General features: G+C 44.3%; 9 protein-coding genes across 17 annotated transcripts; 3 read left to right on the forward strand and 6 right to left on the reverse strand.

Moving 5' to 3' along the window:
• The first annotated feature begins 6,400 nt into the window (after positions 1–6,400).
• LOC123186085 (zinc finger MYM-type protein 1) lies at positions 6,401–9,355 on the forward strand. Of its 2 annotated transcripts, XM_044597880.1 has the most exons (3): positions 6,401–6,755; positions 6,885–8,862; positions 8,938–9,355. In XM_044597880.1, the coding sequence occupies exons 2-3, from the start codon at positions 8,231–8,233 to the stop codon at positions 9,158–9,160; spliced, it is 855 nt and encodes a 284-aa protein (XP_044453815.1). In that variant the 5' UTR covers positions 6,401–6,755; positions 6,885–8,230; the 3' UTR covers positions 9,161–9,355. The 2 variants fall into 2 exon arrangements, with proteins under 2 accessions (XP_044453815.1, XP_044453814.1); XM_044597879.1 differs by having other exon boundaries at positions 6,885–9,355.
• Positions 9,356–11,817: 2,462 nt separating this feature from the next.
• LOC123190418 (uncharacterized) lies at positions 11,818–15,249 on the reverse strand. Its single transcript, XM_044603050.1, has 10 exons — positions 14,924–15,249; positions 14,666–14,826; positions 14,392–14,535; positions 13,369–13,449; positions 13,234–13,265; positions 13,103–13,144; positions 12,864–12,929; positions 12,705–12,776; positions 12,328–12,488; positions 11,818–12,135 (listed from the first exon to the last, which is right to left on the reverse strand). The coding sequence occupies exons 2-10, from the start codon at positions 14,686–14,688 to the stop codon at positions 12,064–12,066; spliced, it is 693 nt and encodes a 230-aa protein (XP_044458985.1). The 5' UTR covers positions 14,689–14,826; positions 14,924–15,249; the 3' UTR covers positions 11,818–12,063.
• Positions 15,250–27,008: 11,759 nt separating this feature from the next.
• LOC123190419 (probable prefoldin subunit 2) lies at positions 27,009–29,045 on the reverse strand. Its single transcript, XM_044603051.1, has 2 exons — positions 28,879–29,045; positions 27,009–27,820 (listed from the first exon to the last, which is right to left on the reverse strand). The coding sequence occupies exon 2, from the start codon at positions 27,783–27,785 to the stop codon at positions 27,345–27,347; it is 441 nt and encodes a 146-aa protein (XP_044458986.1). The 5' UTR covers positions 27,786–27,820; positions 28,879–29,045; the 3' UTR covers positions 27,009–27,344.
• Positions 29,046–29,952: 907 nt separating this feature from the next.
• On the forward strand, positions 29,953–34,768 carry LOC123190420 (uncharacterized). Of its 3 annotated transcripts, none has more exons than XM_044603053.1 (11): positions 29,953–30,649; positions 30,733–31,550; positions 31,690–31,842; positions 31,939–32,196; positions 32,346–32,553; positions 33,061–33,403; positions 33,513–33,708; positions 33,799–33,897; positions 34,032–34,284; positions 34,427–34,502; positions 34,586–34,768. In XM_044603053.1, exons 4-11 carry the CDS (start codon positions 32,179–32,181, stop codon positions 34,626–34,628), a joined length of 1,236 nt encoding a protein of 411 aa, XP_044458988.1. In that variant the 5' UTR covers positions 29,953–30,649; positions 30,733–31,550; positions 31,690–31,842; positions 31,939–32,178; the 3' UTR covers positions 34,629–34,768. The 3 variants fall into 3 exon arrangements, with proteins under 3 accessions (XP_044458988.1, XP_044458989.1, XP_044458987.1); XM_044603054.1 differs by having other exon boundaries at positions 31,939–32,155; XM_044603052.1 differs by lacking the exons at positions 29,953–30,649; positions 30,733–31,550; positions 31,690–31,842; positions 31,939–32,196 and having other exon boundaries at positions 32,346–32,834.
• A 13,158-nt stretch (positions 34,769–47,926) lies between these two features.
• LOC123190422 (protein FAR1-RELATED SEQUENCE 5) lies at positions 47,927–52,024 on the reverse strand. Of its 4 annotated transcripts, none has more exons than XM_044603059.1 (6): positions 51,846–52,024; positions 51,636–51,732; positions 50,742–51,006; positions 49,357–50,628; positions 48,981–49,268; positions 47,927–48,864 (listed from the first exon to the last, which is right to left on the reverse strand). In XM_044603059.1, exons 4-6 carry the CDS (start codon positions 49,828–49,830, stop codon positions 48,145–48,147), a joined length of 1,482 nt encoding a protein of 493 aa, XP_044458994.1. In that variant the 5' UTR covers positions 49,831–50,628; positions 50,742–51,006; positions 51,636–51,732; positions 51,846–52,024; the 3' UTR covers positions 47,927–48,144. The 4 variants fall into 4 exon arrangements, with proteins under 4 accessions (XP_044458994.1, XP_044458993.1, XP_044458991.1 ...); XM_044603058.1 differs by having other exon boundaries at positions 51,624–51,732; XM_044603056.1 differs by having other exon boundaries at positions 51,636–51,964.
• A 3,493-nt stretch (positions 52,025–55,517) lies between these two features.
• Positions 55,518–65,500, reverse strand: LOC123186087 (structural maintenance of chromosomes protein 3). 3 transcript variants are annotated; one of them, XM_044597883.1, is made up of 29 exons: positions 65,186–65,500; positions 64,873–64,931; positions 64,728–64,803; positions 64,212–64,250; positions 64,039–64,106; positions 63,888–63,959; positions 63,686–63,765; positions 63,417–63,495; positions 63,227–63,344; positions 62,975–63,150; positions 62,122–62,367; positions 61,923–62,044; positions 61,707–61,851; positions 61,436–61,608; positions 61,243–61,342; positions 60,367–60,503; positions 60,044–60,278; positions 59,222–59,309; positions 58,990–59,139; positions 58,286–58,437; positions 57,919–58,110; positions 57,648–57,831; positions 57,486–57,556; positions 57,250–57,401; positions 56,915–57,083; positions 56,683–56,829; positions 56,384–56,479; positions 56,063–56,237; positions 55,518–55,907 (listed from the first exon to the last, which is right to left on the reverse strand). In XM_044597883.1, exons 2-29 carry the CDS (start codon positions 64,885–64,887, stop codon positions 55,717–55,719), a joined length of 3,648 nt encoding a protein of 1,215 aa, XP_044453818.1. In that variant the 5' UTR covers positions 64,888–64,931; positions 65,186–65,500; the 3' UTR covers positions 55,518–55,716. The 3 variants fall into 3 exon arrangements, with proteins under 3 accessions (XP_044453818.1, XP_044453817.1, XP_044453816.1); XM_044597882.1 differs by having other exon boundaries at positions 64,039–64,250; positions 65,246–65,500; XM_044597881.1 differs by having other exon boundaries at positions 64,039–64,250.
• A 799-nt stretch (positions 65,501–66,299) lies between these two features.
• On the reverse strand, positions 66,300–71,451 carry LOC123190423 (peroxisome biogenesis protein 6). The gene is made up of 16 exons (XM_044603060.1): positions 71,119–71,451; positions 70,020–70,667; positions 69,676–69,919; positions 69,440–69,581; positions 69,111–69,294; positions 68,812–69,003; positions 68,462–68,728; positions 68,249–68,320; positions 68,032–68,118; positions 67,793–67,915; positions 67,598–67,708; positions 67,448–67,486; positions 67,234–67,355; positions 67,008–67,152; positions 66,843–66,926; positions 66,300–66,756 (listed from the first exon to the last, which is right to left on the reverse strand). Exons 1-16 carry the CDS (start codon positions 71,368–71,370, stop codon positions 66,667–66,669), a joined length of 2,802 nt encoding a protein of 933 aa, XP_044458995.1. The 5' UTR covers positions 71,371–71,451; the 3' UTR covers positions 66,300–66,666.
• A 44,378-nt stretch (positions 71,452–115,829) lies between these two features.
• Positions 115,830–122,620, forward strand: LOC123190424 (probable D-2-hydroxyglutarate dehydrogenase, mitochondrial). Its single transcript, XM_044603062.1, has 16 exons — positions 115,830–116,149; positions 116,683–117,050; positions 117,801–117,902; positions 118,375–118,422; positions 118,565–118,635; positions 118,966–119,084; positions 119,414–119,509; positions 119,607–119,716; positions 119,814–119,894; positions 120,181–120,281; positions 120,491–120,599; positions 121,207–121,312; positions 121,383–121,468; positions 121,579–121,704; positions 122,183–122,278; positions 122,375–122,620. Exons 1-16 carry the CDS (start codon positions 115,906–115,908, stop codon positions 122,381–122,383), a joined length of 1,872 nt encoding a protein of 623 aa, XP_044458997.1. The 5' UTR covers positions 115,830–115,905; the 3' UTR covers positions 122,384–122,620.
• A 1,194-nt stretch (positions 122,621–123,814) lies between these two features.
• On the reverse strand, positions 123,815–125,779 carry LOC123190428 (ubiquitin). The gene is made up of 4 exons (XM_044603066.1): positions 125,519–125,779; positions 124,945–125,155; positions 124,343–124,409; positions 123,815–124,075 (listed from the first exon to the last, which is right to left on the reverse strand). The coding sequence occupies exons 1-4, from the start codon at positions 125,619–125,621 to the stop codon at positions 124,028–124,030; spliced, it is 429 nt and encodes a 142-aa protein (XP_044459001.1). The 5' UTR covers positions 125,622–125,779; the 3' UTR covers positions 123,815–124,027.
• Between the last annotated feature and the right edge of the window lie 16,736 nt (positions 125,780–142,515).

A 142,515-nucleotide genomic window follows, 5' to 3' on the forward strand; every position in this document is an offset into this window, starting at 1 on the left:
ACCCAAAGCACTCCTACGGGATCCGGGAGTTACACGATCTCATGGTCTAAGGAAAAGATACTTGACATTGGAAAACTCTAGCAAACGAACTATACGATCTTGTGCTGTGTTTAGGATTGGGTCTTGTCCATCACATCATTCTCCTAATGATGTGATCTCGTTATCAATGACATCCAATGTCCATAGTCAGGAAACCATGACTATCTGTTGATCAACGAGCTAGTCAACTAGAGGCTTATTAGGGACATGTTGGTGTCTATTATTCACACATGTATTACGATTTCCGGATAACACAATTATAGCATGAATAAAGACAATTATCATGAAGAAGGAAATATAATAATAAAGCTTTTATTATTGCCTCTAGGGCATATTTCCAACAGAAACGATATACGAAATTGTACGTTTGAAAATTAGATGAGACATTGCCAAATCTCATCTCGACGAGTAACAACTTTTGTGAAATAGAGGACCATATACTAACACCGGCGCAAGCATAGGAGACAACGAGAAATAAACGGCCACAAGAGCGACACCAAAAACCGGCCCGACAGTGCAAACACCATCACGAGACCAGGCACATGCATGTGAAAAAAATAATTTTGCACAAAACATACATGTTTAATCACGTGGTGAACAACTTAGGTGTGACATAGCTAAAAACATCTAGATGAGAATTAGCTAATCCAAAAAAAATAAAAATAGAGATATCTAAAATAGATGTGAAAACAAAAAACAAAAATCATGAATTTAAAAAATGGAAAAACAAAAACAAAAGACAATATGGTCCTCAAATTGCGTGCTAAGAATGGACTCGCACCGAGGACAAAAACTAATCAAGCCCAGTTACGTATCAAGCGCAAGCCAAAGCCTATCTCTCCACGGAGCTTGTCTCTTCGACATTGAACTTGAAAGTAAATAGAAATACACAGCGACAAGCAATAGAGCATGTCAAATCCACTTTTACAACACATGTCAGAAGAAATGGAGCGCAAGCAAACAAAGACCTGACAAGTGAACAAACAAAACAAGGTGACATAGGAATACATCGGCCGCCAACATGAGATCCAGAGTGTGCGGAAAAAATAAAACAATAAAGTCCAACAAACAACATCTAGTATGCGCGAAATTAGAAATTTGATCACGTGGTCTCGCTTAGGATATTATTTGGGCGATAGAAAAAAGACAAATAAAATATAATAAATGAAATGTTTTTAACTTGAATACAAAATGAAATGTTGGTACAAGGAGATAGTGCAACTGCATGGTGGTTAAAAATGTAACAGAAATGGGAGACTAGAGAGTCAATCCATTCATGTGTTTTGAGTTAACCACAAAAAGGATCAAGACACATGGATTCGTGGCACTCTCGTGACAAACCCTCATGCTGAAGACGTGCTGAAGACGTGCTACATTCCATCAGGAACACGATCGAGCTATGAAGAATGGCGGGAGCAATATGCCTAGAGCCCCCCTTCAGGGAATATGTAGCGAGAGATTAGGCCGAGGGCTAAGCCGGTCACCCTGTAGTTTTCATTTTCATTTCTCAAACTGCATCCATGATCGCTTGATCACCCCCTGTTCTCCCGCTGCTTTCTTCTAAATCAATGAAGCCGGAAACCCCGGATCTTTCAAAAAAAAAAACCCTCGTACAACTGTGTGAGTCTTTTTTTTTCTAAGGATCAACAGTCGCATGAGTCAAACAAGAAAAGACAAACAAAACACAACCGGCCCATCTAACAATTCCTACTGGGCCTCGCTACTAATAACACCGCGAACCTACCAGAATGCACCGCGACAAACGACAAGCCAGGCGATCGACCAGAAACACAAATCTTAGAACGTGAAAATCCAACGGCAGACAAGTTAGATGTGATATAGCTATTTCACATCTAGATGTGAAATAGCAAATCTGATATAGTATATTATCGACCGCGGCTGGATGCGGGCTCCAATCGGCCGTTTTTACATGTTTCCGCCTCTCGCTCGGCCGTTTTTCCGCCTTTTCTCGATCTCGCTCGCGGATTTTCACCCCCTGGGTGGATTTTGCACATGTTGGACTAGCGTAGACCCATTTTACTCCGTGTTCGGTTCGGATATTCGGAATTCCAGAGACGGGGAGGAGCTCGAGGCGGAAAACTCGCACAGGGAGGGATATTAGAGCTAGCGAGGAATGACGGAGTGGGCTGGCCCATTAGCTAGTGTCGTATTTTTTTGAACCGGTTTTGTCCTGTTTGTTTCTTCTACTGATCTTTTTACGGTTTTCTCGGATTTTTCCTTTTTCCTTTTTCTTATTCTTTATTTTTTCAATTTTCTCTATTTTTTCATAAATTCGAATATTTCAAAAAATGTTCCCAATTTCAATTTTTTCCCAAAGTTCTAAAAATTGTTCTCTGTATTTCACAATGTTGGTGATTCGAAAATTGTGTTCACATTTTCTAAAATGTTCGGAATCTCAATATTTTGTTCATGTTTTAAATTTTTTTCACAATTTTCAATAGGTGTTTTAAAAGTGAAACACACTTTTAAAAAAATGGTTCGTGTTTTTCAAAATTTGTTCACTTTTTCAGAAATTGTTCACTAATTAAATTGTTTAAATTTTGAAAAATTGTTTGCAATTTCAATATTTTGTTCACTTTTTTATCAAAAATTGTTTGGAATTTTAGATAATGTTAGCTTTGTAAGAAAATGCTCCAAGGTGGTGACAGAGAGGTCGAAGTTCCATTTGTCCTAATATAAATTGTGATTTGGGGCGACGGAGAGGTCAAAGTTCCACGGTGGTGCCTCCAAGGAGGAGAACGACGTCTGAAGACGCCAACACGGATCTGTGGTGTGGTGGCGAGCCACGGACCGAGGATGGCGGCATGGTGGCGGCGCTCTAGGTGGCCTCGGTGTGCGCAGATCTGACGCCAAGTTGCGGGCAGCGGCTCGGCGATGTGAGGTGTCGTCGTGTGGCTAGCTGTTGTGGTTGGCATGTTGGACAGCGGCGGTAAGCTTCAGCTTGGCGGGATTCGCTCGCCTTGGACATGGGGATTGCTCGGCTGCGGTTGGCTTGCTTGGATCCAGGCGCGTCGGTGTTCGTTGGCTCGTTCCGGATGAGAACTGCTGACCTCGATCGCGCCGGCACCGACCCTTTTGATTTATTGGTAGGCTCTCTTTGGTTCTAATCTCTCCGTAAATAAATATAAGAGCGTTTAGATCACTAACGTCCTTATATTTCTTTGTGAGGAAGTAACTATTAAAAAAACAGAGTATCTTCTACACGTTGCTTCTTTGGTGTTAATCCGTCGGCTTTTTGTTGGCTTCATGATTTTCTGCATCATTTTCATTGTTAGAGCAACTCCAACTATTTCCCTTAAAAAAGTTCCCCTAAAACAATTTTTTGGGCTTCCCGTAACTTTTAGGTTAGTTGTCTGAGAGCAACTTTTGTTAGTTCTTCTACCACTAAATCTTTTTTTATTTTCCATTAAACAAAACTAGCTAAAAAAGACTCCCCATAGGGCCTGCCAGTCAGTGGTGAACGCCGCGGCGGGTAGCGACGCGGACGCGTGGTGGCGGCATCCCAGCGAGGTTCTGGTGGGGCGGCGACGTTCTGACGGGCTACGCGTGGAAACTTGATGTCGGTTACAATCCCGCCAATAAGATAAGGGGAGGTCATCTTCCGATAAATCTGAGGTGAGAAAAAAAATCTCTTACGGGATCCTCTAAACTTAAGGTCAGTTTGCCGGTTATTTTAGAGACAGGGGAACTGTTGAAGTTGCTCTTAGCCTCATCCACTGATCAATCATCCTCGTCATCAGAAGAGTCAGAGTCGTCAAACTTCTTTTTCTTTGTTCAACAATTTGTCAAGGATTCTTTTAGACTTGTCATCAAACCATTGTACGGTTGTAGAACTGCAGATCCCACAATGTAGTTTTGCACGCAAAGAAAAAATGTGTTGCTAGGCGACTCCTCTCCCCCTCGCATCGCTCCTGCGAGCGACCGAGGGGATAACCCTAGCCGTTGGTGTGCGACCCCTTCCCCCCTCGTTGCCACCGGGCAAAGCCCGGTGGGTGCTGGCGGCAGCGAGGCCCTTTCTCTCCTCGCTCGTGGGGTACTGGTGCGGGCGGACGCTCCCGACTGGCATGCCCGACGTGGTGGGCTGGACGTGGGTGGTACAGGGTGGATGCGTGGTCGGGGTGGCGGTGTCGGTTTCGACTAGATCTATCCCGCGGGCGGCGCGGGCTACGGCGGCTCTGTTCGAGGCGGGCGACGGTACCTGGTGGCTGGGTGCCATGGCGTCACGACGTGGTGCGGGTCAGGGTGTTGGTTCCTCTGGAGGCCTTCTTCAGCGGCAGGGTGCGGTTGATCCGGCGGCCCAGCCCTCGTCGGCGGACGGGTGGCCCAGGGCCGGCCCTGAGGGGGGGCAGGGGGGCGGCCGCCCCGGGCCCCCAAGATCGAGGGGCCCCTCCCCAGGTCATGTAGACTATGGCCCAACATATTTTCGGTCAAAAAAATCTGTGGAATAGATGGCTGGGCCTCACGCAGCACAATGGAATGTACGCATCTACTCCTAGCGAGCAAGGGAGCCAGCGATGGATTCGTTCGTTCGTACGTGCACGTCGGAAAAGGAGAAACTGATTGATCCTTTCCGATTCGTTTCTTTAGGTTAGTACGTGCATGTCTAGAAAAAGAAACTGATTGACACTGATTGATCCCTTCCTATTCCATCATGCAGGTATTTCACGCAGCGATTACCAATTTCTCAGGCGACGTCGACCCTTCATCTCTTCGCGACTGCGAGTTCGGCGCTCCTTTCCCCTTTTCTTCTAAATCGATTTTCCTCCCTGATTCAGATCGACCGCCGATTTCAGTTTCGTGCCTCCATGGGGCCATCGGAACCCTGCTTTGCTCTCCGTCCATCAATGATTCGACCATCCGAGGTATATCTTCTATTCATATTGAGGTTCCTAGTCTCCTAGATGAATAGCCGGCACATCGGCATTGTTCAACAATTATCAGTTGATGCAATTTATTCTTTATTTTCAACATTGTGTCTTATTCTGTCATCCGTAAGAAAGTATCAATCTGGTAGCATGAAAGAAAAAGGAAGAAAGCTGTGGATGAATTAGTACAACCACAGTGCAAAAATATTCATATTTTTTTTTCTAAGAGAGTTGGCATAGTTGCCATAGAGGAAGGGCAACCAACTAATGGCAATTCAAAATTTGATCAGCGAGAAGAAAATGTCAACACCAACAACAATGATAATAACGCAAATGGCTCTGAGCATGTACGTAGGTAATTCATTGGATGTACATGCACGGTCAGGTAGTCATGAAGAACCAGTTTATACTACTAGTATTTATGAAAAACATTGGGATAATCTTGATAAAAAACAACAGACATCTTAGTTGAGAAAGGGTCTAAGAGAGGAGACAAAAAAATGGCATATACCATCTAGACGATGCAAAAAGACATTTTTCATATGCTCATTATCATAGGAAATTAAGCAGTGGGGAGGAACATGATAAAAATGAGTAGTTTATTTAAAAGATGTCGACAAAGCTTTTTGCTTCTGCTGTAAGATCTTCAAGTCTAGCATTAGTAGGAGTTTATTCCAAAAATGTTGACAAAGTTTTTTCGCTTCTACTATAAGATCCTCAAGTCTACCATTAGCAGGAATCAGAGATCCTGAGCACATGATGGATTAGGATATTTGTAGATAATATGCATAAAGTATTTGATATATATACTGATTTTGGATGCATTTAAATGTTATTGGTAATATTTCATACGTATGCATATTAATTTTTATTGTTATAATGTCAACATTAAGGGCCCCGGATTTTGGTCTCGCCCCGGGTCCCGAAAATCTCAGGACCGGCCCTGGGGTGGCCTCTTCCTCACCTGGATCTGGACGGAGGTCTTGGTAGGGCGTCATGGATGACGCAGGGGAGGCCGATGGAGGGACGGGTAAACCGACTACCTGTCACTAGCGTAGGGGTGCGCCGGTCCTGACGAGCTCTGCTCCCCCTCTCCTGTCTCCTCTTACAGGCCTAATGCCTCATGGCTGCAAATCGGTGTTCAGGGTGGGACAGCCACCGGCGGCTCCGATGGTGCTTGGGTTTTGCCGGTCGGCTCAAAGCCCGTAGTACCTTTGATGGTCCCCGAAGTGTCTGGATACAGGGCGACGGCCTTGGTGGCGGGAGCTGCGGGCTCATGGGGGGAGCTTGTGGCCCGGGCATTGACGGGCTCGCTGTCATGGCCGCAAGGGCGGCACGGGGGTGGGCCTTCAACGCTCTAGGGTGGTGGTATGGTCGGCAACGGCGGAGACAGCAGGGGACCAGCAAGGGCCAAGGCCCGGGCCAACATGCCAAAAAAAAATTTTAGAGCAGCGATCTTTTGTTTCAAAAGTTGTGTGTTATGCTGTTCTGGGCCGTGTGGCCCTCCCTAACCGATGAGCAACAGCAAAAGTGGCACAATGAATCCTGTACAAGGCTTGACTTTTCTCTAGTGTTATTCTATCCCAATTCTCAAAAGCTAATCCCAAACACAAAGAGGCAAAGCCACCCTCGTCTCCCAGCCACACGTGATTCCTCTTCCCACCTTTCCCTTTCCTTGGACCCTCTTTGCTCTGCTCATCCATGGAGACAAACCACTAGCCCCCAAATCTCCTAAATCTTTCTAGTTGCTCTCTCCTGTAGCTGCTGCAGCGCCGCCAGCCGGCTGGACGACTCATCTTTCTTCAAGCCGCTGCAAGCACACAAGAAGAGGTACATATTCTTGATTTGAGATCCCTCTTTCTCTGTCTCTCAGATCTGAAATTTGTTCTATAATTTTTGTTTGGCTTTCAATTCTCTAAATTGGATAGTCTTATAGTGGTCTGTTTTTAATTTTTCTAGGGTAATCGGTTGTCTCCATGGCCAAAAATAAAAGATGAGTATCCTCCCGATGAGTCGGTGACCCATCCACGCAAGTTTCAGTATCATTGGTTTAAGAGCTTCCCTTGGTTAGAATATTCGCCGGATAAAGATGCAGTCTACTGTTTTCCATGCTTTTTATTTTGTAAGAAGCCACTTGGAAAGAAAGGATCTGATGTGTTTACAGTGAAAGGATTCAAAAAATGGAAGAGAGTTAATGACGGAGAGAGATGTGCATTCTTAACTCACATGGGAAAGGACAGTAAATCTGCTCATAATTATGCTGCAAAATGTTATGATAATCTGAAGAATAAGCCATGTCATATGGAACCATTAGTGGTGAAGCAAACAGATGGGGATATCAAAAGGAATAGGCTGCGGCTTAGAGTAACCGTTGATTCACTACGGTGGTTAGCATTCCAAGCTTGCCCCTTCCGAGGACATGATGAAAGTCTTGATTCGAAGAACCAAGGTAATTTCCTTGAAATGGTGAAATTGATAGCTTCTTATGATGAGGAAATTGGTGCTGTAGTGTTGGGTAATGCTCCAGGCAATGCTAAGTACACATCACCTACAATTCAAAAAGAACTTCTAGGTATCATTGCTTCTAAGGTGCAAAGTGAAATCCGTAAAAAAATAGGAGATGCTAAGTTCTGCTTGCTTGTTGATGAGTCAAGAGATGAATCCAAAAGAGAGCAAATGGCAGTAGTTATTCGTTTTGTTGATAAACCTGGTTTCACTCGTGAGCGTTTTCTTGATATTGTTCATGTTGCTGATACATCTTCGGCTACTCTAAAAGAAGAGATATCTTCTGTTTTGGTTCAACATCAGTTAGATGTGAACAATATTCGCGGCCAAGGATACGATGATGCTAGTAACATGCGTGGAGAGTGGAATGGACTACAAGCAAAGTTCATGGAGGAGTGTCCTTATGCATATTATATCCATTGTTTTGCTCATCAGTTGCAGCTAGCTCTTGTTGCTGCATCAAAAGAAGTAGCCGATGTTCACAACTTTTTTGATCATCTTGCTCTTGTTATCAATACGGTTGTGTCTTCTAGTAAGAGACATGATGAGTTGCAAGCAAATCAAGTTGCTGAAATGGAGCATTTGATTGAGCTTGGTGAGCTTGAAACTGGAAGTGGGGCTAATCAAGTCGGAACTTTACAACGGCCTTGTGATACTAGGTGGAGTTCACACTATGCTTCTATTGCAGCCTTGTGAAATTGTACAAACCAACATTTTTGGTACTTAAAAGCATTGCAACTTCTAAAGGATCTGGTACTTCACCTTCCACACGAGCAAAGGCTTCTGGTGCTGTTAAGTTGATGATGTCTTTTGACTTCATATTTATTTTGCATGTCATGAAAGAACTTATGGGAATCACGGACATGCTATGCAAAAAGTTGCAACAAAAGTCTCAAGATATTGTGAATGCCATGGATGATGTTAAGACTACCAAAATGTTGATCCAGGAGCTAAGAGATAATGGTTGGAACAAGCTTAAAGCTGACGTGCTTTCATTCTGTGCCAAACACGGAGTTCAAACACCACATTTCAGTGAGTTATATGTGGATTTCATTAATTCTCGTGCGGAGGATGAGACTACAGTTGAGCACCATTATCGCTGTGACATTTTCATGGTTGCTGTTGATCAGCAAGCACAAGAGCTGAATTGTAGATTCAACAAACAAGCAACAGAGCTTCTCATCCTCTGTACTTCCTTGGACCCAAAAGATTCATTCCGTTCATTTAACATAGATAATATATGTTCTCTGGCTTCAAAGTTCTATCCTGCTGATTTTAAAGAACAAGAAATGAATAATCTAAGATGTCAGTTACGACATTATACGAATGTTGTACCCACAAGCCCAAAGTTTCAGAATTTGACAACTATATCAGAACTTTGTCAACGACTTGCATCTAGTGGAAAATCAGATGAATATTACTTGATTGACAGGTATCTAATGTTCTCTGTTCCTGTGTTGGTTGATTTATTCATTGCTAAAAATTCCAACTACTTCTTAATGTACAGACTCATTCGGCTTGTTCTTACTTTACCGGTTTCAACGGCAACGACAGAACGTGCATTTTCTGCCATGAAACTTGTGAAGACAAGGCTTCGGAATAAAATGGAAGATGGATTTCTAAGGGATTGCTTGCTAATTTATATTGAAAAGGAGATTGTTGTTGGAATATCAACAGATGCAATTATAGATGAGTTCGATGAACCACCACGTCGAGTGCCATTTAGTTGAAGGCCTGGAGCAAGTTAGTTTCTCTATCTTCTATTATCTAGATTTTTCTTTTGTGTGATGTACAATTGAAAATTTGCATATCCTCGTGTATCAACGGTGAATGGTGGTGATCAATGAAAAATATTATGCTATTACATCTGCTTCACTGTGTTTTTGACCAAAAATTTGTACGGAAGTGTTGCTGCCTTCAGTCGGCCCGTGTTATACATTTTTCCTGGCTCCGCCACTGATGGTCGGCGCTCTGTTGTCGTGCCGTGCCCTGGGCGGCGGTGGCCGCGGCCAAACCGATGGCGGGAGTAACGAGATTTGGGGATACATTACCCGGGAGGAGCGACGGGAAGTAGCTGGTGCGACGCGGCGGTCGGCAGTGAGATGCGGCCTTGCAGCTCCGGGGTAGCGGTGGTCAACCTCCAGACAACAAACGATGCTTTGCTCCCAGGTCATGTCCGCCCTGCGTGCTCGCGCGCGTGCAGTTATAGATGTTACGAATGAATGCTATTTGAGGATGCCTACGTCGACATGCACCGGTGGGTTGATCGTGTACCTGATATATGGGGAAAGCCGAGCAGGAGGAAGGTGATGGAGCAGACCCTCAGCTCGCCGTGGCCGACGTCTCTGTTATGGCACAACTCGAAGTAGGAACCGGGCAGGGCGTTCAGGTCGACGTGGCATCGACAAAGCGGGGGTGCGTCACGAGGAAACCAGGAAGTCTTCGTGCACTTGACCTAAGGACTAACATCCTTCAAGGCGCAATTGTTATCGTTAAACCCTTATATGAAACACTTAACATCAAATCTTGTCACATGATGCGAAATTCTAAACTCATCGTACTAACAAGAAGACAAGAATCTACGTCGGAGCTCCGTCGACTATATCCAGAGAGACGAATTTGAGCAGGATCAAAGCCCAAAAGACAAACAAGAAGAAGAAGTATCGCCATCCACCCGAGTGTCGCACCTACTAGGACTATAAACCATAATCTAAACTACTAACCGAAGCAGAGGCACCGGGATTTCCTCCCGCCATCGGCCGCCGGAGCAGCAGGCAGAGGGGAAGCGAATCCATAGGCTCGTTAGTGAAGTTTTGAGGGAAGAATTTACCCTAACTACAACGGAGCGTCTTCTTCGAGAGTATTTGGACTTGATTGTGCGGCACACTTATCATTTACGACGACTTTCCGACTGTCTAGTACAACATGTTTTATTCGGCTCCGGCAAGAGATGGGCGATGACGGTGGCGCGCCTTTGGTTCGCTTCAATGTTTGTAGTCGTCGCTAGGTAATCTACATATGTGGATGTAAATTTTATTATTTCGGGTATTCTTTGTACTGACATGATTGAAGATGAATAGATAAAAAAAATCACAAGAAAAAAACTTCTAACAGTTGTGAGTTTCTGCTATCTGCTCTGCTCGTCAATGGACTCCCATGCTTGAAGGTGTCCACGCATTTAAAAAACACATAATTACAAGTATTACTTATTTTTAAGAAGTGGTCACGCATTTGAAAAAAATGTCCATGCGTAATGTAAAAAATGTGTTTAATCATTTTTTTTAGAAAATATGTACATGTAATTTGAAATGTTTTCGCCTATTTTTAAAATGTTCATGCAATGTTAAAAACTGGTCACATATTTTTAAAAGTGTACGCAGAGTTTTAAAAACTGCTTGCACATTTTAAGAAATGTTCATGTATTTGTTAAAAGGGTGTGTCTAGGGCACATCTTGCACATCTAAGTGAGTGAATCAAGCACAAAGAGGAAAAGAAAAAAAGAAAAAAGGAATTATTCACACAAATCTCAACGTAAGATCAATGACATAGCACTTAGATGTGCAATACTTATGGCACATCTAGATGTGCTTTAGCAAAACTGTTGTTAAAAATGTGTGTGCTGTCTACAAAACACATAAGACAAAAAATATGGAAAATAAAAATAAACAAATAAAGAGTAATTAAAAGAAATAATTATTATTTTTCTTCTTATAAGGCAAAATAATTAGATGAGAAATCATTTTGTGGGAGCCGACGTTGCATCTTGCCATCGTGGCCATGACTTCGAGTAGAGATGGAGGAGCAGGGGAGGCCGCCTCGGTGGGATGCGTACGAGCAGTCGACCACCAATATATTATCCAACAAAATTTTCTCTCTTTTATACATTGCCTGAACAATTGCACTATGAGAAAAGAGCAATTGCATGCTACGTGGGAATGGTGCATGCACAAGTTTAGACGAGACCATTCCAACCATCATTACAAGTCGGTGCAGGAAAGGGCACACAAACTGGGCGTGCTTCAATCTGTCTTGACTCTTGAGTGAAACTCTGAACAAGCCAACGTTGTTAGCTCTTTGTATTGTGCATTTGATTTTTGGAGATTGTTTCACATTTGTTTGAGTACATTTTTTTTCTGTTCTTGAGTGGTGGAGGGAATCTGAAGTCATTTTTCTGCAAACTGACGCGCTCTCGATCAAGCGAGCCTCCAGGAGAAGAGAACAAGTAGTATGTCTCTCTCTACCCAGGCGAGCTGAATTTAAACAACTCCGACTGCTGCGTATGAGAGTTCGGATATGCACATGCAAGTACTACAAGCTTCTTCCATGGTGGGGCGGTGGAACGGCGGCTGAATCAACGACATGAATGCATGCAGAGGAGCCTGGGACGCAACACAGAACCTCCCATTCCAGCAGCAATAAATCCCGAGTTCATCATTACAGTACATAGCATCACCCATTACTCAGCAGCTTACATACTTTAGTGGCATATAAGTGATCGACACTAGTCCCAACACAAGCACTAGTAGTTGGTAACAGAGTTGCATCATAAACATTGTCACAAGTTCCAGGAGACTCGCAGGCCTCAAGCAGGAGGTAAAACGGGTCAGCCAAACGCTCCAGCAGAATGGGTATTTCATGGAGCGGCCGTCTCTCCACCACTCGGCTTGGCGCTCAAATTCTCCACAGCACAATACCCTGGCATGACCTGCACGCGCAAAGACAAGCACCGCGCGTGTTAATGAACATCATCCGAGACAGTAACTTCAGGCTTCAGGGCGATTCGTACAGCACCAGACGCCTTCAGGCTTCGGGATAGATTTTGCCAGTTAAATCTATATATTCGTAAAAGGAAACCTACTAAGCCCACTGTACTCTGAACTCTTTGTCTTGTTCTTACCAGAGTTGCTTCACGAGGTGCCCCATTTGACCGTTGTCGTTTCGAATCACGGTCTTGCTCAGCCGTTGCAAGTTCATCCCTTGAATTCTTTCTCCCATCTGAATCCTCCTGACGAGCAGTGATGGTGTGACAACCTGCTTCGCCCTCATGCTTACTCGTGCCTGCAACAGAATGAAGATTGTTTAAGTATTATGACAGCATAATATACCAATGTTCTCTTAACAGCGAATGTTTCAGGACCAAAGGTGAACGTTTATTTTGACTAGTCCATGATACGATCAATGTTTTTTTATTAGTGTAAGAATGGTCGCTCGCGGTAGTGTTAGTAAGAACTAACACTACAAGAGATCAACCAAGCAGAGGTTCAACTAATTTACCTGCATTTGTCGATGGCCCAGAAGTTTTAGCTTCTGTGAAGGTACCTGGGATGGGCTGGAGGAATTGAGCGCCTGTGACGAGTTTAAAAGGTAAAATATAAACCACAACTTTGACCATGAAGTTTGTAACGGGTGAACAAAACACAAGCAAGGTTTTACCTTCATTTTCAAGTGGATGGCTCGGAACAGATGATACCGTTCGAAAGCCAGATCGTACAGTTGCATCTGAAGGTCATCCCAAAATTTCATCAGTTCCCATATATATACAACAAAATCACATCTGATTTCTTCAAACAGCGGGACAATATAAGTAGATCAGGCCTCTTCTATTCTGGGAGCTTTTGAGCTACAAGGTCCTAATAGTGAACAAAAGACCATGAAGAGACGCTGGTGTTTACCAAGGAGATCCGCCAGCAATTCCTTTGCTTCGTCAACCGACTCTGCCCATTGATTGGAACACATGGTTAATAACTATCACAGATGTGCTTAATCATATGTACGATCTTTGCAAGTACAGGGGTTATCATACCAATATTTGAACTCATATGACGTCGACACTGCCTGTAAAAAGCAAGCAATGTGGATATGTTCAGAAGTGAGCAAGAACCAGTAAGAGTGGGATTGAGGAAAGGTCTAGTTCAGGCTGGTGAAGATGTACAATTACCTCTTCAAGGCCCTGATGACAGCTTTTTGTTTTTCTGATCCTGTATTTTTCTGCTTCACATAACGCCTATGACTCCTCAAACTAGCAGAGAGATCAAATACAGTAAGGAAACTGAGAATTATGACTACTGAAACCGGGAATCATGTGATACACTGGACTGGATCGAGTAGCTTAGACAAGCAACTTCACAAGTAAATGGACATCTAAGTCTTAACATACCCCTTCATTTTCTGGTTCTATTGCATTAAAAAAAACTCAACTACTTCCACTTCATCATATTTTGCAAAACACACAACCTTCTACCTTATCTCATTCTTTCTCAATCGCCCACTCAGAACCACACAAGAACAAAATAAAAACAACGATAACTGAACAAGTGATTAACAAATTGGTTTGTACTTGTCACAGTTGGTGTGGATTTAATTGATGAATCAAGAAGCGAACAATGTCCAACCCACGAATGGCACAAGCACAAGGGTTCAATTTGTTGCCAGCTATTGTATTTTACGCCGTTCTGCTTTTATATCAATGCACAGGTAGAAGCAAGAAGAGTTTCATGAGCAAACAGAACAGAGAAAAAGGAAATCACCATCACTACAAGACCATTGCTTGATTTCTTCCGAGGAAAAAGATACATATCAATAACCAAGATTATTCAGATCACTGAAATGTTAACATATTAGACTACTAGTAGCTAGTTCCATGAATGGATCAAGTTTCTGTGGATGCCAAAAGACTATGGGTATGTTTGGATGGTGGCCAAAATCCACCATACCATATCTCAGTCATGACGAATCATCGAACGAAGACGGAAGCGTAGGACGCTTGTCCCTTTGCGCCCAGCGACAGTGGCGATGTTACAATTCAAGGCTCCGCTGGGCATAATAGATCCCAAATCCACTTGAACCTTTGGAGATAAGCCCGACCGAGACTTTCCTATTATTTCTAGTAAGTACTAGTACAAAGTAGTGGTAGGTCATGGAGGAGCAGGATAAAGTTTGGATGATGCATGGGGTTACGTACCCGGAAGCAATGGGAAGTACATGGGGCGGGTTGAAGCCGGTGGTCGGCAGCGAGAGGCAGCCTCGCAGCTCTGGAACGCGATGAGCCAGCGAGCAGACAAGAGACGATGCCTTTATCTGCATTCTCTGCCAGTTCATGTTGGCCCTGCATGCGTTGGTACATATATACGCACACGTGTGTGAGATTATGACTCTGCACGAATCTATCCTAATTCTGAAATACTAGAATGCACGCTCCGCGGATTCTGAAATTGGTGGATCATCGGGAGAGATACCTGAAACGGTCGATTACGGACATGCAGATGGAGCGGAGCCTCAGTTCGGCGTGGCTGACGGCTCTTTCGTGGCTCAGTTGGAGGTAGTCCTTGGGCAGCAACTTCTCCCCTTTGCCGGCGGCGGCGTTGGCGAACCCGGCGTTGGCGTCTTGTTCATGAGCCTGCAGGGCATCGCATAGATCCAGCGGTGCGTTAGGAGAGACATTATTGGTTTACCCTTTTGATGAAGAGAAGCGTATATGGAGATGATGCGTGTACTCTTTGTAGGAGTCGTCGAAGCCTTGGCACCAGAGGTAGCTCATGAGGCGCCGGTGACGAAGGCGCGCCACGCGCGGATACTCCGGCAGGCTGAAGATCTTGCCGGCGGTCACGCCCTTCCCCTCGTCGGAGGCCATGACGGAGACATTTAATAGGTCCGCCGTGCCGGAGCTCTTGTCGACGGCCTCGCCCTCAACCTCGCCGGAGAACACGTAGGAGGCATTCATCATCGCTGGTGATTGGGATGGATAGGGCACAATTTGGGGGAGAGAGCGGGGAGAGGAATACACAGCGGCGGCGGCGGGATGGGGCCACTCTCTCTCTCTCGCCAAACCCTCGTCGCTCTCTCCCGCTGAGTTGGGCCACCGTTGGTTTGTTGGATCGATTGGGCTACCAGTAGAAGTCAAATTAGGCCTGGGAAGCCCGAAGGTGTGTGTGTCAGGTCGGCTTGGGTTCCAGATTTCGGCCTGATGGCCCAGTCTATAAAACCCCAAAAAAGCCTAAAATACCTAGGACTTATTTCTCAAAAAAAAAAAAGGACGCCGACCAGCTAGGACTTGGAAATATTTCTCAAAAAAAAAACACTAGGACATGGAAATAAATATCTCTACTCCTAGAGGAGGAGTCTGTGGCGATGATGGCAAGTATCGTTTGTTTGTTCGTCCGTCCGTCCTATTTCTCGCTCCGCTCGAACTCGACGCATGCACACGAAGCCAGCCCGTGAGAAAAAGCCCAGCCCGAGCAACCACCGCTCTCCTCATACCCGTGCACATGCTCCTGAAGTAAATTTCCTCTATGTTTCGTCACAATCGCACTATCGCCCACAACGTGACCTACCCAACACGACACATCATCCCCCCCCCCCCCGACGTCGCGGCTCCATGGCACCACGCGCATGAGCTGCCACCTCTATTGCGGACCTCCAGGTCACCGTTGATATGCCGCCCACCCTCCCACGGTGGCTCAGTTCTGACTCGATTCCCTTCCAGATCCCAAGTCCGTCTCCCTCTCGTCGCACCTCCCTCCCGGACCCCATCTGTAGAGTTCCACACACCAACCCCGGCCACCTCCTGTCACCGCCGCTCCATACGCCTCGCACCCGCCCTTGCCTCCGTTCATCGCCATCTTCCGCCAGAGAGACCGTAGAGAGGGCGAAGTCCAAGGGCGCGATGTTGAGGTAGGAGCAACGCCCTGCATCGGCCGGCCCACGTCCGGATGTCGTGTCTGGCCAACAACTACATGAATGCCTCCGTGACGCGCTACATAGCCTCGCCATACTAAATAAGAAGCATCAGCAAATAAATTTAAGGATCCTCTTCTGATGAATAGGGAGCTACATCAGACATTATATGGTCCTATCATTATTTGGGTAGACAGGACTGATCTCAAGGCTTAAGTATCTCGGAACCATGCTTTTCCAGCATAATTTTCAATATCTAAGTTAATCTACAATGATAGCAACGAAGACATCGTTCGGCTTACCTTCAGTATTGTCTTTTGGTACGATTAATGTAATCTCCCAAATGAACTGTTTTATTTTCTCTTTATGTTCTTTTGCTCTGATCCCTCACCATTGCTTTATTGACTGCAACCATTTCTATTTTGTATCGTATGATTTTATTTGTTGGAGAGATACTTGTTGCGCATTTTCGACTTCTTGTTGCTCTAGCATGTTTTGTACCGGACTTGTTTAGGTAGATATGGTACTGATAGGAGAGATGAATGTGCAGAAATTGATAGAATACATTTTCAATTAAACTGATTTATTGTATTTTATCAACACATATAGGAGTTTGTTACATAGTTTTTTTATCAAAGAATGAGGTGTTGGTATTATATGCATTGTTGACTTTCCTGAACATTTTTGGACAAAAGTAATATGGAACATGTACATGCATCATTGGTCCAAGTCCTCGAAGTAGAATTAATGACCCTTTGATTATTGATTCATGTATATATCTTTGTTCTCCTGTGAAAAAAGGACGCCGATATCCGCCACACGTGTGGCATGTAGGGGGATGTGCCGCACGCACCGTGTGGCATCGACACAGTCCCGTCCACACGAGGACGTTCGAGCGCATCCAATGACAGCCCGCACGTCCGGTGTGTGGCGCGATCGCCCACACGTCCGGGCGAGCGACCCCGCAGCCCGCACAAAACCTCTCTCGGTCGTCTCTCTCCGCCTGTGAACCACAGTAGCCACCGTGCGTCGTCTCCAACCTCTGCATCGGCAAATCTTCCCCTACCCTCGTCGTCTTCCTTCACTGGTTGCCATGGCAACCAGATCAGATCACTAGCGCCCACACTCCCCATCGACAGAAAACACGGCAACGAGTTCACAGGTCAGAAACACATTATACATCTAGTCGTTCACCTATCTCCTCCTCCCCCCCACCCCCCTCCCATCCCTAGAAATTTCACTTCTAGATTGCCCACATAGATGGTGACTGGATCCACAGTTCTAGCCGTTCATCTTTATTCTCCTCTGCCCTCCAACGAACACAAATTTGCCATGTTCTATCATTTATCTGATCTAAGATTTTAGGTTCCGGATGCTATCAGTAGATGCTCGAGAAGGATGTTTCGAATTCACTAAGAGTTAGGATTCACTAAGACCAGGGCAGAACAAAGCAATTTGGGCGGTACCACTAGTAGAAAACGAGCCTATTGTCCCGGTTCGTAAGGGCCTTTTGTCCCGGTTCCTGAACCGGGACTAAAGGGTCGTTACTAATGCCCTGACCCTTTAGTCCCGGTTCTAACCAGAACTGGGACAGATGGGCCTCCACGTGGCCTGTGCGCTGAGCCTAGGCAGGAGGGCCTTTGGTCCCGGTTGGTGGCACCAACCGGAACCAATAGGCATCCAGGCGTCAGCATTTCTGTGGCTGGGGTTTTTATTTTTTTAATGGGGCGGGGTTGGGGTTTTGGAGGATTAATTTAGGTATTTCATATATTGTGTTAGCTAGCTAATTAATAGAGAGAAGTGTCCTCTCTTATGTCCGTGCTTAGTCGACGCTACGTACTATACATACGTGTAGAGAGGACTAGATACGCTAGCTAGCTAGTAAGCAAACGAAGGAAACAGAAGATCGTCATGAACATATATGCATACAGAGAGAAGTGATATCGACCGCCTCTCCTTCTTCGAGAGATTGGTCGAACAACAAGTTCTCGTATATCTATCCGACACTACCGGCTACATATATACAATAATTATCTCTTACAAATATAATCTCCTAAATTACGGACGCATGGTCTACATAGTATTCTCCGTCTTCAGCGATCACGTGGTCAAGAAAGAATGCCGCCAATTCCTCTTGAATTGCTCGCATGCGATCTGGTGCTAGGAGTTCATCCCGCATCCGGAACATCTAATTTGAAGAAGGTGGTCAATACATATATATATGAATGAATGAAACTCAACACAAATGATGGTAATAAAATAAAATTGTGAATATTGTTATTTACGCACTTCATATTGTTCGGCAGGGTAGCCCCGCTCACAGGTCGTGTGGCGGATGGACTCGCAAACGTAGTATCCACAGAAATCATTCCCTTGGTCCTGCCACAACCACTTTACAAGAAATGGAGGTCAATCAAACAGATAAGCAAGAATGCCAAATGATATTGATGAAACTAGCGCTTGAATCAATAGCTAGGAGATGCGCGGAAATGCTACTATAGTACTTATTTTCGGGTGTCTAAATTGCAGCTCCTTCGGCAGTTCCAGAGCTTTTTTGGTAAATTTTCTCCAAACCCTGCCAGGCAAAGAAAACAATTACTTGATATCAGAAATGAACAAAGTTGCTGATATGGTGGATAATGATCGATTTAACTTACTTCTGGAGTATTTGAGCCATGTCCGCATACTCCTGGGGATCTTTTCGTTTAGAGTCCAAGACAGTTACTACTCCCTGCTCAAGCCTAATCTCTAGGAGAATATAGTGGTATTTGCGCACGCATGCATAACTCATCAATTACATTACTATAACCTGGACTAATATATAAAGGAAACCGAATATGCACAAGACAGTAACACTCACTTGAAGTTGTAAGGAAAGAGTATTATATCTTTGTTTTCATTTATTTTGAATGATCGTAGCAAGTTGGCCTCGGTATCTGCGGCATGAAATTCAACCTCAGTTGTATTTATGAGATATGTGTTAATGAACCTAATATCACCGACTTGTCTTTTCTTCAATTCGATCTTCAATCTGCATAATTAATATAGTGAGGATAATTATAAATACATGCAATGAAAGAGCTGAGCTGTATGGAGAGACTTAATGACAGAAGTAATAGTACTTACAGACAGTAGCAGGTGACCGTTGCTTTATCGAGGGCCAATTGATTGAAAAACTGATAGAACTCCTCAAATGGAATAGGCAACAGATCAATTCCAACGAGGTCATGCTCCTTTTTAACTCTCACATACAAAGTACTCCTCCCCCCAGACTCTCTGCAGATTTTCAAGTACCGACCATGCAATCTTCGCATCATCGTTGATAAAGATTTTTCATCTTTGACGAGAGGCTTCCCGTACTCGTATCTGTGTATCTACACGTTCATGAAATCATAATGTACATCGTCGGGCAGGTAATTTCCAAGATTGCTATAACCGGGCACCATCCTCGGATCGACGATGTCGCTAGGCACCTTGAGCGGGGGGCACGATTGATTCCCTTGTTCGCCGAGCTGGGCAATTTGTTTCCCAGCTGCTCGTCGTTCTTTCATCCTTTGATCACTGACTGTATTTCCCGACCACTCCGCTTCGGCTCATGTCTTTCCAATAATACGCTCATAGTTACCTACTTATACAATGACCTCTCCTCCGGTCACCCAGTGACGGGATTGTCGATTCCTCGCGTCGCGCCTACAGCAGCCGCCTGGCCTCTCTTGCTCCGGTCAATCAATTGCACAGATCCATTCGTCGCCACCGCAGCCTCGCCCCACTTCCTCCGCCGCCGCCCTTCTGCTCTGGCCAACCACCACTACTCCACCCACCAACCTCCTCTGACCACGAATTAGTAGTATGGTTCGTTCGCTCGCCGCCGGAACCAACCACCATCCCGATGCTCTGTTTTCGGTAGCCACTCTGTCGCTGGCATGATGAGTATATCAAATCAAACAAACGTCAATTAATTGCATCTTGTTCATGAGCCTGCAGGGCATCGCATAGATCCAGCGGTGCGTTAGGAAAGATATTGGTTTACCCTTTTGAAGAGAAGCGTATATGAAGATGCGTGTGCTCGTTGTAGGAGTCGTCCAAGCCTTGGCACCAGAGGTAGCCCATGAGGCGCCGCTGACGAAGGTGCGCCACGCGCGGATACTCCGGCAGGATGGAGAACTTGTAGGCGGCCACGCCATTCCCCTCGCCGGAGGCATTTTTTTGGTCCGCCGTGACGGAGCTCTTGTCGCCGGTCTCGCCCTCAGCCTCGCCGGAGAAGACGCAGGAGGCATTCATCATCGCTGGTGATTGGGATGGATAGGGCACAGTTTGGGGGAGTGAGCGGGGAGGGGGATACACAGCGGCGGCGGCGGGATTTTCTGCCTTTCACTCTTTTATGATGCGTTTGGTAGCCCACGTACGCCCCAATCAGCCGTGCGCGAAAAAAATATATAACCTGTTTAGTTTTTTTTGTTTAGTTATTTTTTTGAAGGGAAATAGCCTATATTCATTCAAAAACCACATTGAGTGGGATACAAGATTGGTCATGAGGCTGGCTAAGCCAAACATGACGACCAAAAGCTAAACTTAAAGCAAATCTAGCTAACTTATGAGCTTCTAAATTAACATGACGATCTTTAAAAGAAAAATTACATTGGAACGGTGATGATCTGGACTTTATTTCAGAGATGATCGAACCATAGGAGCCCTTGTGTTCTCTCGTTATGTCACCAATGACCTGCTTGCAATCTGAAGCCACAACCATTCGCTGAATATGAAGATCTTCCGCTAGGGCAATAGCCTCCCGGCATGCAATAGCCTCAAGTGTGGCTGGGTCCCAAATCCCCGCGATGACCAAAGTTGAGCTCCCCAAGAAAACACCATTGTTGTCCTACAAATAGCTACCGCCGTTCCCCTTCTATGTGTCCGTACAGCTGCATCAACATGGATCTTGGCATAATTTGCTGGAGGAGCCTTCGGTCTCTGCCTGACCGTGTTAGTGTTTACTGTACTTTGGCGGACATGCTTTTGAACTCTAACCTGTTTAGTTATCTAGCTACATCAGATTCTTGCATTGCACGAAACTTAGGCCCAGTTCTTTTGAGCAGTTTATGGAGAATTTTGGTCTGATAAATTTGAAGCCAAAAGAACTAGACTTGACTTCTAAAATCTGAAAAGCATTCTCTAGAATCCTAGTGCAACCAAAAGCTCTCAAAAGGCTTGATTTTCCCAGAATCTAAAGATTTTGGCAAGTCCCACCAAAGAAAACCTTTCAAAACAGAAGAGTACCCCTATCCCATCAAGAAATTACACCGGGAATGCCACTGCCCATCCACGTGCTGGACCAGAGAAAACGAGCGAGCGGACCGCTCGACCCATGTTCGTATCGGGGGAAAGGAGTCCAGACGAAGCGAGGGCTAGGGAGAGAACGGGGATGGGAATACACAGCGGCCGCGGGACGGGGGGGGCACTCTTGGGAAATTCACTTTTTTTTGCTCCATCGAGAGTGGCGTTTTGGCTCTTAGGTGTAGATACATCTATTATGAAATAAGTATAAAAAACATATTTTAAAATATTAAATTTTTTTGTGAAAAAATCCCACGTGTATATCCGGATATCCTATGTTCGCACACAAAATTTCGGTGAAAAGGGACATTTTTTGGCATTATAAAAAAGATTAAAAAAATGCCTCGTGAATAGTTGTAATCAATCATCGAAAATTTTCTTTTTTACACAAGCCATTGGAAATACATTTTAGGGACATTCCTTGAAATTGCGAACCGTTTTGAAATGCCGTAATTTTTTTATATTCCAAACTTCTTTCGAAAAGTATACCATTCTTTTCATTCCTATTTTTTTTCAAAAAACAGGAATAATTTTAGCAAATCCAAAACAGTTTCCTAAATGCGAACGTTTCTTTAAAAAATTGAACATTTTCTGGAAAAATGAATGTATTACTAAAAATGCAATATTTTTTTTGAAATTCCTGAATATTTTCTGAGGTCACGAAAAATTTTGGACCAAAACATGGAAACAATAACCTTTTTCAAATCCAGAACATAAATTTATGACACTTTTTTAAATGCGAACAAAATTCATATTTCTATTTTTTTTGGAAATGCAAACAAAATTTGAAACATGTGAACATTCTTTGATATTGTGAATAAAATGTTGAAACCGCAAACATTTTTTTAAGAATGAACATTTTTCAGAAAAATTGTGAACAAATTTTGGAAAGGAGAACATAATTTGAAATTCCTGAATATATTTTGAAACAGAAATATAATTATTTGTAAACGTATTTTGAAAATAGGAACATTTTTTGAAATTTCTGAACTTTTTGAAACACGAACATTTTTTGAACTAGAACATTTTTGGAAATTCTGAAGAAATATTTGAAACATGAACGTTTTCTGAAAATTGTGAACAAATTTTGAAAACAAGAACATTTTTTGAAATTCTGAAGAAATATTTAAAGAAAAAAAGGGAAAATACTTAAAGAAAAAAAGAGAAACATGTTCAGGAACCTTCTAGAAGGTTCCCAAAAACAGAAAAAAAACCTGACCGAAAACCTCTAGAAGGTTTGCAAAACCAGGATCGCTAAAAGGATTTAAATGGGCTGGCCCAAGCGGATCGGTCGGTCGATTTTCCTATGCGAACCCCCGACAGTTCGACGCAATGAGCGTCCGCTAGGGAATTCCCTTTCTCGCTGAGTTGGGCCACAGCTGGTTTGTTGGATCAATTGGGCTACCAGTAGACGTCAAATTAGGCCTGGGCATTGCCTAACGGCTCGATCCCGAGAACCCGAAGGTCTAGTCTAAAACCCGAGAAAGCCTAAAATACTTTTTTCATTTTTATTTACTTTGCATATTAGTTTTAGTCAAAGTCAAACTTTATAAACTTTGCCAAAGTCTATAGAGAAAAATATTAACATATACAATAACAAACTTTGGTCGGCGTTGGAGCTCTGCTGATGGGGCGGCGGCGGCAGGTGGAGCTCCAGGTAGGCAATGGCGTCCGCCCAGCGGCCTCGCTCCGCGAGCCTGCACAATTGGCGCAGGCTCATGTGCACGGTGGTCTTCCGCGTCACCCTGCACGCACAAGTTAGGTTGACGTTAGGAACCAAGGAAGGAAGGATTTAGCTGCCTATTGAGAGGTCGGTCGTTTGATTACTCAGCGTAGGGTCGTGGAAGCTGATAAGTCTCAATCATATCTATATTTTTTTATTGTTTTATGCCAATATTCTATAACTTTTATATACTTTTGGCAACTTTTATACTATTTTTGGGACTAACATATTGATCTAGTGCCCAGTGTCAGTTCCTGTTTGTTGCATGTTTTTTTGTTTCGCAGAAAATCCATATCAAATGGAGTTCAAACGGGATAAAAAGTTATGGGGATTTTTTTGGAATATATGTGATTTTTGGGGAAAAAGAATCAACGCGAGATGATGCCCGAGGAGTCCACAAGGCAGGGGGCGCGCCCCGGGGGTAGGGCGCACCCAGGGCACTTGTGGTCACCCTGTAAGGCGGCTGGTGCCCTTCTTTCGTGTCAAGAAAGCTAATATCCGGATAAAAATCGTGTTAAAATTTCAGCCCAATCGGAGTTACGGATCTCCGGAAACTTAAGAAACGGTGAAAGGGCAGAATCTGGAGTGTAGAACAGAAGGAAATAGAGAGATCCAATCTCGGAGTGGCTCCCGCCCCTCCGCCGCTATGGAGGCCATGGACTAGAGGGGAAACCCTCCTCCCATCTAGGGGGGAGGCCAAGGAAGAATAAGGAGGGGGGCTCTCTCCCCCTCTCTCCCGGTGGCACCGGAACACCGCCGGGGCCATCATCGTGATGGCGATCTACACCAACAACTTCGCCGCCGTCATCACCAACTCTCTCCCCCTCTATGCAGCGGTGTAACACATCTTCTCCCCGCTGTAATCTCTACTTAAACATGATGATCAACGCTATATATTTTTTTCCAATGATGTATGACTATCGTATGATGTTTGAGTAGATCCGTTTTGTCCTATGGGTTGATTGATGATCGTGATTGGTTTGAGTTGCATATTTTATTATTGGTGTTGTCCTATGGTGCTCTTCGTGTCGCGCAAGCGTGAGGGATCCCCGCTGTAAGGTTTGCAATATGTTCATAATTTGCTTACGGTGGGTGGCGTGAGTGACAGAGCACAGACCCGAGTAAGTATGTTGTTTGCGTATGGGAATAAAGAGGACTTGATACTTTAATGCTATGATTGGGTTTTACCTTAATGATTTTTAGTAGTTACGGATGTTTGCTACAGTTCCAATCATAAGTGCATATGATCCCAGAAGAGAAAATATATTAGCTTATGCCTCTCCATCATATAAAATTGAATAACGATTACCGGTCTAGTTATCGATTGCCTAGGGACAAATAACTTTCTTGTGACAAAAAGCTCTCTACTAAAACTATCTTGATTGTTTCTTTATCTAAACAGCCCCTAGATTTTATTTACGTGCTCTTTATTATCTTGCAAACATATCCTACAACACCTACAAAGTACTTCTAGTTTCATACTTGTTCTAGGTAAAGCAAACGTTAAGCGTGCGTACAGTTGTGTCGATGGTCGATAGAACTTGAGGGATTATTTGTTTTACCTTTAGATCCTCGTTGGGTTCGACACTCTTATCTATCGAGAAAGGCTACAATTGATCCCCTACACTTGTGGGTTATCAGAAGTCTTGATCCAAGAGGAAGGCGAGGAGTCGCCGGTGCCGGAACCGCGCCACGCAGGGATGCTCTGCCGAGCAGGAGGGCTTCTCGGCAGCGGAGGAATCCATGAGGACGACGCTGGCAGCGCTGGCGATCTGGGGGTTGGGCTTGGGATGGGGACGATAGGGAAGAAATGATATGTATATATGGACAGCGACCGGATGGGGAAGTTGGACTAGTATAGACCCATTTTACTTCGTGCCAGGGATGTGAATTATCGAATTGGGTCAGTTCGGTTTGGATATTCGGGATTTCACAGCCCGCACACAGGCAGGAGGAGTGAGACGGAAAACACTATAGGACACTCAATGCGTCATAAATGTCGAGGCTTCGCACACGGATATGCAAGCGAGCGACAGAGTGGGCTGGCCCATTAGCTAGCATTTGTATTTTCTGTACAGTTTTTTTCTACCGGTTTTGGGAACCTCTAGAAGGTTCCTGAACTGGTGTTTTGTCTAGTTTGTTTTTCTATTGGGTTTTTCTGGTTTTCTCAGGTTTTCATGTATCGTTTCTTCTTCTTCTTTATTTTTCACTTTTCCAATTTCCTTTCAAATATTTCAGTTTTTTGATTTTTTTGCTGTTTAGAAAAACTTCCAAATTCGAAAATTTTGTTCATATTTAAAAAAATTCCGAATAATATTTTGTTCATGTTTTTAAGATTTGTTCAGACTTTTGAAATTTGTTCACAATTTTCAATTAGTGTTTGAAAAGTGAAACACGTTTTAAAAAATGGGTCATGTTTTTCAAATTTTATTCACTTTTTAATAGATTATTCGCCAATTTATTTTTTTTAATTTTTTTAAAATTGTCTGGAATTTCAAAAAAAAATTCATTTTTTTCAAAAATTGAAAAATGTTCGCTTTGTAAGAAAATGTTCCATGGTGGCGATAAAGAGGTCCGTGTTACACTTCTAATATAAATTATGATTTGGGGCGACGGAGAGGTCGGAGTTCCATGGTGGCACCTCCAAGGAGGAGAATGATATCCGAAGACGCCGCCGCGGATTCGTGGTGTGCTGGTGAGCCACGGATCGAGGACGGCGTCGTGGAGGCGTCGCTCTGGGTTGCCCCGACGTGGGCAGACCTGACGCCGGGTTGCGGGCAGCGGCTCGACAACGTGAGGTGTCGTCCTGGCTGTTATGGTTGCACGGTGAGCTTTCGTTTTTTTAGTTTGTGAGCTTCAGCTGATGGGATTGGCTCGGCTTGTACGCAGGGATTTGGATGCGGACGCGTCGGGTGTTCGTTGGCTTGTTCCGGATGAAAACCTAGTGCTGACCTCGGTGGCGGCGACTCTTTTTGTTTATCGGCGGTCTCTTTGGTTTATGTTTGTTAAAAAACCAGAGTATCTTCTACACGTTGCTTCTTTGGTGCTGATCCGTTGGTTTGTTGCTGGCTTCATGTTTCTCTACATTGTTTCCATTGTTAGGGCATGTATAATGCATAGCCCCAGGGTGATGCCTCGCATGCCATGTAGGATCGGATATAGGTAAAGCAGGTTCGGATAGGGAAGCGGGATCCTTTGCAGGAGGCGGGTGCTTGGAGAGAAAAGTCTTGCCCGGTGTCAAAAGTTGAAAAGATTGAAGTGAAAAGTAGAGATACATGTATACTAGAGTCTTTATTTTCTATTTCTTAACAAGGTCCACTAGTGATAGCTTACATTAGGGAGAAAAAATAAATATACATGCCTCAAACTACTTTTTATTATGGAACATCTGTATCCATATGCCACCATTGTACATGCCCTTAGCCCCCTCCACTGATCGATCATCCTCACCATGAGAGGAATCAGAGTCAGTCAAACTTCTTGTGTTTTGTTCAACGATTTGTCAAGGATTTTCTTGGACATGTCATCAAACCCTTTCCCGTCGTAGAACTGCAGATCCCACAAAGTAGTTTTGCATAATAGCAAACTATTCCTAGCCAAAAGCATATTGGCAACTAGCAAGGTACAACCATTTTTCCTTACACAAAGGAAAGCCACATTGCATAATCTATGAATAAATCTTTTGCAAAAAAGATAAAGAAAAAGTACACTAGGAACCGCACATAACCTAGTACAACAAGGTTTCACACACAAGGTATTGCAAGCCATAATTCAGCGAGCCAATATGGCTTAGATGGAAAGCCTGATCGGGTCCTATCCAGAGTCAAGAAGAAACATGTATCCATCTGGTATTTTTGCCAACACGCCTTAACATTTCAATGCGGTAAAATTTCTTTGAAACTCATCTTGAATCAAAACATGTCATCAACAGACAGAAATATTCTGAAGCGCAACAACAAGAAGGGAGACAAAAGGCACGCGAGTCATGACACAACCAGTGCAAAATCTGCAGTTTACGAACAGAGTCCCGGTCTACCATAATCTCTAGTTTTACACGCGAGGATTCAACAGTACTGCATGATAAACTGCATCCAGAAACACACAATCACTGTCAGGCGGGCATCCGGTAACAAGCAATCTGGCGTCGATAAGGAACCATGCAAGTCTCCTTGCCCTGTCATTCTGCTCTACTGGCCCGCAGGGCCAACAAGAACACCCTGGGCAGAGGCTTCCTTCATGCTGCCTTCTTCATTGGCGCTGTTGTCGCCCTTCCTGATCCTGATCTTGTACTTGAGCTCAAACTCGGTGATCTCTTGCTTCTTCCTCTCCAGAGCCTCCTTCATGCGGGCGACGACCTCTTCAAGGCCCTCCTTGTTGCGGTGCACGGCGGGCAAGACTTCCCTGATGGTCCTCTCAACCAAGACCCCGCCAATCATCCTGTAGCAACGCCTTGTGGGGTCCAGGGGCTCTATTGCGCCAATCACAAGGGCGTGCTCACTGACTTCCATTTCCAGCTCCGTGATCTTGGTGTAGAGTTGGTTCATTTCAGTGCGCATGTTGGCATAAGTATTTGCGACTACTTGCTCATTTATGGGTTCTCTGCCATCGCCACCTGCTCTGCTTGCCATTTTCCTTGTGATGCGCTAACAGCAAAGAAAGAAACCTGCAGAGAGAAAATGAACATTCTTTTTAGAATCAAAACTAGGTGAAAGTGCATTGCAGCGTCAAACTAACCGAGTGAGAGTGCCTCAAGAGATAATTTTTCAGGAGCCAAAGAAAATAAATAATAGTCCCAAGTCCTAACACACAGTTGGCAATAATCACCATGACTTAACACTCAGAAGACAAATATACTGCTGTAGTAAGAAAATTACCAAGGGCATCACAGGCAAACATATTGCTGAAGCATACCAACTCCGAGCAATCTTGAAAAGTGTACTGAAGCAAACAACCAATGCAGTGTTTCCAGAAATACCACGAGAGAAAGCTGATGTTTGCACAGGAAATATATAAAGAATCCATCCAGTCATAAACTTTCTACACATTCCATACACAATGCTGCCCTGAATAAGTTTGATAGTTTGCTATCAATCTGATTCAACTAAAAGGCAAAACCTAGCTATTTTGGGCTATTTCATCCATTGGAACTATAATTACTTCTGCTGTTCTGCGGTTCTGTTTGGCACAATAAATTATGAGAAAACCTGTTACTGCAGCATAGCAACCCTACCCAGCAACCAGACACCTTGAGCTTCGAAACCCGATCCAGATTTGCGCCCCAATTCGTCTATTTGGGAACATCGGAACGAAATCCTTCTCCCCAAGCGCTAGGATCATATGCCTGACAACAGGGGAGAAGACCTAGCGGCCCGCCCGTCGCGCAACAGCAGCTCTTCCTGCTCGCTGCGGATGCACGCGCGCATCTGAGAGGACTAAGGGGAGAGAGGCCTAAGAGAGGGGAGACGCCGATCCAGGCCCGGCCGCCACCTCTCGCCGTTCCGGGCCAGGGCACGGACCCCTCCTCGTCTCCCCGGAACCGAGCTGCTTGCCGTCAGAGGGGAAGGAAGCAGCGGGCGCGGTACCTTCCGGCCGCGGTCAGAGAGAGGGGGGATATGGACGAGAGAGTACGGGCAACAGCAAGGCGCTCGCCGTCCACGAGCAGCCGTCCGGCCCCGATTCGAGAGAAAGAAAGGAAAGAGGACGAAGAGAGAGAGGAATCACCTTCGCGCGCGCCGCCGCCGATGGGAGATCTCTCAGCCGCCGCCGCCGCCTCCTTTCTGTTCGTGAGTGAGAGAACCCTATTGTTTTCCTCGGCTCAGTGTGTTCTTGTTTTCCTATGTGTTTGGTAACCTTTTTTCTTAGGGGTTCCTATTTTTTTGGTACCTGATCACCGGCCTTTTTCTATTTCGACAATCTATCCAGTGCAGGAATAGAGCTAGGTGTCAGATCTATCAGTTCTTCACGGATTATAATTTAGTTGGTGTGTCAGTAAAGAAAAGCAGATGGCTGATTTTTGATGTGGTGACTTGAACATCTTCTTTTGTTTTGTTCCATAATATTGATTTAGTTTCATCAATCCTTTGGATTGAGGCAATTCTCAACCGATTTTCCTTCAACAGTTATCAAATCTTGTTTTTATTGGTGAGTATCAGTTGTGGTCTTCAGGAGAAGTGCAGCCTTCCACGCAGCGGCAGCTGCATGCAGGGCATCGACGGACCGCGTGGCGTCGCGATTCGAAGCCCCGCCCGCGCTAGTTAGAGTATAGCTAACCTGCTCGAGAGCGAGTTCTCCGTATACTCCCTCCTTTCCGGTTTATAGGGCCCAATTCAAAAATCTCACCAACCAAGGTAGATGGTAAGTGGTGGAATATTTTTTGTAGTTTGCAAAAGCACGCAATTAATGTTCTTGTTTTCCTTAAAATATTATGTTTACCAATGCATTAATTGCAATGCATGCATGCATAAAGTACATGCATTGGTCAATTTTCTCTTAATAATTGCATGCAATGATTTAATGCACTTTGGAATCTGAACATGTGATGGGGAACAACCAAATTAAGCCTTATAAAATGGAAAAACTAAAATTTTGAGATAAACCCTATAAACCGGAAATGAGGGAGTATTTGCATATTCGATGGCAAGGCTAACACACGACTGACACGAGCCGTACTAGCCCAGGCGAGAGGACCAAAAACGACCGTTGCAAGAACACTGTATAACGTTAATACTTTTGCGCCATGCCTGTATTTAACAGCATGCAGCTAGACCGATTGTTGGCAACCTCATTTCCCCAGGATGCAGAAACGCCTCGTCGCACCCATCCATTGCCGTTGTGCCGAGATGTCCCATAGCTCCTCGTCGGTGCGTCGTCTCCGGGCAACCCCCGCTGCCATTGATCTTGTGTCCAAGGTGCCCCGGAACCAGGACGATGTGGTTTGTGTCCAGAACAGACCTTCTTCATCACTGGTGTTGGCATCAACCTTCTCATCGAGGCAGCTGGAGGTGGGAGCAACGTCATGCTCGGGATGGGCCGCGCCATGGATGACGCATAGCAGCTAGGAACACGATGATGATATGCCTGTTCATGCTCTTTGTGATGCTTGCCAAGGCAGCCGGCCGGCAGTGATGAAGCAGAGCAGATGCCAGATGCCCTGGATGAAGAAGGCGCTCAAGAGTCAGCTGCAGAGTAAAAACTAGTCTTGGAAAAAATTGTAGGTTGTGCACCCAGCCGGCAGAGGGCAGACTTGCTTGTACCGTGTTGTGGAAGAGAACTAATGTAATCATGCTCCGTAATGTAACCTTCAATTAGCGCGTGGATCCCACACGCTGTCATTCACCACCTGCCGATGAGGCTACCCAAAATTAATTGCTGCACCCACACCTCGCCTTCCCCTCCCCTGCGGTCGCTACTGTAGAGGGGTCGCCTCCATTGCAGCGATGATTTCTTCGATCTCCCCAGGCGACGGAGCACGCCGGGATCGCCGAGCAGCGAGGTATTATTCCACCCACTTCTATGCTTGGTTGCTCGTGCGCCAGTCTCTAACAAGCCTAACCCCCAGTACATGCTCCCCATTAGGTCTTGCGGTTTGGCTGATGGAAGAAGGGGAACATCAACCCGGACGGCTGATGCAAACTCCGGCCTCCATGGATAGAGAGGTAGAGCAGATGGGAGACGAAGGAGAAGCAGCAGTTCATACTGGATCAGTTCAGACGGCGTCATCAACCAGGTCCACATCACACACTTCCAGAATTGCTATTCAGAAAGTTATAGATGTGGTTGGTGCATTATCGGATTACAAACGATTCTTGGTCGAGGAGATTGGTTTTGATGGTGTGCTGCGCATCCCCATGATTCAAAAAATCAACCTGAAGTTCAGCAAGTTCCTCATGAGCAAGGTCGTCGTGAAAGATCACTGTATTATCTTGAGGGACGGTGGAACGCCGATTACATTCTACCCGGAGGATTTCCACAAAGTTTTCAGCATCCCATGTGGAGAGCAAGACATACACGGAAAGGATGCTGAGATCACACCTGAAGCAATCGAGTTCATCAGGAACTCTATAGGTTGGGCTGACAAATCTGACCGCAGTTTAAGCTCGGTCGAAGCGTTCATCGGGAAGGAAATAACTGAACTATCAAGCCGATGAGAGAAGGACTGCTTCAAGATGGCGTTCGTGGTCTTTGTGATGGGTAATCTGTTTGCCCCGTGCACCAAGCACGACCACTCGATCATCGACTACTGGGGTGCCATCAGTGATACCGACAACATCGCACTATTCAATTGGTGCAAGTATTCATTTGAAGGTTTATTGGAAGCAATTGCTAAACTGAAGTTGGAAACAGATGCAAACATATCTGTCAACAACTTGTCCGGGTGCCACCTTTTTCTGCAGGTAATTGCCTCAAAACAGCCAATAGTCAATACCAAGGAAAACAGAATCACCATGTTCATTTTATGTTTATATACACTGCTAGTACACTGGAAGGGCATTGTTCTCTAACTTTTTTTCAAATTTGTCCCCTGAGCAACAGGTTTTTGTACTAGACAATGTAGATCTGGGCATTCTCAACTTGAAGCAGACCAAGATACCACGGATAGAGTTGTTCGACGGGGCGACCCTGAAACTGATGATCCTAATGTGCTCAGTAAGAAAGGACGGGAAAAACATTTACATATTACCTGAGGTAAAAAGAACACCATTCTATGCTTAAACACAACAAAAATATATGCCAAAGGTGCTTGAACACATCATGATCTAATCTTGAAGTGAGCTCTTGCAGGCAAGACACGGGACTGCCGTGTGCTACACCAGACACAACTATGTAAATGTGAAACACGCCAAGAGAGCAATAGAGGACAAGGCAGAAGGTTCAGCAAATATGTATGCAGTGGTGACACACAACCCAGATGTCGGAAAATAGGGGAACTACGTCAATCCTAAATCAGCCATAGGACAACTTGCGCACACCCCAAGCAGCCTCGACACATTCAGTGCAGGTGATTATGCTCGCTGGATCCAGATGCAAAACCCAGAGCTGGTGAGAAGCTTTTTTCCGAAATTCAAATGGTTCAGCAAATATGTATGCACTGGTCACCAGTGTCATGTTTTTAACGACGGACCCCTGGTGTGGAACATTCGCCCGCCGGAATGTTTTCTATATGACATATCGACTTTCTAATTTTGCAGGCCGCGTCTCCCTTAGGATGGGCAATAAAAGAGCACAACGCGAAGTGCGTGCACATCGCAAACGGAATGAAAAGGGACATTGCAAATGAGAACATCCGATTGGTGAAAAAACTGTTGCATCTTTATTCCAGCAAGCCAGATATTGAAACCCCCGCATCAAGTGTAGCAGATCATGCCCCTCCGCCCATCCCTAACGTCGCTGGCGAAGGTACATGGCCCACAACCCCGCCCGCGTTCATCACAAATTCATATATCATTGGGCCGCTCGACTCTGTGCTTCAAGCCTATATATGTGTTATGCAACACGACACGATGTGAGGGAAGCACCGTCTAGGCTCGGCAAGCAGATAGTGGGGAGAAGGCTCGAGTTGTCGACTCCACCCTCAACTATTATTCAGAATGCCAATGTAATGTGCACGTCCAACGTCGGCCAGTCGTCCACAACACCCGTAATGGGCCATAAACGCTCATGGGCAGACCTCGCGCCTGGTAATAGTACTTCTTTTTTGCCGGGTGTAGGTGGTGGTTGTGGGTTTGGGGCGGGTTGGTGTGGTGGTGTTCATTGGGGCACGTGGGGCGCCGGGCAGGCGTGAACATCTTGACATATGTGTAGAAGTGGGGGGGGGGGGGGGAGGCCGCCTAGGTCATATGCTTCTTTCTGATACTATTTTACAATCATAAGCACAAGATAACGATAAATAACCCATGTCGACAGATGCCCCATCATTCGAGCTGGACACAGACGGCAACGATGAGGCAAGCACACCTATCAAGAAGGATGGAAAGGCCGAGCCGATTTCACCTACTTCGGCAACAAAGATATACTCCGACAATCTCGTTGGACAACTAATGATGCTCAATGACGAGATAGGAGACACTGAGGGATACACCGTATTTGGTCAAGTGAATGACACGGATATAACAAAGAAGAATGTGACTCATACTGGGTTCCCCAAAGACCCATGGTCCACGAACCAATTGGTGCGTACACACGGCCCAACTATACGGAAAGCTATCAGAGATTGGATGCGGTCAAGGACGCCCTCCGACCTATCAAGGTAACCACAAACACAATGCAGATCATTTTCAAGAGTCACTAGGTAAGTGCATTGCGACGACCCGGTATGTTGTGCCGATAGACTAAAGTTTTTTGCATCACTCTCACAGGGAATGGGTCTCGCATCCTGACCCGCGGATAATCTCAATCAGTGGCAAAGCAATTAAGTCACAAATATGCGATGGTTATGAAATTGACCACGAGGTCGGGTCATTGGTCATACGTCGGATGGGACAAATGGAGGCGCACGCTCACCGTGCAACGCTGAATGAACAATACCGGTTGCTCCGTGAGCCCGACTTCTCGGTACGAAAAGTTTCTCTCCAATTGTAGTCATATTTCGAGCTCGGCCATGAACTAATCCTTTTCGCCTTTTCTCCAATTGTCATGGACCAGTGTCACGCAATTGCAGGGGAAGACACTACAAGAATCATGTCAATACAAATACAATTCACTGGAATCGGAGTCAAGTGCAACATTGCAAACTGCCGGATGGTAATACTATACAACACTGGTCCATTGTACACCCACAACATGGTTGATCAACATGGCACGATCACTCCCCCATGAGAACTGAATCAATCGATTCTTTGACACACACCCCTCTTGTATTTGAACATGTCGAACAGGTCACGGTCCCTGCAGATATGCAACATGGTTGGTGCTGCTTCAACTGGGACATGGTCGACAAGGTGATAACCATCATGGACCCAATGGCATACCAGACCGAGGATGCATACCGGAAAACATCCCTTATATACGCTGCCGACAAACTTCATGACGCGCTGTTCGATTGCATCGAAGATTTCTTCACCGAGTGGCACTGCAGCTGGATGTTCTGGAGGAAGAAGACCCCCTGCTGTCAACCACAACATTCACCAGGTCCACCACTGCCCCAATAGCATGCCATACTGTATTGACCACTTCTTCTGTCAGTTATGTTGTTAGTTAGCCTTTGACCACGCGGAGGAAGAAGACCTTTTGGCTGACTGCATTTTAATTGGACCACTGAACACACATGCAGGGCTGAGAGTGCCATCTGTGTCATCCACCTACTCAGACATTTTAAAGGGACCTCACTGGCAAAACCACTTACTAAGGTTAATAATTCAGACGCAATCTTTGAACTACACACACTTGACCCTTGGAAACTAATCTAATTCATGATTGCCCATATATACAGGCAACTATTACCGCTGAAAGGGACTCACTCCTCGTCGAGATGATACACATGGAAGGGAACACTGCCACGCTCCAGCTTGAAGGTCTAGACACGGTTGCCAATGCGCTAAACGACACGATGAAGGAATCAGAGGCTCAGTAGTAATGTAGCCAGGAAGGTCTTAGAAATAAAACGCTGAGAGCGATAAAATATTTGAACCGCGGTACTAAATGAATATTGGTGGTGGCAAACTGAAATGTGCTCCCTCCAGATTATTTGCTTTGAGCTACAATGTTTAATGAACAATTATGGTGGCAATTGTTGGGGAACGTAGTAATTTCAAAAAATTTCCTACGCACACGCAAGATCATGGTGATGCATAGCAACGAGAGGGGAGAGTGTAATCTATGTACCCTTGTAGATCGACAACGGAAGCGTTTGGTTGATGTAGTCGTATGTCTCCACGGCCCGACCGATCAAGCACCGAAACTACGGCACCTCCGAGTTCTAGCACACGTTCAGCTCGATGACGATCCCCGGGCTTCGATCCAGCAAAGCGTCGGGGAGGAGTTCCGTCAGCACGACGGCGTGGTGACGATCTTGATGTTCTCTTGTCGCAGGGCTTCGCCTAAGCACCGCTACAATATGACCGAGGTGGAATATAGTGGAGGGAGGCACCGCACACGGCTAAGGAACGATCACGAAGATCAACTTGTGTGTCTATGGGGTGCCCCCTGCCCCTGTATATAAAGGATGGAGTAGGAGGAGGCCGGCCAAGGCTTGGTGCGGCCAGGATGTGGAGTCCTACTAGGACTCCAAGTCCTAGTAGCTACTAGGACTCCAAGTCCTAGTAGGAGTCCACCAAGAGGGGAGGAAGGGAGAAGGAAGTGGAGGAGAAGGAAAGGTGGCCGGCCCCCTTTTCCCTAGTCCAATTCGGATCAGAGGGGAGGGAGGGAGCAGCAGCCCCTTGGCCCTTTCTCCTCTTCCCACTAAAGCCCATCAAGGCCCATTGCTTCTCCCGTAACTACCCGGTACTCCGAAAAATACCCGAATCACTCGGAACCTTTCCGATGTCCGAATATAGTCGTCCAATATATTGATCTTTACGTCTCGACCATTTCGAGACTCCTCGTCATGTCTCCGATCTCATCCGGGACTCCGAACTCCTTCGGTACATCAAAACTCATAAACTCATAATATAACTGTCATCGAAACCTTGAGCGTGCGGACCCTACGGGTTCGAGAACAATGTAGACATGACCGAGACACGTCTCCGGTCAATAACCAATAGCGGGACCTGGATGCCCATATTGGCTCCTACATATTCTATGAAGATCTTTATCGGTCAGACCGCATAACAACATACGTTGTTCCCTTTGTCATCGGTATGTTACTTGCCCGAGATTCGATCGTCGGTATCCAATACCTAGTTCAATCTCGTTACCGGCAAGTCTCTTTACTCGTTTCATAATACATCATCTCGCAACTAACTCATTAGTTGCAATGCTTGCAAGGCTTATGTGATGTGCATTACCGAGAGGGCCCAGAGATACCTCTCCGACAATCGGAGTGACAAATCCTAATCTCGAAATACGCCAACCCAACATTTACCTTTGGAGAATCCTGTAGAGCTCCTTTATAATCACCCAGTAACGTTGTGACGTTTGGTAGCACATAAAGTGTTCCTCCGGCAAACGAGAGTTGCATAATCTCATAGTCATAGGAACATGTATAAGTCATGAAGAAAGCAATAGCAACATACTAAATGATCGGGTGCTAAGCTAATGAAATGGGTCATGTCAATCAGATCATTTAACTAATGATGTGATCCCGTTAATCAAATGACAACTCTTTGTCTATGGTTAGGAAACATAACCATCTTTGATTAACGAGCTAGTCAAGTAGAGGCATACTAGTGACACTCTGTTTGTCTATGTATTCACACATGTATTATGTTTCCGGTTAATACAATTCTAGCATGAATAATAAATATTTATCATGATATAAGAAAATAAATAATAACTTTATTATTGCCTCTAGGGCATATTTCCTTCAGTCTCCCACTTGCACTAGAGTCAATAATCTAGTTCACATCATCATGTGATTTAATAGCAATAGTTCACATCACCATGTGATTAACACCCATAGTTCACATCGATATGTGATCAACACCCAAAGGGTTTACTAGAGTCAGTAATCTAGTTCACATCACTATGTGATTAACACCCAAAGAGTACTAAGGTGTGATCATGTTTTGCTTGTGAGATAATTTTAGTCAACGGGTCTGTCATATTCAGATCCGTAAGTATTTTGCAAATTTCTATGTCAACAATGCTCTGCACGGAGCTACTCTAACTAATTGCTCCCACTTTCAACATCTATCTAGATTGAGACTTAGAGTCATCCAGATCAGTGTCAAAACTTGCATCGACGTAACCCTTTACGGCGAACCTTTTTGTCACCTTCATAATCGAGAAACATATCCTTATTCCACTAAGGATAACTTTGACCGCTGTCCAGTGATCTACTTGTAGATCACTATTGTACTTCCCTTGCCAAAATCAGTGTAGGGTATACAATAGATCTGGTACACAGCATGGCATACTTTATAGAACCTATGGCGAGGCATAGGGAATGACTTTCATTCTCTCTCTATCTTCTGCCGTGGTCGGGTTTTGAGTCCTACTCAACTTCACACCTTGCAACACAGGCAAGAACTCCTTCTTTGATTGTTCCATTTTGAACTACTTCAAAATCTTGTCAAGGTATGTACTTATTGGAAAAACTTATCAAGCGTCTTGATCTATCTTTATATATCTTAATGCCTAATATGTAAGTAGCTTCACCGAGGTCTTTCATTGAAAAGCTCTTATTCAAGTATCCCTTTATGCTATCCAGAAATTCTATATCGTTTCCAATTAGTAATATGTCATCTACATATAATATCAGAAATGTTATAGAGGTCCCACTCACTTTCTTGTAAATACATGCTTCTCCAAAAGTCTGTATAAAACCAAATGCTTTGATCATACTATCAAAGCGTTTATTCCAACTCCGAGAGGCTTGCACCAGTCCATAAATGGATCGCTGGAGCTTGCACACTTTGTTAGCTCCCTTTGGATCGACAAAACCTTCTGGTTGCATCATATACAACTCTTCTTCCAGAAATCCATTCAGGAATGCAGTTTTGATATCCATCTGCCAAATTTCATAATCATAAAATGCGGCAATTGCTAACATGATTCGGACAGACTTAAGCATCGCTACGGGTGAGAAGGTCTCATCGTAGTCAACCCCTTGAACTTGCCGAAAACCTTTTGCGACAAGTCGAGCTTTGTAGATAGTAATATTACCGTCAGTGTCAGTCTTCTTCTTGAAGATCCATTTATTCTCAATTGCTTGCCGATCATCGGGCAAGTCAACCAAAGTCCATACTTTGTTCTCATACATGGATCCTATCTCAGATTTCATGGCTTCAAGCCATTTTGCAGAATCTAGGCTCACCATCGCTTCTTCATAGTTCGTAGGTTCATCATGATCTAGTAGCATGACTTCCAGAACAGGATTACTGTACCACTCTGGCGCGGATCTCACTCTGGTTGATCTACGAGGTTCAGTAGTATCTTGTTCTAGTTTCATGATCATCATCATTAGCTTCCTCACTAACTGGTGTAGGTGTCACTGAAACAATTTTTTGTGATGCACTACTTTCCAATAAGGGAGCAGGTACAGTTACCTCGTCAAGTTCTACTTTCCTCCCACTCACTTCTTTCGAGAGAAACTCCTTCTCCAGAAAGTTTCCGAATTTAGCAACAAAAGTCTTGTCTTCGGATCTGTGATAGAAAGTGTACCCAACAGTAACTTTTGGGTATCCTATGAAGACACACTTTTCCGATTTGGGTTTGAGCTTATCAGGACGAAACTTTTTCACATAAGCATCACGACCCCAAACTTTTAAGAAACGACAACTTTGGTTTCTTGCTAAACCATAGTTCATATAGTGTCGTCTCAACGGATTTAGATGGTGCCCTATTTAACGTGAATACAGCTGTCTCTAATGCATAACCCCAAAACGATAGTGGTAAATCGGCAAGAGACATCATAGATTGCACCATATCTAATAAAGTACGGTTACGATGTTCGGACACACCATTACACTGTGGTGTTCCAGGCGGCGTGAGTAGTGAAACTATTTCACATTGTTTTAACTGAAGGCCAAACTCGTAACTCAAATATTTTACCTCTGCGATCATATCGTAGAAACTTTTATTTTCTTGTTACGATGATTCTCCACTTCACTCTGAAATTCTTTGAACTTTTCAAATGTTTCAGACTTGTGTTTCATCAAGTATATATACCCATATCTGCTCAAATCATCTGTGAAGGTCAGAAAATAATGATACTTGCCGCGAGCCTCAACACTCATCGGATCGCATACACCAGTATGTATTATTTCCAATAAGTTAGTTGCTCGCTCTATTGTTCCGGAGAACGGAGTCTTAGTCATCTTGCCCATGAGGCATGGTTCGCAAGCATCAAGTGATTCATAATCAAGTGATTCCAAAAGCCCATCAGCATGGAGTTTCATCATGCGCTTTACACCAATATGACCTAAACGGCAGTGCCACAAATAAGTTGCACTATCATTATTAACTTTGCATCTTTTGGTTTCAATATTATGAATATGTGTATCACTACGATCGAGATCCAATGAACCATTTTCATTGGGTGTGTAACCATATAAGGTTTTATTCATGTAAACAGAACAACAATTTATTCTTTTACTTAAATGAATAACCGTATTACAATAAACATGATCAAATCATATTCATGCTCAACGCAAACACCAAATAACATTTATTTAGGTTCAACACTAATCCCGAAAGTATAGGGAGTGTGCGATGATGATCATATCAATTTTGGAGCCACTTCCAACACACATCGTTACTTCACCCTTAAGTAGTCTCTGTTTATTCTGTAACTCCCGTTTCGAGTTACTAATCTTAGCAACTGAACTAGTATCAAATACTAAGGGGTTGCTATAAACACTAGTAAAGTACACATCAATAATATGTATATCAAATATACTTATGTTCACTTTGCCATCCTTTTTATCCGCCAATCACTTGGGGTAGTTCTGCTTCCAGTGACCAGTCCCTTTGCAGTAGAAGCACTTAGTCTCAGGCTTAGGATCAGACTTGGGCTTCTTCACTTGAGCAGCAACTTGCTTGTCGTTCTTCTTGAAGTTCCCCTTCTTCCCTTTGCCCTTTTCTTGAAACTAGTGGTCTTGTCAACCATCAACACTTGATGTTTTTCTTGATTTCCACCTTCGTTGATTTCAGCATCACGAAGAGCTTGGGAGTTGTTTCTGTTATCCCTTGCATATTATAGTTCATCATGAAGTTCTACTAACTTGGTGATGGTGACTAGAGAATTATGTCAATCACTATCTTATCTGGAAGATTAACTCCCACTTGATTCAAGCGATTGTAGTACCCAGACAATCTGAGCACATGCTCACTAGTTGAGCGATTCTCCTCCATCTTTTAGCTATATAACTTGTTGGAGACTTCATATCTCTCAACTCGGGTATTTGCTTGAAATATTAACTTCAACTCCTGGAACATCTCATATGGTCCATGACGTTTAAAACGTCTTTGAAGTCCCGATTCTAAGCCATTAAGCATGGTGCACTAAACTATCAAGTAGTCATCATATTGAGCTAGCCAAACGTTCATAACGTCTGCATCTGCTCCTGCAATAGGTCTGTCACCTAGCGGTGCATCAAGGACATAATTTTTCTGTGCAGCAATGAGGATAAACCTCAGATCACAGATCCAATCCGCATCATTGCTACTAACATCTTTCAACACAATTTTCTCTAGGAACATATCAAAATAAACACAGGGAAGCAACAACGCGAGCTATTGATCTACAACATAATTTGCAAAATACTACCAGGACTAAGTTCATGATAAATTTAAGTTCAATTTAATCATATTACTTAAGAACTCCCACTTAGATAGACATCCCTCTAATCCTCTAAGTGATCACGTGATCCAAATCAACTAAACCATGTCCGATCATCACGTGAGATGGAGTAGTTTCATTGGTGAACATCACTATGTTGATCATATCTACTATATGATTCATGCTCGACCTTTCGGTCTCCGTGTTCCGAGGCCATATCTGTATATGCTTGGCTCGTCAAGTATAACCTGAGTATTCCGCGTGTGCAACTATTTTGCACCCGTTGTATTTGAACGTAGAGCCTATCACACCCGATCATCACGTGGTGTCTTAGCACGAAGAACTTTCGCAATGGTGCATACTCAGGGAGAACACTTCTTGATAATTAGTGAGAGATCATCTTATAATGCTACCGTCAATCAAAGCAAGATAAGATGCATAAAAGATAAACATCACATGCAATCAATATAAGTGATATGATATGGCCATCATCATCTTGTGCTTGTGATCTCCATCTTCGAAGCACCGTCGTGATCACCATCTTCACCGGCGCGACACCTTGATCTCCATCGTAGCATCGTTGTTGTCTTTCCAATCTTATGCTTCTACGACTATCGCTACCGCTTAGTGATAAAGTAAAGCATTACAGCGCGATTGCATTGCATACAATAAAGCGACAACCATATGGCTCCTGCCAGTTGCCGATAACTCGGTTACAAAACATGATCATCTCATACAATAAAATTTAGCATCATGTCTTGACCATATCACATCACAACATGCCCTGCAAAAACAAGTTAGACGTCCTCTACTTTGTAGTTGCAAGTTTTACGTGGCTGCTACGGGCTTAAGCAAGAACCAATCTTACCCACGCATCAAAACCACAACGATAGTTTGTCAAGTTGGTGCTGTTTTAACCTTCGCAAGGACCGGGCGTAGCCACACTCGGTTCAACTAAAGTTGGAGAAACTGTCACCCGCAAGCCACCTCTGTGCAAAGCACGTCGGGAGAACCGGTCTCGCGTAAGCGTACGTGTAATGTTGGTTCGGGCCGCTTCGTCCAACAATACCGCCGAACCAAAGTATGACATGCTGGTAAGCAGTATGACTTATATCGCCCACAACTCACTTGTGTTCTACTCGTGCATATAACATCAACATATAAAACCTAGGCTCGGATGCCACTGTTGGGGAACATAGTAATTTCAAAAAATTTCCTACGCACACGCAAGATCATGGTGATGCATAGCAACAAGAGGGGAGAGTGTAATCTATGTACCCTTATAGATCGACAACGGAAGCGTTTGGTTGATGTAGTCGTGCGTCTCCACGGCCCGACCGATCAAGCACCGAAACTACGTCACCTCCGAGTTCTAGCACACGTTCAGCTCGATGACGATCCCCGGGCTCCGATCCAGCAAAGCGTCGGGGAGGAGTTCCGTCAGCACGACGGCGTGGTGACGATCTTGATGTTCTCTTGTCGCAGGGCTTCGCCTAAGCACCGCTACAATATGACCGAGGTGGAATATAGTGGAGGGGGGCACCACACACGGCTAAGGAACGATCACGAAGATCAACTTGTGTGTCTATGGGGTGCCCCCTGCCCCTGTATATAAAGGATGGAGGAGGAGGAGGCCGGCCAAGGCTTGGTGCGGCCAGGATGTGGAGTCCTACTAGGACTCCAAGTCCTAGTAGCTACTAGGACTCCAAGTCCTAGTAGGAGTCCACCAAGAGGGGAGGAAGGGAGAAGGAAGTGGAGGAGAAGGAAAGGTGGCCGGCCCCCTTTTCCCTAGTCCAATTCGGACCAGAGGGGAGGGGGGGGGGCGCAGCAGCCCCTTGGCCCTTTCTCCTCTTCCCACTAAAGCCCATCAAGGCCCATTGCTTCTCCCGTAACTACCCGGTACTCCGAAAAATACCCGAATCACTCGGAACCTTTCCGATGTCCGAATATAGTCGTACAATATATCGATCTTTACGTCTCGACCATTTTGAGACTCCTCGTCATGTCCCCGATCTCATCCAGGACTCCGAACTCCTTCGGTACATCAAAACTCATAAACTCATAATATAACTGTCATCGAAACCTTAAGCGTGCGGACCCTACGGGTTCGAGAACAATGTAGACATGACCGAGACACGTCTCCGGTCAATAACCAATAGCGGGACCTGGATGCCCATATTGGCTCCTACATATTCTATGAAGATCTTTATCGGTCAGACCGCATAACAACATACGTTGTTCCCTTTGTCATCGGTATGTTACTTGCCCGAGATTCGATCGTCGGTATCCAATACCTAGTTCAATCTCGTTACCGGCAAGTCTCTTTACTCGTTTCGTAATACATCATCTCGCAACTAACTCATTAGTTGCAATGCTTGCAAGGCTTATGTGATGTGCATTACCGAGAGGGCCCAGAGATACCTCTCCGACAATCGGAGTGACAAATCCTAATCTCGAAATACGCCAACCCAACATTTACCTTTGGAGACACCTGTAGAGCTCCTTTATAATCACCCAGTTACGTTGTGACGTTTGGTAGCACACAAAGTGTTCCTCCGGCAAACGGGAGTTGCATAATCTCATAGTCATAGGAACATGTATAAGTCATGAAGAAAGCAATAGCAACATAGTAAACGATCGGGTGCTAAGCTAATGAAATGGGTCATGTCAATCAGATCATTTAACTAATGATGTGATCCCGTTAATCAAATGACAACTCTTTGTCTATGGTTAGGAAACATAACCATCTTTGATTAACGAGCTAGTCAAGTAGAGGCATACTAGTGACACTTTGTTTGTCTATGTATTCACACATGTATTATGTTTCCGGTTAATACAATTCTAGCATGAATAATAAACATTTATCATGATATAAAGAAATAAATAATAACTTTATTATTGCCTCTAGGGCATATTTCCTTCAGCAATTACATTTGGCGTAGCTATGTGCAAAATAAAAAACCATGTAACTTATGATTTTTATCCGTTTTTCACAATGCAATCAGTCGAGGACATAGAAATAAATCCCCCCCTGGGAGAATGTTTTTCAGATGAGTGGTGGGGCAGTGACTGAATGAACCAGCATTTTCAGCAAAACACTTGGGTTTTGAATATCAGCCACACCTGGGGCCTGACCGAGTTAACCAATATATACTAAATGATCATGTGAATGGAAACGCCCGTGGAACGGGTGTGGCAGTTCTGAATTACGGAAGGAGATGGCCGGTGTGCACATTTCCTTGTTTGTACTGTAGCCCATCCGGCACGATTTTTACTGTGACACATCCAATCCAAAAAGCCCCAGAAGTCCCAAACCTCCCCATCATTTATGCAGAACACTACTAAAAACACCCAACCAGAGCACAATCACACAGCTAAGTTGTGGTAGGATTTTACCCAAAGCTTTTTCTTGTAGGTTTCCTCCCACACAATCTAAAATATTTTATACTTTTTTAGTTATGATCAGGGGCACAACAAAGAATTGGCACCAGAATGATATACACACGTAGAGATCTCCACACACATCGTCATTCATCTGTTATGCAACCAGAGCACTATCACACAATGAATGCAGTTTCCAAAACCACATGTTTGCAATCCTACCTCCCACATTTGTCAATAGCAAAACAAACGCAGTACCAGTAAAACACAATAATAGCTTCACACAAAATAATGTAGCAGGATTCCCATATACTGACCCATATCATTACAATAATTTAGGTTCAGAAACACTTGCAAGGCAATCACAGGGTGGTCGACAATATGCAGAATATTACAATAATTTATGTCCCTCACACTAGAAGCATGGAGTAGCAGATATGTTCATAGATCGAAGACACGACGACCCCCCTAAGATTAATCATGTGGATTACTGAACCACAACGAAACCATCATGCGCCTACTTGCAAAATACATAGCGCCGGGAGTCTTTTGATTATTTCCAGGATGTCACTTATGGTTCGACACGACAGGGCACACTGCCATCGTTACCCACCATCGTGAGGACAGCCCGAAGGAGCTTCTTCTTCAATGCAACTGAAGCAGTCTGCGGCACATTGAACGAGTTAGTGAGACGACATACTATACACGCACAAGCATGGCTTAGGACAAAACCCCGACACACACCGCCCAATAGCACTAACGACATACTATACGAAAGCATCAAAGACGCCAACAATAGCACTAACCAGGACACAGGCCACCCCTAGTGGTAGCTGAGTAAACATAGCATGGACGTCCTCACTCCTCCAGCACGAGTTTGTGTATGCAAATTTGAACTACCCACATGAGAGAATCACATTGAATCAAGAACTGGTATACTCAACGAACCAAAGGAAAAAATGTAAATTTGAGTACAGCAACACTCACCGCCCAATCCAGTCCAATGATTAGTCTTCCTGATGCCAGGGGACAGATCCCCAAACGCAGGATTGATTCCAACCCCTTCTTTGCAAGTGTATTATCTATACAGAACTCTTCTATCACTTCCTCCCCAGTCATTTTCAGTAGAGATGGATGCGGATGCTTGAACCACACCCTGCACAAGGAGTTCCATTTTTTGAAAGGGTCATGATATGATATATGGAGGTCCAAAGGGTCACACAAGGTTCAGTCCAGTTAGCATCGAAATCAATGGCGAAACAAATGGAACCCGGTTCACATACCTAGAAAGATCATTGAACGTCGAATCCGTGGCCCTTGCATAGAAACGCTCATCCCTTCTCTTCCCCTCCATCTCAGAAACAGCTACTCCAATTGGGTTTGCAATCGAGTAGTCTGTGGTCATCCTGTAGCATTTAGCTGACGGGCTGCACCAAACCATCCAAGCAAGGTGCTTTGCGCGAGCTCTTGACACATACAAAAAAGGCAATCTTGACACAGTCACCAACAAATCAAATCGATTCAACCAATCACTCATGTATGTCGAAATGTAGCAACAATAGGAACTACAGAATTGTGGTAGGGGGCACATACGGCGGGGGTGCAAATTTGCAGTAGGGGAACGACCAATTGTTAGGCTCATGTCAACATCCACCGGGGCGACTTGCCCAACAATTGGTGTCCCGTTTATGAAGTCCCGAACATCATTCCCCAAATTTAAATCAAGACGCCTAGCAACATTCCCTACAAAAGAAACAGTGCCACATCCGCAAACAGTGAGATTTTGAGTTGCCATTGTATAAACATTTTTCACACGACCGCGCGGAGAGACTGGTTGATAGGAATCTTACCAAGTCCACTGCTGGCTGAACCACCTTCTCTTAGCGAGTTCCGTCGATTCAAGTCAAGGCTATCTGGGCTTGGGAATGGTCCAAAGAGGTGTCGTGCACTAGGCATCATATCAATGTGCCCACCAGGAGCAAAAGCATTCCCAACATTGTGCTCCACAGCTACAACATAAAAAAAAATTCACTCTCCAGACCAAAAACTTGTTCTAATCATGTCTATTCATGGTATGTTAAAAAACAGAGCAATAACTAAGGGACTCACCAGAGGGAGCACCAAAGCTGCCCACTAAGTCCGTGCCAAGTCGCTTCCGAAGAGTTGGGTTCACGAGCCTACTAGTGGATGGCCCTGTGAATATGACCAGATTAGGATATCTGTGTGACCACCCGGCATCAGGTTAACAAACATAACAATGTAGAGGGCATGATGCACAAACCTGCTGCGTAAGGCACATTCGCTTTCCCTTTAACATCATGAGGAACATCCTGACCGCCTGCTGGAATGAATTCGTTAGGCAAGATACGGCGCACAAAATAGATTCAAATGCACATTGGTTAACGAGCCCGCCAACTAACCATGATCAACATTGGTGCCCCTCGCGTCAACATTGCTATCAACGAAGCAAATCTCACCACCAACGACACGCAACTTGACATCTCCAACTTGTGAAATTGCACAACCGAGCATCTCATTGACTGAATTGACATTGTTTTCATTACGATTGTTGATCATCGCAAGCACACTAGTCATACAAGACTCAACGTGGTTCCTCAAATTCATATTTCTCCTCACCAACAGAGCACACATGTGCATGCATGATTGCACTCAGATACTCTACCACCTGCACAAGGAAACAGGTCCCATCAGAGGATCAACACGCTGTGAAACGGAAAGACATACAAACAGCAAATTTACAATAGGAACATTTTTAAACCCTGCGGATTTCCTGAGCTCGGAAAGACATACCGCAGGATTTCCCGATCCGCACAGCTCGGCTCGTGCGGGAATGGGATCTCTCTGTCACCTGTCCCCAACCTAACGACATCCCTAACAAAACTAGAAGTCAGCGGACGCGAGCTGCCATCGCCCATTCGCACGGATTTCCTACCAGGTTCTACCCGAGTTATATGCTAGGACACCTGATCATTTCCTCTCTGGGTCCGCCCCTGCGGGCGCCGGAGGGGCGCGCACCGTATCGTTCGCGCTCGGCAGCGTGGACGAGTTGCTGCCGGTCGTCGCAGCGCTCGAGCAGGATTTGCAAGCATCCAGCACAAAAGTGCTCGAATCGGTCAACAAGAGATGCAAAACGACGGCACAACGTTCAAAGGGAAGCATGAACAAAAGAAAAAACCCACACAATGGACGAGGGGATGAGATGGAGTCTGTACCTGGCCTTCGTGATTTGGTCTCGACCAACCAGCGCTAGATCGGCAATGGTATGATATGAACTAGGGGCCGGGGCAGAGCACGAGTGCTACTTGTTGGCGCGGGCTTGGCGATCAGTTTTCATGTAGCCCCCCATCGATATAGTTTTCATGTAGGAAAAATGATGATCAGTTAGGAAACAATGTCTATATGTGGAACAAAAACAAGTTTTTTGTCAAACAATCGGGGGAAAACTCACCTTGTTGGTGGCCACAGCAGTACGTGCTAGAACAGTCCTACGTGGGCGTTTCATCAACCCACGGGCTCTCACAGCCGCTGCCCTCCGCTGGAACCTGAAGTGCGGACGAAGCAGGGAGCCAAAACCAACTAGGGAGGAGAACGCTGCAGGAGGCGCCATGGAAGCCAGGAGTACAAACCACAAGCACGATCTACGAGGGATAGAGAATGGTGGGGAGAGGAAAACAAACCAGGAGCATCAGCAATCCAGGCTTTTAAATAGCCAAAACCACACACGAATTCAAATGTTCAAACCCCAAGCCAATCAGACCTCCAGCGCATGGAGATACGACCCGTCATTCGTTCGCCTGTACCTCCCATGTCACAGGCGACCTGATAGACGGCCATAGATGTGGAAACTCGATATGCATCATAATTTCCACCGACAGTGGATCCCTCTCGGTAAAAAGAGGACAAAATAATCATAGGTTGGAAAAACTCCCAGAGTTTGAAAACACAGGACACGTAAGCATTTCGGACGACAGAGAAATTTAACAGCAGAACAATGCACAATGATTTCTGAAAATACAGATCATAGGTTCAAACAAAGACAATGCAGACAACACACAAAGGCCTAAAAAAACCACATGTCTCACTACACCGCTCAGGAATCACTAGTCCAACTATACTTTTATTGAGTTCTGCCACATTTCATTTTACATAAGCATATCATCCAAATAACATCAGCACCACCAGTGGATCATTTGAAATCACACCAGGAATCACTCGACTGGTCCGTCTCGAGGACTCTTCACAAACGGCAACACCGGGTTGAAACAACTTGTTTTCTTGTGCCCAGCAACACCACAATTGCCACATGTAGGAATTTTGCGAGGCTTCTTTGGAAGATCACCCCTGCGGGGGCACGTCGTGCTCTTGTGCCCCTTCTCCCTACAAACCGTACAGAACCTTGAACGTTTGTCTTGGACCTCGTATCCAGGCTTGTCCCTCGCCGTAGTCGGTCTGCCCTTTTGCTTCTTCCTATCCGGCGCTAGCAGCATCGACAATGAACTACTAGACCCAGCACCCCCAGAAACAGAGCTAAGACCACACTCGGTGGAGACGAACATCTCAGAGGACATATCATCTACGCGAGAACCGCCACCATCCAGAGCATGCGTCGGACTGGCTGAGTCACCAACCTGAGTTTGGTCCACCAAACTTTTGCCATCCTTGGTCGCTGCCAGAACTGACAGCTCCGCCTTGCCTGCATTCAAAATGTCAATTGCTCTATCGAACGCATCAACGTTGCTATCACCAAGCTGCACAAACTCGAGGGCAGTGAGGTGTAGCGCCGTATGTCTGTATGATGACAACCGCGGAGGCCCTTGATCTTTTTGATAATGGAGGAGGTGCAGCGGCAAGTTGTCTCGGGCATCTATAGTCCACCTCTTCATGACATGAGCACGCGGTATCTTCCTGACCCCCAAATGAATCAAAACCTGGGTATTGAGACAGGGGAGAAGGAACATCTAAACACAAACATTCAACCACAAACAATGGAAAGAATGCAGTTCATCCAATGCCCCCGACAACAGCCGAAGCTATAGGAACTAACCTTGATAGCATGACAACAGAGCATCCCCATGTGTTCAAACAGCCCACATTCGCATGTGTAACGAGCCCCTCCATCGTGAACATAGACCACATGCATCTCGCGGCACCACTTTTCCCGTTTCTCGGCTTCAACGTGTCTCACGTGGTACCTCACGCCCCGCTCTACTTCCTCAACATCATACCTACCTGCCCGATACAAAGCCTGACCAAACATCTCGTACATCGTCCGGGTATATACTTGGCTCGCATGCTCCTCCAATGGGAAATTGTATCCGAGAACTACACCACCCTGCCATAAGACAACAAAAATGATTAGCAGCAATGGAACCCTCCCAGGACGGATGCATATGGCTGCAAAAATTCGTTGTTGCACGTACCAGCCTGGTTCTCTTCTCTTGGAACCCTTCTTCAGCCTCCCGATCAAACTGCAGCTTGCTGTACTGCTTCACAAAAAGGTTCATCGGGCATGCAGGCGGGATGTAGCCCTTCAACAGATGGTTCGCGCTTTCGCTCCTTTGCGTACTGGTTTGCTTTGCGCAAAATTTGCCACTAAAATAAGGCTTCGCCCACTTGTGCCTAACCTCAAATATTTGGATCAAAAACGTGTTGTTATGAAGCTTGTATCTGTCAAGTAGTCCGGCCCAGGCCTCTTCGAACTCGTCAATAGTGAGCATCTCATTAACCACCTTGTGTAACGTAGCCCTAAAATCACTGCGTTTAGTGTAGTGCGGCCCGAGGTGCTCCTTCGCCTTCCGAAGCACATGCCACTTGCACCACCGATGTGTGGTATCTGGCATCGTCTGTTGAATAGCATTGCTCGTGCTTGATCTAAAAAATGTGTAATCGGCCATTGCACATGTACGTAGCAAAGACACGCACCTCACACTAGCTACAATTGGAAAACCCTATCAAGCGGAAAAGAGGGGGCAGAGCATGGCATCGCGTGAGAGCAACCAACCTGTCAGAATTGTTTTTGGAGGCTTGCCACCCATCAGCCTAACGAATTCGGTGAATACCCAATTAAAACTCTCAATTGTTTCCTCCCTCATCATGACACCACCCATGATTATACTCTGGAAGTGATTGTTCACCCCAACGAAGACGCCAAAGGGCATGTCGTAGAGGTTTGTCTTGTAAGTAGTGTCAAATGTTATGACATCCCCAAAATTGTGGTACTGCATCTTGCTCCTGCCGTTAGTCCACAGCAGTGTTTTTATCTTGCTTTCTTTGTCAACCTCAACAACATACGAAAACTCCGGATCATTTGCCCCAAGCTCAGAGAATGCAACCATAGTCTTGCGCACATCATTGTCCGTCTGCTCCGTACTAAGCTTCCCACAAAAACTTCTAAGGCATCTCTTTGTAAACGGTACGTTCTCCATTCTGCCAAACAGACTGCCAATGATACTGTAAACCTTCCCCAGATTAACATTGTTCTGCCGCAGCTGTTTCACCAGATCCTTTGTGTATGTGTCAATGTGCCGGTGCGATGGACAGTGCAGCTTCTCAGCACAGGTCCTAAGCAACACATGGTTGTGGGAAGCACGGTTTTCCGACACATACCACCCCCCGTCGTCTGTCCGGTGCAGACGAATCATGGCAACGCAGTTGCTCCTAATCGATGAGCTGTTCTCCCTCTCTGGTTTCCTCTGGATTTGTATTCAAAGCAAGCAATTGACATTCAAAGGTCAGCTGTTTTTGAATAATGCAAGTAATTGAACATATGAAGCATAAACAGAAGAAACCAATTACAGAAACTTACAGCACACCCACAGACGATCTCCTGCATGCATTTGGTCCCATTGACATTCTGCCCGCTCTTGCCGTAACGAATCCCAAAGCCAACCTCCCATGAATACAGATTGTAGAACTCATACGCCTCTGCAAGCGAATCAAATACTGTACCAAGCGTCGGGTTGACAACAACCTCGGTCACCCTACCAGTGAATCCTCGGATTGCAGCTTCCAGCGCCGGCACACGATCAACTACTACTGCCCTCTCATCTGGGCCGCGTGGGCCTCTTGGCCTGCATTTTAGTATACACGATCACTTGAATTAAAAAATGTAACTAAAACAAACAAACAGGATAAATTGTTTGAAAAATTACCCACACCAAAATCACGACTATACTATGTCTAAATCCCCGGTTATCTACACTCCTGGTGCTTAAAAACTTTACACCCACATGGCAAATAAAAACCATCCACAATGCATTAGGCTAAGATCGTCCGGAGACAATAATCCTGCAAGCACTAGTAATCCCACTGCTACTACTAGTCCATCCAGAGTGTTTTCGTTATCATTTTCTATGCACGGAGAGATGTAGATGCTCACATGATAACTCACACATTTTCTTTCAATGTCTAGAATAAACTTGGCTTCAGACCAAACTGCATAGGTTTAAGATGCAATCACTAGTACTCCCTCCGTTCTGAATTACTTGTCTTGGATTTATCTAGATACGGAGGTATCTAGCACTAAAATGAGTCTAGATACATCCGTATCTAGACAAATCCAAGACAAGTAATTCGAAACGGAAGGAGTACTAGAAGTGGAATCCCGAAAAGGATATATGAAAGCACAATCAAAAAAATTCACAACGAATTGCGGCTCTGTGCAGTCAGAAAGAGATGAATTAGGTACCTGCGCTTCCACCCCACGCGGATGATGGTGTTTGTCGCAGTCGGGACACCGGGGCGGTACGACTGAATCGCGCTGCATGAGTCGACAGTGCGTGCCCCCTCGCTGGAACCTGCCGACGCCACAACTCCGCCCCCCGAACCAAAGGTTGTACAGGAAGCGCCGGAGGACTCGTGAGCCCTTGAGCCAAAGTAAAAACAATGATAAGAGCAGAAATCTACTCACCCAGAGGGCAACGTCGTCGTCGTCGTTCCAGGGGTCGCCATGCTCAGATCCGGAGCTTGCGCGAACAGGGGGGAGGGGATTGGGAGGAGACACAGGACAGGGCCCAGGTGTGGGGGTAAACGAAAAGGGCCCGTCCAAGTCAGAGCCGAAACCCACAAGACCAATGTATTCCATTGTATCAGCCGCTGTATCTCACTTACCGCACTTGAAATGATTTCAGCGCACGGATCACCTCAATTGGACGAGCGGCAGGATATCTACGATCAGCTGCCGCTGCGTCCAGGAAGGCCGCTCTCCGGTCTTCAGAGCCTATTATGACGGGGCATTTGTAAATATCCCGTTGCCTTACCGGTGATTTAGTGCAAATTTCAAGCTTTGCTAAGCAACAATGTAGTCCAAGGAATAAGGTGACAAGTATGCTTTTTGATTTTCTTTTCTGTTAGCTTTGTATCTTGTTGTCATTTCATTATACTAGCAAGTATTCCTTCATAATTATATACAATGCCTTTTGAATGTTTTGTTTCTTCTAATGTATGGTTTTCATTGGCCTCCTTCTTCTTCATGATCCCTCTTTCTTCATCATTTAAAAAATTAAAAATCACCCGCTCATCTTAAAGAGAATGTATTTGTTTCTCATTTTGCTCCTCCTTCATTGTGCTCCCCTTCTCCGTAGCCCCATTCCACAACCTAGTTTTGCATTGCTAATTACCTCTCTCAAACCCCAACTGATGGTCTAAGAAAAGACCCACTACTACTCCTAGTAACTAGTTTAGGTAGTAGTTGTGGCCACAAACTCGGTACTTCGGTAGTGCTAGATGGAAAAACTCGGAAGTACCAAGGCAATGAAAAACTGACAAGTTGAGTGGCAATAGTGCAATACATGAGGATTTTGGTTGAGGATCTTATCTTTGGGTTCAAGCACCCCTCATTATTGTACAAAATGTCCTGAACTCAAATATAAATCTTGGCTTAACCAAAAGACTATAAAGTACTCCCTCCGTTCCTAAATATAAGTCCTTGTAGAGATTTTACTATGGACCACATACGGAGCAGGTGGGCAACCACTTGAAGGAACAAAAAGTAGGTGATGTTGCCACTCAAATATGAGAACTGATTTTCTACAATAAATTTGAAAAAATATTGGTACATAATTGGTTTGTTAATTTAGTTAATTACCAAAACCGAATAGAGGTTCATAAGATGCACTCTTGGTTTTTCAATAGTGGATAATATATAAAAAGTCACGAAGGTATCAGTTAGAACTGACATTTGCAACAACGTCACTATATCGAGGATGCATATAATCAAATATTTAGAAACTAAAAGAGAAAAAGCAACGGTGATTTGCAACAAGTAGCAACACCGACCATCCCTTGACGCACATGGATGCAAGAATGATTCTCCAAAAGCAGCACCTTCATGAAATAAACAACGCACAAGCGCTGCCTGTTGCCGAATCCAACCACTTAAAGTTGGATCATAAATTAAAGATCACGTGCGAGCAACATCCAGCCAATGCCTTGAACAAGGGAATAATGTGACACCGTCGTTGCTAATAAACCAATTAAGGCCAAACATAGGTGTTTCATCACAAAGCTCGAGACTAGACACTCAAGAAAGCACCACCAAACACAAAGTCACATGTGTTGTCGCTTTCACTTTCTAATCCAAAAATGATGATGCCGGCGTGCACGACTTTGACGTGGACATTACCAACAAGAGTGGCTTGTGGAGCAAAGGGCACCCAAGTAGCAAATGGGACACTGATCACATATCGTTTAACAAGAGAGGAAGGTCAATAGCACAGCCAACATCCCACATTGGGGATGCTTTGATAGCCTCGCACCCCTATCACAAGTGATAGCAAATATAGATCTAGGAATGACCATTGGCCTAAGGCGGATCAACCACATGGGCCACTTCGCCACAACAACGCCTCACACTACCACGATCTGCCACCGGCAGCTCCGCTAGCACCGCAAAAACAACTCGCATGGACACAAGATAGTCGGATTGAGCCACGAGAAGTCGCGGGACTCCACACACGAGGCCAAATGAGACCCGCCATGCCATGCCGCTAATTTCTACTAACATCCATTGTTTCCACTTGGGCACCTCCACTGAGAGGATCCCACCGTCCTCTTCACCGGCAGCAACCTCCAAAGGCAGCATATGAGAGGGGAGAGATGATGATGTGTGTGTGTGGGGGGGGGGGGGGCTAGGGCTTGCCCCTGGAGGGGGCGACACTAGGACGCCGGATCAACACTTATCCATGTGTTAACATAACAAAAAAAAGCACACTAGTGTTTTCCCTTTTGATATGTTTCAAACTTTCAATAATACTATGAACCAAACTAGCGTTGTTACCTCTGACTCTAACTAACAAAAATGTTATAACCCAACAAACCAAACACCTAACATTTTCTTGATTTTCTTGCTTTCCAACCTGGCATAGTGACATTACCGAAAAAGGGTTTCCTCCCACTTTGTATTCCAAAGCAAACCATCATTGTACACATCGCAATGCTGGGGCGAGCAGCACATCACGCCCAAAAGAAAAAGAAGAAGAAACAAATGCCAACAGCGGCAGCTCGACAAAGCGCGGAAGACCCGCGACCACTGCACCCTCCGGAAACAAATCACCACAGCCTGAAGCTCCGATCTACCGCGTACCAAGCAGCACCTCCAAGAAGGGATGCGACGCCAACGACACTGCTGCCCGGACAAGTCCTAGGGTTTCCCACAGTACGCGGAGGGAGGTGGGGGATGGCTACTACCGACACCCTCCAAGAAGGAATAGTGGCACCCGCCGGTGTCACCGCATCGGAGCCGGATGAACCGGCAAGGATTTCTCCCGCACTCCAAACTCCACCGTCCAGCCGGAGCCGACCAACCAAACCACAGCCCAACACCATGCGCCATCACGGTTGCGCCGCCACCCACGTCGTCTCACTGCGAGCATCAACACGAGGCCAAGAGGACCGGAGAGAAGAACCAAGCGACGGGAGCAGCATCACCAAGGCCGAGCGGGAGGGAACCACCTCCACCGCCGTCGTGCCGTCGCGGTAGCCGACTGGACATGGCAGCGGGGCATACCACGCCACCCCTAGCCCGGCCAGGCCCGCTAAACCCCGCCGGCCACGCTGCAGCAGGCTGGCGTCGGCGCTGCCAGCACCCCGCCGTTCATCGCCGCTCCCCCGCCTCCCGGGAGTCACGCCGCAGACCCGTCCCGGGCCCAGATCTGGGCCGAGAGCCGCCGCCAGGCCGCACCGCTGTGCCACCCCGCCGCCAACGACGGCGCCACCGCCCAGCCGCCTGCCCACGCAGTGCCGGGGAACCCCGCCGCCAGCCAGACCGCTGCTGCCTAGGAGCACCCCTCGGTGCAGCTCCGCCCCATGCCGGAGAGCCACCGGGAGGGAAGGTCAGGGGGCCGCCGCCACCAGCGTCCCCGGGGCCAGGCCGGCCGCGGGTGCCAGCGATGGTGGCGGGGAGGAAGGGGAGAGGGGGGCTGGAGGAGGAGGAGGTCGCGCGCGGCCGGTCGCCCGCGGGGGCGACGCGGTCGCGAGAGGAGAGGGAGGGTTCCTGATACTTTTCACATTAAGAAGATGAAGACGTCGCGTAGTGACATTCAACCAACAAAGAAACATGCTGCTAACTCCAGAGCGCCATTCGTGGAACCCACTTAAGCAAAACAACATAAAGGATAATCAGTAGGGTACAGTACTCGAAGAAGAACACTGCGAATCTCCCATGAACAAACACGTACGTGATCCCTAAGCATGCCTAAACAAGTTCATATACACAACTACATCAACTGTGGCCTACAGTATAAGTATGTCCAGAGTCTGAAACACTCCCAAGGCACCTTTCCTCAGCTGGCATTTTGCGCCTGGTCCTGCTCAATGAAGTCCAGCGCTTGCTCCTTGGATACCACGTCGATGTAGCTCACTCTGCTCTTGTGCGCCACACCGTATATCTTATCCGCAACTTTCAGAATCTCTGGCCTGAATGTGGTTGCGATGAACTGGGTGTCCGCCATGTCAGCCAGACGTCGCACCACATCTACAGCAACACTTAAGGAAAACATCAATAAGCTTCCTCCGAACGCGATGAACATTTGAACAAATATTACAGAGACTTGGTTAGAAAAACAGGCACATCAAGATTCTTCTATGGTGATGATAAACAGTCAAGCCAAAGAAAAAAATTAAGGATACTGCCGACGGCTGTTCTGTACTGAGAATCCAGAGCGGCGTCGATCTCGTCGAAGAGGTAGAACGGAGCCGGATCACATCGTTGGATGGCAAAGATCAGTGTCAATGCCACCACTGTCTTCTGTCCCCTGGACAACTGTTTCATGGACTGAGTGTCTCCCTTGCCAGTGAAGGAAACCTGAAACGTGATTGAGCACGATCATCCAAACAGGGCGCGATCACCATAATAATTCAGGAATAGCATCACAACATCATCTGGATTTTTATGATGGGGTTAGAATATATTTCATGAATGCATAGAAGACCTCTGCAAAGAACACATGCCTTGACTTTCACGCCAATGTATCTGTCGATTCTCCCTTTAGGATCTGCTTCACGTGGCCCGTCCTCATCATTGTCATCGTCCTCGGCATCACCATCCTACAAAAATCGAGGGGAGTTAGGAAGTCTGAGAATATAATTTATCTTTCAAACACACATGTGAAATAACAAAAATCAGAGTGTTCAGAGAAACCCCAAAAGATTAAGAAGATTCTTCTTATAAAGAAGTATACATAATGGATAAGAAGCCAAAAGTGCAAGAAATAGAACAAAGGTTGGTGGGCAAACAAAGGAAAAGAAACCTTTTTCTTCATCATAACCAAGGCTCCATGGCCACCTTGCACTAATTCAGAGAACACTTCGCGGAAGTGCCTTGCAACTCCTTTAAATGTGCGTTCGATCGATTCATCCTTTTTTTGGTCTAAAAGCGATATCAAGTCTCGAATTTTCTGCCATTCCAAGCAGCAGATTTTATGAGATTACAGGCTTAGGATGATCATAATGGAAACAGGTTTTACTGATCAAAAAGCTTACCTTGTCACCAAGGGCAAGTTCATCCCGTCTTCTCCGCAGTTGATCGCGTTGTTCATTGAAGTTCACATACTGGTCAAGAGCCTTTTGGTTGACATGACTAAATTGCTTCAACTGCTCATTGCGGTCATGAAGCAGCTTCTGCAGCAGCAGCCTATCTTTTCCCTTGTACCTATATTTTTGCCAGGAAAAAAGATGAGCTAACACGGTATCATCGCACCGCCTTATTTATGTGCTGATAATCACTAGTACATGATAATGAACCATACGAAAAAAAGGGCTCCACATTGTGCAACTGACTCAGCAATTTTAGCAGCTTAAGAAAAATGGAAACATACTTTTCAAAAGCATCAGCGGGCAACGAGCCCAAATCTCGCATCTTTTTCATACACTCTGCTTGCTTGGCCAGATGCATTCTCCTTCTGTTCATCAACTGTTCCAAGTCGTTCGCTGCATCTTGCACAGTCTGCTCCAAATTAGCTTGAACCACCTGTGTTTCATATGTACACGTTATATAACAAGTCAACATTATACAAATTAAAACCCCGGAAAACAATCTTTCTGTATAAGTTACCTTCAGATCATCCCTTTGTTTTTTCAGTTGCTCCATCTTTCCCATAAAGTCATTAATTGCATCAATATTAGCTGCCCAAATTAAATATCATTTAAGGGTTAAGGCGCATCTCCATCTAGTAAAACACAAAAGTGGAAGAAAAGTCAACTGATGCTGATATACCCTGCAGAAGTGTAGTCAACTCATCAAGATTGCTCTTCGACTGTTTCAGCTGTTGCTCTTTTGATTTGACTTCAAGAGACAAGGCTTCAGAATCTGCAGATGAAATTATCGCTTCCAGCTCTTCTTGACGCCTCGTCAGATTAGTTGATAAATTGGTCTCCAGTTCTTCTTTTCTTGTTTCAATCTGTATTACATAATAATTTTCACTTTTGTTAGAGCTAATAGACTTCTGCTTCTGTACAAGCATGGTTACAAAGCTTCATTAGACAACCTCAATGCGATTGTTTTTACACAAGAGAAACTTCTCCTTCAATGCAGCAATTTCAGGATTCAATCGCGAAAGGAGATCTCTTTCTTCTGATGTTAGCTGGTCAATCAGTTCTGTTCCCATCTCATTATTTTTCGTTGCAATGCCAGATTGGATTTGCTCAATTTGGTTGCGGATGTTGTCGAGTGATTTTTCCTGCAAGGTAGAAACTATAAGGCTAAGGCTACATTCCAGACACAATTACAGCAGGAGTAAATAAGGATTCACATATGTAAGGACATCTAGACCAATACTAATAATACTCCTTAACAAAAAAAGAAGGGGAGTCTACCATCAGCAATGAAGAAACAAAGTAGAACTGATTAAGTACCTTCTTTCCAAGGGCTTTCTCAAGTAATCCTTTTTGCTTCATTGCCCTGGTAATATCATCCTTAAACTGTTCCAACTCCGACTTGGCATGATCACGTTCGGCATCCACTTGTTGATGTTTGGTAACTAAATCCATAATTTTTCTATCTATATGTATGGGAAGTTAAGAAAGAGAACTCGTGGATGTATAAGAGTTTTCTTGCAGATAAACAGTAAACATCTGGAGAACTTATCAAATTTTCTTCACACATTCAAATTATTTTGGACATGGAGCCAACAAAATAGAAGCAACCAACATGAAGTTTATTTTGGACATGGAGCAAACAAAATAGAAGCAAGCAACATGAAGTCATAAGTTTCAGTAAACTGTGGTGTACTGGTAACTGAGTACGCACACATCCATATGCTTTGATCAAGTGTAAGGCGGCACAAACACCAGATCATTCTGCAATAGTGGTTAAACCTATGTAGGGTTCATACTTATTTCTATGTAAATAGTGACAATGAGCTCCAATGCAAGCAACGAATCTCAGATTAAAATGTGGAATGAAAAACCTGAACTATTTTGCCCGCCAGGCCTGCGGTAAGAAGCACTAGCAGATGTATATTTAGCTGCAGCGGACGTACTACAAGGAAAGAACATGTAGTCTTTGCACTAGACTCTTGCAGGAGAAATAGGAATATCATTAAACCAAAGCAGGATATCTTGCAGCTCTTTTCCCAGATTATGCAGATGCACTGTCTTTTCCTGGATTGTTGTTTTATTGTCCCTAATTATTTTTACATACTTCAATCTTGAGCGCCTATAGTCAAAGAAACCTCCTGCCATACCACCATCACTTGAAACTTGATCACCTGAGAATAATCGGAGTGTCGATTTATGTGTTAACAATAATATCATTACAAGGACAAGTCAAGAGGAAGAGTTTAGAGCTACCATCAAGTGTGATGCAATCTAGATCATTGCTGCGTGCAACCCTGGTCGCAGTTTCCAGGTCCCGGCATATAACTGTCCTACCAAAAATCTGACAGAAGTTTCAAAGTTAGCTAAAAATGGATTGTATGAAGGTGAAAAGAAGTGCAACTTTGAAATAATAAGTTACCAAAAAATCTAGCCTAGGTGATTGTAGGAGTGAAGCTACTTAATATGGATGAGGATGGGTCACTGGTAAGCATGTAGAAATGCCATAACCACCCTAAAAAAGTGCTCTAAAAGGTAAACATGCACAAATGGAAACATGGGAATGAAGAGACCAATATTTCGAAGCAACACAAGACCTTATTATATAGTTTTTAATAAGACTCCAACTGACACCCTTGGGTGCCATGGAAGCACCCCCCCCCCCCTTCCAGTAATGCAAAATAATTTTTACTATGTACTTAACACTAGTTATCTGACAAGTTAATGCTATTTTAGGACTATTTGTTGAGATTATGATGATGTTTAGACCAAATTATAGTATCTATAGTGTAAATTTTCAATATCAAGGACATATGCAAGACATCACCGAACAAGGATATTCATATACAACTATTAGATAATTTGACATGGCACTTGTAACTCGAGAGATTTTTTTGGGTGCCAAGACACCAAGCAAACAAAGGCAAGATGGATACACGAGATGACAACAAAAAGGAGGCATTCAACGCAAACTAAGGGTAAAATTGACCAGAATAGTAGAGCCTGAACTAAATTAACCATGATAGCCCAATAAAAGATGTATTGGAAGGAGAAAATAACAGAAAAAACTTGAATCACCAGTTCAAAAGCGGGGCGATGCTCGGCACGGTACTTTAACCTCTTCAACAGTGGAACAAAATCAGAACTTTGTGGAATATTGACGCGCGGAGCGTACACTCTGTTCAGTGGTATGAAAGTCACCCGTCCATCTCTATCTTCCTCTTTGTCTGATGAAGGTCCATCTTTACCTTTCCTCCATATATCAATTATATCCGTTGATATGTCGTCATTTGCAACCACCACATGGAACAAGCTAATTCACATCAGTAAAGAGTAGGTTATTCAACAGTAAATGGTGAAATGGAGGGAAAGGGATTCAAGATAAGAGGGCAGTTGAGGACCTATTTCCAGCAGCGACCTCAACAGCTGTAAAAAACTTCTCTTCGCAGTCAATTAGTTCTATTACTGGACCAAAAACTCCTTTCAAACCACGTTCCCTGACTATTTTGCTAGCGTAATTCAGGCCTCTCCTGGTATCCTGTGGAAGAAAACAGAATTAGCACCATGCAAAAATAGCTTTTAAGCGGTCCTTGCAGAGAACAATTAGCAATGCTACAGTATATGCCAAAAGAGGTGATCCGTAACTTAAAATCCGAAGATACTAAACGCAAATTGCAAAACAAAATCAGGTTTTTGCTGTACTATATATTGCAGAATCTGTGTACGTCTGTTCTTACTAGGGGTGCAAGAGGCATTCCTCTTCGTCCCGCTGAACTTACCAATTAGCTCATAATTTTCTGATCACTTGCCTAAAATTAACACTACATTGTATTATGGTATTGTCCACCGGCCCGACTGCTTGCGTCCCTAGGAGAGTATTTTTGATTTCTTATTCAACAATTGGAGGTTGTTTATATGTTCCTGACTAGCATGAACCAGCATCAGTAAGAATGCCTCACTAGAGTGAACACACATCAGTATATCGCATTCTCAAGAATCAGGCTAACCAGCAGCAACATTATAAAATAAAAATCATTGAAATTTTGTAGTTGAAACAACCAAGCAATGCACAATCAAACTAGAGAATATAATTTTTTTTCAGTTATAATACGGCATCCTGTCCTGGAATCATTTATAGATGTGTATACGTGATATGCAATATGCAAGTACGTACATAGGAATAATAATAGAAACCCTTGGAAAGTAATACATCAGAACCACTAATTAATACGTATTAATTAACAAAAAATATGTACAAAATGATACATTTGGCATACCCTGGGTGTGGCATAGTCAAGACTCTTCTGTGCCTTCACAATATCTTCCTTTAGCCTATCGATTTCAGCTGTTACGCTATTTTCCTGCTTCCACAATGATCTGTGACATTTACTTTCTACTTAGTATATAAAGTCTAAAGCAACACATCTTCAATCAAATCACAAAGTTGTAGATGTTAAGAAATGTGCGCACTTCCTTTCATCTTGAAGTGCATCTTTCTGCTGCATAAAGTCATTATAATCCTTTTGTCTGTTTGCAAGAGCAGACTCTAACTTGCCGGATTCACTTCTCCGAGACTCGATGTAGTTCGTCAAGCTATTAATTTCACCTGTAAGTTTCTGAATCTCTTCTTCGAGTAAGCTTTCCTGTCATAACAGAAAATCCAATTGATGAGTAGAGTAGCACATCAAAACAAAGGTCCAGAATGAAACTTGAAGCATCAAACAGGTCACTGGTTCAGTACCTGCTTTTTATTTGATGAAAGTACACGCTCGAGATCATGAATTTCTTTCTGAAGCCACTTATCTCTGGCAGCCTCATTCTTAAACTGAGTTGCCCTCCCCTGCTTTTGGTACAATACGCTCAGCTGCTTCTCGCGGTCCGTTATGCTATCCCCACAAAGTGTGACGTGTCAAAATGAATATCCATCAACAGGTAAAATTTATCTGTTATGTTTTACCTTTTTGACATCTCCTCCTCTTCCTGCAATTTGGCCTGGTGTGCATTACTAATTTCGGCCAATTCAGAATTTGACCTTTCACTCTCTTTCCTCATACTGTGTAAATCCTTCGCAGCTTCATCCTAACGATCGAATCCTTTTAGTGTGGAAACAAAACAAAATTACTCAAATCCATGAGAAATCTAAAAGTGCGGAATACCTTTGCTCGTTTTTCATTTGAAATTCTGTCTTCTATATCTCTCAGATCCAGTTCAATCTGAGTAACTAGCTTTAGTGCTTTAGTACGCTTCTTCTCGGCATCTTCCTTTTGAGACTTGATTTCATCTATCCCTTCTGTACAGACTTCTATTTCTTTATCAAAACTCTTGACCTTCTCACGTACATCTGCCACTTCATCATCCGCATTAGACAACATTTCAGAAAATTTTCTTCGATCATCATCCATCTAACAAGAGACAAATCAAATGAAGTGAGTAGAATAAGCATTACATTATACAACAGGATCGATGTTTTAAATAGGTTGGATCTAGGGTATCTCCTTTTGGAGACAATGCCTTGTGCAATGGCTAAGATCCATGGAGTTAACATTCAAATTGATAGAGCGTGTATTATGGCACAGCATGAGAATGCTTACAAGACTGTGCGGAGAAGCATCTTACACATTTCCAGAAATGCTACTGAAGGAATACAGGTGTTGTTCAACAAAGGAAATGGAGAATATCATCCATTAACAATTGTTTGTCTTCAATATTTATTTTTGTTTTTGTTGTGTCACTTAATTCATAAGTCCACAAAAGTGGGAGCTCATGTTATGTGTCACTATGCTTCATATAGTATTTCTAGTTTTCTAGACTCGAGTTTTCTGAGCATTGATGAGGAGCTCCAACAATTGTGGAAGACAGTCAAACAGTGATACTCAGGTGATCGTTTGAGTGGGAAATGTTAATGATGTGTTCAGCCTTCAATCATTTTGTAATGAGACTATTCAAATTTACCTGATAGAACATAATAATATCCAAGGTGAAACTATGTAACAGAAGGGAAAGACTTACTGAAACTAATTCGTTTTTAGTATCATTCAGTTCATGGTCCAACAGATTATACTCAAGTGATCTTCTTTCTTTGTCCAGCTCCTGGTACTTCACTAGTTCGTCTTTCTCTTCATCAAGTTCTCTCAATCTTTCCTCCAGGTAGTGGACAGTTTGACCAATCTGCTTCCTTTTATGGGCTGTTAATCAAATAATTAATGGACGTCTCAACACATAGAAAAAATATACAGATATTTTTTGGTGATTTAAACTCGCCTGTCTCTTGCAATATTTTCAAGCTCTCCCGACGCCTATCTTCATAAACACGCGTACCGCCAATCTCTTTGAGAAGATCCAGTCGCTCAGAATCCTTCATTAGAGTAAGGGATGCAATCTACACATGAAAACTTTGTTAATATCATATTTGGACACATCACAGGAACAATCAGATGAAAACAATATTTACCTTCCCCTGCTGGACAATATAGTATGGATTAGAACGAGAGAAGCCAGCACTCTCCAGCAGGTTCATGACTTCAGTTTTACTGAACATGGTAGCAACAAGTGGGTCTCAGCAAGCGACAAGATACAACACTACTAACCAGTGTATATCATAAGACATACTCCGTCCGAAAAAGCTTGCCCTCAAATGGATGTATCTATCACCAAGTTAGTGCTAGATACATCCATTTGAGGGACAAACTTGGGACAAGCTTTTTCGGACGGAAGGAGTACCTAACATGTTTCCCATCCAGGTAGTATTCATCCTTCTTTGAAGAAACCGTCCTCCGCAGGCGTACCTCTTCTCTATCAACCTGCAGGAAATTGTACAGTTTAGAGGATCTTCTGAGTCTCTAGAGCAGCCATATAGGTGGAGAGGAAAGTAGTATCTGTAATGATTTGCACACACTCATGCTGAATAAATCAGAGGACTTACTGGAATACGGTTGTCCGAATTATCAAACAGTATCTCGACAAAGGCAGATATAACCGAGTGTCCAGCACCTTCCTGGAAATGGACACCAGTATCAAACACCAGTCACTTGTTTCGACTATTCAGATTTGATCGAAGAAAAGACGAGACATACATGGAGAAGAGCTCCCCTATCCTCACTGCGCAGGTTCTGAAACATGTCGCTTAGGACAAAGCGTATAGCTAGAGCATTTATCATGGCCAAATTAGGAAGAAAGCAGCATGTAAGTGTCAACAAGCATAAGCAAGAATAGTAATTCAGCATAACCGTGCGTTTGAAAATATTACCGTGGAAAAAGTTCGATTTGCCAGATCCATTTGCACCAACTGCAACAAACAGTTAAATCAATGAAATTCATTAAGAGCACAAAATTATGCAGTGGACTCCGAAGTGGATTTCTATCATACTTAGAATTAAAATTTGATACTTCACCGATGTGTCAATCGGGAAAGATTTGAAATCAGTACCATCATGCCAATAATGGAGGCACAGAAGACTAATATGTTTTAACCAACAAAAATCATTGGAGGAACACATTTAATTAATTTAATTTGAACCGTGTACGCAAGTTTAGAGGAGATTGCTAAAACTCAGAGTAGCAATTAGACATTGAATTGATTCTTGGATTAACAACTACTGTAGTGTTGATCATTGCTACAAGTCTGCAAGTTGCCAATTTGATTGACGGGCTGATAGAAACAGCATTTAAGTTAGCCATGAACCAGCTTTTTAACCGAGAAGAACCTCGGTACTCTATAGCTAGCCAAGTTGGTTAATTACAGGGAGGAATATGTTTGGATTACCAACTACGTTAACTTTGGGGCTGAAAGGGTCAGTTGAGGTCTCCTCCCTGTAGCTCTTAAACCCTTGAATTACCACCTGCGTAGACAGCCATTAATTACGTCAAGATGAAGCAGTGATATGACGGCAGTTGCCCAGCAGAGTTACCTTCTTGATATACATGGTTCAGATGGGGAGCGAGAGAGAGATCACGCCACAATTTAATTCTGCCAAAGATAGGACGATCAATCGTGAACACAGCATCCAGGAGAAGAAGTATACTAAAATTCTACTCCCTCCGTTCCCAAATACTTGTCTTTCTAGGCATTTTAAATGGACTCAACATACGGATGTATGTAGACATATTTTAAAGTGTAGATTCACTCATTTTGCGCCGTATGTAGTCACTTGTTAAAATCTCTAGAAAGACAAGTATTTAGGAACGGAGGGAGTAGCAAATGAGTGCAACTGCCGCGCGCACCAAGGTGGTAATGTTTGGTTCAAAACCGCAAGGTGGCGACGGCGGAGAGGAAGAACGTACGGTAACTGCGCGTGATCGTGGCCACGCGCGCGCGTGAGAGGCGGAGGGTGTTGGTGGAGGGGGTGGGAGCGCGCAGCGGGATGGAGGCGTCGGCGATGACGCTTACGATGCACGGCACGGTTGCGGCAGAGCTCTAGGGCATCCGGCCGGTGGTGGACTGGACTACGGGAGGGGTTGAGAGCCACGACGGTAGTAGACGACTCGCGAGGAAAGAGGAAGGAAAGGCACGGGAAATCAGGACGGAGGAGAAAGGAAGTTACGGCAAAAGAGGGAGACTTAATTTGGCTCCAGAGAGCAGATAATTTCCTTTTAGCGTATTTTTATCCAATGCGGTAAGCAACCTGAAAACAGACAATGTCAAGAAATGAGTGCACCGTTCGTCGTAACTGAAAACAGACATTTTTCGTGTCCCTTGCCTCGGTGAACCAACAGGTGGTTCGATGGTTAGGAGGGTGGCTGTATGGTGCAGAGCAACTCATCGGCATTACCATGAACCTATATCAACCCCATAAGCTTTAACTCGACTAACGATAAGAGCTCGGGCACGCCCATCACAACTGAGGTACATAAACTCTCACCCATTTGAACTCCCTATGCATTTTCAAACAATCAAATCGATCTTATTCGGGAACCAACCTATGGTTGGATGACTTCGTAAATCTCAAGATAATATGCCTCTCGGAGGTGCTCATAGGACTAGGGTGTGCGTTCATAGGGGTGAGTGTATGCATGTATGTATGAGCGCTTGCGTTTGTACTGTGTTAAAAAAAATCAATCTTATTCTCTTTTTTTTTAGGAATTATGCTCTTTATTTTGTCCTACACCTTTTTTCCCCTGGTGATTAGGCATGTTAGAACAATATAATTGTATTTGTGTTACAATTTTTCCATGTCTTATGTCCTACTAATTTTGTAGACAATCCAAATAAAAATTCTAGTGAGGTTTTTAATAATAAGCTAGAATAACGTGACTGGGACTATCATGGAATGGAAAAACGTAAAGTAGTGTACTGTTGTAATTTCATCTTTGAAACTTTTGCATTGTAGTTTACGTAGATCCTGAATGTATTTATTGAACTTATGACATCATCACACTTTATTAAGCTATATACAACCTACTTCTCAAAATTCGGTTATATAGTATACAGTATTTTTCAGGGTTTTACATCCCTGCTCGGTAAAACTAGAAAACATGGCAAATTCTTAACTGGCAGGTGCATCCAACACGAGGTCAAATGCAGTGAAATTGTGCAAGGAGAAACCATCGAGCCATTCACGGAAGGAGCTTGGGATGCTTTGGCAACAATTTATTATTTCCAACTCAACTCGAAACAAAAAAGTTGAGGGCTGTGCACTCAGGCAATAGTTGATTAGTTGGGAGGTGAAAGGAACACTTTTTCTAGTAAAGTGTCTTAGCAAACATCATCTAGAAGGTCCTTCGATCTTCTGCCTCAGCTGTTCATAGTTTTGCAACTCCTCCATTGACAATGACGGCGAGATATCACCCAACACCTGCGTAATATGAGAACTAGTTAAACTCCTAAGATACGACCGAAGAGATTTTTATTGTGCTTTCTGAAAAATGATTTGAATATTACCGTCATAAAATCTTCAGTCTCGACAATGACTTCTTCTGCACCGGCGTCGTTATTTCTCGAAGGATCAGCTTCAAGCGTTTTGACCTTCAAATAAAGCGTGTAAGTCCGACAGAGCGCAGCTATGAAAAACATAATGTGCGGCAGCAGGGATGTACAGCTACTCACGGAACGCTTAGCAGCATGAAACCATGCATCCGCGCATAATGCATAAATATCGGCACCAGTGAAGTTTGGAGGACAGTGCTGAGCAATCGACAAGAGAGATACATTCTCGTGTAGTTTGTACTTGCGAGTCTGTGCTTTCAGTATCCTGCATAACAATTATAGGGAGATCATAGTTTAGTTGAAACGAAGCTGAAATTTGGTGAAAGAAAGAACTACCGATGACTACCTTTCCCTGTATGATGCTTCAGTATTTACACCAATGTAGAGAAGCTTATCAAATCGGCCAGGGCGGAGAAGTGCAGAATCAAGAAGGTCAGGCCTATTGGTAGCCCCAATAATGAAGAGGTCCTAGAGAATAATTTGGAAAATGGTTTCCTTTAATGTTACTGCATCTTGAGAATATAGGTTAAAAAAAGGCATATCATAAATGAGGAAATAACCTGGCTGTTATCACTTAACCCATCAATCTCCACCAGCAACTAGTAATAAAGAGATAAAAGGGGAAAGTGAATTAGATGACCCTAACATTGAAAATAAAGAGGGAAAACTGAGACAGCCAGTCACCACCTCATTGATGAAGTTAATTATACCTGAGAAACCACTCTATCCATCACACCTCCAGAATCTGCAGAGGATCCTCGTGCAGGAGCAAGGGAATCAAGTTCATCGAAGAAAATTACACATGGGCGTGCTGATCTAGCCTGAAATTGACAGTGAAAAACTGAAAACTTAAGTATATGTGCATATTTTCATGGCAATTACGTGGCTTGTGCAGATGGATATACCTTCTCAAAGATGTCCCTGACATTCTTCTCTGATTCTCCAACATACATGTTTATCAGTTCTGGACCTTTTACACTAAGAAAGTTTAATGAGCACTCAGTTGCTACTGCTTTCGCCAGTAATGTCTAAGAATACAGAAGAAAACATCCTAGTGAGCATGTATCATGTTGCTGTTGGATACAGCTATATCTTGACAAATGGGAATGAAATTCAAAAGAAGTATAAAACTCACTACACCTACCTTCCCAGTGCCTGGAGGTCCATATAACAGGACACCTGATCGCTTTGGCAATTTAGAAGAAAAAAGGTGCTTGTACAACAGAGGTAACTGAATACCAACAAAAGAGAACACAAGTTAGCAGTTTCAAACCAAATGACCAGCTTCTGGTATAACCAAACCTTATTTGCATCGATAGAATGCAATATCTTAGCTCAGAGATTAATTAAGTAAAATTTACCTGAATTGTATCTAGAATAACCTTCTTCACTTCCTCAAGCCCACCAACATCCTCCCATTTGACATCAGGAACCTATAGCACAAAAGAGAAAACCAAATCAAGGACTTGCAGAAAGCAAGCTAAAGCTGACATGTATGGTTTCATGGGTTGTACAGAGATGGGCCTGAAATCTAGAAGATGTTAGATATTGGGAGCCAGGGATTAGTGTTTTACTTTTGGTGTACCCAATGCAGCACGATTCCTTTTCTTAGCCCGTTCTAAGGAAGACAAAATATCTTCTTTACAGAAATGATTTTCTTCTTTCTGAGTGGTAGAAGAGCTCGCGGTAGGGGCATCCTCAAGCTCATCATTGCTGCTTTTCTCCACTGTAACTTTATGCGCAAATGACACACCAGCATCTGCGACCAATGCAAGTATATCCCTAGGCATGAACCCAGACGTTTGGACTGATATATCTTTTACAAACTTGTCATCGATACTCTGAAAATGAAACCATATAAGCACAAAAGTTTAATAAAAGCATAAAACTTCATTTCTGGTTCAATAACAACAACAAAAAACACCTCATCAGCAACTGTTGAGACACCATGGAGTGTTTCAGATATCAAGTTCTTCCTCTGGTCTTCATTTATAGTCTTCATGTTGACCTCATGGCGGAAACATCGCCTAATTGATTGCTGCATTCCTTCAGCACTGTCTGCAGTTGCCACTAGTATAACTTGAACGGAGCTTACACATTCAGGTTCCACAAGGTACTGAAAACAAAGAGGTTCAATAATAAGGTACTTGATAGTTGATACAAAGATGAATTTATATCCTAAGGGCTTGTTAAAACCTAAAAGCTTGGGGAACAAAGACCTACTGAATTTCCAATCACATCCCTTGCTGGCAGCGAGTCTTTCACAACCCAACGCTGTCCAGTGTACTGCTTAATGACAGACTCAACATTTGCTGCAATGCCAGATTGCTCAGACTGTGGGCCTTCATTGGAGGATGTATTCCCAATTGCATCAAAGTGGCGAAGAAGTATTATAGAAGGAGAATACCTTCAAAAAAGAATATTCGACAAAAAAAGGAAACAAAGTAAATACCATCGCCTGGAAAAAGTAAAACGAACTAAAAAAAACAGTTTACGAACTAAAACAGGAATTAATTTTCTGTAGAGATAACAAAGGACAAAAAGATGAGTACTTCTGAGCTTCTTTGAAGGTAGCCACAAGTGCAGCAGATGCCCCGCTTTCTGATGATGTCATCAGATCATGACAGCAACACTCAACCACATGCATACCAAGATGGTTCGCAACATGCTTGACTACCGTTCTTTTTCCACATCCTGCAACCCCAGCATTTGATTTGAACAAAAGTTCAGTTCAAAGTCGAGTAGTAAAATGTGAAAAGGAATGAGACTACAATTAAAGTGCAGTAACCTGATGGGCCGTACAAGAAAGTGGAAAACTTGATCCTCGGTAAAATGTTTGAAGGACATAATGCTGGTGCGATGATGGATGCTAACTGCTCCACTACTTCGCCATGCAAAGGGACTGAATCATCATTGGCAGAAAAGAAGCTGCAGGGAGGGATTGGAGCAGAAGCACTTCCCCCAAGGACAAGGGCTGTTTGATCACGGTTAACACGAAGAATCGGCTCATTTGATGGTTCCATGCCGGTTACCTGGTGAGTAATTACAATATTAACACCCAATACTTATGGATAAAAAATGAGAGCAAAACTAAGCTAAGAGGATCTGAATGAAGAAAAGTGGGTAATTTACCTTAAAGTATATCATGCTAGGAGGATGCAGTCTATCATTCTCCTTATTGCACGCTAGGCAAGAGATCATGCCACAGTTCCAGTCATTATGTATGCAAAACACATCCCCGCTTGCTAGGAACCTATCAAACTTGAAGTGTTCATTTAAAGCTTGATCTATCATATCTTGGTAGTCACTTCCTCCAATGGCTGAATTTATCTTTAGGGAAGCAAGCACACCACAATCAGGAATCCTCACAACAGAAACCCGTAAGTGCAAAGCATGTTTAGGCACTTGTGGGCATGGGAGAAGTTCTAGGTGAAGAGAAATACCAGTCCCACTACTAGCAGAACCATCCTCGAAAACTTTAGAGCAAAACTTGAAAGGTTCCTCCCCTTTCTGAATAAGAAGCTTGAGACCGGAAACATGCACTCCCAGGTTGAAAGCCAAAAGTGGGCTAACATAAGCAACATCTTCATCCAAGGGTGCAAAGCCGTTAGCTGGAAATGAACGAGTAGGTAAGAATCCCATCACACGATCAGAGGAAGAGGTTGAGGCCACAGGTTCAGGATCAGGATGCTCTCTCTTGGACTCATCGAGGGATGGCCGATCCAATACTACTGCTTTGACAATCCTCCCAACATTGTTGTCGGTATTCTTGACAAGCACCTGCAGATTAATAGCTGTTTATTACATTTAGTCTCAACAAAAGATATTCCTATCTACCAATTTGAGTGCTGAAAATTGCAAAAACGAACAGGAGATATATCAGTTACAGTAACATATATGTGCCCACAGAGATCATTGCTGTAGCACCAAAGTAGTACTACACATATTGAGTGTATACTTGTCACTACAGCTCAGTCAGACTACAGAAATCAGCAGGCGCCACCCAGTTCATCTACAATTATTAATTGGAACCAAATGTATCCATAATTATTCAGACAGACATGCAGCATGACCACCCTCGAAGTCGACGAGACCAAATTCACTCCTCCTACAAGCACCAGATGTTTCACAATTCATCCCCCAAGTGATCGAACCCCTAGCCCGGCCATCCAACCGACACCCACCCCTGGACCGGAATTCGATCCGAGAGACCTCGAACGGGACCACGTACCGTCGTGCCGGTGACGACGGCCAGCCGGCGGAGCGCGGACGCGGGGAGGGCGACGAAGGACGCGAGGTCGCCGAACTCGCCGCCGCATCCGGGGCCGGAGGGGCGGTCGGGGAAGCGGAGGACGCCGGCCCTGAGGCGCACCGGCTCCGGCGGCGGCGGGGCCGGCCCGCGGCGCTCCCCCGGGAGCGAGTCGAGGAGCGCCTGCGTCGACGCGAGCACCAGCGGCTTCCTCCGCGGCCGCCTCTCCACCATGGCCGCGGCCCCCCGGGGAGAGGTAGAGAGGGAGCGGAGAGAGTCGAGAGCCCACGGGGACGGGAGGAAGACGGGACGGGACGAGACCGTTTGACTTGGATCAGCACGACGAAATAACGGAGGAGAAATTCCAAGACGAGACGTGGCGGCGGTGTGCTACCGTTAGATTAACCGGTGATTGCATCGGAGCTCCACTTGTATCTCACTCAACCAAATCACTGCCAAAACGTCTTATACTACTATTTAGGAACAAAGAATACTCCCTCCGTCGGAGGGAGTATTATTTTAGAGAAAAATAGTAGGGAAAATCTCTATCGAGCCATTTTATATTTTATGATGAACGAGAGTTAAAATTTACAAGCTATCAAGTCATGGTTGCTAGTTTTCGAAGATCTTCCCATTTCTTTGACGCTATATTCTCTAGCAGCCAATGATGATGACTTCCGTAAAGTGGTCATATGAGTAACTATGTGTTGACTGCATTAATCGTCTCAAAGAAATTGATGTCACTTTGCTCATGTATATTTAACGCTTAATACCTTATAAATGTGGAGATAAACGTAAGTTGACATGTAGATCATGAACCATCTAATGTTTGACCTATGCCCGGATGCTTTTCAGCCACATGTTTTGAATCATATAAATGTGACACTTAATTTTAGTTAGGTTGGCTAACCAATAACTTCATGGTATATTTGATGTAAATACCGCGTTACTGATTCCCAAATATCATGTTTATCTGGAAAAAAAACTAAGATTTTCATGGTACTGGCTCCGTGAATGTTTTCAAGAAGCATCTGGTAAATGGAATCTCATTTTTCAGTGAAAAAATAAATATTTTCATGATGTTAATTATGGATAATATGATGATACTAACTCTTGGAAATAATGTCTCTTTCAAGAAAAGAAAAGTGAGATGTCAGCCCAAAGCCCTGGCTCATGCTGGGATAGCTGTATAATTCATTTCAACATGAGAGCAATGTCCATAAGTTTAGTGTTAATAAATCCCTAGCACCTAAAACTCTTTCAGCTACCAGCATGTGGTATGTACGCTTTAGCACTGCTCCCCCCCCCCCCCCCAATGGCCTTAACTTTGTATGGGGGCCTTTTGAGTCTCATCCGATAGAAGAAAAACAACATGGAATGCAAAAGGGAGACCAGACACACAACATTAGTAAGTAGCAGTTTGCCACCCAAGGAGAGGCACTTATTGCGCCATAGATCCACACGATTCGCCCCCTTCTTCATAAGGAATTTGTAGTTCAGTCATGTCAAGTTCCTATCATTAGTGCGAAAAAACCAAGTAGGTGATCAACAACTTGGTTAGTTTGTAGTTAAACAAATCTACTACCCTTAATTTGTTGGTCTATAGGATTGGTCCCCAGCAAGGTTAATCTTAAGGTTTGGCACATATTCAAAGCAAAGGGCAAAATATTTAGGTTGTCGATATTGGGAAATATTCCTTTAAGACACATATTAGGAAATATTACTTCGGGGAAATCTTTGGAAAAATATTTAGCCTTTCCAGTTCCTAGTTCATGTATTCCAGAATGATGGAATATGCACTCACATACAAAACTAAATGATGGTGTTTGCTTGCTCCTAACACGAACAAGTAATGGAGAGACTATACATTGTTTGAGTAGTTAGGGATGTAGTATAATCTTTGTGTAATAGGATCAAACCTCAAGTTCTGCATCCTTTTTGCCACGAAGTGGAATATCTCTTTAGTAGTGAGCAACATGCCAATGGATAGCATACCCAAAAAATATAAAAAGGGTAAAACTAAAATGAAATGGCCATACCTTTGGACATCAAGATGCATATTGTGATTTTGTTAATCTTAACCTTTTGGTTTTAGCTTTTCAGTAGGGGATAAATTAGTTGGTATGTGCATATGATAAATTAGTGGGTGCATTCGAGCATGGGAATGGGACTATTGTACCCTACACATTGTATCAGGATGTACAATCCGACCCATAGTATCCAAGGATTACCTTGGGTCTAGGCCAAAAAGAAGCCTTGTCCGATCCCCTTTGCCGGAGTACTGGGGGAAATCCCGGAGTCTATGACACCCTGGAGTATCAGGATGGTGTCCGGAGTCTCCAAGTGTGGGGCGTTCATGTTGCCTAGGTCTGACTGTTGGGGAACGTTGCAGAAAACAAAAAATTTCCTACGGTTTCACCAAGATCCATCTATGAGTTCATCTAGCAACGAGTGATTGGATTGCATCTACATACCTTTGTAGATCACGCGCGGAAGCGTTCAAAGAACGGGGATGAGGAAGTCGTACTCGACGTAATCCAAATCACCGGAGATCCTAGCGCCGAACGGACGGCACCTCCGCGTTCAACACACGTACGGTCAGCGTAACGTCTCCTTCTTCTTGATCCAGCAAGGGGGAAGGAGAGGTTGAGGGAGATGGCTCCAGCAGCAGCACGACGGCATGGTGGTGGTGGAGCTGCAGTACTCCGTCAGGGCTTCGCCAAGCTCTACGGAGGAGGAGGAGGTGTTGGAGAGGGAGATGGAGGCGCCAGGGCTTAGGTGTGGCTGCCCTCCCTTCCCCCCACTATATATAGGGCCAAGGGAGAGGGGGGGGCGCAGCCTTGGCCCTTCCTCCAAGGAAGGGTGCGGCCAGGGAGGAGTCCATCCTCCCCAAGGCACCTAGGAGGTGCCTTCCCCTTTTAGGACTCTTCCTTTCCCTTATCTCTTGGCGCATGGGCCTCTTGGGGCTGGTGCCCTTGGCCCATATAGGCCAAGGCGCACACCCCTACAGCCCATGTGGCCCCCCGGGGCAGGTGGCCCCACCCGGTGGACCCCCGGGACCCTTCCGGTGGTCCCGGTACAATACCGGTGACCCCGAAACTTGTCCCGACGGCCGAAATAGCACTTCCTATATATAATTCTTTACCTCCGGACCATTCTGGAACTCCTCGTGACGTCCGGGGTCTCATCCGGGACTCCGAACAACATTCGGATTACTGCATATACATATCCCTACAACCCTAGCGTCACCGAACCTTACGTGTGTAGACCCTACGGGTTCGGGAGACATGTAGACATGACCGAGATCGCTCTCCGGTCAATAACCAACAGCGGGATCTGGATACCCATGTTGGCTCCCACATGCTCCTCGATGATCTCATCGGATGAACCACGATGTCGAGGATTCAAGCAACCCCACATACAATTCCCTTCGTCAATCGGTATGTTACTTGCCCGAGATCCGATCGTCGGTATCCCAATACCTCGTTCAATCTCGTTACCGGCAAGTCACTTTACTCGTACCGTAATGCATGATCCCGTGACCAGACACTTGGTCACTTTGAGCTCATTATGATGATGCATTACCGAGTGGGCCCAGTGATACCTCTCCGTCATACGGAGTGACAAATCCCAGTCTTGATCCGTGTCAACCCAACAGACACTTTCGGAGATACCCGTAGTATACCTTTATAGTCACCCAGTTATGTTGTGATGTTTGGCACACCCAAAGCACTCCTACGGTATCCGGGAGTTACACGATCTCATGGTCTAAGGAAAAGATACTTGACATTGGAAAACTCTAGCAAATGAACTATACGATCTTATGCTATGTTTAGGATTGGGTCTTGTCCATCACATCATTCTCCTAATGATGTGATCTCGTTATCAATGACATCCAATGTCCATAGTCAGGAAACCATGACTATCTGCTGATCAACGAGCTAGTCAACTAGAGGCTTACTAGGGACATGTTGGTGTCTATTATTCACACATGTATTACGATTTCCGGATAACACAATTGTAGCATGAATAAAGACAATTATCATGAACAAGGAAATATAATAATAATGATTTTATTATTGCCTCTAGGGCATATTTCCAACAGTCTCCCACTTGCACTAGAGTCAATAATCTAGTTACATGTGATGAATCGAACACCCATGGAATTCTGGTGTTGATCATGTTTTGCTCTAGGGAGAGGTTTAGTCAACGGATCTGCTATATTCAGGTCCGTATGTACTTTACAAATATCTATGTCTCCATCTTGAACATTTTCACGAATGGAGTTGAAGCGACGCTTGATGTGCCTGGTCTTCTTGTGAAACCTGGGCTCCTTGGCAAGTGCAATAGCTCCAGTGTTGTCACAGAAGAGTTTGATTGGCCCCGACGCATTGGGTATGACTCCTAGGTCGGTGATGAACTCCTTCACCCAAATTGCTTCATGTGCTGCCTCCGAGGCTGCCATGTACTCCGCTTCACATGTAGATCCCGCCACGACGCTCTGCTTGCAACTGCACCAGCTTACTGCCCCACCATTCAAAATATACACGCATCCGGTTTGTGACTTTGAGTCATCCAGATCTGTGTCGAAGCTGCATCGACGTAACCCTTTACGACGAGCTCTTCGTCACCTCCATAGACGAGAAACATTTCCTTAGTCCTTTTCAGGTATTTCAGGATATTCTTGACCGCTGTCCAGTGTTCCTTGCCTGGATTACTTTGGTACCTACCTACCAAACTTACGGCAAGGTTTACATCAGGTCTGGTACACAACATGGCATACATAATAGAACCTATGGTTGAGGCATAGGGGATGACACTCATCTCTTCTATATCTTCTGCCGTGGTCGGACATTGAGCTGAGCTCAATTTCACACCTTGCAACAGAGGCAAGAACCCCTTCTTAGACTAATCCATATTGAACTTCTTCAATATCTTATCAAGGTATGTGCTTTGTGAAAGACCTATGAGGCGTCTTAATCTGTCTCTATAGATCTTGATGCCTAATATATAAGCAGCTTCTCCAAGGTCCTTCATTGAAAAACTTTTATTTAAGTAGGCCTTAATGATGTCCAAGAGTTCTATATCACTTCCCATCAAAAGTATGTCATCTCATATAATATGAGAAATGCTACAGAGCTCCCACTCACTTTCTTGTAAACGCAGGCTTCTCCATAAGTCTGCGTAAACCCAAACGCTTTGATCATCTCATCAAAGCGAATGTTCCAACTTCGAGATGCTTGCACCAGCCCATAAATCGAGCGTTGGAGCTTGCACACCTTGTCAGCATTCTTAGGATCGACAAAACCTTCCGACTGCATCATATACAATTCTTCCTTAAGGAAACCATTAAGGAATGCCGTTTTGACGTCCATTTGCCATATTTCATAATCATAGAATGCGGCAATTGCTAACATGATTCGGACGGACTTTAGCTTCGCTACCGGTGAGAAAGTCTCATCGTAGTCAACCCCTTAAACTTGTCGATAACCCTTAGCGACAAGCTGAGATTTATAGATGGTCACATTACCATCCGCGTCTGTCTTCTTCTTTAAGATCCATTTATTTTCTATGGCTCGCCGCTCAACGGGCAAGTCAGTCAAAGTCCATACTTTGTTTTCATACATGGATCCTATCTTGGATTTCATGGCTTCTAGCCATTTGTTGGAATCCGGGCCCGCCATCGCTTCTTCATAGTTCGAAGGTTCACCGTTGTCTAACAACATGATTTCCAAGACAGGGTTGCCGTACCACTCTGGTGCGGAACGTGTCCTTGTGGACCTTCGAATTTCAGTAGGAGCTTGATCAGAAGTATCTTGATCATCATCATTAACTTCCTCTCTTGTCGGTGCAGGCACCTTAGAAACATTTTCTTGAGTTGCGCCATTTTCCGGTTCAAGAGGTAATACTTCATCAAGGTCTACTTTCCTCCCACTTACTTCTTTCGAGAGAAACTCTTTCTCTAGAAAGGACCCATTCTTGGCAACAAAGATCTTGCCTTCGGATCTGAGGTAGAAGGTATACCCAATAGTTTCTTTAGGGTATCCTATGAAGACGCATTTTTCCGATTTGGGTTCGAGCTTTTCAGGTTGAAGTTTCTTGACATAAGCATCGCATCCCCAAACTTTTAAAAATGACAGCTTAGGTTTCTTCCCAAACCATAATTCATACGGTGTTGTCTCAACGGATTTCGACGGAGCCCTATTTAAAGTGAATGTGGCAGTCTCTAAAGCATAGCCCCAAAAAGATAGCGGTAAATCGGCAAGAGACATCATAGATCGCACCATATCTAATAGAGTGCGATTACGACGTTCGGACACACCATTACGCTGAGGTGTTCTAGGCAGCGTGAGTTGTGAAACTATTCCACATTTTCTTAAGTGTATGCCAAACTCGTGACTCAAGTATCTCCTCCACGATCTGATCGCAGGAACTTGATTTTCCTGTCACGTTGATTCTCAACCTCACTCTGAAATTCCTTGAACTTTTCAAAGGTCTCAGACTTGTGTTTCATTAAGTAGACATACCCATATCTACTCAAGTCATCAGTGAGGGTGAGAACATAACGATAGCCACCGCGAGCCTCAACGCTCATTGGACCACACACATCAGTATGTATGATTTCCAATAAGTTGGTTGCTCGCTCCATTGTTCCTGAGAACGGAGTCTTGGTCATTTTACCCATGAGGCATGGTTCGCACGTGTCAAATGATTCGTAATCAAGAGACTCTAAAAGTCTATATGCATGGAGCTTCTTCATGCATTTGACACCTATGTGACCAAGGCGGCAGTGCCACAAGTATGTGGGACTATCATTATCAATCTTACATCTTTTGGTATTCACACTATGAATATGTGTAGTATTACGCTCGAGATTCATTAAGAATAAACCATTCACCATCGGAGCATGACCATAAAACATGTCTCTCATATAAATAGAACAACCATTATTCTCGGATTTAAATGAGTAGCCATCTCGTATTAAACGAGATCCTGATACAATGTTCATGCTCAAACTTGGCACTAAATAACAATTATTGAGGTTCAAAACTAATCCCGTAGGTAAATGTAGAGGTAGCGTGCCGACGGCGATCACATCGATCTTGGAACCATTCCCGACGCGCATCGTCACCTCGTCCTTCGCCAGTCTCCGCTTATTCCGCAGCTCCTGCTTTGAGTTACAAATGTGAGCAACTGCACCGGTATCAAATACCTAGGAGCTACTACGAGTACTAGTAAGGTACACATCTATTACATGTATATCACATATACCTTTCGTTTTGCCGGCCTTCTTGTCCGCTAAGTATTTGGGGCAATTCCGCTTCCAGTGACCACTTTTCTTGCAATAAAAGCACTCAGTCTCGGGCTTGGGTCCATTCTTTGGCTTCTTCCTGGCAGCTTGCTTGCCGGGCGCGGCAACTCCCTTGTCGTCCTTCTTGAAGGCTTTCTTACCCTTGCCCTTCTTGAACTTAGTGGTTTTATTCACCATCAACACTTGATGTTCCTTTTTGACTTCTACCTCTGCTGATTTCAGCATTGCAAATACTTCAGGAATGGTCTTTTCCATCCCCTGCATATTGAAGTTCATCACAAAGCTCTTGTAGCTCGATGGAAGCGACTGAAGGATTCTGTCAATGACCGCGTCATCCGGGAGATTAACTCCCAGCTGAGTCAAGCGGTTATGCAACCCAGACATAGTGAGTATGTGCTCACTGACAGAACTGTTTTCCTCCATCTTACAGCTGAAGAACTTGTCGGAGATTTCATATCTCTCGACCCGGGCATGAGCTTGAAAAACCATTTTCAGCTCTTCGAACATCTCATATGCTCCGTGTCTCTCAAAACGCTTTTGGAGCCCCGGCTCTAAGATGTAAAGCATGCCGCACTGAACGAGGGAGTAGTCATCGGTACGTGCCTGCCAAGCGTTCATAACGTCTTGTTCTGCAGGGAGAACAGGTGCGTCACCCAGCGGTGCTTGTAGGACATAATCTTTCTTGGCAGCTATGAGGATGATCCTCAGGTTCCGGACCCAGTCCGTGTAGTTGCTGCCATCGTCTTTCAGCTTGGTTTTCTCTAGGAACGCGTTGAAGTTGAGGACTACGTTGGCCATTTGATCTACAAGACATATTGTAAATATTTTAGACTAAGTTCATGATAATTAAGTTCATCTAATCAAATTATTCAATGAACTCCCACTTAGATAGACATCCCTCCTGTAATCTAAGTATAACATGATCCGAGTTAACTAGGCCGTGTCCGATCATCACGTGAGACGGACTAGTCAACGTCGGTGAACATCTTCATGTTGATCGTATCTTCTATACGACTCATGCTCGACCTTTCGATCTTCTGTGTTCCGAGGCCATGTCTGTACATGCTAGGCTCGTCAAGTCAACCTAAGTGTTTGCATGTGTAAATCTGTCTTACACCCGTTGTATGTGAACGTTGGAATCTATCACACCCGATCATCACGTGGTGCTTCGAAACAACGAACTGTCGCGACGGTGCACAGTTAGGGGGAACACTTTCTTGAAATTATTATGAGGGATCATCTTATTTACTACCGTCATTCTAAGCAAACAAGATGCAAAAACATGATAAACATCACATGCAATCAAATAATAATAGTGACATGATATGGCCAATATCACAAAGCTCCTTTGATCTCCATCTTGGAGCTCCATGATCATCTTGTCACCGGCATGACACCATGATCTCCATCATCATGATCTCCATCATCGTGTCTCCATGAAGTTGCTCGCCAACTATTACTTCTACTACTATGGCTAACGCGTTTAGCAATAAAGTAAAGTAATTTACATGGCGTTTCTCAATGACACGCAGGTCATACAAAAAATAAAGACAACTCCTATGGCTCCTGCCGGTTGTCATACTCATCGACATGCAAGTCGTGATTCCTATTACAATAGCATGAACATCTCATACATCACATATATATCATTCATCATTCATCACAACTTTGGCCATATCACATCACAGAACACTTGCTGCAAAAACAAGTTAGACGTCCTCTAATTGTTGTTGCGAGTTTTACGTGGCTGAAATAGGGTTCTAGCAAGAACGTTTTCTTACCTACGTGAAAGCCACAACGTGATTTGTCAACTTCTATTTACCCTTCATAAGGACCCTTTTCATCGAATCCGCTCCAACTAAAGTGGGAGAGACAGACACCCGCCAGCCACCTTATGCAACTTGTGCATGTTAGTCGATGGAACCGGTCTCACGTAAGCGTACGTGTAAGGTTGGTCCGGGCCGCTTCATCCCACAATACCGTTGAAGCAAGATAAGACTAGTAGCGGCAAGAAAGTTGACAACATCAATGCCCACAACAAATTATGTTCTACTCATGCAAGAGAACTACGCATAGACCTAGCTCTGATACCACTGTTGGGGAACGTTGCAGAAAACAAAAATTTTCCTACGGTTTCACCAAGATCCATCTATGAGTTCATCTAGCAACGAGTGATTGGATTTCATCTACATACCTTTGTAGATCACGCGCGGAAGCGTTCAAAGAATGGGGATGAGGAAGTCGTACTCGACGTGATCCAAATCACCGGAGATCCTAGCGCCGAACGGACGGCACCTCCGTGTTCAACACACGTATGGTCAGCGTAATGTCTCCTTCTTCTTGATCCAGCAAGGGGGAAGGAGAGGTTGAGGAAGATGGCTCCAGCAGCAGCACGACGGCGTGGTGGTGGTGGAGCTGCAGTACTCCGTCAGGGCTTCGCCAAGCTCTACGGAGGAGGAGGAGGTGTTGGAGAGGGAGATGGAGGCGCCAGGGCTTAGGTGTGGCTGCCCTCCCTTCCCCCCACTATATATAGGGCCAATGGAGAGGGGGGCGCAGCCTTGGCCCTTCCTCCAAGGAAGGGTGCGGCCAGGGAGGAGTCCATCCCCCCCAAGGCACCTAGGAGGTGCCTTCCCCCTTTAGGACTCTTCCTTTCCCTTATCTCTTGGCGCATGGTCCTCTTGGGGCTGGTGCCCTTGGCCCATATAGGCCAAGGCGCACACCCCTACAGCCCATGTGGCCCCCCGGGGCAGGTGGCCCCACCCGGTGGACCCCCGGGACCCTTCCGGTGGTCCCGGTACAATACCGGTGACCCCGAAACTTATCCCGACGGCCGAAATAGCACTTCCTATATATAATTCTTTACCTCCGGACCATTCCGGAACTCCTCGTGACGTCCGGGATCTCATCCGAGACTCCGAACAACATTCGGGTTACTGCGTATACATATCCCTACAACCCTAGCGTCACCGAACCTTAAGTGTGTAGACCCTACGGGTTCGGGAGACATGTAGACATGATCGAGATCGCTCTCCGGTCAATAACCAATAGCGGGATCTGGATACCCATGTTGGCTCCCACATGCTCCTCGATGATCTCATCGGATGAACCATGATGTCGAGGATTCAAGCAACCCCGCATACAATTTCCTTCGTCAATCGGTATGTTACTTGCCCGAGATCCGATCGTCGGTATCCCAATACCTCGTTCAATCTCGTTACCAGCAAGTCACTTTACTCGTACCGTAATGCATGATCCCATGACCAGACACTTGGTCACTTTGAGATCATTATGATGATGCATTACCGGGTGGGCCCAGTGATACCTCTCCGTCATACGGAGTGACAAATCCCAGTCTTGATCCGTGTCAACCCAACAGACACTTTCGGAGATACCCGTAGTATACCTTTATAGTCACCCAGTTACGTTGTGATGTTTGGCACACCCAAAGCACTCCTACGGTATCCGGGAGTTACACGATCTCATGATTTAAGGAAAAGATACTTGACATTGGAAAACTCTAGCAAACGAACTATACGATCTTATGCTATGTTTAGGATTGGGTCTTGTCCATCACATCATTCTCCTAATGATGTGATCTCGTTATCAATGACATCCAATGTCCATAGTCAGGAAACCACGACTATCTGTTGATCAACGAGCTAGTCAACTAGAGGCTTACTAGGGACATGTTGGTGTCTATTATTCACACATGTATTACGATTTCCGGATAACACAATTATAGCATGAATAAAGACAATTATCATGAACAAGGAAATATAATAATAATGCTTTTATTATTGCCTCTAGGGCATATTTCCAACACTGACCCCATTTGACCATGCTGGAACAAGTACACTCGGAGTCTCATTTTTAGTGCGGAGTCCCGAGAACTGTTTTTATGGTGCTTTTTGGGCCTACATATTTAAATCATTATCCAAAGTGGAGAGATGTAACACTTCGAGCTAAATCATGTCCATTCCCCCCACATTTGCCCCCCTCACTCTCTTTTGCTCCGATTTGCTTCATTACTCGAGGGACACAGAGGGAAGCTTACACTTCTTACCAATTAAAGATACAAGCACCCCTCTTTTGATAAAGCTTTTGTGAATTGAGAATTTTTTTCACCACGTCCCTCGATCATGTTACTCTTGTTGTTTGGAAACTCCTAGGGGGTCGATGTTACTGGGTGAGACACCAATTTTTTGTTGTCCCGAACATTTGTAAAGGTTGGAGGTCACTTCAAGGCGTACCTTGTGTTGGAAATATGAGCAATTTACCAAATGATTTTATTAACAGAAATATTAGATAAAGCATGACTAATATAGCCGCGATAAAGCAAATCATGCAACCTGACGGCAGCAGCTCAAAGATGGAACGGATGGCGAGGGAAGGAGTAGTTCTGGTGCGTCTCTCTGGGAGGAGCGACATCCCTTTTATAGGCACAAGAGAAGGAGGCGAGAGGGAAGCGACGGGAGGCGAAACAAAGAGACGGAGGCGAAGCGAACAGCCGAAGGGCTGCACGGTTCGCATTCGAACTCCACTTTCACAAAAATCTTTTCAGCTTCCGTGTACCCATAGTGCATGGCAAAAATTTAGATATCGGCTCGGCTCATTCCCGCAACTCGCAACCCGCGGCGCGGCGCGGCGCGCGCGGCGCGGCGCGTCGTGTTGAGGCGGACGGCGGAGGAGGAGCGCGCGTGGATATCCCTCTTGTTCTCATGCTCGTACAAGTGGGGAAAGAACCTCCCTTATAAGGAGGTCCAACTCCCACTAAACTAGCAATGTGGGACTAAACTTTAGAGTATCCCTTGCCTTGCACAAATGGGCTAAGTGGGTCTCTAGGATTTATTAGGAATTTCTGAAATAGTTATTGGGTTGTCCAAAATAGACTAAATTCCAGCAATCCCCCACCACATCCCAGAGGCACACAAAAATTTGCCTTTGGTTCCAAAACACTGTTTTATATATCGGTACTGCAGTGGAGACTGTTAAGTTGAACTTCCACCTAGAACTCTATGCTACACTAGTAAGCAACTTGAACAGTGGACTGGGTCTTGAACTGCAAGTTTTCTGCGAATCTAGCTTCACATAAAGCCTTGACCGATACGTGGCTATCGTGGGTCTTTCCCGCGGGTGGAGCTTATGCGTCATACTCCTTGACCTTTCATGAGTTTACTAGAGAGAACCCTACTCTCATAGATTGCGACGTTTGACAATCAGACTCATATAGGTGTGTTCTTCAAAAGATGTTCTGCAGGATAACATCTCTGCTTAAATAAGCCACTTAGAACACATTAAGATATACATAAACCTGCCATGCAGATTAGGAGAGTATTGCATCTTCATGGAGTGGTATTGTGAATAGTAAGGATACTCTCCTCTCAGTTGACCAACAGCTTGTCTTCCACATCTAATTCACGGGATCTCCGATCACAAAGAGTAGGTTACCACTGTGAACAACTCATATTGTGGGTCTCGTACCCATCTCCCTCGATGCATTATCTATCACATTACGTGATAGCCCTTAGTAAAAGGATCTGCCAGACTTTTAGACGTTTGGATATAATCCAACGCAATAACTCCAGAGTTTTTCATTTTCCTGACAGACTTTAACCTTCTCTGAACGTGTCTTGATGACTTCATGTTATCCTTTGAGCTTCTCACTTTCGTGATCACAGCTTTATTGTCGCAGTTCATAAGGACACCCGGTACATGTTTCTCAACAAGCGGCAAGTCATTCAAGAGCCGGTGAAGCCAATCTGCTTCAACCGTAGCTGTATCTAGTGCTGTGAGTTCTGCTTCCATTGTTGACCTTGTTAAGATGGTCTGCTTGCAAGACTTCCAAGAAACAGCGCCACCTCCATGAGTGAATACATAACCGCTCATGGCCTTTATCTCATTAGCATCTGAGATCCAGTTTGAGTCACTATACCCTTCAAGCACCTTTGGATGCCCGGTGTAGTGAATTCCATAATTTGCAGTGCCTTTCAAATAACGCAAAACTCTCTCTAAAGCTTTCCAATGCACATCTCCTGGTTTTGAGACAAACCAACTCGGCTTGTTAACAGCAAAAGAGATGTCAGGTCTTGTAGCACTTGCTAAGTACATAAGCGAGCCAATAATCTAAGAATATTTCAATTGATCTCTAGCAATTCTTTGATTCTTTCGAAGTAACACACTCGCATCATATGGTGTTGGAGAGGGCTTGCAGTCACTATAGCCAAAGCGACTCAAGATCTTTTCCACATAGTGAGATTTAAGCAATGTAATCCCACCATCATCGTCTCTCAACAACTTGATGTTCAGAATGACATCAACCACTCCTAAATCCTTCATCTCAAAACAACGAGATAGGAAATCCTTGACCTCCTTAATAACATTCAGATTTGTTTCGAAAATCAGTATGTCATCAACATACAAGCACAGGATAACTCCCTCACCCCCACCATGGCGATAGTACACACATTTGTCAGCTTCGTTCACAACAAAGCCTGTAGCTGTTAAAGTTCTTTCAGACTTCTCATGCAACTGTTTGGGTGCTTGCTTAAGTCCGTACAAAGACTTCAGCAACTTGCAACTTTCCCTTCCTGACCATCTAGTACAAATCCATCTGGTTGTTCCATATAAATTTCCTCGTCCAACTCTCCATTTAGGAAAGCAGTCTTAACATCCATTTGATGAACGAGAAGACCATGCGAGGCAGCTAGTGAAAGTAGAACTCGAATAGTGGTCAGTCGAGCCACAGGTGAGTAAGTATCAAAGAAGTCTTCACCTTCCTTTTGGGTATCACCCTTAGCCACGAGCCGAGCCTTATACTTTTCAATAGTACCATCAGGCCTAAGCCTCTTCTTGAATACCCATTTGCATCCTATAGGTTTGCACCCATAAGGACGATCAGTTATCTCCCAGGTTTCATTCGCCAAGATGGAATCCATCTCGCTACGAACCGCTTCCTTCCAGTAGTCAGCATCTTCAGATGCATAGGCCTCTGAAATAGAACTGGGAGTGTCATCTATGAGACACACAAGAAAATCATCACCAAAAGACTTTGCAGTCATCTGTCTCTTGTTCCTAGTAGGAACTTCATTGTTCTCCTCCACAGGACTTTCAAAGTGTTCCATCGAAATGGCAGGTTCGGTAATTGTAACTGGTTCCTGATTCGATGAACTAGGCATCTCCTGATTAGATGAGGTAGCCATATCCTTCATGGGAAATATATCTTCAAAGAAAGTCGCATCATTCGACTCCATGATCGTACCAACATGTATGTCAGGTACCTCAGATTTTACAACCAAGAATCTATAGCCAATGCTATGAAAAGCATATCCCAGGAAAACACAATCCACAGTCTTTGGCCCAAGCTTCCGCTTCTTTGGAATTGGAACATTGACTTTCGCCAAACAACCCCATGTTCGTAGATAAGAGAGTTTTAACCTTTTCTTATCCCATTCCTCGAATGGAGTTATCTCTTTGTTCTTTGTGGGAACCCGGTTTAGGACATGACATGCAGTCAATATCGCCTCCCCCCACCATGCCTTGGAGAGACCCGAAGTATCTAACATGGCGTTAACCAAATCTGTTAGAGTACGGTTCTTTCTTTCGGCCACCCCATTTGACTGAGGTGAATAGGGAGGCGTCGTCTCATGGATTATACCATGTTCCGCACAAAAAGCATCAAATTCATTGGAAAAATACTCTCCACCACGGCCAGACCTAAGCCTCTTGATTTTTCGATCAAGTTGGTTTTCCACTTCAGCTTTATAGATCTTGAAAAAGTTCAAAGCCTCATCCTTAGATTTCAGAAGATACACACGGCAGTATCTAGTGGAGTCATCAATTAACGTCATGAAATATTTCTTTCCACCTTTTGTCAACACACCATTCATTTCACATAGATCTGAATGTACGAGCTCTAGTGTTGCAAGATTTCTCATTTCCGTAGTCGTGTGAGACTTACGAGGTTGCTTAGCTTGCACACACACTTGACACTTAGATCCCTTAACAGTGGTGAAACTAGGGATTAAGTTCAACTTCGCTAGTCGCGCCATGCAACCAAAGTTAACATGACAAAGACGTGAATGCCACACATTGGATTCACTATTGTTGCAAATATGATTAACAACTTTATTGCAAACGTCTGATAAGGATAAATGAAACAGACCTCCTGACTCATAGCCTTTACCAACAAAGGTTCCATACTTGGATATTACAAATTTATTCGACTCAAAGACAAGCTTGTAGCCATCTCTACACAGAAGAGATCCGCTAACAAAATTTTTATTGACGGAGGGGACATAATGCATGTTCTTCAGCCGCACGATCTTCCCCGAAGTAAACTTCAGATCGACTGTGCCAACACCACGAACATAAGCACTTGAATCGTTGCCCATCAGCACAGTTGAAGTCCCTGCGGTCTGATAAGACGAAAACATGGAAATATCACCGCATACATGCACATTAGCACCCGTGTCAATCAACCAATCAGGAGAATGACATACTGAAAGAATAGTAGGAAATATACCATACCCATCATCCTTCATGTCAGTGTCTCCGATGACAACATTAGCGGTCTTGCCGCCTTTCCCAGGGTGACGCTTGTCATAGCGATTAGGGCAACTAGGAGCCCAATGATCAGGATCTCCACACACATGAAAAGCACCTTTCTTCTTGTCATTCTTCTTCTTGAAGTTCGTGTGTTGCACAGCCTTGTTCTTCCCATCAAACTTTGCTTTACCATCAAACTTGCCCTTGTTCTTGAACTTGTGGGGCTGGAAGTTCTTTTTCTGTACCAGATTGGTACTAGATCCTCCCTCAATACCTCGAGCATGTGTGTCCTTTGCTCTCGCCTTTTCTTCCACATCAAGAGTACCAATGAAGGAGGAAGCTTAGTTCCTCCATGAAGGAAAACTCCTGTCTCTTATGCTTCAGTAAGGTAGCAAAGTTCCTCCATGAAGGAGGAAGCTTAGTGATGATACCTCCGGCAACAAACTTGTCCGGTAGCATACAACCGAAGTGCTCAAGTTCTCTAGTAAATGACTGTATCTCATGAGCTTGCTCAATCATGGAGCGCTCTTCAGTCATCCTGTAACCATAGAATTGCTCCATGATGTACAGCTCAGTACCAGCATCCGAGACCCCAAACTTGGCCTTGAGTGCATCCCACATATCTTTTCCATTATCAATTGACGCATAAGCATCAACTATGTTCTCACCAAGAACACTCAAGAGAGCAGCCTTAAACAGAGTATCCATTTTCTGAAAAGCTTGTGCCTGTTGAGCATCAAGCTCTCCTTCAGGTTTGCCGAGAGTGGCGTCATAGCAACTCATGGTTTGTAACCATAAGACTGCTCTCACGCGCCACCTCTTATAGTGGATACCCTCAAACATAGGAGGTCTCATGGAAGCAGCAAAACCACTCGGGGTAAATTGCCTATAATAAGGTTTTTGGATTGTTGGAAATATGAGCAATTTACCAAATGATTTTATTAACAGAAATATTAGATAAAGCATGACTAATATAGCCGCGATAAAGCAAATCATGCAACCTGACGGAGAAAAAGTAAATAGCATCTGCATATATGAACTTGAACTGAACACATCTAGGACAGATACTAGATCATGTTGCATATATGGAGTAGAACCTAACACATGTAGGACAAGTACTAGTACGAAAAACTATGGCAGGACATCTGACAGAAAGAAGAAGAACACATACGGGACAGCAGCAGAAGCACTGGACTTGGGGTCGACATCCTCTCCAGCCATGTCGTTGCTGAGGTAGTCGATGTCGGGGAAGAAGTCGTCGTCGGGGAAGTAGTCGTCGGAGTCCATGATGAAGAAGCCAGTAGTCGCGCAGAGCGCTCCCCAAAAAACCTTATCACACTTCTCCCGTACATGACTCAAAAGGTGCGGTCTCTGAGGCCTACTGTCCCGACGTGCAGTGCACGCTGCAAGCCGGGATGAGGAAGACAGCAGCAACTCAGAGATGAAATCGATGGCGAGGGAAGGAGTAGTTCTGGTGCGTCTCTCTGAGAGGAGCGACCTCCCTTTTATAGGCCCAAGAGAAGGAGGCGAGAGGGCAGCGACGGGAGGCGAAACGAAGAGACGGAGGCGAAGCGAACAGCCAGCAGCCGAAGGGCTGCACCGTTCGCATTCGAACTCCACTTTCGCAAAAATCTTTTCAGCTTCCGTCTGACCTTTCGCATACCCATAGTACGTGGCAAAAATTTAGATATCGGCTCGGCTCATTCCCGCGGCGCGGCGCGGCGTGACGAGGCGTGGCGTGGCGTGGCGAGGTGGGCGGCGGAGCAGGAGCGCGCGTGGATATCCCTCTTGTTCTTATGCTCGTATAAGTGGGGAAAGAACCTCCCTTATAAGGAGATCCAACTCCCACTAAACTAGCAATGTGAGACTAAACTTTAGTAGTATCCCTTGCCTTGCACAAATGGGCTAAGTGGACATCTAGAATTCATTAGAAATTTCTAAAATAGTTATTGGGCTGCCCAAAATAGACTAAATTCCAGCACCTTGAGCTCAGACTTTGTTTGCCAAGACTCAAAGGAGGGGGGAAAGGTGGGACTTTGTATCATTGATGACATTTCGTGTTCCCCATGCCTCTCCAATGGAGACTCGTTTCCCTCCAAAGAAGTTAATTTGGGACTAACCTTGGTCTCGGTGCCTTGTGGTTATTGCTATCCTTGCTCTTATTTGTGCTTAGTTATCTAGTATGGTGTTTCCGTATATTTTGCTAGTTGCTTTGTGGTGTCTCATCCAATTATACATTTTGTGAAATGTTTACCAGTGATCTTGAATTTGCTAAGAAAATATTAAAAATTTACCGCAAAAAAAGAGAAAGCATTAAAATTATGCTAGCATATTCACCCTCCCTGTGGTCAACTCTTTGATCCTAGAGATACCCCTCATCTCTTGTTGCTTCCAAGACAACAACACATACTTTATGCATATCTCACAAAAAAAAGAGCATACTTTATGCATAAAAAGGACAGAATCTTCCAAGTTTTTACTCCTCGTTGATAACGATGTTCCACACCCCATGGGTACAAGACATCAAAGCGTGAACGAAAAGAACAAGTATAGAGTGGGAGGAGAAAACGAGGAAGGAGACAGGTGTGTGTAGTCATGGCACATTGACAAAAAAGAACAAAATTGAGAGAGGAATGGCAGCTAGCACAACAAGGCTCGAAGGCTCGAAGCTTCCTTGGGTAGATATAGTCAGGCCATAGAATAAATTTGCCTATACAATACTAGCTGCACTAAGTTTTGCAAGACTTTCTCCCCGTGATGGTTAAAGGAGTAGCTTTTATTTCTATGGATTCTAAATTAATTACACTGTCCACCAAAATTTAATCAGAAAGATTTTGCAAGATTTTTTTGCTTTGCTATGCATCAATTTTGCTCATTATCAGTATACCAATAATCAAGCGTCAAAATAATTGCACTATAATAAAAGGTCAAAAATTGCAAGATTGCCACCTGTATTCCAATGATCCAATCTGAGTATAAATAAACCAGACAAACACTGACGTCACAGCACCTGCCATTGATTCCTGCATGATAAACAAAGTCAGATCCACCACCAGCCTACCCACCGCAGCCCACAAGTTTGCTCCACCAACAACCTTCCAAGAAAAGTCGGGATTCTCCGAGGAATCGGCCATGACCGACGCCGGAGCAGGCCGGCGCATCACCGTCAGGTCCGTCTCCTGCCGCGGGGTCAAGTCCTTTGTCCCCTTCCAGAAGCCGCCGCTCTACGCGGCCGTGTCCCTCGGCGGCCGCCGGGAGAAGACGCCCGCCGACCCGGACGGCGGCGAGAACCCGGACTGGGACGACGCCGTCTTCGCGTTCGACGTCGACGGCGCGGGCGCGGGAGAGGCCGGCGACGGCGGGCTCCTGCAGTTCGAGGTCAAGGCGCAGGTGCCGCTCCTCGGCACCAAGCTCGTCGGCACGACCTGCGTGCCGCTGTGCCATCTCGGTGGCGATGGCGGGGCGCCGCGGCGCGCGAGCTACCAGGTGCTCGCCCCCGACGGTAAGCCCAACGGCAGCCTCAGCTTCGTCTACGCCTTCACCGTGGGCGGCGCGTATCAGCAGCCGCAGATCTACGGCGCGCCGGAGCAAGACCTCGGCTCTTGCTGCGCGCCTCCGCCTCCGCCCCCGTCGAGCTCGGCTTATCCAGCTCCGGCGGCAACAAGCTTTGCTCCACACGGCAGCAGCTACCCTCCGCCGCCGTCGAGTTCGGCTTATCCAGCTCCGGCGACAACAAGCTTTGCGCCGCACGGCAGCAGCTACCCGCCACCACAATCTCCATTACCGCCAGTGTCCTCACTGTATCCGTCGCTACACGACGTTCTGCCGCCAAGCAGCTACCCTCCGCCGTCCAATTTCGGACCAAACAGTAGCTACCCGCCGCCGTCGGCACCGCCGGCCACTGCATATCCGCCACCGCCGCCGTCGTGCACAGCCTGCCCGGCTCCTCCGGCACAATACATCAGCAGCTATCCGCCTCCACCGCCGAGCTATTATCCTCCTCCACCACCGAGCGGCTACCCACCTCCAGCGCGGATGAACCCGGAGTTCCCGGCTTCCAGCTTCCCCCCTCCAGCCAGCAGCTATCCGCCGCCGCCGGAGTCCGGCTCAGAGTTCCCTGTACTTTCAAGATCAGTTGATCGTGCATCGCCATACGTGGCGCCGATGTTTCAGGACTCCGCCATCACTTACCCGCCGGTGCCTACCGCCGGCTCTTACTACCCTCCGCCGGGGACACGGCACCGCGAGGAAGGGGCGAGTTCGCCGTACTACTACCCTCAGCCTGGGACTCGCTACTCGTAGGAGGAATCTTGCAGATTACTTGGTACTTGGACTTTGGGATGCATAGCAAATCACAAAGCAATGACCTTTTGTTTATAGCACAAAGCAATGACTTTGTAATCGCAGTGATTTCCAGCAAAGAGTGTGGATTTGTTGTACTCCCTCCATTTTTATTTATTCTGCATATTAGATTTGAGAAGTAAAGTTTGACCAAATTTATAAAAAATAATATGAACATTTATTGTAACAAATCTATAGGTTGTAAAAGCGATTTCAATAATGAATCTAATGGTATTGATTTGTTATTGTATATATTAATATTTGACTTTGATCAAATCTAATACGTGGACTCAATAAAAACAGAGGGAGTACTACAATACAAACTTGCCCTCTGTCTAGACCATTTTGTTTGTGTCAAGAATCATGTTATTTTTATATAGAAATTTCTATCTTTTGTTTCTTTCAAACAAGAGAACTTTTGACCTTCAACTTTGCACGTCAACTATACAAGAGTGCCACTAACTGCATAAAATGTTTCCGATTTTTCTGCTGAAATATAAGTTTGTCAAATTTTAAATTTCAAATGAATTGTATTATTTAAAAAAATATGTTGCGCCAAAAAACATCCGAAAACTTTTCTGCATATTGTAGTACTTATGTGATGTTGATCTACAAAGTTTCGAGTTCAAATGGTCTTTATTTGGTAGGAAAAAAAAGAAGTTTGGTTGCATGAACTTTGATGCAAAAATGTACGACGAGGACCGAGGATAGTGGGTACATTGGTATGGAGGTAGCACAATCAGAACTTTCCATTTTCAACAATTCTATTTGCTCACAATCACAAGAAATTTGTCCCAAGATATAACACTTAATTTGGTTTTATTTGATTCATTTGTTCTTTATTGCCACGTGCTCGCAAGCACTCATGTTTTGCTCTTAAAATTTTGCAGGAGACGTTTGGTAGCCTGCATTCCCTAGCTAGGTTTGCTGGAAGCAAATTCGACTCGTTCGGTAACTTGTCTTTACTGTTTCGCGTGCATAGCACAAACCTTAAAACACCTTCCAGCTAGAACTATTTTTCGCTCATCTTCTACTAATAATGACAGGCCCAGTTTGGATACTACTTTGCCGCAAGATACAAACGACTTCACCTACTCGATCCCTGATAAACATGAGATATGGGAAATTCTCAAAGGCATGAAGAAGAATGCCTCTCCTGGACCTGATGGATTCAATGTGGGTTTCTACCTTTCGGCTTGGAGTTGGATAGGAGATGATGTGACCAATTTGGTAAGAAATTTCTACACCACGGGTATTGTTCCGCCTCATCTCAATGATACTCAAATTGCCCTCATTCCGAAGAAACTTGCTTCGCATCTGCCTTCTGACTTTCGGCCCATAAGTTTGTGTAATGTTGTTTACAAAATCATTGCTAAATCTTTAGCCAATAGGTTGAAAGGACATTTGCCTGATTACATTCACCCCTCTCAGCAAGCTTTCATTGAAGTTAGGCGCATAAGCAATAATATTATTGTCGCCCAAGAAATTGCCCACTCATTCTCTCTTGCTTCTTGGAAGAGCCTTGATTTTGTACTGAAAAATGACCTTGCCAAAGCTTTTGATAGAATTGATTGGCACTTCATTGTCTCGGCTCTTGCTCGTAAAGGTCTCCATGGCCATTTCATAAAACTTGTTCATGCATGCATTTCATCCTCAACGTTTTCAGTGATCATTAATGGTCAATCTTTTGCAAAATTCAATAGTTCCAGAGGCATTAGACAGGGATGTCCTTTGTCACCGTATCTTTTTGTCCTTGCAGTAAATGAGTTATCTCTTATGTTACAGGATGCCTTGCAAGCTAATCACCTGACAGGTATTTTGCTTGGACCAAATTGCCCTCCTATTCACTCTTTGATGTTTGCAGATGACCTGATTGTTTGTGGCAAAGCTAATGTGCAGGAAGAAGCTAATACTATTTTACAGCTTTTAGACCATTTTTGTTGTGATTCAGGGCAAACTCCAAACTGGAGTAAATCTGGTATCTTATTCAGCAATAATGTTACGATGCAGGTTAAACAAGATACTAAGAGAATCTTTCCAGCTCACATCGACAGTTCTTTCGTCCATTTAGGCCATCCACTTGTTTTACCTTCTAAAGATAGATCAGCTGCTTATAACTTTGTTTACGATAAATTCAAGTCCAAACTTAGCACATATAAAGCCAACAGACTCTCTCATGCGGCAAGATTAACTCTCATAAAATCCGTTTTCTCTTCCATTCCTGTATATTACATGTCCAACATACTTTTTTCAAAAAAGTTCCTTGCTAAACTAACAACAATCATTATGAACTTTTGGTGGACAGGTATTCAAGATGATCAGACTACTAGAAGCTTGTGCCTTAGGGCATGGGCTGATGTATGTATTGAGAAGAAAATTAATGGTCTTGGTGTTAGAAATTTGCAGGCAATCAACCAAGGACTTGTTCTCTTGACGGCATGGAGATTGGCAAAAGAGTCGCAAAGTCAGCTAGCATTGATTCTCAAGGCAAAGTATCATCATGATACATCCATTTGGAGAGCCCGGCCGAACAAACCTAAATCTGCCTTTTGGTCTGCAATTCTAAAGGTAAAGCCTCTTCTAATCTCAGCCACAATTTGCCAAATTGTTGATGGTGCTAGTTCTATTTGGAGCTCGCCTTGGTTTTCCGGATGGGAAACTATTTATGATCATTTTATCATTCAGCAAAAATCTTTTTCTTACCCTGCACAAGTTAAAGATCTTTGGATACCGGGTCAAAAGAACTGGAATGCAAACTTGATTAATTCTCTTTTCACTCCTGAATTGGCTAATACCATTCTACAAACTCCTATTATTAAGGCAAATGGTAAGGATATGTTGGTTTGGAAACTAACTCCTGCAGGTGAATTCTCTTCCAAAAGTGCTTACAAGCACTACTTCAACAATCTTCAGCTTCCACCAAGGCAAAGGCCCAAAATTGTTCCTATGCAGGTCATTTCCCTTCTTAATCAGGTGTGGGAGGATAAACAAATGGCACCAAGAGTTTAGACATTTGCTTGGAGGCTTCTTAGGAAAGCACTTCCTACAGGTAAGAGGGCAGGTAGGTACTCCAAACATATCAATGAAAACTGCTCTAGATGTGGACTATTAGAAGATGAAATGCATATGTTGTTTATCTGTCCTTTTTCTAAAGCTGCATGATTTTGCTATCCCTGGTTTATTAAAACGGAATCTCTGGCTGAAAATTACCATTCTATTCCTGATATGATTCGTGCTTTGATTACATCTCAACATCCAAAAATAAACTTGACTACTCTCTATACTTTTCTATGGTGTCTTTGGAAAGCTCGGAACGACTGTCTATTTTGCAGCAAATTATGCAAGCCTTCCCAGGTGTATCCTTCAGCAAATGCAATAATTGAAGCAACCAATTTAGAAGATAAGAACTCCGCTCAGCAACAAGAAAGCGATAAAGCTCAGGAGCAGTTGCAGGCTTCTACAACAACCACGCATACACATGACTGTAATAACCTTACAGGGAATATCATCTTTTGCGACGCAGCCTGGGAGAGACGCACAGATTCAGAGCTGGGCCATGCTGGCTTAGGAGTAATCATCACCATGCAAGACAATCGGCACCTCCAACGACTACACGTCTCTGCGCTTTCGCCTCCAGTTTCATCACCCCTCCAGGCTGAGGCTTATGGGCTGCTACTAGCTACTAAGTTAGCTGCAGGTTCAGAACCCTCACTTTTGCACCGACTGCTCGGTGTTAGTTTCGGCGGCAAGGTCATCAACGGTATTTGCTGCTCCAGGATGTTGGGAGAACAGACCTCTCCTTGCAGAGATCCAAGCCTCTCCATCTTTTAGTCGTAACAAGATCACTCACATCAACAGAAGCAACAATGTAAAAGCTGATCATCAAGCTCGATTAGCTTTGCGGATTCAGTCAAGGTCCTTAGCTCTTCGTTGCTTATGTACACAAGCAGATCAAGGTCAATGTCCCGGAAAGGACATAGTTTCTGGTTCTAGCATGAGTCCCTTCATGCTTCTTTCTGTAAAATGCACCTGATCATCAATAAAGTTTTCTTGTGTTAAAAAAACACCTTCTAGCCAGATCAGTGAGGAGCAACCAAAATCGGTTGTTTCATCTCAGCTAGGCTCGCTGCATGCATGGGAGGGGAATGCGGTGCCTGGCTCATGCGAGCAGGAAGATGGCGCGAGCTCGAGCATGTTTCCCAAAAAGCAACATGAGGAATTGGGTCTCCTCCTGCCGAATTAGTCGCTCTATTTAGCCCCCTTCGACTCACCGCCGAAACCCCCTCCACCACCCCCCTCCTTTGATCTCTACGTCTCACACAGATTCTTCGCCGACGAGCAGGTAAGCGGCGCATCTTCTCTATCCATATGTAGATAGCGGCGGCGATTTGTCTTCTTCCTCTTCTCGCACCTATTCCGCGCTCCACTCGGCTTCACTAATGGTTCTATGTTTGATCACTCCCTCATCCCTACTTGTTCAATCTTAAATTTGTGAGCATGTGATAGGAGTAGATCCGTGAGCATGTGATAGCATTGTAGACTATCAATCTATGAGTATCTGAGGTAAAATAGAAAACCTATCAAGGACACACCTTTGCCTTGCGCATAATCCACTTGAGCTAGATGATGACGTTCTTGACCTTCTTAACTTGGACCACCTTTCTTGATTCCGCACGCTCGATGAAGACTAGTAGATTTGAAAGCACAAGTGCTCCCTAGGTGGTTTTGATAATTGATGACAACATATCTCTTGTTGGACTAACACTTCTATCTAGCATGTTTCAGATAAGTTCAATAATGGAGTGGCATGGACTAAAGGTTGTGGGAACTCCTTCAAGATGCTAAGGACAAGGGATTGGCTAAAGCTTCAAGCTCAAGACTCTTCACTTTTACATTTTAGTGATCCGAGATCACATTGAGTCCATAGGAAAAGCCAATACTATCAAGGAGGGATGAGGTGTTGCTTAATGAGCCTCTTGCTTCATGTGCTTAATGATATGCTCCAAAATCCTCAGCTACTTTCCCATATCCACATATGACCTAAACCCTAAGCCAAACTCGGTCCTACCGATTCTTCCTATCTGGCGCCACCGAGTTTCACCTGTCATAAGCCACTGCCAAACCCTAATCAGTTCGGTCTCACCGATGGGATCTCGGTCTCACCGAGATGGGGTTGCAAACTCTCTGTTTCCCTTTCGTAACTTTTCGGTCTTACCGAAAGAGCGAATCGGTCCCACCGAGATTGCAATGTAAACTCAGTGTTTCCCCTTTGTAACTTTTCGGTCTCACCGAGTTCCACTCGGTCTCACCGAAAGAGCAAATCGGTCCCACCGAGTTTGCCTGACCAACTCTCTGGTTAGCTAATTACCAAATTCGGTCTCACCGAGTTTGTGTAATCGGTCTCACCGAGATTACGTTATGCCCAAACCCTAACTGAATCGGTCCTACCGAGTTGCATGTCAGCCCCACCGAAATTCCTAACGGTCACTAGGTTTACTATTTCGGTCAGACCGAGTTTTCTGATTCGGTCCCACCGAGATTGGTAAATTGTATGTAACGGTTGGATTTTGTGTGGAGGCTATATATACCCCTACACCTCCTTCTCATTAAAAGAGAGAGCCATCAGAACACACACACCATTCCAACTCATATGTTCTGAGAGAGAACCACCTACTCATGTGTTGAGATCAAGACATTCCATTCCTACCATATGAATCTTGATCTCTAGCCTTCCCAAGTTGCTTTCCACTAAAACCCTCTTTCCACCAAATCCAAATCCTATGAGAGAGAGTTGAGTGTTGGGGAGACTATCATTTGGAGCACAAGAGCAAGGAGTTCATTACCTACACACCATTTGTTACTTCTTGGAGAGTGGTGTCTCCTAGATTGGCTAGGTGTCACTTGGGAGCCTCCGATAAGATTGTGGAGTTGAACCAAGGAGTTTGTAAGGGCAAGGAGATCGCCTACTTCGTGAAGATCTACCGCTAGTGAGGCAAGCCCTGTGTGGGCGATGGCCATGGTGGGATAGACAAGGTTGCTTCTTAGTGGACCCTTTGTGGGTGGTTGCTTCTTCGTGGACCCTTCGTGGGTGGAGCCCTGTGTGGACTCGCGCAACCGTTGCCCTTGGGTGGAGCCCTGTGTGGACTCGCGCAACCGTTACCCTTCGTGGGTTGAAGTCTCCATCAACGTGGATGTAGGATAGCACCACCTATCCGAACCACGGGAAAAACATCCGTGTCTCCAATTGCGTTTGATCTCTCCAAACCCTTCCCTTTACAATCTTGCAAGTTGCATGCTTTACATTCCGCTGCTCATATACTCTTTGCATGCTTGCTTGATATGTATTGTGTGTGTTGAAATTGTGCCTAAACTCCACTTAAATCGGAAAGGCTTAAAAATTGCAACTTTAGCACTAAGTGTCTAATCACCCCCCCTCTAGACACATCTACTTCTAGATCCTACAAGTGGTATCAGAGCTTTGGTCTCCATTGCCTTGGTTTAATCACCATTGGGGGAAGATGGATGTGTCTACTCTAGGGAGTCTTAGACATAGAGTGCCTATTCTTGATGGAAAGTATTTTCATGAGTGGAAAAATGAGATGCTTGTAATCTTCAATCAATATCATTTGAACAAGTATATTGCTAGCCCTTGTGCACCCCATATTGATCTCTTGCATCCTACCCTAGATGAAGATATTGACATGATTCACAATCTTAGAACTATTGAGCTCATCATTAGAGGATTGCCCAAAAATTTGATTGCTAGTTTGCCTACTCAAAATTGCGCCTATACTATATGGAAATTTCTTGAGGAACGGTTTCCCAATCATTCCTTAAAAACTTTGGATGAAATTCTCCATAAATCTATTGCCTTGAGTAAGATGAACTCTAGTGATCCTAGTTTTGGTAAATGTCTTCTTGAACTTGCCAATCTTAAGCATGCTAAAGGAAATGTTGGAATTATTAATGATATCATATTCAAAGCTATAAGAATTCATAAAAGTAACCACTTTGATCATTTATCTAATGAATTGCCCTCTCTAGGAAATGATGAGTCACAAGATCATGATGAACATGAATATTATGATGATGATGATAGTGACTTCGATCTCGATGATGCAATGAGACATTTTGGTATTATGGCAAATCTTCGGGGATATGAATCAGGAGGAAAGGAATGGGTTCTTGATAGTGGATGTACTGATCATATGACCGGAGATGAAGAGATGTTTCATGAGCTTGCTGAAAACAACGGCCCTCGAAAATATGTCACCTTTGGTGATAATTCAAAGGGTAAAGTGGTTGGCCTTGGTAAGGTGGCCATCTCACATGATAGTTCCATTCAAAATGTCATGCTCGTTGAATCTCTTGGCTACAACTTACTTTCAGTATCTAGACTTGCTGATTTCGGTTTGAATGTCCTATTTACTGAGGTAGATTGCCAAGTATTTCGTCGAGACAATCATAAAATGGTCTTTACGGGTATGCGTAGAGGTGATCTTTACATTGTCGATTTCTCTAAAAAGGCACAACCTAAAACTTGCTTTGTTGCTAAATCCTCAAAAGGTTGGTTGTGGCATAGACGACTAGGTCACGTTGGCATGAGAAACCTTGACAAGCTTATTAAAGGAAATCATATCCTTGGAGTTAACGATGTCATATTTGATAAGGATAGACTCAGTGCTTGTCAAGCAGGTAAACAGGTTGGAGGAAGACATCCCGTGAAGAACATCATGACCACAAGGAGGCCACTCGAGCTACTTCACATGGATCTTTTTGGTCCCAACGCCTACAAGAGTCTCGGTGGAAATTCTTTTGGTCTAGTTATAGTTGATGATTTTTCAAGATTTACGTGGGTGTTCTTTCTTAATGACAAGTCGCAGGTCCAGAAGATCTTCAGAAACTTCGCTAGGAAGGCCCAAAATCAGTTTGATGTGAAGATCAAGAAGGTTCGGAGTGACAACGGAATGGAGTTCAAGAACGCAAATGTGGACACCTTTCTTGACGAAGAAGGGATTTCACACGAGTTCTCGGCCACGTACACACCTCAACAAAATGGAGTTGTTGAGAGGAAGAACCGGACACTCATCGAAATGGCAAGAACGATGCTTGATGAATACAAGACGCCAAAGCACTTTTGGGCAGAAGCGGTCGAGACAGCTTGTCACGCAACAAATCGCTTATATCTTCACAAGCTACTCGGCAAGAAGGCATACGAGCTTCTCACCGGTAACAAACCCCAAGTTGGATACTTTCGAGTATTCGGCTCAAAGTGCTACATTCTTGATAAGCATCGTCGTTCAAAGTTTGCTCCTAAATCTCATGAAGGTTTTCTACTTGGTTATGGATCAAACTCTCACACTTACCGTGTCTACAACAATTTCACCCGAAAGGTTGAAGAGACGGTAGATGTGAAGTTTGATGAATCTAATGGCTCGCAAGTAGAGCAATTGCCAATTGATGTAGGAGACAAAGACCCTTCAGAAGCAATTCGAGACTTGTCCATTGGCAAAATTCGTCCAACGGAGGTGAAGGAGAGTACTTCATCCGTCCAAGTGGAAGCTTCTACTTCACGACAAGGTGAACCAAGAATCGACACGGAAGCATCCACAAGTGGGACACATCAAGATGAAGAAAACGAGGAAATACGTCAAGACGAACATCAACAACCTCCTTCTCCACCACGACAAGAGAACGACGACATCAACAATGAAGAAGGCCAAGAAGAAGAAGATGTTCAACAAAGACCCAAGCAAAAGCTCTCACGAGTTCGAGCAAGAATTGCCAAAGATCATCCCGTCGAGCAAATCCTTAATGATATACAAACCGGGAGAATCACTCGCTCAAAAACTCGTTTAGCTAACTTTTGTGAAAACTATTCATTCATCTCTAGCATTGAACCAATGAAGGTTGAAGAAGCATTGGAAGATCCGGATTGGATAAACGCTATGCATGAAGAGCTACATAATTTTGAGAGAAACCAAGTTTGGACATTGTTTGAGAAGCCCGACAACAACCACAACATCATTGGTACCAAATGGGTGTTTCACAACAAGCAAGATGAAGATGGACAAGTGGTCCGCAACAAAGCACGTCTCGTCGCCCAAGGATACACACAAGTCAAAGGTATGGACTATGGTGAGACGTATGCTCCCGTTGCTAGACTTGAGTCCATTCGCATCTTACTTGCCTATGCTAATCACCATAATATCACCTTGTACCAAATGGACATTAAGAGTGCTTTTCTAAATGGAGAAATAGAGGAGGAAGTTTATGTCAAACAACCTCCCAGCTTTGTCAATCCTAAGAAACCAAATCATGTTTACAAACTTCACAAAGCTCTTTATGGTCTTAAACAAGCTCCTAGAGCATGGTATAAATGCTTGACCAAGTTCCTTACTACAAGTGGTTTTGAAATTGGTAAAATTGACTCTACTCTTTTTACTAAAAGGGTTAATGGAGAACTATTTGTATGCCAAATTTATGTTGATGACATCATATTTGGTTCAACTAACCCTCTCTTTAGTGAAAAGTTTGGAAAGCTAATGTCAGAGAAGTTTGAGATGTCTATGATGAGTGAACTCAAATTCTTTCTTGGGTTGCAAATCAAGCAAACTAAGGAAGGTACATTTGTCTCTCAGACAAAGTACACCAAGGACTTATTCAAGAAGTTCAATATGCAAGAATGCAAAGGTATGTCTACACCCATGCCTACTAGTGGACATAATGATTTAACCAAAGATGGTGAACCAGTTGATCAAAAGGTTTATCGCTCTATGATTGGTTCATTGTTATACCTATGTGGTTCACGTCCCGATATTATGATAAGTGTATGCATGTGTGCACGATATCAAGCTGCTCCTAAAGATTGTCATCTTAAGGCTGTGAAAAGGATAGTGAGATATTTAATCCATACACCAAATTTTGGCATTTGGTATCCTAAGAGGTCTTCTTTTGATCTTGTTGGCTATTCCGACTCGGATTATGTCGGAGACAAGGTTGATAGAAAGTCCACTTCGGGTACTTGTCAATTTCTTGGTAGATCACTTGTGTCTTGGTCTTCCAAGAAACAAAACTCGGTATCCTTATCCACCGCCGAAGCTGAATACATTGCCGCTGGTTCATGTTGCGCTCAATTACTTTGGATGACTCAAACTCTTAAAGATTATGGGATTTATGTGAAACATGTTCCACTGCTTTGTGACAATGAAAGTGCTATCAAAATTGGTCATAATCATGTACAACATTCTCGAACTAAGCATATTGAAGTTCGTCATCATTTCATTCGAGATCATGTTGCTAAGGGTGACATCAATCTTAAGCATGTTCGCACCGATAAGCAATTAGCGGATATATTCACTAAACCGCTTGATGAGAAAGTGTTTTGCAGGTTGAGAGGAGAATTGAACATCATTGATGCTTCGAATTTGGAGTAGAAACTCCATTGGATACATGCAAGACATGAGCTTATGACTAATCCATGATGTATCTCTTATGATAACTATCTTATGTCTTGGATATATTTGCACCTTGCATGTTGTCTAACCCATGTAGGTGCTTGGTTGAATCTAATTCCATGAGATTGCGACTCACTCACATCTTGAGCAATCTCTACAAGACCAAGACTCTACACAATAGTGGTTGAAGACAAGGAAGCACAAAACCATTCAAACATATCCTTTGACAAATTCTATATTAAGCTTCATGATTGTCATTTTTGGATACACAAGTGCTCTTCCTTGCAAGAACTAACCCATGTAGGTAGATGAACTCAAACTCCAAGTGGTGCTCCCAACTCTTGATGAACTACATCAACCTTGAGCACCCACACAAGTTCAACTACATGAGCAAGAACTACATCACTACCCAAGGTATGTTATTCCATCTTTGAGAAGCTTTACTCCAAGACATGAGTCAAAGCAACTCAACAATATGTGAATACAACAAAATGCTTAAACGAAAAATGGTAACCCCATTTTGAGCTTAAACGATGAGTATGACCTATGATCAAGTGTTCTAACTTGACTCCTAAGTCAATATACTCTAACATAGGTGACTATGTCACCGCCCAATTCTAGATGAAGTTCTCTTGTGTTCCTTTCTGAGTTATTGCATTTGTCCCTTGCATATTTGTTTCTTTATTTTTCAATCAAAAAAAACTTCATCTAGAAACCTTTTACCCTTTTTGTTCTGCATATTTCTGCATCAAATTCCCTGCAAATCCTTCAGCTAATTCATTGCAAATCTTTGTGAGATCTTACCTGACTAGTGAGCTGAGGTGACAAGTGTTTTTTCTGTGATGAACTCGGTTTCACCGAATTGCCATTTTCGGTCCAACCGAATCCCTTCGGTACTACCGAAATATGCCACTCGGTGCCACCGATTTCGCAACAGGAAAAACAGTCTGCCACATATTCTATATTTCTTCTGATCTAACTCCACTCAATGAATCTTGTCCTCTACAAGCATCACAGTTTTATTCCCTGCTTTGTACTGAATCTCAAGGACCAAACCTATTCGACGGATTCCAGGAGAAACCTTCTTGGAAATTGATGTCAAAGGGGGAGAGAGAGATCGGATCAAAGCTTGTAGGAGAGAGAGATCACATCAAGGGAGAGAATACTCAAGGATCCCATATATTAAGGGGGAGAAAGAAATCTCCAAGGGGGAGAGAATACTCAAGGATCCCAGATGCTTGATGTTCAAGAGGAGAGATGCCACATGTCTTTTTTGGGGGAAAGACATGTTCATATGAACTCATTTGAATTTAGTTCTATTCATAACCTTCAGCTCTGATTTTCTGTTTCCTATCTTCTCCCAATAACCCATGTAAGATTCAGGGGGAGCAAGACACCTAAGGGAAAAGAAATCAGCCAAATTCATTGCATATCTTTATTCTTGGGGACATGTTGAATCCAATGTGGTACCTTGTACTCACTCTCTACATGTCATCCCAGTCTTGGTATTCTTGTGGTTTCTTTTGTTTGCTCTGGCTAGTGGACGTACCTGTGTTATCTAACCTTGTTTGTGCAGGTTCATTCCATCCTAAGCCAACTCGAGACCACAAGGTAAGTATATGCATCAAAATCATGAGTATGAGGAGTTCTTGCTTATGTACATACTGTTTGCAAGAAGGACTCATGAGCATGAAGGTATTTTCCTTGATAATCTTTTGCTCTGATGCATATGGCCAAGATACATGTAACACATTGCCTACTCTGTCATGTTTATGCTCTCACATGCCTCTATATTTCATATTTACATGAGTGCATACATGTAGGGGGAGCCTATGCTTGCTACATGTTCTTCCAAAGCTTTACTTGCTGTTCTTTATATCTTTATCTAAAGCTTTGATGTATGTTGCCAACAATTACCAAAAAGGGGGAGATTGAAAGCACAAGTGCTCCCTAGGTGGTTTTGATAATTGATGACAACATATCTCTTGTTGGACTAACACTTCTATCTAGCATGTTTCAGATAAGTTCAATAATGGAGTGGCATGGACTAAAGGTTGTGGGAACTCCTTCAAGATGCTAAGGACAAGGGATTGGCTAAAGCTTCAAGCTCAAGACTCTTCACTTTTACATTTTAGTGATCCAAGATCACATTGAGTCCATAGGAAAAGCCAATACTATCAAGGAGGGATGAGGTGTTGCTTAATGAGCCTCTTGCTTCATGTGCTTAATGATATGCTCCAAAATCCTCAGCTACTTTCCCATATCCACATATGACCTAAACCCTAAGCCAAACTCGGTCCTACCGATTCTTCCTATCTGGCACCACCGAGTTTCACCTGTCATAAGCCACTGCCAAACCCTAATCAGTTCGGTCTCACCGATGGGATCTCGGTCTCACCGAGATGGGGTTGCAAACTCTCTGTTTCCCTTTCGTAACTTTTCGGTCTTACCGAAAGAGCGAATCGGTCCCACCGAGATTGCAATGTAAACTCAGTGTTTCCCCTTTGTAACTTTTCGGTCTCACCGAAAGAGCAAATCGGTCCCACCGAGTTTGCCTGACCAACTCTCTGGTTAGCTAATTACCAAATTCGGTCTCACCGAGCTTGTGTAATCGGTCTCACCGAGATTACGTTATGCCCAAACCCTAACCGAATCGGTCCTACCGAGTTGCATGTCAGTCCCACCGAAATTCCTAACGGTCACTAGGTTTACTATTTCGGTCAGACCGAGTTTTCTGATTCGGTCCCACCGAGATTGGTAAATTGTATGTAACGGTTGGATTTTGTGTGGAGGCTATATATACCCCTCCACCTCCTTCTCATTAAAAGAGAGAGCCATCAGAACACACACACCATTCCAACTCATATGTTCTGAGAGAGAACCACCTACTCATGTGTTGAGATCAAGACATTCCATTCCTACCATATGAATCTTGATCTCTAGCCTTCCCAAGTTGCTTTCCACTAAAACCCTCTTTCCACCAAATCCAAATCCTATGAGAGAGAGTTGAGTGTTGGGGAGACTATCATTTGGAGCACAAGAGCAAGGAGTTCATTACCTACACACCATTTGTTACTTCTTGGAGACTGGTGTCTCCTAGATTGGCTAGGTGTCACTTGGGAGCCTCCGACAAGATTGTGGAGTTGAACCAAGGAGTTTGTAAGGGCAAGGAGATCGCCTACTTCGTGAAGATCTACCGCTAGTGAGGCAAGTCCTGTGTGGGCGATGGCCATGGTGGGATAGATAAGGTTGCTTCTTAGTGGGCCCTTTGTGGGTGGTTGCTTCTTCGTGGACCCTTCGTGGGTGGATCCCTGTGTGGACTCGCGCAACCGTTGCCCTTGGGTGGAGCCCTGTGTGGACTCGCGCAACCGTTACCCTTCGTGGGTTGAAGTCTCCATCAACGTGGATGTAGGATAGCACCACCTATCCGAACCACGGGAAAAACATCCGTGTCTCCAATTGCGTTTGATCTCTCCAAACCCTTCCCTTTACATTCTTGCAAGTTGCATGCTTTACATTCCGCTGCTCATATACTCTTTGCATGCTTGCTTGATATGTATTGTGTGTGTTGAAATTGTGCCTAAACTCCACTTAAACCGAAAAGGCTTAAAAATTGCAACTTTAGCACTAAGTGTCTAATCACCCCCCCTCTAGACACATCTACTTCTAGATCCTACAAGATTGCTCCCCCATACTCCACTATGAATGAGCCACTCTTTAGCACATCTTCACAAGTCCATTGTCACCACAATGGACGGCAAGCTTCAAGCACGTGATCTCTTCGTGATGTTCCACCTGAACTTGCACAACACAACCTTGATGACGATTATCACTTGATGTCATCCTCCATGGGTTATATGAGATCTTCCTCTTGATGCAAGCCCATGGAAAAAATACCTAACCCCACATAGAACCACCACACAAATAGATCATGGGTTAGTACACAAAAGTGTAATGAACAATGCTTACCATACAGTGAGATCACTTGATCCCACTCGGTACATCTTCTACACTTTGTGTGTTGATCAACTCGAATCCATTCTTTGTACTTACTCTTGACCAACCTTATTGTTGGAAATATGCCCTAGAGGCAATAATAAATTGATTATTATTATATTTCCTTGTTCATGATAATCATTTATTATCCATGCTAGAATTGTATTGATAGGAAACTCAGACACATGTGTGGATACATAGACAACACCATGTCCCTAGTAAGCCTCTAGTTGACTAGCTCGTTAATCAATAGATGGTTACGGTTTCCTGACCATGGACATTGGATGTCATTGATAACGGGATCACATCATTAGGAGAATGATGTGATGGACAAAGACCCAATCCTAAGCCTAGCACAAGATCATGTAGTTCGTATGCTAAAGCTTTTCTAATGTCAAGTATCATTTCCTTAGACCAAGAGATTGTGCAATTCCCGGATACCGTAGGAGTGCTTTGGGTGTGCCAAACGTCACAACGTAACTGGATGGCTATAAAGGTACACTACAGGTATCTCCGAAAGTGTCTGTTGGGTTGGCACGAATCGAGATTGGGATTTGTCACTCCGTGTAAACGGAGAGGTATCTCTGGGCCCACTCGGTAGGACATCATCATAATATGCACAATGTGATCAAGGAGTTGATCACGGGATGATGTGTTACGGAACGAGTAAAGAGACTTGCCGGTAACGAGATTGAACAAGGTATCGGGATACCGACGATCGAATCTCGGGCAAGTATCGTACCGATAGACAAAGGGAATTGTATACGGGATTGATTAAGTCCTTAACATCGTGGTTCATCCGATGAGATCATCGTGGAATATGTGGGAGCCAACATGGGTATCCATATCCCGCTGTTGGTTATTGACTGGAGAGTCATCTCGGTCATGTCTGCATGTCTCCCGAACCCGTAGGGTCTACACACTTAAGGTTCGGTGACGCTGGGGTTATAGAGATATTAGTATGCGGTAACCCGAAAGTTGTTCGGAGTCCCGGATGAGATCCCGGACGTCACGAGGAGTTTCGGAATGGTCCGGAGGTAAAGAATTATATATAGGAACTGCTATTTCGGCCATCGGGACAAGTTTCGGGGTCACCAGTATTGTACCGGGACCACCAGAAGGGTCCCGGGGGTCCACCAGGTGGGGCCACCTGCCCCGGGGGGCACATGGGCTGTAGGGGGTGCGCCTTGGCCTATATGGGCCAAGGGCACCAGCCCCAAGAGGCCCATGCGCCAAGAATCAAGGGAAAGGAAGAGTCCTAAAGGGGGAAGTCACCTCCGAGGTGCCTTGGGGAGGAGGGACTCCTCCCTGGCCGCACCCTTCCTTGGAGGAAGGGCCAAGGCTGCACCTTCCCCTCTCCCTTGGCCCTATATATAGTGGGGGAAGGGAGGGCAACCATACCTAAGCCCTGGCGCCTCCCTCTCCCTCCCATGACACATCTCCCTCCTCCCGCAGCGCTTGGCGAAGCCCTGTTGGAATCCTGCTACTTCCACCACCACGCCGTCGTGCTGCTAGATCTCCATCAACCTCTCCTTCCCCCTTGCTGGATCAAGAAGGAGGAGACGTCGCTGCTCCGTACGTGTGTTGAACGCGGAGGTGCCGTCCGTTTGGTGCTAGGATCATCGGTGATTTGGATCACGACGAGTACGACTCCATCAACCCCGTTCTCTTGAACGCTTCCGCGCGCGATCTACAAGGGTATGTAGATCCACTCCTCCCTCGTTGCTAGATGACTCCATAGATAGATCTTGGTGACACGTAGGAAAATTTTGAATTTATGCTACGTTCCCCAACAGTGGCATCATGAGCTAGGTCTATGCGTAGTTTCTATGCACGAGTAGAACACAAAGTAGTTGTGGGTGTTGATTTTGTTCAATATGCTTACCGTTACTAGTCCAATCTTGATTCGGTGGCATTGTGGGATGAAGCGGCCCGGACCGACCTTACACGTACTCTTACGTGAGACTGGTTCCACCGACTGACATGCACTAGTTGCATAAGGTGGCTAGCGGGTGTCTGCCTCTCCCACTTTAGTCGGATCAGATTCGATGAAAAGGGTCCTTATGAAGGGTAAATAGCAATTGGCATATCACGTTGTGGTTTTTGCGTAGGTAAGAAACGTTCTTGCTAGAAACCCATAGCAGCCACGTAAAACATGCAAACAACAATTAGAGGACGTCTAACTTGTTTTTGCAGGGTATGCTATGTGATGTGATATGGCCAAAAGGATGTGATGAATGATATATGTGATGTATGAGATTGATCATGTTCTTGTAATAGGAATCACAACTTGCATGTCGATGAGTATGACAACCGGCAGGAGCCATAGGAGTTGTCTTAATTTATTTATGACCTGCGTGTCAACATAAACATCATGTAATTACTTTACTTTATTGCTAACCGTTAGCTGTAGTTGTAGAAGTAATAGTTGACGAGACAACTTCATGAAGACACGATGATAGAGATCATGATGATGGAGATCATGGTGTCATGCCGGTGACGATGATGATCATGGAGCCCTGAAGATGGAGATCAAGAGGAGCAAAGTGATGATGGCCATATCATGTCACTATTTGATTGCATGTGATGTTTATCATGTTTATGCATCTTGTTTACTTAGAACGACGGTAGTAAATAAGATGATACCTCATAATAATTTCAAGAAAGTGTTCCCCCTAACTGTGCACCGTTGCGATAGTTCGTTGTTTCGAAGCACCACGTGATGATCGGGTGTTAGATTCTAACGTTCACATACAATGGGTGTAAGACAGATCTACACACGTGAAACACTTAGGTTGACTTGACGAGCCTAGCATGTACAGACATGGCCTCGGAACACAAGAGACCGAAAGGTCGAGCATGAGTCGTATGGTAGATACGATCAACATGAAGATGTTCACCGATGATGACTAGTCCGTCTCATGTGATGATCGGACACGGCCTAGTTGACTCGGATCATGTAATCACTTAGATGACTAGAGGGATGTCTATCTGAGTGGGAGTTCACAAGATGAACTTAATTATCCTGAACATAGTCAAAAGGTCTTCGCAAATTATGTCGTAGCTCGCGCTTCAGTTCTACTGTTCAGATATGTTCCTAGAGAAAATTTAGTTGAAAGTTGATAGTAGTAATTATGCGGACTAGGTCCGTAAACTGAGGTTTGTCCTCATTGCTTCATAGAAGGCTTATGTCCTTAATGCACCGCTCAGTGTGCTGAACCTCGAACGTTGTCTATGGATGTTGCGAACATTTGACATACACATTTTGATAACTACATGATAGTTCAGTTAAACGGCTTAGAGTTGAGGCACCGAAGACGTTTTGAAACGTCGCGAAACATATGAGATGTTTCGAGGGCTGAAATTGGGATTTCAGGCTCGTGCCCACGTCAAGAGGTATAAGACCTCCGACGATTTTCTTAGCCTGCAAACTAAGGGAGAAAAGCTCAATTGTTGAACTTGTGCTCAGATTGTCTGAGTACAACAATCGCTTGAATCGAGTGGGAGTTGATCTTCCAGATGAAATAGTGATGGTTCTCCGAAGTCATTACCACCAAGCTGCTTGAGCTTCGTGATGAACTATAATATATCAGGGACATATATGATGATCCTTGAGATATTCGCGATGTTCGACACCACAAAAGTAGAGATCAAGAAGGAGCATCAATTGTTGATGGTTGGTGAAACCACTAGTTTCAAGAAGGGCAAGGGAAAAAAGGGATGCTTCATGAAACGGCAAATCAGCTGCTGCTCTAGTGAAGAAACCCAAGGTTGAACCCAAACCCGAGACTAAGTGCTTCTGTAATAAAGGGAACAGCCACTGGAGCAGAATTACCCTAGATACTTGGTAGATAAGAAGGCTGGCAAGGTCGATAGAAGTATATTGGATGTATTATGTTAATGTGTACTTTACTAGTACTCCTAGTAGCACCAGGCTATTAGATACCGGTTCTGTTGCTAAGTGTTAGTAACTCGAAATAAAAGCTACGGAATAAACGGAGACTAGCTAAAGGTGAGATGACGATATGTGTTGGAAGTATTTCCAAGGTTGATCAAATATCGTACGCTCCCTCTACCATCGAGATTGGTGTTTGCGTTGAGCATAGACATGATTGGATTATGTCTATCGCAATACGGTTATTCATTTAAAGAGAATAATGGTTACTCTATTTATTTGAATAATACCTTCAATGGTCTTACACCTGAAATGAATGGTTTATTGAATCTCGATCGTAGTGATACACATGTTCATGCCAAAAGATAGTAATGATAGTACCACCTACTTGTGGCACTGCCACGTAAGTCATATCGGTATAAAATGCATGAAGAAGCTCCATGTTGATGGATCTTTGGGCTCACTTGTTTTGAAAGGTTTGAGACATGCGAACCATGTCTATTGGTGTATATGCATGAAGAAACTCCATGCAAATGGACCGTTTGGACTCACTTGATTTTGAATCACTTGAGACATGCAAATCATACCACATGGGCAAGATGACTGAAAGCCTCGTTTTCAGTAAAATGGAACTAGAAAGCAACTTGTTGGAAGAAATACATTTTGATGTGTGCAGTCCAATGAGTGCTGAGGCATGTAGTGGATATCGTTATGTTCTTACTTCACAGATGATTTGAGTAGATGTTGAGTATATTTACTTGATGAATCACGAGTCTGAATTATTGAAAGGTTCAAGTAATTTCAGGGTGAAGTTGAAAGATCGTCGTGATAAGAGGATAAAATATCTATGTTATGATCATAGAGATGAATATCTGAATTACGAGTTTGGCATAGAATTAAGACATTGTGGAAATTGTTTCACAACTAATACAGCCTCGAACACCATAGTGTGATGGTGTGTCCGAACATCATAACTGCACCCTATTGGATATGATGCATACCATGATGTCTCTTATCGAATTACCACAATAGTTTATGGGTTAGGCATTAGAGACAACCACATTCACTTTAAAAAGGGTACCACGTAATTCCGATGAGATGACACCGTATGAACTATGGTTTAGAGAAACCTAAGCTGTCATTTCTTAAAAGTTTGGGGCTGTGACGCTTATGTGAAAAAAGTTTCAGGCTGATAAGCTCGAACCCAAAGCAGATAAATGCATCTTCATAGGACACCCAAAAACAGTTGGGTATACCTCCTGTCTCAGATCCGAAAGCAATAAGGGATTGTTTCTAGAATCGGGTCCTTTCTCGAGGAAAAGTTTCTCTCGAAAGAATTGAGTGGGAGGATGGTGGAGACTTGATGAGGTTATTGAACCGTCACTTCAACTAGTGTATAGCAGGGCACATGAAGTTGTTCCTGTGGCACCTACAACAATTGAAGTGGAAGCTTATGATAGTGATCATGAAACTTCAGATCAAGTCACTACCAAACCTCGTGGGATGACAAGGATGCGTACTACTTCAGAGTGGTACGTGATCCTGTCTTGGAAGTCATGTTGCTAGACAACAATGAACCTACGAGCTATGGAGAAGCGATGGTGGGCCTGGATTCCAAAAATGGCTCGAGGCCATATAATCCGAGAGAGGATCCATATATGAAAACAAAGTGTAGACTTTGGAAGAACTACTTGATGGTCGTAAGGCTGTTAGGTACATATGGATTTTAAAAGGAAGACGGACAATGATGGTAAGTATCACCATTAAGGAAGCTCGACTTGTCGTTAAGATGTTTTCTGACAAGTTCAAGGAGTTGACTGCGATGAGACTTTCTCACTCGTAGCGATGCTAAGAGTCTGTTGGAATTATATTAGCAATTACTGCATTATTTATGAAATCTTGTAGATAGGATGTCAAAACATTGTTTCCTCGACGATTTTCTTGAGGAAAGGTTGTATGTGATACAACCGGAAGGTTTTGTCAATCCTGAAAGATGCTAATAAGTATGCAAAGCTCTAGCAATCCTTCTAAAGACTGGAGTAAGCATCTCGGAGTTGGAATATACGCTTTGATGATGATCAAAGATTTTGGGTGTATACAAAGTTTATGAGAAACTTGTAATTCCAAAGAAGTGAGTGGGAGCACTATAGAATTTCTGATGAGTATATGTTGTTGACATATTGTTGATCAGAAATGACGTAGAATTTCTGGAAAGCATATAGGGTTATTTGGAAAGTGTTTTTCAATGGAAAGCCTAGATTAAGCTACTTGAACATTGAGCATCAAGATCTATAAGGATAGATCAAAATGCTTAATGGTACTTTCAAATGAGCACATACCTTGACATGATCTTGAAGGTATTCAAGATGGATCAGTCAAAGAAGGAGTTCTTGCCTGAGTTGTAAGGTATGAAGTTAAGACTTAAAGCTCGACCACGGCAGAAGAAAGAGAAAGGACGAAGGTCGTCCCCTATGCTTTAGGCTCTACAGTATGCTATGCTGTGTACCGCACCTGAAATGTGCCTTGCCATGAGTCAGTCAAGGGGTACAAGAGTGATCTAAGAATGGATCACAGGACAGCGGTCAAAGTTATCCTTAGTAACTAGTGGACTAAGGAATTTTCTCGGTTATGGAGGTGATAAAGAGTTCGACGTAAAGAGTTACGTCGATGCAAGCTTAACACCTATCCGGATAGCTCTGAGTAGAGATACCGGATACTATAATGGAGCAACAATTTAGAATAGCTCCAAGTAGAACAGTTATTTGGAATAGCTCCAAATGTAGCGTAGTAGTTGCATCTACAAGATGACATAGAAATTTGCGAAGTACATACGGATCTGAAAGATTCAGACCCGTTGACTATAACATCTCTCACAAGCATAACATGATCAAACCTAGAACTCATCGAGTGTTAATCACATGGTAATGTGAACTAGATTATTGACTCTAGTAAACTCTTTGGGTGTTAGTCACATGGGGATGTGACCTTGAGTGTTAGTCACATAGCGATGTGAACTGGATTATTGACTCTAGTGCAAGTGGGAGACTGTTGGAAATATGCCCTAGAGGCAATAATAAATTGATTATTATTATATTTCCTTGTTCATGATAATCGTTTATTATCCATGCTAGAATTGTATTGATAGGAAACTCAGATACATGTGTGGATACATAGACAACACCATGTCCCTAGTAAGCCTCTAGTTGACTAGCTCGTTAATCAATAGATGGTTACGGTTTCCTGACCATGGACATTGGATATCATTGATAACGGGATCACATCATTAGGAGAATGATGTGATGGACAAAGACCCAATCCTAAGCCTAGCACAAGATCATGTAGTTTGTATGCTAAAGCTTTTCTAATGTCAAGTATCATTTCCTTAGACCATGAGATTGTGCAACTCCTGGATACCGTAGGAGTGCTTTGGTGTGCCAAACGTCACAACGTAACTGGATGGCTATAAAGGTACACTACAGGTATCTCCGAAAGTGTCTGTTGGGTTGGCACGAATCGAGACTGGGATTTGTCACTCCGTGTAAACGGAGAGGTATCTCTGGGCCCACTCGGTAGGACATCATCATAATGTGCACAATGTGATCAAGGAGTTGATCACGGGATGATGTGTTACAGAACGAGTAAAGAGACTTGCCGGTAACGAGATTGAACAAGGTATCGGGGTACCGACGATCGAATCTCGGGCAAGTATCGTACCGATAGACAAAGGGAATTGTATACGGGATTGATTAAGTCCTTGACATCGTGGTTCATCCGATGAGATCATCGTGGAACATGTGGGAGCCAACATGGGTATCCAGATCCCGCTGTTGGTTATTGACCGGAGAGTCATCTCGGTCATGTCTGCATGTCTCCCGAACCCGTAGGGTCTACACACTTAAGGTTCGGTGACGCTAGGGTTATAGAGATATTAGTATGCGGTAACACGAAAGTTGTTTGGAGTACCGGATGAGATTCCGGACGTCACGAGGAGTTTCGGAATGGTCCGGAGGTAAAGAATTATATATAGGAAGTGCTATTTCGGCCATCGGGACAAGTTTCGGGGTCACCGGTATTGTACCGGGACCACCGGAAGGGTCCCGGGGGTCCACCGGATGGGGCCACCTGCCCCGGGGGGCACATGGGCTGTAGGGGGTGCGCCTTGGCCTATATGGGCCAAGGGCACCAGCCCCAAGAGGCCCATGCGCCAAGAATCAAGGGAAAGGAAGAGTCCTAAAGGGGGAAGGCACCTCCGAGGTGCCTTGGGGAGGAGGGACTCCTCCCTGGCCGCACCCTTCCTTGGAGGAAGGGCCAAGGCTGCGCCTTCCCCTCTCCCTTGGCCCTATATATAGTGGGGGAAGGGAGGGCAACCATACCTAAGCCCTGGCGCCTCCCTCTCCCTCCCATGACACATCTCCCTCCTCCCGCAGCGCTTGGCGAAGCCCTGTTGGAATCCCGCTACTTCCACCACCACGCCGTCGTGCTGCTGGATCTCCATCAACCTCTCCTTCCCCCTTGCTGGATCAAGAAGGAGGAGACGTCGCTGCTCCGTACGTGTGTTGAACGCGGAGGTGCCGTCCGTTCGGCGCTAGGATCATCGGTGATTTGGATCACGACGAGTACGACTCCATCAACCCCGTTCTCTTGAACGCTTCCGCGCGCGATCTACAAGGGTATGTAGATCCACTCCTCCCTCGTTGCTAGATGACTCCATAGATAGATCTCGGTGACACGTAGGAAAATTTTGAATTTATGCTGCGTTCCCCAACACTTATATCTTTTCTTCTCTCTGACCAATCTTTGGATAACTCCTTGAATAGCACCTTGGTCAACACATAATCTTCTTCTGAAAACCTTAAAACCAACAAATGGTCTTCAAGCAATGCCTATGGAGAAACCCTTCAAATATAAGTCAAGACAACCATTAGTCTATAGGAATTGTCATCAATTACCCACCATGCTCTTTCACCTGGTATGGTGTCTGGTTGGATCCGAGCTTTCAACAAGGCTGGTGTCCCCCCCACCCTGATCGGAAGGAGGGCCTCCAGCTCGACCTCAGCTACTAGATTCATCATGGCGATGGAGGTGCATCAAAGGATTTGCATGGAGCTGGTAGTTGTAGATGGGGACCATGATGGTCAAGGATGGTATGGTGGTTATGGAGGAATTACGATGCCCAGTGTGGACGGTTGGTCTTCTATGACAATCCATTCTGTCTTCTGGCCGAATATTGGCCAAGTTATTCCTCATGACCATGTTGCCACAAGGGAGGCCCTCTGGATGGAGGCCATGGCCTGGTGCCATGGAGGTCTCATTGGCCCAAATTGTGTCGTCCCTGACGTTGGCGAGATTGGTTGATTTAGACCGAATTGCATTCCTTTTTCATTGTAAGGGCTTCTCTTTGCAAAAGTTAGGGTTTTATGTGTATTTTTATCTTTACTTTGGGTCCTGGTGTACTATGTTAACCACGTTTAGACATACAGCCGGATGGCAGGCGGCATCCATGAGTTCGCGAACGCCAACATAACAAGAATTAAGCCTAGCACGATAATGAAAGTAACAATGGTTAGTGCATTTTCAGCTTCGTGACGGATGCGGATGGCGCGGACGCGTTCGTCCGCATCCCTAACCACGTTCTTATATATTTGTGTTGCAAATATAAATAATTTTCTCTATTCTTTGTATCCAAGTTAACGAAGTTTAGTTTTTGTAAAATCATGGTTGACTCTCAGGGACTCAAATGTAATTTCTTTCTTTTGGGGGTTTGTTGTATCATTGATAATACTTAATGGATCTCGGGTGCTTTCCACAAAAAAAGTTTCATATGCATTTATATTTTAAACTGCAAGTTGTGCGAATTAATCTGTGATTGGATGGTTAAGAGAACAGTCGTATTCTCAGCCTACCAGGGTTCAAATCTTGGTGCTCATATTTATTCTGAATTTATTTCAAAATTTCTCACAATACGTGTTCGACTCAGTCGCTCGGAGGTGCTCATTGGATAGGCTGTGCGTGTGTTTATAGGGGTGAGTCTATGCGCGTGTATACGAGTGTCTGCTACTGTACTGTGTTAAAAAATAAAAAAATAAACTGCAAGGAGTATAAAAAGTTGTGGCGTTCCAAACAGATAAAATTATTTCCGAACTATACTGTCAGTCAAATGCGAGGTCGCTTCTTGTAGCTGCAAACCAAGCTTGTTGACGGCCGTGTCAGAATTCCCATCCGCCATGGCGCTCTTGTCCCTCCTCTCCCACTCCAGAACACGCTCCTCCGTCCTCCGGGAACCTCTCCGGCAGGGGGGCCTCCGCGCCCTGCTCGCCCCGTGGGCTCCCCCGCCTGTCCATCCGCACGACCGCGCCGCCGGACACGCCTGCACGCCCCCTTCCACCGAGCTCTCCCCTCCTGGTCGCGCCCTCCCTCCTCCTCTCGACTGGACCCGCCTCGGGAGCCGGACAATCTCTTCTGGTGTTGGTAAGGAGCTCTATCTTGGCTGGATTTGGATCGGTTGTTCTGTGAGTTCAAGTGATCTTTCAGTTTTGTGAAAGTTAGTTGCGGATTTGTTTTTTGCGGGATGCCCTACTAATCTAATCAATCTGTTATCCATTCCCATCCCAGCAACAGTAGAATTATTGATACATGAATTCGTCACGTATAGTGTTTAGTATTTAATTTGATTGCTATTACGCCCTGCACCCCCCAACTCTTAGAGTTTCAGTTGTCAGACGGTTATTTCTTGTTATCGAACCAAGATTGATATGGCTCCGCCGATTTCTACAGATCTACAGAATATACCCACTCGGTGGCGAAATGTAGGGGACATTTTTATAGTTTGAACACAAACCCAATGGTATCAAGTTTGTATGGCACAACCTAACCCATGTGTAATTGGTTTAGTTATTGTGCAAAGCATGAATTTGAACAACCAAAATATTCCTGCATTTTGCAACAGAGGGAGTAGTTTTTATTGGAATGAATAAAGTCTTATGGTACATGATGATACCCAGGTACGTCCCTCGCTCAATATGGATTGACAAACCATACTCTGACTTCTCAGAGAAGATCCTATTGGACCTTGTGTCCACAACATTCCTCTTTTGGGCCTCCAGCTGGGATAGCAACAAAAGAAGCACAACATAGTGTGAATGATTCGTTTGGAGTTCAAGGACGCACTTTTGGTTCTGCGGCAGAACCCATCCAGAGGAATCCAGACTATTCAGTGCTAAATTCTGATGACGTTTCTTACTTCAAGAGCATATTGGGTGACAATGGAGTCGTTCAAGATAAAGACAGGGTGGCTGTTGCAAATGTCGATTGGATGGGTAAATACAAGGGTGCGAGTCAGCTACTGCTTTTACCAAAAAGTACTAATGAGGTATTTCCGTCAGCTAGTCAAGTGGAATTTTAATTTAACACCAAGTAGTTGGAATTCCATTTTCGGGCAATTGCATTAACAAGTAGTACTGAAGTGGCAGTAATCATTTTAATTGTTTTAGCCTGATTTGTAGTGGTTGCATGGTGAACTTCCTGTAATATTTCTAATGACCCTACTGCCCCTTAAATTTTCGTAGTTTAGATGTCAACTAAGGTGCAATTATGTTTGTTTGGTTGTAGAACAATGTTTGTAAAGTTGTAGCTTACGATTTATGTTTTTGGCTTATCATGGTCCATCACACACTTGCATCCAGGCTATCAGGCTATTCCAGTTACCAAGCATGTACTTTTTGATGTATTCTTACATGAAGTAACTAGTAATCGTACAAATTGTTCATAAAGTAATTAGCATCGTATGCATTGGATGTCTCATGAAAGCCATATTTAGTAGCAATAGAAAATCAGCTTCGGCAGAATGTAGCGCTTCATAAGCAAAACACTGTAGCCTCTGGATACATAACAAACAAAATAGCATACATCACTCTAGTGACCTACGCTAATAACTATTTTCCGAACAACAATGCATTTGCATGGAATGCTAATAATACCTCATGCAGCAAACTAGGATTATAATTTAGGACTACATTTCTATTTTCATATTGCTCGGTTATATCTAGTTTTCTACCATTCCTGATCCGACCCAACATAAAATTAATGTGAAATTTTGTTATTCAACCATTCTGTTTTACAGGTTTCTAAGGTCCTTGCTTACTGCGACTCAAGACGATTGGCGGTAGTTCCTCAGGGTGGAAATACAGGCCTCGTTGGTGGCAGTGTTCCAGTTCATGATGAGGTAATTATGAAGTTCCTTTTAATGATAATATCAGTTATATCTTTATTTTGCTACCACAAAATATTTGTTTATTTCTTATCTTAGTATCAGCGGTAGAGTACTTTAGATAAATATCCTTCTTGGTATTCTCTACTTCCTTTCTGTTGCGGCGTGCCTGAATTGCAGGGTATACTTCTTCACCAGAATGAACTACTTGTATTTATTTAGATTGATCAATCAGATTGATTAGAAAATCACCGGAAAGATTACGATGGCATTGATTGGTGCTTTGAATTTCCATATTCACGTTTAGCATTATCACTACAGTTTTGCTGTAGTTCACGTACCTGTTCAAATACTTGTTGATGTGTTTTTTCTGTTCATCTGTCTTAGACTTCCATTTTTTTTAAGTATACTGCTTCTGAGATTTCCATGTTACTGCTTTCCTTACATTTGGGCCCGAGATCACAAGGTTTACTCCCTTTGTCTGCAGGTGATTGTCAACCTTGGTGGTATGGACAAAATAATCTCATTTGACAATGTGGGTACAGTCTCTTTGTTTGGATTTGATGTCGTCAATTCTATATTTCTATTATCCATCCTTTCTTCAAACATAAGTTGTCTATATCCATAGTTCATGGAAAATCTTTGTATAATTTCATGAAAGAGCTGTCTGCTGTCAGGTAAATGGTATTCTTACTTGTGAAGCTGGTTGTGTGTTGGAGAACTTAAGTACCTTTGTGGAAAATGAAGGGTAAAGTCATCTTCGGTATTCCCTCTATGATTCTGTTATCATTCGTGGTGCATACGTCTTGAATTGCATGCGTTTGATTAATAAATAATATGTTTTCTTTTGAGTTGTTGGGTTACCATTGACCCATAAATATTCATAAGTTTGTTGCTTATGCAATATCCTTTTTTACGGGATCCCTACTATTATAATCACCCATGGATTCAATGTGTGCCAGTACAGTGATCGCTCATATAATCTTGTCATCACAGTTTACTTTTATATACGATCAGATATGTGCCTGTTATTTTGAATAGAAAAATACCTAAGATTATATGTATTCTTTATATTCAGGTTTATTATGCCTCTTGACTTAGGGGCAAAAGGTAGTTGCCAAATAGGAGGGAACATTTCAACTAATGCTGGCGGCCTCCGTTTCATTCGCTATGGTTCACTTCATGGAAATGTACTTGGTAAGTACAAGTTAAACCTTATGTTTACTATGTGCACAGATCAATTATTTCTGAAGTCTCATGTTCTATATCTTGTTTAGCTGAACGAAGAAAGGGCTTATGTGGAATACAGTATTTGTTTTATTAAATTTCTCTTGAAAGGAGCAGGAATATGTTTGCTGTTTGAGTAATTCTGTTGCAATATAAGTTGCTGAAATTACGATGCTCCATCAAGAGAATCTTCTAGAAAATTTCAACTTATGCAATGTTTAAGCCTGGAAATAGCTGGATGATTTCTTGAAAGTACAAAGATGGTTAGCTCCTCTGTATTTTATTTTCTTCTTATTCAGGTCTTGAAGTTGTCCTAGCCAATGGAACTGTTCTTGACATGCTTACTACTTTAAGGAAAGACAACACTGGATACGATCTGAAGCACTTATTTGTTGGTGAGTATCGAATACAAACTATTTCCCTTCTTTCTGAGCATGTTCATTAAATATGACTTATATCAAGCCGTTAGTAAACACATGATTGATGGTTCAGGAAGTGAAGGCTCCCTAGGAATAGTCACTAAAGTGTCAATACTTACACCTGCAAAGCTACCTTCAACTAATGTTGCATTTCTTTCCTGCAATGACTACATGAGCTGCCAGGTCTCTTGCAAACACTCATTTTGTATATCTAGGCATTGTTAGATCAAATGTACAGTATGATCTTTACTATAGTGATTACTGCTTTTCATGTTCCCAGAAATTGCTACTGGCAGCTAGGAGGAGCTTGGGTGAGATTCTTTCTGCATTTGAGTTTATGGATCGTCAGTGTATTGATCTGGTACTTACTTAAACAAAGTTTCAAAGAAAACTGCACTTCATAGAGAAGAAACTGCATGCATGTACTTTCTTGAACAGTAGGATGTGTTGAATTTTTTGTTATGTACTCCCTCCGTCCCATAATATAAGATCGTTTTACAGCTTGTAAAACGATCTTATATTATGGGACAGGGGAGTACTTAGCAAAAGAAAACAAAATATTGTTTTGACTGCGTTGTACATGAAGAAATGTTCCTCATTATCTTGCCTGATTCCACATTTAATTTGGTAGCTTGTTGGTTTTGAAGGCTATGACGCATTTGGAAGGAGTTCATAATCCTTTACCTGTCTCGCCGTACAAATTTTATGTTCTAATTGAGACCACAGGAAGTGATGAATCATATGACAAGTAAGTTTTGGTAGCATAACAACAGTTTTCAAACATTAAAAACACACAAGCTATGCGGAAGATCAATTTGTTCAAACTCTTAATTGATAACCACTTTGTGAAGGTGAAATCCTGCTTGGCTTACATTTATTTTATCTTGGGTTTATTGTGATGAAAATTGTCAAATTACATATGCTGCCTACTTGTCTTATGTTACCTTTCTTTTGTAGAGCAAAACTTGAAGCTTTTTTGTTGCGTTCAATGGAAGATGGCCTTGTAGCTGATGGAGTTATAGCACAGGATATTAGCCAAGCATCTAATTTTTGGAGAATCCGCGAGGTTCTCCACCATACATGAATCTTTAGATTTTGCCAGTGACTAATATGGGTAGCTTTTAAGTTGATAACGATCGACACTCATCAGACGGCTAGTGTTCTATTGAAGCAACACAAGGTTGTGGAGGAGCAACTTCAACTTATAGCTAGAACACTTTAGAAAACATTACTTAAGATTCAACATTCTACTCATGGCTAGAAGACTCTAGAAAACAGTAGCTAAGGTTAAGAAGACAAAATAAATACTAGACTGCAGTAGTATCTAGAAGTAGTCAAACAGTTTTTTGACTTCTGATTCTTTTTCCTTTTACTTGTCTCTATTGTTTCTCATCATCTATGTTGCTGTTTAGTAATATAGGTTATCGATGTGTAAGCTGATATTTGATGGTTAACGCCGAGTCTCTGATATCATATAAATTAAAATGATAACCTAGGAAGTGCTCGAAAAATATCTTGGTATGTTAAGTTTGGCCTATCAAACTATTTGGTTTCAAACCTTTGGAAGTGAAATTTCAAGTATGAAACACCAAACCAAATAAAGTCAACCTTTATCCATTGACATAATTTGTGGCAAAAAAAATCAATTAAATGATCATGTGTTGCGGTTGCAGGGTATATCAGAGGCATCTGTAAAAGTTGGTGCAGTCTACAAGTATGACTTGTCCATACCTGTAGAGAAACTATATGATATTGTTGAAGAAATGCGCAGCCGTGTTGGTAAATTTTCAATTTTGAGCCATCAGTGATCTAATCTATGAGTTGCTAACATAGTTCCTTGCTTTCCTAGGTGATACGGCAGAGGTATTGGGTTATGGTCACCTTGGTGACGGGAATCTCCATCTAAACATCTTATCAAGCAAGTACAGTGACAATGTATGTCTGATATGACATGGAAATAGATCATTTACTTAGGTCTGGCTTCAGTTTCTCAAGATAGGTATGCGGCTACTTGCTTATTTTGTTACCTTCAACGAAAATTTCAGATTCTGGCACAAATTGAACCATTTGTCTATGAGTGGACCGCTGGCCACAGAGGAAGCATTAGTGCAGAGCACGGGCTGGGGCTAATGAAAGCTGAGAAGATTCACTACAGCAAGTCACCAGAAGCAGTAAGTATTTAAATACCATCTTACCACCGCTTGTGTTTGCGCACAAATTGTTACTTCAGTGCTATATAGAAGTTCAGAGTTAAATCATTATTTCAATTTGTGAATAAGGCTATGACTAGGGTGCACTTCAATGTTAGGTGTAACAATGTCCTATTCTTGACTATTTGTGCATGACATATGTATGTGTTGTGCCGCATTTTCATGAGAGAAATTTGGTTTAGCCTTTATGATCTGGAGGCATTCTCTTGTTAGATTTTCAGTTATGCTCACTTCCTTACAACCCTGGAGGAGGAGCGCTTGCTTTTTGTGCAACGTTGGCAATATGTTTCAGTGGAGCTCTGCCTTATTCTTCTTCTTATAATCTTAAAGAACAATACTTTATTTGTTTCTTGAAAAGAAAAATTTCCAGTTGTATTCCAACCTTTCTACTAGTTGGCTGGTAATTTATGCTTGACAGAAAATGTTGTATTGTGATCAGGTGCAGCTGATGGCTTCCATCAAGAAGTTAATGGACCCTAACTCGATTCTAAACCCATACAAGGTTCTACCTCGGTCTGCATTGTCACCGGAGCAGGTAGCCTTCTTTTATTTACCCTTCAGTTGAGTGGATCTGAATTACATTTTCCCAATGTTTTGCCCTGATACATGTATCGGTTGCTGACACCAACAGGGTAACTGATTGAGCTTGTCGCCTGCCAAATCAACTTCAGAGAACAAGTGTTAACTTGGATAGAAGAGATCTGTCTGTACCCAATAAAAGTAGTCAATAAAATTCCTGTTGTTGTCAGCGTCTGGAGTGTTGTAAACAATTATTCAGATGGACATCAAACTAGGAAAAAACATCAATTAAGGCCATGTACAACCCAGGCGCTTGCACAGGCACCTCAGAGAAAAAAAACCCTTTTTTGTGAGATTAGTTTACACAGGTGCTTCGGAAGGGCTACTCTCTCTCTCTCTCTCTTTCTCTCTGTGTGTGTGTGTGTGTGTGAACTTTGCACGGGAAAAATATATCTGATTCTCTAACAAAAACATGATTGAAAAAGAAAACACAAGAATAGCAGAAGAATGGTGCTCTGTTTTTCACAATCATAGTGATCTTATGTGGCAGTTCAAGTTCAGGGTAGCACCAGTAATTTGTAGTGTAGGACCCTTATTATTCAGGAAATGAGTTGCAGTGGTCTTCAACAATCGCTCTTCGCACCCATGATCTGGATGGATAGCAGCAAGTAAGCAAATACTTAGATTGCCGACGTCACCAAAACATTCTGCATATTACCTGCAAATGAATAAATATACAGTGCTTGGGACCATATGAGAAGCGCCACCATCCATTAGCAAAAATCTCAAGCTCCCTCCAGTAAACAAAATATATGTAATCCCTATCATCTTGGCACTAACAAATTCCAGAATGTACTACTAATACATGCTTATTTAGATTTGTAGATGTAAATCTACTGCATATAACATTCACTGTTAGATCTTTACCAGACGTCATATAAAGTAAGTGTTGAAAATATTTGTGCTCACTGAGCACGGTTTTTCTAAGGACGAGCTACAGGGTGTTTTTTTTTCCTGACATTTTTGCAAAGATGGAGCAGATCCGAGCTATCAGCACGTAAAACACTGGCTGTGGACCTGCAAGTCAAGCTGGAGCCGGAGTTGCGTCCAGGAGCTTGGCACGGTGATAGTAGGAACCTCCGGGTGTCTCGCTCAATTTCACATATTTTTGAGGCGGCAATATCTACCTCATTCGATTCAATTTCACATATTTTTGAGGCGGCAATATCTACCTCATTGGCAGCGTTGAGTTTGAGCTCGCTAAACTAATGGATAGGGCTACCGTAGCGAGTAAGTGTTTCCGTGTTTGGTAATGGAGATGAAGGGAATGCTGCTTTCTTGGGGGCACTTTTGCTTTCCCTAATGGTGCCTACTATGGGCATGCTTGGGTTTCCTTTTTTTCATCAGGATATTTTGGAGCCTTCGAGAACCCGAAAAAGAAATGACTTGTAGATCCTATAGTGGGCAGATTTAACCTATCTGCCGGGTGCCTGAGTGTCGATACAAACAGCTTGTAAATATCTCTCAAAACAAACATTACTGAAAAAAGCTCTCAATATAAACAACTCTGTATAATATGGATATTTGATAGATATATGTTCTAAAGCATATATACATAGGTTCAAACTCCGGACTGGACAAAACTGACTCCAATATCTATGGCGCTAGACGATTTAGCAAAATCTAACATGACTTAAAACTAGGACAGAACTTAAACTCCACTATATATGACGGTAGATGGTTGCTTCAGCATCACTCCCAATGTTCAAGAATCGCTCCCAAACTTGGACATAAACCTCTTCTTTTCCCTTATCTGAAAGGGAAGGGTAAAAATTATCAGAACAAAAATAAACAATTAATCAAAATATCCCAGTTACTTATCATCTTCATGTAATTATTTTGCACGACAACTTCATACAATAGTTGACAAATCTAAATATAGTAACCAAGAACGACTCTAAGCATACAATAGGACATATTGCTCAAGAGAAGGCAAGAAAGATATATGGTGATACCAAGAACGTGGACAATTGATGCTTGATAGCCACTTCAATAACACGGGGAAATAAGGTTCTCTCACCTGATTGTTATGTCCACACTTCTTCTTGCGGCAGTTGGTGGCCCTGAGGGGTAGGCGTGCATAGCACCTTCAACGCAATGACGAAAAACTTAGATATGTCACAAATTATGAGTACAAAAAGCAAAGTATATACAATCCTGACTAGAGTGCTAGATTGGCAAAGAAAAATTTCTTTCGAGAAGAGTACTCATAGATATGTCAAGATCATAAAGCAACCATGCACATGTTAGTCTTAGTCGCTATATTCATGTGATCTTACATGTAGATCCATGCAAAATTTTCTTTTAAATATTTTATTTCTTTTTATATGTTTTGTAACTTGACTCTAGCCACACCCTAATTAATGATCTACATGCCAACCATCTAGTCAATTCCATTGTTCATAGAAAGAAATCAGCATCAAACCCAGGCAAACCGAAACCGCTCGTGAGTTCGAATTACAATCTATTAACATTGAAGGTGAGAGGCGCCTCAATCAACCTCTGTCTGACTATCTATTCAAATCTACACCTTAATCAACAAGGACACATTTATCTACACATGCATGCGTATCTCCGAGCAGACCAAAAAAAGTAAAAGGTCACAATCCATGATCTGCATACCTGCGGCAGACTAGTTTGTTCTCATTGTACTTTTGAGCAAGGATGCGGAGGTTGGGCTCGAGGTTCTTGGGGTATTGACCTCGGCTGCCGCCACGGAGGCGCAGCACGAGGTGAAGCGTCGACTCCTTTTGGATGTTGTAATCGGCCAAAGTGCGGCCATCCTCGAGCTGCTTCCCGGCGAAGATGAGGCGCTGCTGGTCCGGCGGGATACCTATAGCAGCAAAACACAAACTGACACAGTTAGTTCGTCCCTTATGAATTGGTCTATGTACATTATCTATCGATTTTTGAAACAAGAAGCATATCCCACGGCAGGTTAACACACAGGAACCAACAAGCAGCCGGTCCAAAGCTATCTAACCTAGGATAAGCAGAAAAGTTTTTATCTAGCTTAGGGAGACAACATGGAGGATGCTAGCTATGAAGAACAATAACAAGAACAAGAAGAGCAACAACATGCAAAGCTAGGTTTGAAGCAAACGGATGCAACGCCGGCGAAGACGTACGATCGGCCGGCAGGGTAGTAGAGGGGAAGAGGCGGGTGTAGTGATTCGTCGTTCACATATATATGTACCTTCCTTGTCCTGGATCTTGGCCTTGACGTTGTCGATGGTGTCCGAGGACTCCACCTCCAGCGTGATGGTCTTCCCGGTCAGCGTCTTCACGAAGATCTGCATCTTGCCGTACGCTCGATGGCTCTCGATCGTTCTCCTCTCGCCGGGTTGTGCTTGGTGGTGTTGGTATCGACCGCTGCGTGATGGACGTTCTTATATACGCAAGGGAGCCAAGGGAGGTGACGGGGTCGCTACGACAAGCCCCGGAACCCTAGCAAGGGAGGCGTGGCCGCCAAGAAGCTTGCGACTCGGTCGGGACTCGGGCACCGGTTCTGGGCTTCTGGACGGCCGAATGCTGTCCTCTTATATAAACGTTGCACCCTTGTTGAACCGGCCCATTTAATTAGTGATATTAGGGCAACACAAACTCAAAATACAAATTTCACGATAGCAAACGATATCTAATTTTTTTAAAAAGAAATTACAAAATAGAGAAAAAAATACTACGACATGACTATACACTCCGTCATGGGAAAGAAGACGGTGGGGCTGGCAAATGCGCTGTTGCATGGGAAACATTGTGCCGACCAAAGTGGGCAGGTGGGCTCAGTGTCACAGACCTGCGGTGGATGAATGTGGCCCTTCAAGCGAAGTGGCTGTGGTTGTAACGAGCAGATCGATCTAGACCATGGACGGAATTCAAGTTCTCCGTCCCCGATGAGGCAAGAGGCTTGTACCAAGCGACAGCTAAGGTGACCGTGGGCGACGGACGCACAACACTGTTTTGGGAGGATAGGTGGCTCAACGGATACATGATACATGAGCTAGCCCCTCTCATCTTTGAGATGGTGCCAAAGCGGATGAGGTGCGCTAGAACGGTGACGGAAGCTTTACAAGACGCATCATGGGCTCGTGATGTCGGCCCGGTCATGAACGACAGAGCGCTATTCCAGTTTCTCGAGGTTTGGCCACATGTGGATAGCACGACTCTGGATCCACAACGACCGGATCAACTTGCATGGTCATGGGAGAAGGATGACGATTTCTCGGCAAGGTCAGCCTATGCGGCCATATTCGCGGTCCTACAAAGTTCATCGACAACAACCTACACATGGGCATCGAAGGCACCCCTCCGCTATCGATTCTTCGCATGGTTGGCCTTGAGGGATATAGTGTGGACCTCGGACAGACTGGAACGGCGCGGCCTCCCGTACCAGGACACCTGCCCGTTCTGTGATCAAGATGATAAAAGAATTAACCACCTCCTGATACAGTGCGTTTTCACGAAGGAAGTTTGGACCAAGGTGAGTCAGGCGGTGGGCATGATGGGTGCGACACCATCGAGGGTGACGAGCTATAAACTTGGTGCACAAGACCAATATTCAATGGAAAGCATGCCAAGACCCTACGGGCTGTACACCTGCTAGTCATATGGGAGCCATGGAAGCACCGAAACACAATTGTGTTAGAAGGCATGAGTCCAGACATGCAGCATGTCTTACGACGAATAGCCTCCTAATGTGTGGCATGGAGGCAAGCGGGCATTCTACATGGAGACATTCAGATAGAATTCGTAGGAATAGATGGGTGGACCGAGGGCGAGTAATCTGTTAAGATGATGTGGGATGGAATGCGTTGTATAAGCATGTTGTAAATAACTGCGGTCGGGGCTTCTTCCCCTCTTCCTCTCTTAATATATGATACGCAAACTCGTGCGTATTCGAGAAAAAAGGCTAGAAAGTAAGATATGAAAACATCATCCTTCACATGAAAAAAAAACTTCCTCCCTATAAATATAACCAAGCAATCATTCAAGGGCTAAACCTCCCATCTCTATGCATATCAGTAATGAAGTGTATAGGTTGATAAGGATATGCATCAAATCTTCCTCCGTGAAATCCATAGGATAAAGATGTGCAAGCTTAACCAAGTGTCATGTACAACTTACAATTCAAAGAATGCTCTACAACCTACAATTCAAACAATTCACTTGTTATGTTTCCGCTAATGAAATCAAGCATATCCTCACTCCTCAGTGTCATCTAGAGCTATTTCTATTTGAAAACAAATAGCGGCTACACATTCACTTGGGAGTTTCACAATGAATCGAATGAACAAATCAACTATTGCAATTTCAAAATTGAATGGGGATTCACCTTAGGATAAGAGATTGAGGTTATTGGAGAAAATTGCTGCACTAGTACACCCCCCTCCCCGATGTCGACAATTGCGGTGGCCACAGTTGCGAAATTCACCATGAGGGGCTCCGGCGTCGGTGTCTCCCTCACCTGGCCATGGCTCGCCATTGGCAGAGGGTCACACTGCCGCCTCGTCCGTAGGAAGAAGAAACAACTTGGCGACTGCGTGAGCCTCTCTCGTCTCATGTGTGTGTGGCTGGCTGGTTTGCTGGCTTGCTGCCAGGATCGTGAGCTGCTCCCGAACTGAGCCTATTGGGCCTATTGGCTGGTGTTTCTGTCATATACTCCTTTCGGTCCTTTTTACTCTGCATATAAGAATTGTCTGAAGTCAAACTTCATGAAGTTTGACCATATTTATATGAGAAAATATCAACATCTACCATGTTAAAGTTATACAATATGAAAATTTAAGTCATGATGGATCTACCGATATTGATTTCACATTTTGAATGTTGGTATTTTTTTTCTATAAAGTCGGCCAAACTTTATGAGGCTTGACTTCACACAAATCTTATATGCGAACTAAAAAGGACCGGAGGGAGTAATATGTATATAACTATATGCAATTCTTTTTGCAAAAACAGTTGGGGGGAGGGTCATCACCGCTGGAGAAGGGTCATTTAGAGGGATGGCCAGGGCAGAGGCGGCAAAGAAGCAAAGCCAGCAGTGGATGATGGGGGACGATGATGGCTGGTGTCGAAGGGCGGGTTTTCGGCGACAGGAGGAAGACGAAGGCAACAGAGAAAGAGTGAGAAGACAAAAGTGCAGTAGAGGAATCAAATGGAACTTGAACTTTCTCCATACTAACAGGCACTCTTTTTTTATACAACTAAAAAAATCACCGCAAATAGTGTCACCGTGATTAGTGCTTCTGCCCGTCTGTCATGCATTTTTACAGAAGACCTCCTTATCTTTTGAAGAATCAACCCTTAGTCCATCTTTAAGTGAAAAACTATTTTTATAGTAAACCCCCTACATTTTGTGATAATTAACTTGCAGTTCACTTTTAAGTGACAGAACAAATCACTTTTTTGTTTTTGCATAAAACCACCATACAATTTCTGGTAATTAACCAGCGGTTCAAGTGACAAAACATGTTTTTTTTAAATATCCATATCTTTTACAGCCTAACTCCAATGTTAACATGTTATATATGAAGCAAAATGTATAGAATCCGAATATGATGTTATTTTACCTATTAACCATTTTGTAAATACTATTTAGAGTGAAACCTTAATCAATAGTGCATGATCCATGTTTCTTTCGTACCAGTGCCGATCTGGATTGCAAATGACCACCTCGACAACAAAATTGAAGATGAAAAAAACCATCGATAACCACACATGCACGCCTTTGCAAAACCTAAACCTAGCAAGGAAAAAAAATCATCTTATGTCAAGAGAGACGACTTAGGATTAACCACATTCAAACGAGTTGTGGTTTTGTAAGCACTAAGATCATTGTAGGTGAGAATAGGACGGAGGACAAAAGGCAACACATGTGATGTCATGTTGAAATAAAGAACCTGGACCTATTGGGGCCTTGACTCATGATTATTAGGTTAGGGGCATGTGGTATCTTTATTTCTGTTGCAACACACGTGCTCTTTTGCTAGTATTACTTACGTGCTTTATTTTGGTTTACCCAATTAACAATCAACGATGTCAATGGGAACTTTGTTAAGAAGGGAATGATAGTCTTATGACCATTATGGAAACTCCTAATGTATGGCATCGTGTGTTTGGTCCTAAGTATGTACGAACATTCCATACAACTATTCAATAATCTATTTATACACTTAAACCTAAAAAAATATATACTGTTTATACACTTTTTATTAGCTACTCCTAGTACATTATTTATTTATCCCCTCTTAACAAAAACTTTAAAAACATGTTTAAAAAATAAGAAATTTTAAATAAAAATAAATATTAATCATGTATTTAAAAAGGTCATCGTGTATATGAAAATATTCAGATTGTCTTGAAAAATGTTTGTCATATATTGGAAGTGTGTTCACCATGTATTCGAAAAATTCTACGTCAAGGCGAAAAAAACTAAAAAGTTGGTCAAAATAGTGTGAATGGTGTCTTGTATATAGCAATATTCTTTTTTGCCCTGAAGTCAACGATGGGTTTTTATAAGTGGAAAAATACATACTAGTGCAAAAGAAAGTGAAGTTATTCCAAAAAAACTTCTGAACTTTTTTGACTTTTTGTATATTTTTTCAATTAGTGGGTGTATTGTATATACTCCCAGGAACCAAAAGTCTGCACCCAAGGGAGGAAGTAGTATGAAAACCTTGCAAAGTAGTATCAATCTGAACCTCTCGACACAATAGAAGTATATGTACCTTTTTTTCTGAAATGCGAGTGAATTATACAAGTACTATCTATAATATAATTTTTTTGACACTACTTAATATCTAAGAATTTTTGTCACAATTTATCAGATTTAAAAAATCCCAATTTTAAAAATTGCTAAGTAGTACCGCCTGAACCGTGTAATTTCCCTGTCTCTTTTCTGATGTTGAATCCACGCCCTTTCACAAGTGCGTCTCCACTTGTGAACCAACTTTCCAATGCCTAGTTCTCAAAAAAAAAAAAAAAAACTTTCCAATGCCTATCTAGCGCCCGTTGCTGGTATTTAGCATGCTCAATGTTCATCTCTGCTTCACCATCATCACCCTGGCCATCATCCCCTCCAAGACCATCGACATCCTCCTACAAAATTACAAATAAACACATGTAGGTTGTCATCACTTAGTTCATATGATTGCGTGCCCTACAATATATTCACGACCCTGGCTCATGTTATTGGCGAATTACTAAAAGTTATGTTGCTTATTCTGAACATCCACATCTTTCTGTAGATTAAAAAAACAAAGACATGTAAGTTGTCATGCGGTTGTTTGCCAATAAAAAACACAAATCAACCTACTCGCCACTTACGTTCTCAGTGCATGCACCATCCTCATTGATTTGAAGTCCTTCGTAGGTAAGTTATCATATGACAACCATGATTCATTGTTGCTACTATATCCATCTTCGTTAGTACAATCGTTATCGCTACGACAACCATTACCGCTACTGGTGTCGTGGTTCTAACTCTGACAGTGATGTAGGGGGGTGAATATGGAGAGGCTAGATCTTAACTATTGGGAAGTTGTTACACGCGAGGTTTACGAGTTCAGGCCCTTCTCAGAGGAAGTAATAGCCCTACGTCTCGGAGCCCGAAGGCGGTCGACTGGATTATGCGTGTATGGATTACAGGGGTGCGAACCCTTCATACCGAGGAGGGGGGTGTCTTATATAGAGTTCGCCGGCCCCCTCCTGCCCTCAGTAATGCAGGGTTTAAGGTACATTTAAGGTTGGGCGTTACTGGTAACGCCCCTAATAAAGTGCTATAATGATCATAAAGACTACTTAACAGCTGACCGTTTGCCTGTGGAGTGACTTTAGGTCTCCTGGCAGTCGAGTGGTTGGCTTCATGGTCGAGTGATAGCTTCTTGGTCGAGTGTCTTGAACCCGTCGAGTGGGATACCTTCAAGTCGATTGAAAGGTGACTTCTTCTAGGGATGTCCTTGGGTAGGGCTCTTTGGACGGGTCCGTGCCCCTACCCTAGGTACATAGCTTCATCATTAGCCCCCGAATGGATCGAGGTTAGAGTGGGGAAAGAGTTGGGGATCTTTCCGACTGGTTCTTTGGGCTACACGAGTGCCTCGTTTCGGGCCGATCGTCACGGATGACGTGATCAACCTCTTTCAGTCGCCTTGATCCATTCTAGGCCTTTCGTCGAGTGAATTTCTTTGCTTGTGACATGCCGAGTGTCGGCGCGAGCGAGGTCTTCTGTTTTTGGCAAGTTGTTCTGCGGCCCGCGGATGTCGCGGGATTCGGATTTTGGGAAGCGCACGGGACGGGAGCAGCCGTAGTAATCGGAAGCGATAAAGCGGAAGTTCCTCGATCTCCGCGTTGCCTTTTTCGCCACGTACTGCGCGCGCGTCTGCTGCGGGATTTGACTGGATAGCCTGGGCCTACCAGTTAGCCACTCGGGAGCGGCCCCTTATAAGTTGCCGGCTCGGGGTTTCCAAGCCGTGCGCTCTCTTCTCCTTCCTTCTTCCCCTCTCTCTTCGCCAGTCCTCCCGCTACCTCCGCTCTCACCCTAGCGCCGCGAGCCCGTGTGAGATCTCGCCGGCGACGATGGTGAAGGGCAAGACCACTGCTTTGGAGCGCGCGAAGAAGGCGGCGTCGGCGGGGAAAGGGAAGAGGTCTGCTCGGGGCGGATCCTCCTCCAGGACCGCTCTGCCCAAAGGTTGGATCCAGGGCGACTGGATGCCATCGGTGCTCCGGCAAGAGGATCTCGACGACATGGTCGAGGGGGGAGTCATTCCCCACGAAGCTGCGCGTCTTCCGGGGGGAGAGATCGAACCTCAACCCCGCGACGGTGAGTGCGTGCTCCTAGCCACCCACATCGACCGAGGGTTTTCTCTGCCGCCCCATCCTTTCTTCCGGAGTTTCCTGAATTTCTTCGGAGCGCAGCTCCACCACTTCACTCCCAACTCCATTGTCTACCTTGCTGCTTTCATCTCCATGTGTGAGGCTTTCTTGGGTTGTCGACCCCATTGGGGACTCTTCAAACACATCTTTACCTGCCGTTCTCAATCGGTCAAGAAGGCTAAGTCGAGTGACGAGAGGACGCAGGTGATCCAGCTGTGCGGGGGCCTGGCGATCCAGACGAGGGGGAAGAGTTGTTTTCCATCTATCACCTATTGGAAATATGCCCTAGAGGCAATAATAAAAGCATTATTATTATATTTCTTTGTTCATGATAATTGTCTTTATTCATGCTATAATTGTATTATCCGGAAATCGTAATACATGTGTGAATAATAGACACCAACATGTCCCTAGTAAGCCTCTAGTTGACTAGCTCGTTGATCAACAGATAGTCATGGTTTCCTGACTATGGACATTGGATGTCATTGATAACGAGATCACATCATTAGGAGAATGATGTGATGGACAAGGCCCAATCCTAAACATAGCTTAAAGATCGTATAGTTCGTTTGCTAGAGTTTTTCCAATGTCAAGTATCTTTTCCTTAGACCATGAGATCGTGTAATTCCTGGATACCGTAGGAGTGCTTTGGGTATGCCAAACGTCACAACGTAACTGGGTGACTATAAAGGTATACTACGGGTATCTCCGAAAGTGTCTGTTGGGTTGACACGGATCAAGACTGGGATTTGTCACTCCGTATGACGGAGAGGTATCACTGGGCCCACTCGGTAATGCATCATCATTATGAGCTCAAAGTGACCAAGTGTCTGGTCACGGGATCATGCATTACGGTATGAGTAAAGTGACTTGCCGGTAACGAGATTGAACGAGGTATTGGGATACCGACGATCGAATCTCGGGCAAGTAACATACCGATTGACAAAGGGAATTGTATACGGGGTTGCTTGAATCCTCGACATCGTGGTTCATCCGATGAGATCATCGTGGAGTATGTGGGAGCCAACATAGGTATCCAGATCCCGCTGTTGGTTATTGATCGGAGAGTCGTCTCGGTCATGTCTACATGTCTCCCGAACCCGTAGGGTCTACACACTTAAGGTTCGGTGACGCTAGGGTTGTAGGGATATGTATATGCAGTAACCCGAATGTTGTTCGGAGTCCCGGATGAGATCCCGGACGTCACGAGGAGTTCCGGAATGGTCCGAAGGTAAAGAATTATATATAGGAAATGCTGTTTCGGCCATCGGGACAAGTTTCGGGGTCACCGGTATTGTACCGGGACCACCGGAAGGGTCCCGGGGGTCCACCAGGTGGGTCCACCTGCCCCGGGGGGCCACATGGGCTGTAGGGGGTTGCGCCTTGGCCTACATGGGCCAAGGGCACCAGCCCCAAGGGGCCCATGCGCCTAGGGTTTCCAAAGGGGAAGAGTCCCACAAGTGGAAGGCACCCCTAGGTGCCTTGGGGGGGAGGGAAACCTCCCTTGGCCGCCGCCCCCCTAGGAGATTGGATCTCCTAGGGCCGGCGCCCCCCCTAGGCCCTCCTATATATAGTGGGGGAGATGGAGGACTTCATACCTTTTGCCTTGGCACCTCCCTCTCCCTCTCCAACACCTCCTCCTCCTCCGTAGAGCTCGGCGAAGCCCTGTCGGAGTACTGCAGCTCCACCACCACCACGCCGTCGTGCTGCTGCTGGAGCCATCTTCCTCAACCTCTCCTTCCCCCTTGCTGGATCAAGAAGAAGGAGACATTATGCTAACCGTACGTGTGTTGAACGCGGAGGTGCCGTCCGTTCGGCGCTAGGATCTCCGGTGATTTGGATCACGTCGTGTACGACTACCTCATCCCCGTTCTTTGAACGCCTCCGCTCGTGATCTACAAAGGTATGTAGATGCATCCGATCACTCGTTGCTAGATGAACTCATAGATGGATCTTGGTGAAACCGTAGGAAAATTTTTGTTTTCTGCAACGTTCCCCAACAGTGGCATCATGAGCTAGGTCTATGCGTAGTTCTTCTTGCGCGAGTAGAACACAATTTATTGTGGGCGTAGATGTTGTCAACTTTCTTGCCGCTACTAGTCTTATCTTGCTTCAACGGTATTGTGGGATGAAGCGGCCCGGACCAACCTTACACGTACGCTTACGTGAGACCGGTTCCACCGACTAACATGCACTAGTTGCATAAGGTGGCTGGCGGGTGTCTGTCTCTCCCATTTTAGTTGGAGCGGATTCGATGAAAAGGGTCCTTATGAAGGGTAAATAGAAGTTGACAAATCACGTTGTGGCTTTCACGTAGGTAAGAAAACGTTCTTGCTAGAACCCTACTTCAGCCACGTAAAACTTGCAACAACAATTAGAGGACGTCTAACTTGTTTTTGCAGCAAGTGCTTTGTGATATGATATGGCCAAAGTTGTGATGAATGATGAATGATCTATATGTGATGTATGAGATGTTCATGCTATTGTAATAAGAATCACGACTTGCATGTCGATGAGTATGACAACTGGCAGGAGCCATAGGAGTTGTCTTTATTTTTTATATGACCTGCGTGTCATTGAGAAACGCCATGTAAATTACTTTACTTTATTGCTAAACGCGTTAGCCATAGTAGTAGAAGTAATAGTTGGCGAGCAACTTCATGGAGACACGATGATGGGGATCATGATGATGGAGATCATGGTGTCAAGCCGGTGACAAGATGATCATGGAGCCCCAAGATGGAGATCAAAGGAGCTATGTGATATTGGCCATATCATGTCACTATTATTATTTGATTGCATTTGATGTTTATCATGTTTTGCATCTTGTTTACTTAGAACGACGGTAGTAAATAAGATGATCCCTCATAATAATTTCAAGAAAGTGTTCTCCCTAACTGTGCACCGTTGCGACAGTTCGTTGTTTCAATGCACCACGTGATGATCGGGTGTTTGATTCAAACGTTCACATACAACGGGTGTAAGACAGATTTACACATGCAAACACTTAGGTTGACTTGACGAGCCTAGCATGTGTATAGACATGGCCTCGGAACACAGAAGACCGAAAGGTCGAGCATGAGTCGTATAGAAGATACGATCAACATGAAGATGTTCACCGACGTTGACTAGTCCGTCTCACGTGATGATCGGACACGGCCTAGTTGACTCGGATCATGTTATACTTAGATGACTAGAAGAGGGATGTCTATCTAAGTGGGAGTTCATTTAATAATTTGATTAGATGAACTTAATTATCATGAACTTAGTCTAAAATCTTTACAATATGTCTTGTAGATCAAATGGCCAACGTAGTCCTCAACTTCAACGCGTTCCTAGAGAAAACCAAGCTGAAAGACGATGGCAGCAATTATACGGACTGGGTCCGGAACCTGAGGATCATCCTCATAGCTGCCAAGAAAGAATATGTCCTACAAGCACCGCTAGGTGACCCACCCATTCCACAGAACCAAGACGTTATGAACGCTTGGCAGACACGTGCTGATGACTACTCCCTCGTTCAGTGCGGCATGCTTTACAGCCTAGAGCCGAGGCTCCAAAAGCGTTTTGAGAGACATGGAGCATATGAGATGTTCGAAGAGCTGAAAATGGTTTTCCAAGCTCATGCCCGGGTCGAGAGATATGAAGTCTCCAACAAATTCTTCAGCTGTAAGATGGAGGAAAATAGTTCTGTTAGTGAGCACATACTCACTATGTCTGGGTTACATAACCGCTTGACTCAGCTGGGAGTTAATCTCCCGGATGATGCGGTCATTGACAGAATCCTCCAGTCGCTTCCACCAAGCTACAAGAGCTTTGTGATGAACTTCAATATGCAGGGGATGGAAAAGACCATTCCAGAGGTATTTTCAATGCTGAAATCAGCAGAGGTAGAAGTCAAGAAGGAACATCAAGTGTTGATGGTAAATAAAACCACTAAGTTCAAGAAGGGCAAGGGTAAAAAGAACTCCAAGAAGGACGGCAAGGAAGTTGCCGCGCCTGGCAAGAAAGCTGCCGGGAAGAAGCCAAAGAATGGACCCAAGCCCGAGACTGAGTACTTTTATTGCAAGGGAAGTGGTCACTGGAAGCGGAACCGCCCCAAATACTTAGCGGACAAGAAGGCCGGCAAAACAAAAGGTATATGTGATATACATGTAATTGATGTGTACCTTACCAGTACTCGTAGTAGCTCTTGGGTATTTGATACCGGTGCAGTTGCTCACATTTGTAACTCAAAGCAGGAGCTGCGGAATAAGCGGAGACTGGCGAAGGACGAGGTGACGATGTGCGTCGGGAATGGTTCCAAGGTCGATGTGATCGCCGTCGGCACGCTGCCTCTACATTTACCTACGGGATTAGTTTTAAACCTCAATAATTGTTATTTAGTGCCAGCTTTGAGCATGAACACTGTATCGGGATCTCGTTTAATTCGAGATGGCTACTCATTTAAATCCAAGAATAATGGTTGTTCCATTTATATGAGAGATATGTTTTATGGTCATGCTCCTATGGTGAATGGTTTATTCTTAATGAATCTCGAGCGTAATGCTACACATATTCACAGTGTGAGTACCAAAAGATGTAAGGTTGATAATGATAGTCCCACATACTTGTGGCACTGCCGCCTTGGTCACATAGTTGTCAAACGCATGAAGAAGCTCCATGCAGATGGACTTTTAGAGTCTCTTGATTACGAATCATTTGACACGTGCGAACCATGCCTCATGGGTAAGATGACCAAGACTCCGTTCTCAGGAACAATGGAGCGAGCAACCAACTTATTGGAAATCATACATACTGATGTGTGCGGTCCAATGAGTGTTGAGGCTCGCGGTGGCTATCGTTATGTTCTCACCCTCACTGATGATTTGAGTAGATATGGGTATATCTACTTAATGAAACACAAGTCTGAAACCTTTGAAAAGTTCAAGGAATTTCAGAGTGAGGTTGAGAATCAACGTGACAGGAAAATCAAGTTTCTACGATCAGATCGTGGAGGAGAATACTTGAGTCACAAATTTGGCACACACTTAAGAAAATGTGGAATAGTTTCACAACTCACGCCGCCTGGAACACCTCAGCGTAATGGTCTATCCGAACGTCGTAATCGCACTCTATTAGATATGGTGCGATCTATGATGTCTCTTGCCGATTTACCGTTATCCTTTTGGGCGTATGCTTTAGAGATTGCCGCATTCACTTTAAATAGGGCTCCGTCGAAATCCGTTGAGGCGACACCATTTGAATTATGGTTTGGGAAGAAACCAAAGCTGTCGTTTCTAAAGGTTTGGGGATGCGATGCTTATGTCAGGAAACTTCAACCTGAAAAGCTCGAAACCAAGTCGGAAAAATGCGTCTTCATAGGATACCCTAAAGAAACTACTGGGTATACCTTCTACCTCAGATCCGAAGGCAAGATCTTTGTTGCCAAGAATGGATCCTTTCTAGAGAAGGAGTTTCTCTCGAAAGAAGTAAGTGGGAGGAAAGTAGAACTTGATGAAGTATTACCTCTTGAACCGGAAAATGGCGCAACTCAAGAAAATGGTTCTGAGGTGCCTGCACCGACAAGAGAGGAAGTTAATGATGATGATCAAGATACTTCTGATCAAGCTCCTACTGAAATTCGAAGGTCCACAAGGACACGTTCCGCACCAGAGTGGTACGGCAACCCTGTCTTGGAAATCATGTTGTTAGACAACGGTGAACCTTCGAACTATGAAGAAGCGATGGCGGGCCCGGATTCTGACAAATGGCTAGAAGCCATGAAATCCGAGATAGGATCCATATATGAAAACGAAGTATGGACTTTGACTGACTTGCCCGTTGAGCGGCGAGCCATAGAAAATAAATGGATCTTTAAGAATAAGACAGATGCGGATGGTAATGTGACCATCTATAAAGCTCGGCTTGTCGCTAAGGGTTATCAACAAGTTCAAGGGGTTGACTACGATGAGACTTTCTCACCGGTAGCGAAGCTAAAGTCCGTCCGAATCATGTTAGCAATTGCCGCATTCTACGATTATGAGATATGGCAAATGGACGTCAAAACGGCATTCCTTAATGGTTTCCTTAAGGAAGAATTGTATATGATGCAGCCGGAAGGTTTTGTCGATCCTAAGAATGCTGACAAGGTGTGCAAGCTCCAACGCTCGATTTATGGGCTGGTGCAAGCATCTCGGAGTTGGAACATTCGCTTTGATGAGATGATCAAAGCGTTTGGGTTTACGCAGACTTATGGAGAAGCCTGCGTTTACAAGAAAGTGAGTGGGAGCTCTGTAGCATTTCTCATATTATATGTAGATGACATACTTTTGATGGGAAATGATATAGAACTCTTGGACAGCATCAAGGCCTACTTGAATAAGAGCTTTTCAATGAAGGACCTTGGAGAAGCTGCTTATATATTAGGCATCAAGATCTATAGAGATAGATCGAGACGCCTCATAGGTCTTTCACAAAGCACATACCTTGATAAGATATTGAAGAAATTCAATATGGATCATTCTAAGAAGGGGTTCTTGCCTGTGTTACAAGGTGTGAAATTGAGCTCAGCTCAATGTTCGACCACGGCAGAAGATATAGAAGAGATGAGTGTCATCCCCTATGCCTCAGCCATAGGTTTCTATTATGTATGCCATGCTGTGTACCAGACCTGATGTAAACCTTGCCGTAAGTTTGGTAGGAAGGTACCAAAGTAATCCCGGCAAGGAACACTGGACAGTGGTCAAGAATATCCTGAAGTACCTGAAAAGGACTAAGGAAATGTTTCTCGTTTATGGAGGTGACGAAGTGCTCGTCGTAAAGGGTTACGTCGACGCTAGCTTCGACACAGATCTGGATGACTAAAAGTCACAAACCGGATACGTGTATATTTTGAATGGTGGGGCAGTAAGCTGGTGCAGTTGCAAGCAGAGCGTCGTGGCGGGATCTACATGTGAAGCGGAGTACATGGCAGCCTCGGAGGCAGCGCATGAAGCAATTTGGGTGAAGGAGTTCATCACCGACCTAGGAGTCATACCCAATGCGTCGGGGCCGATCAAGCTCTTCTGTGACAACACTGGAGCTATTGCTCTTGCCAAGGAGCCCAGGTTTCACAAGAAGACAAGGCACATCAAGCGTCGCTTCAACTCCATTCGTGAAAATGTTCAAGATGGAGACATAGATATTTGTAAAGTACACACGGACCTGAATATAGCAGATCCGTTGACTAAACCTCTCCCTAGAGCAAAACATGATCAACACCAGAATTCCATGGGTGTTCGATTCATCACAATGTAACTAGATTATTGACTCTAGTGCAAGTGGGAGACTGTTGGAAATATGCCCTAGAGACAATAATAAAAGCATTATTATTATATTTCTTTGTTCATGATAATTGTCTTTATTCATGCTATAATTGTATTATCCGGAAATCATAATACATGTGTGAATAATAGACACCAACATGTCCCTAGTAAGCCTCTAGTTGACTAGCTCGTTGATCAACAGATAGTCATGGTTTCCTGACTATGGACATTGGATGTCATTGATAACGAGATCACATCATTAGGAGAATGATGTGATGGACAAGACCCAATCCTAAACATAGCTTAAAGATCGTATAGTTCGTTTGCTAGAGTTTTTCCAATGTCAAGTATCTTTTCCTTAGACCATGAGATCGTGTAACTCCCGGATACCGTAGGAGTGCTTTGGGTATGCCAAACGTCACAACATAACTGGGTGACTATAAAGGTATACTACGGGTATCTCCGAAAGTGTCTGTTGGGTTGACACGGATCAAGACTGGGATTTGTCACTCCGTATGACGGAGAGGTATCACTGGGCCCACTCGGTAATGCATCATCATTATGAGCTCAAAGTGACCAAGTGTCTGGTCACGGGATCATGCATTACGGTACGAGTAAAGTGACTTGCCGGTAACGAGATTGAACGAGGTATTAGGATACCGACGATCGAATCTCGGGCAAGTAACATACCGATTGACAAAGGGAATTGTATACGGGGTTGCTTGAATCCTCGACATCGTGGTTCATCCAATGAGATCATCGTGGAGTATGTGGGAGCCAACATGGGTATCCAGATCCTGCTGTTGGTTATTGACCGGAGAGTCGTCTCGGTCATGTCTACATGTCTCCCGAACCCGTAGGGTCTACACACTTAAGATTCGATGATGCTAGGGTTGTAGGGATATGTATATGCAGTAACCCAAATGTTGTTCGGAGTCCCGGATGAGATCCCGGACGTCACGAGGAGTTCCAGAATGGTCCGGAGGTAAAGAATTATATATAGGAAGTGCTGTTTCGGCCATCGGGACAAGTTTCGGGGTCACCGGTATTGTACCGGGACCACCGGAAGGGTCCCGGGGGTCCACTGGGTGGGTCCACCTGCCCCGTGGGTCCACATGGGCTGTAGGGGGTTGCGCCTTGGCCTACATCCACATCTTTCTGTAGATTAAAAAAACAAAGACATGTAAGTTGTCATGCGGTTGTTTGCCAATAAAAAACACAAATCAACCTACTCGCCACTTACGTTCTCAGTGCATGCACCATCCTCATTGATTTGAAGTCCTTCGTAGGTAAGTTATCATATGACAACCATGATTCATTGTTGCTACTATATCCATCTTCGTTAGTACAATCGTTATCGCTACGACAACCATTACCGCTACTGGTGTCGTGGTTCTAACTCTGACAGTGATGTAGGGGGGTGAATATGGAGAGGCTAGATCTTAACTATTGGGAAGTTGTTACACGCGAGGTTTACGAGTTCAGGCCCTTCTCAGAGGAAGTAATAGCCCTACGTCTCGGAGCCCGAAGGCGGTCGACTGGATTATGCGTGTATGGATTACAGGGGTGCGAACCCTTCATACCGAGGAGGGGGGTGTCTTATATAGAGTTCGCCGGCCCCCTCCTGCCCTCAGTAATGCAGGGTTTAAGGTACATTTAAGGTTGGGCGTTACTGGTAACGCCCCTAATAAAGTGCTATAATGATCATAAAGACTACTTAACAGCTGACCGTTTGCCTGTGGAGTGACTTTAGGTCTCCTGGCAGTCGAGTGGTTGGCTTCATGGTCGAGTGATAGCTTCTTGGTCGAGTGTCTTGAACCCGTCGAGTGGGATACCTTCAAGTCGATTGAAAGGTGACTTCTTCTAGGGATGTCCTTGGGTAGGGCTCTTTGGACGGGTCCGTGCCCCTACCCTAGGTACATAGCTTCATCATTAGCCCCCGAATGGATCGAGGTTAGAGTGGGGAAAGAGTTGGGGATCTTTCCGACTGGTTCTTTGGGCTACACGAGTGCCTCGTTTCGGGCCGATCGTCACGGATGACGTGATCAACCTCTTTCAGTCGCCTTGATCCATTCTAGGCCTTTCGTCGAGTGAATTTCTTTGCTTGTGACATGCCGAGTGTCGGCGCGAGCGAGGTCTTCTGTTTTTGGCAAGTTGTTCTGCGGCCCGCGGATGTCGCGGGATTCGGATTTTGGGAAGCGCGCGGGACGGGAGCAGCCGTAGTAATCGGAAGCGATAAAGCGGAAGTTCCTCGATCTCCGCGTTGCCTTTTTCGCCACGTACTGCGCGCGCGTCTGCTGCGGGATTTGACTGGATAGCCTGGGCCTACCAGTTAGCCACTCGGGAGCGGCCCCTTATAAGTTGCCGGCTCGGGGTTTCCAAGCCGTGCGCTCTCTTCTCCTTCCTTCTTCCCCTCTCTCTTCGCCAGTCCTCCCGCTACCTCCGCTCTCACCCTAGCGCCGCGAGCCCGTGTGAGATCTCGCCGGCGACGATGGTGAAGGGCAAGACCACTGCTTTGGAGCGCGCGAAGAAGGCGGCGTCGGCGGGGAAAGGGAAGAGGTCTGCTCGGGGCGGATCCTCCTCCAGGACCGCTCTGCCCAAAGGTTGGATCCAGGACGACTGGATGCCATCGGTGCTCCGGCAAGAGGATCTCGACGACATGGTCGAGGGGGGAGTCATTCCCCACGAAGCTGCGCGTCTTCCGGGGGGAGAGATCGAACCTCAACCCCACGACGGTGAGTGTGTGCTCCTAGCCACCCACATCGACCGAGGGTTTTCTCTGCCGCCCCATCCTTTCTTCCGGAGTTTCCTGAATTTCTTCGGAGCGCAGCTCCACCACTTCACTCCCAACTCCATTGTCTACCTTGCTGCTTTCATCTCCATGTGTGAGGCTTTCTTGGGTTGTCGACCCCATTGGGGACTCTTCAAACACATCTTTACCTGCCGTTCTCAATCGGTCAAGAAGGCTAAGTCGAGTGACGAGAGGACGCAGGTGATCCAGCTGTGCGGGGGCCTGGCGATCCAGACGAGGGGGAAG

The sequence above is a fragment of the Triticum aestivum genome, chromosome 2A (assembly GCF_018294505.1).
Source record: "Triticum aestivum cultivar Chinese Spring chromosome 2A, IWGSC CS RefSeq v2.1, whole genome shotgun sequence".
Classification (NCBI taxonomy): domain Eukaryota; kingdom Viridiplantae; phylum Streptophyta; class Magnoliopsida; order Poales; family Poaceae; genus Triticum; species Triticum aestivum.

Excerpts from the sequence above, each read along its gene's own strand:
- LOC123190418 (XM_044603050.1), bottom strand. The coding sequence starts at position 14,688 with ATGTCCGTAATCGACCGTTTCAG. Across the intron at positions 14,536-14,665 it reads TCCGTAATCGACCGTTTCAG|GGCCAACATGAACTGGCAGA; the intron begins GTATCTCTCCCG and ends CAACGCATGCAG. Across the intron at positions 13,450-14,391 it reads GTACTTCCCATTGCTTCCGG|TTTGAGGAGTCATAGGCGTT; the intron begins GTACGTAACCCC and ends TCTCTCTGCTAG.
- LOC123186085 (XM_044597879.1), top strand. The coding sequence starts at position 7,152 with ATGGGAAAGGACAGTAAATCTGCTCATAATTATGCTGCAAAATGTTAT.
- LOC123190423 (XM_044603060.1), bottom strand. The coding sequence starts at position 71,370 with ATGGTGGAGAGGCGGCCGCGGAGGAAGCCGCTGGTGCTCGCGTCGACG. Across the intron at positions 70,668-71,118 it reads CCGTCGTCACCGGCACGACG|GTGCTTGTCAAGAATACCGA; the intron begins GTACGTGGTCCC and ends ATTAATCTGCAG. Across the intron at positions 68,321-68,461 it reads CTGCATTGGGTACACCAAAA|GTTCCTGATGTCAAATGGGA; the intron begins GTAAAACACTAA and ends TTTGTGCTATAG.
- LOC123190422 (XM_044603059.1), bottom strand. The coding sequence starts at position 49,830 with ATGGCCGATTACACATTTTTTAGATCAAGCACGAGCAATGCTATTCAA. Across the intron at positions 49,269-49,356 it reads AAGAGAAGAGAACCAGGCTG|GGTGGTGTAGTTCTCGGATA; the intron begins GTACGTGCAACA and ends GTCTTATGGCAG. Across the intron at positions 48,865-48,980 it reads TCTGTTGTCATGCTATCAAG|GTTTTGATTCATTTGGGGGT; the intron begins GTTAGTTCCTAT and ends CTCAATACCCAG.
- LOC123190419 (XM_044603051.1), bottom strand. The coding sequence starts at position 27,785 with ATGGCAAGCAGAGCAGGTGGCGATGGCAGAGAACCCATAAATGAGCAA.
- LOC123190420 (XM_044603052.1), top strand. The coding sequence starts at position 32,558 with ATGGCCCACAACCCCGCCCGCGTTCATCACAAATTCATATATCATTGG. Across the intron at positions 33,709-33,798 it reads TCCGTGAGCCCGACTTCTCG|TGTCACGCAATTGCAGGGGA; the intron begins GTACGAAAAGTT and ends GTCATGGACCAG. Across the intron at positions 33,898-34,031 it reads ACATTGCAAACTGCCGGATG|GTCACGGTCCCTGCAGATAT; the intron begins GTAATACTATAC and ends CATGTCGAACAG.
- LOC123190428 (XM_044603066.1), bottom strand. The coding sequence starts at position 125,621 with ATGCAGATCTTCGTGAAGACGCTGACCGGGAAGACCATCACGCTGGAG. Across the intron at positions 125,156-125,518 it reads CAAGATCCAGGACAAGGAAG|GTATCCCGCCGGACCAGCAG; the intron begins GTACATATATAT and ends TTGCTGCTATAG. Across the intron at positions 124,076-124,342 it reads AGTGTGGACATAACAATCAG|ATAAGGGAAAAGAAGAGGTT; the intron begins GTGAGAGAACCT and ends CTTCCCTTTCAG.
- LOC123190424 (XM_044603062.1), top strand. The coding sequence starts at position 115,906 with ATGGCGCTCTTGTCCCTCCTCTCCCACTCCAGAACACGCTCCTCCGTC. Across the intron at positions 117,051-117,800 it reads TACCAAAAAGTACTAATGAG|GTTTCTAAGGTCCTTGCTTA; the intron begins GTATTTCCGTCA and ends TCTGTTTTACAG. Across the intron at positions 118,423-118,564 it reads AAATAATCTCATTTGACAAT|GTAAATGGTATTCTTACTTG; the intron begins GTGGGTACAGTC and ends GTCTGCTGTCAG.
- LOC123186087 (XM_044597882.1), bottom strand. Across the intron at positions 63,766-63,887 it reads ATTCGGACAACCGTATTCCA|GTTGATAGAGAAGAGGTACG; the intron begins GTAAGTCCTCTG and ends AATTTCCTGCAG. Across the intron at positions 59,140-59,221 it reads AGATTGCATCACACTTGATG|GTGATCAAGTTTCAAGTGAT; the intron begins GTAGCTCTAAAC and ends GATTATTCTCAG.